The sequence below is a fragment of the Pituophis catenifer genome, unplaced genomic scaffold (assembly GCF_029215685.1).
Source record: "Pituophis catenifer annectens isolate HBS135680 unplaced genomic scaffold, rPitCat1.0.hap2 SCAF_3, whole genome shotgun sequence".
Taxonomy (NCBI): domain Eukaryota; kingdom Metazoa; phylum Chordata; class Lepidosauria; order Squamata; family Colubridae; genus Pituophis; species Pituophis catenifer.
The window spans coordinates 51,222,139-51,366,317 of NW_027256883.1; the positions used below are offsets into that span (position 1 = coordinate 51,222,139).

Genomic DNA, 144,179 nt, shown 5'->3' on the forward strand with positions numbered 1-144,179 from the left:
GTTTCAGCTGTTATCTATCTTGGTTTCAACACTTTCCCTAAAAATATCTGCCTTCTATCCGAAACATTATTATGAAGTTTATTTAGTTGATACACAAGATGTATTTGGTTAGATTGAATTACTTTCATGTGGCCATAATCATGATTCTAAGTGAACAAAAACAGAATTAATAAAACTTTGTTCTAGTGAGAAACCGTGAAAACACTTATGTGCCACCACATGTAACTGCTTTTGGCTTAACACCACTGCAGTGAGAGAACAAGGAAATATATCTTGGAGGAGGAAAAATCCATAATAAAACTCCATTTATTTTATTTCTAAACCAGGAATGGATTATGTTTAATTCAAGGATTAATTAAAAAGAGTTTTTAGAAGTATGAGGGTCATTAAATGAAAGGACTTCAGAGTGATGTTTCTAGGTTTTCTTTGTTTCTTTTAAATGATGAAATTCCTATTTTAGGATTTAAGCTATAATGTTAGTGTGTCCATTTCAAAATGGTAAGAAATGACTATGATTATTAGTTTAAACAGAATCAGACAGAGGAGCCAAGACCTCGGGAAACCTCATAGATACATCCTGACTGATTTGGATGTTTTATATATTTAGCTGTGAATTCTACATCTACTTACCTAAGAGTGAACCTCACTTATAACTAGGTACAAAATTATTCTCATTTTTCTATTTGTGTACACATTTAAGATTCAGCATTGTAAACTGGCCAACAATACTTCAGTTTTGGGGAGTACCGTTCAGTCTGAAGCCTGGGGAACAGGAGGATCTGTTTTCTTGTGGCAGAATTTGTAACTAAGAATTAGAAAAGGGCCTGATATGGCTCATGAGAGTATTTAGTACCTACAGATCAGTGGTGGGTTTCAAAATTTTTTACTACCAGTTCTGTGGGTGTGGCTTGGTGGGTGTGGCAGGGGAAGGTTACTGCAAAATCCCCATTTCCTCCCGATCAGATGGGACTTGGGAGGCAGAGAATAGATGGGGGTGGGGCCAGTCAGAATTTTTACTACCAGTTCTCCAAACTACTCAAAATTTCCACTACCGGTTCTCCAGAACTGGTCAGAACCTGCTGAAACTCACCTCTGCTACAGATACCTTAGAATGGGTGTTGGGCCCACCAGCAACTCCATAAGCCACATTTGACCACTATACTGTTCTTCAACAATACCTATACCAAACTTTTCATCTCTGTTAGGATGGCACCTTGAGCCTAGCTAGTACAGATACTGGTTTATGGATGGAAAATAGTAAAATTCACTCCCAGCCTAATAAGGAAGAAACCGAATAAATCATGGATTTCCAAAGGAAGCTTAGTGCAGGTGCATATGGGGAAGAGCAATACAATTTTTTTAGGGTAAGCTTTCATATCTGTCTCATAGGATAACAGACTTTGCTCATAAAAGAAAAATGGAGTTATGGTTCAGTGAAAGAAATATAATTTGAATCTAGCTGCAATTTAATCTTGCCATCTCCAGGTGGAAGGAGTCTTGTCTGAAATCTCAATAATCAATCAAGAGGGACAACATATCTCTTATTTATCAGTTTCTAGCTGCACTGGGACTGTAACACTCAGAATTCCCAAATGGTTGAGTTCTGGTTTAAATCCAAACATAGCTGAAGATTAGGAAAGGGTGATTAAAAGCTATCTGATAGTGGACATTTGAAATTATCAGCTCATATTTCTGTCACTTATTTTAAAGAGCAGATAGGTTATACTAATTGATATGAATTATTACTGTTCAAATATAGTTATTGTTTCTTGTTCCAGAAAATTACAAATTCAGAAAATTCCTTATTTAGAAAAGATAGACCACACAGCTAATAAGGTCACATTGTTGCAGAACAGCAATAAATACCTAAAACATTTATAGCTATATGGTTGCATATACAGTCTCTGTAAACTCTGGTTTACATTGGATGCTCCCAAATGATGAATTATAAGATAACTTCAATTTTTTTTTCAAAGTTGGATTCATTATGCCTTTCTGTTTATTCCACTTAAGTGATGCATGAAAAAAATGAATTTAAACCTAGTGTTATTTTGCTTATGGAAACGTTTATCGAAATGTAACTTCTGTAACTGTGATATTTTATACCACTGCATAAATACTTCCATTACCACATTGTGCAGGCATTCACAGACCAGCATAAATCGTTGGTTTGCATTTCATTTTTCATTCTCTAGATCCAAATAGAGTCCTCTAAACATAAATACATTACTGTAGACTTTATTTCATGTCTTGAAATAAAATCTGACATGTTTTATACCAACAAGTCATTGTATGTATACATAAGCACTAATCACTATGCAAATTTTTAGATCTGAAGAGCAGAGGATGATTAAGAGTTATTGCTTGATACACTTTATTGGAGAAGCTTCTAAATAATATGAAGTGGTCATAGAAACAAAATTGTTGTAACACTTGCTTTTGCTGGCGCTACACTGCAAATTAGGTTCAGAGTATACTATCTGTGGAGAACAAGTACTACAAATGTAACCGGCCCTTTAGAGATTTTTTTTGCAATTGCTGTTTTGCAAAAGATACACTACAGTATAGCCTAGAACACTGTAACTCCAGGATGATAGGTTGTGATTGGTGGATGTTAAAAATATCCAGATGTAATTTGGGAATAGGAGACATGAATTATTGTCCTTTTTCATCATGATCAGAGCAGACTAATTATTTTGGAGATGCTGGGCGTCTATTTAGTTGATCTATTTAAGATGGTCCATCTGGTAGATCCTCTGAGTTTTTGGGAGAAATCCTGTGGGAATTTTCTAAAGGTCGTGGTGGACTGTACTACCGATGCTTAATTATAGTCTCAAGCATAGAAGTGGCTCTCGCCTTAGTTATGATTGTCCCTGAGCAGCCTATGTCTCTTCAGTAACGAGCTCCAAGCACTTCTTCAGTTTACTGAGGAGTGTCAGGAAATGAAGTTGAGAGGACACATCTGGAGCACAGCTGGCAAGAGAGAGACAGTGTGTGTGAGAGGGAGAGGGAGAGGGAGAGAGAAGTGAACCTGACTGAACATGGATAAGGGTTGATGTTCATGCTTAACTGAGGCAGTAAGAGGCATTATTTCTCTGCTTTTATTACATTCATGGAATGTCATCTAGTGAGACAGATTGATGTTGTGAGTCCTGAAGAAATAGAGTTCTCTGGTATATCAGCCCTGCTACTTGTAGCTTAGATTCTTGTCCTTTCTGACTCATGAAAGCTTTCAGGGAGTTAACCGGAAGCTGGGTTCAAGCAGTACAAATGCTTCTTTCCTTGAATGGATATTTCTGCATGTCTTGAAAGGTAACAATGTGACCTCTTCTCAAGAAGCCATTGTTCAACTGCCAAGTCTAAATAATCTTTGATTTTTAGAGACACTGTTAAGACACTGGTAGGTCTACAATAGCAAATAGACCCAGACAATCCCATTTCTTCTGGATTGGGTTTCAGGCCAATCATGAATGTCAGTCCTTCAAGATAAACCATTTTCAAAACAAGAGACACCGCAAGGATTCCAGGAATGCCACTTCATTGATGTAGGGTTGTTTTATAGAATTAGAAATCCTGTTCAAAACTTCACTACTCCCCTTTTAAGAATAACAAGGTCAAGGTGGGATTGTTCTGAATTCCTTTCTCACACTTTTTTCTTTCCCAGAGCTGAGCAACTGTTTCATCTCACTTCCTTCTCAAGCTCAGAGGTAGATTGCTTTACATTGTGTGTTCTTTTAGGCAATCCATGCAGAGATCAGGATACAAAAAATATGATCTTCCTAGTCCTGTTTATCTATTAGTGGCATTCATTGTATTATTCTATGAGTGTTGCGATTAGGAATGACTTTTTAATATATTTGTTTAAATGGGTGAATCAGTGAGAGGTAAGAGAGAGAGTTTGAACCATAAGAAATTCCACTGAGGGTTGCCACAAGACCTGATGCTTTCCCCTCCCCATATTAACAACTATGTGATATCATTGAGTGAAATTATAAGCCAGCATGGAGTCAGGCATCATCATCATCAGGCTGATGACATTCAACTTTGCAGCTAAACTGATCAAACAGGAGATGCAGCCAGGGCAGTGTCCCAGTCACTGAAGGCTGTTGGTATCTGGATTGGGAAAAAAGGTTTATGTCCAATTTGCAGAGAGAATTGGTTCATAATCTTGGGATCTTCTTGAGTCCTCAGCTCCTGTTCAAACATTTCTTAACTGTAGGTAGGAGGCAGTTTATACAGATTCACCTTGTGTGTCAATTAATGACTTTTAGAGAAGTAGAAATCTGTCCTCATCATCTCTCGTGCCTTGGTCATCTCTTATACACAAACTACCCAGAAGTTTCAGATTGTCCAGACACATCCCAAAAGCACTTCTGGTGGCCAGTTCCTCCCAAGTGTAATTCATAGTGCTAGTTTTCACCTTCAAAGCCCTTCAAGGATCAGAACCTTAGAATCTTCAAAATTGTTCACTCTCAGTGGTTTTTGCCCAACTGTAAGATCCAAAACAGAAGCTTCCCTCTGGGTCCCTTCTCCAAGAGTATGTGATCTACAGAAACCATAGAGAAGGACTTTCTCAGTTCCTGGCTGCTCCCCTCCCCACAAATCTGGAATAGCTTTGTAATGAAGATCAGTTTGATCCCTGCCTGGGTGAATTCTGAAAAACTATAAAGATGGTTTTCTGTCATGTCTGTGATGTTTGATTTGGTTGTTAGCAAGGCCTGGGATATTTTAAAGTTGGTGTATTGTGTTTTTAATCTGATTATTGCATATATGTGCCAGCCAGTCACTTATGATTGGAATAGCATATGAGCCCAATAAATAAATTAGCAAGTTAATAAATAATTTAGATTACATAAACATTGGTTCATTCATACATGAAGGCAGATTTTTTAAATTCACAATCAAAATTCGAATGACTTTTGAGTAAATGACGTATGGAGAATGAAAATGTGAAAACTAATGAAAAAAAATATGGAGGCTATACCACATGTTAAGAAAAACCTCTATGTTTTGTCAATTATGATAACTTTTGACATATACATATAGTACTACCAGCAGCCAACCAACCAAGCTAAAAGAGAAGGATTCCTATTTGTATTAGACACCTTTACACTAGTATTTTGATGCTCAAAGAAAATTATCACATCACTACTAAAAAGTATTTGAAATATGTTTAGAGAAAACCATGTCAGAATATATTATATATATATGATATATACCAGCGTCTGTCCTCCCAAGGATTAGAAGGATGAGGTGAGAACATCTGTTCACATAAGTCTTTAAAAAGCCAATCTAACATTCTGTCCTGTAGATACCCGGAAGAGCTGCTGTTTGCTCCAGACATCATACAACCACATCAAAAGCAGGATTTTTTTTTTTTTTTTTTTTTGCAAAAAGGGAATAAAAATTTATATTGAAAAGCCACAGCTCTTACAAGCAGTGCATTATTTATTTTATTAATTTGCTCTTTTTACATTACGGGAAACATTAATCTATTTACATGTTTGTGTGTCCACATATCAGATAGATAGATAATCCTATGAAAAACTAATTCAAAGTGCCATATAATGCTCTCCAGCCTTCCCTCTAGAGTTTTTCAAACTAGCAGTTTTGCAAAAAAAGGAAAAAACAAAAACAAAAATGGATTATCCTGACTGGGAATACAGCTAGAATGCATCTATGTCACTGATTCTGATTCACATTCTAGTAAAACTATGCATTATAAATTTAAAAAACAAACTGTAAATTCATAAATATAAAATCCAAATTAAAGTGATAGTACATAACAAAACATTAAAGGGACACCCAATAAATAAATGGAAATATATTATTTACTTTTTTATATTAAAACGTTTAATCTTTTTATCTCTCATTACAAAAGAACAACAGTGCAGGCTTATGTGTGTCTACTTAGAAGTAAAGCACAGATTAAGTGAGATTACTCCCAGATTAATTACAGCCCTACCAGGCTTCTCCAATTTGGCATTATTGTGATGTATTCGCCTAATGTGCTTGGAATTACTAAAAGATTTAGAAGTAACTCCAAAGTATCTGAAAGCGCCAGGTTGGGTAAGAGTGTTAAACCATAGTGAATGGAAATAAACTCTGTTTTACTCAGTGACACTTACATCTAAGAAGACTTGCATTGTATTGCACTGTTAAAGGTATTTTACGGAAAGGTCTGCAAAAATATATATAATAAATATTTTAAAACTTTTGGTTTAAGAGGTCAGCCTCTTTTTTTAAATATCCCCTAATCCCAATTGTACTTTAAAACACTGATTGCAACTTTTTTCAGAGATACAGAAATTTGAATAAAATAAGCCCTACAAAATCAATTGAAAGAATAAGACACAATTTAGCCAATTAAAGTTTCTAATTCCCACTGATTTCAATTGAAGAAATCTGAGCATGATAAGATTCCCTGCAGAAAGAGATGATTTGGAAATGTTTTTTTTTCTCTAGTTGCTTTGTACTGTATAGATAAAAAGGTCCACAAGAGGCAATCCGAGTAAAGCAGCAGCCTGATTTATAGACCTGCAGTGCCAAACAGTAATCTGGGTGGCACTGTTGTCCATTGCAGGACTGCAGTTTCTCAAATCCTTCTGTTGCAGGCAGATGTTCAACATCTTCATATCTTCTGCATTTTTCTAGGAATTTATTTGAAGATATAATTGTTATGTCTACATCAAACCCAAATGAATAATGAGGTATCGTGTTAACAAATTCCTTTAAGTTATGATGTGCAAATACATCTCTCCGAAAATGTAAAATTAAGTTGTGATCCTCACCATTTTTCCCCAAGGGCAATCCAAATAAAACAATTGGCTACTTCGTAGTACATTGTTTGTAATCATATGGTATATGACATTGCTAGATAAATTGCCTTATCTTAACACATTTTTTTCAACAGCATTTCAGCTAGTTTTTATACCTTTTTCATGGGATTCAAATACCACAGAAATAATATCATTGTGAAAATAGATCTGTATGACATGTTTTGCACATCTGTGTACGAAGAGTCCAATTTTTTAAAAAACATCATGTCTATATTTAAAGGTGGCTGATATTATATAGACTGCAAACAATGTGCAAGCCTTCAAATATTAAAAAGAGGCTATAAAGTAAAGCAAAAAACATTCTCAACATAATACAATTCAAATGTTGCAAGTCAGACTTTCGGTTTTGAGTTAACACTGTATTTTTATCCTTGCCTTTAAAAGTCTTAAAAATATGAAATTATTAGCCCTTTACTTGTAAAACACAGCAGTGATATTTTGTGCCCTGTTAATAAGTGTATAGCTTGGATATATCAATGGCTTTGAGAGGTAGCAAATTTTCTAGTGATTTTACTTTTTTTTTTTTTTTTAGATTTCCATATCTGTTACCTCTCCCAGATTCTTTAAAAAAAAAAGAAGATAGAGCCTAAAAATGATGCTGTATCATTACAACATGTTCTGGCATGATCTGTTGATATATATTCTCAAAGAAAAAAGGCACAAAAGAAAAAGCCAGCTTTTGAATGGTAATTTCTATCACTGCGAGATTGAACTGTGTAATTTTACTATCCAACCAGTTAAGAGTTTCATATTTGAAAAGTTTTAACCTTAAACTAACTGAAAGCCAGCTTTGATAATACAGATTACAAGTCAGTCATTCAGTGTATTTCATTAGCACTAGATCAGTATTTTTCCATACTCAACATGGATGCCAACATGAATAAAGTTAAATATTCAAATAAGAAATGACCCACAATTCTTTGCCCATGTGACTTGGGAGGATACAACTAAAAAATGACATATAATCCAGATTGATAAACTGTTGAATGTTTTAGTCTCATCCATGATTTTGCCAACAGAAAGTAGACCAAATCTTGCAACTGAAACCAACACCTCCATTAGGACATGAACTGTTAATTCTCTAGTGCTTTAAACATGCACATTAGTGCGTGTTAGATGCTTTCCTTAAAATTGTGGTACTTGTGAAATCATCACGCTTTCTGCTAGTATGATAGTTTGGTCAAATGGCATTCTATAGTCCCATGCCAGGGGTTCCTTATTAGGGTTAAGCAGTGTTTCATATTTGGTTCCAAAAAGGTTTTTTGTTTTAGCAACTCGAGAGCGAGCCACATAATCCAAAGAAAAGACATGGCTACTTTAAAGAGTCACAAACAAGTTCTATGTTTGTCCTTCCAATTGCTCTGAAGCAGCTTTTTTGAAATCATTTCTAAAACACTGAATAGCTCTGTTACCTATCAAGTCTTTTCCCCAAACAATCTAGCATTATGTGTAGACTACATACTTTAAAATAGTTTTGTAAAGAAAGGTATTCTCTATTTTAAAGAAGAAACCAAAGGGGAAAGTATGAATCACTTGATATCAATGGTCATGAGTAGTATACAACATGTATTTCATTTACAGCATTTTAGAAACAAACAGCTAGTTGGAGATGTGCAAAATCTGAAAGCTCATCAAAGTCAGGAAATCAACAAATGATTTTCCCTTTTAAAATGCACTCATTGTAATAGGAAATGACAATATAGTACAATGTTAAAAATTCTTACTAATTGATTGGATGAAAATATTCCTTTAATCCAATTTTCACTCATCTTTTAAATTCATCTAAGCTTTCTTGTTATTGCCTTAAAATATTACTACCTTGGAAGATAGATTTTACAGTCTTCTCCTGATCAAAAAGATTCTAAATTGAGTTTGAGGAAATAAGTGAGGCAGTTTGTGCAGCTGCTAGTCTTTTCATGGGATGACGGACATTTCATTCCCATTACTCATTTGAACTTTTACTGCAGCACACCTATCTCCCCAACTTCTTCTGGTATGACAGATGAAAAGGATTATCTTGAAAGATCAAAATCATATGTGTCTGTTTCTAAAAAATAAAATTAAATTAAAAAATAGTCATACAAAAAGGGATTCTGAGCCCAAGCTCCATTCACTATCAATGTGGAGGGCAATAGAATCCTAAAGGTATTACCCTGCAATACTGGATTTCCAAAGTACCAAATAATGGAATATTGCTGTACACTAGATAACAGAATACCTTTGAGGAACAAGGATGAGTAAATCGGTGCATCTATTGTACAGATTTCTGTGTGTGTGTATGTGTGCACGCGCATACATGTGTGTACATGAGACAGAAAGGAAGAGAGGCATTATTTGTGGGTGTATGGGATTCTTTACAAGAGGCAAGGTGGGCAGCGTCGGTACATATGGCGAAGCACTAGGCTGAGATGGGCAAACCTTTAGAAAGCAAGGGATGTTAGCAAAACCTTCTTGGAGAATTGACAGTTACACCACAGAAGTGTTAATTCATTGGGAGAGAAGAGAGAGATAAAAGGAAGAGGAGAGAAATACAAATACATATTGGTATCTCTGAGCATGGACCTAGGGCAAATTATACAAGAGATATTTCTTGCCATTAACAGTCCTCCTGGTTGGATCCCTTCATAGCCTGGTCTGGGCTTCGGGGATGTAAATCTCAATGCTTTCGGCGCTTTCAGTGGCTGAGTTCTGACGAACCGATGCAGCTCGTTTGGCAGCCATCAGCCGTTTCCGGGCCTCCTGACGCTGCGAGCTCTCCAAAGAGCGTTCCCGAATGAGTGGCACCTGACCTTTCGATGGCTTCTTTGGCACTGGAGGAGGGGCCCTTCTCTCCTGATCAAAGCAGAAGGTTAATGACATTATACAGCTTCTCAGGGGAAAAATTTAAAGAAAGGGCGGGTGGGGGAGACAAACAAACTAGGACAAGTCAGTGGTTAGAAGATATTTGTTTACCTAAAGTTAACTCACTTTCTCTTCACTGAACTGGCATTCAAAGACTTTAAAAAAGTACATAATCTTAAGGCAAAAAAGGACGGCATTGATAACAGCGCTAGTTCTCCATAGACATGTGGTGTCTGAGGCTCAAAAAGATGAAGCTCCCACCATTAAATACTGTATGTAGCTCCTGCTGGGCAATCTAAATTCCTCTTCTGGGTATTCAGAATTAGAAAGGAGAGCATCTTTAGTACTGCTGCTTAATACAATGTCATAATTCTATAAAGTCAGATTGTAATTAAAATCACCTTACACCTAACTATTAGTAAAATTCTTGCATGTTCTTAATAAATTAACTCAGCGTAATAGAATAGTATGTGGTAGAAATGAAAGACACATATAATGAGCACTGACCCCTTTGTATACAATATACATACACAAGACTAAATGGGCTTACAACATTCAAGACTTATGGATAGATTTCACACAGTCATATGAACTAGCAGCCTGAGGTTAGTTATCATAGCAAAGGTTTAAAACAAAATGAAAAGGAACATGTGGTTGGTGGTGACTGACTATGGAGCGTTGCATACTTTGGGTGCAATGTGCTTCTTAAAAGTATAGCATCGGAGTCAACAATCTACAAACTGAATTCAATTACAAATTCAGAAGTGGGTGGGAAAACTTAAAAAAGGAATTCTGAGAATATACATTAGTAATTACCTTGGCATCCAAAGATATCATGGTTAATAAACAGGAAGAAATATGTATATATCCACATGATATATATTAATATATCATATACATATATAGAAAGAGACAGAATGAGAAGGGTGGGGAGAGAAGGGTGGGTATGTTACTTCTGGAATTTACATCTAAGATCCAAATAGGGCTACCCAGTAATCTGGATTTGAAGTGCAAAGGAGCACAGGAGTCATATAGTATGTATCTAGCCTTCCATAAATTAAATGCATCCTTTCTGGGATTGTATAGTGGCTATGAGAGCCCAGGAATGATGCAGTTTCTTTAAGAAGTTGTCAACAGATTTTATATTAGTGCCTGATGCACCCCAGTTCACCCTTTCCCTTTTAAATTTGGATCCACAGGTCTAACCCAAAATATATCTCTAGTTTACATAGACTCTATTTTTCCAAAAAATATATAGTATCCATCTTAATAATAATTTCCTAAATAGATTATTAATTTCATTATGCTCTATAAGTGTCATTATAAACTATTATTTTCTCATTGTTGATCAAAACAGTTCCTCATTGCTTGTATTAATGGAAATGATTTGTTTGAAATACTGCATTCAATCTGCGTGCAAAGAACTATGGTAGTTACCCAAGTTTAGGATGAAGGATAACAAGCACAAATATAAAAACAAATTCACAACTTTTTTCATATTTTGCTTAAATAGGATAAACAAGCAATTTAATTTAAATATTAATGTAGCCACACTTGGTAACCTTGATCCACAAAATATATATTTTCACTACAGGTTGATGAAACATCCTGATTTTTTTAGTTCTGTTTAATTTACTCCTTTTGTTGAGTTTATCATTAAAGTAGTATCAGTTTCTTATGCTGGCAAAAAAAAAAAAAAAACAAAAACCCACCTTTGGCCTATTTAGGTATCATAACATCTAATAAAAATAGTGTGTTTTAGAATCACCAAATTTTTTTTCCTAGAAATGTTATCTTGTGGGACTTAAAGAGGTAATCGTGTATTAGTATTTTGGTTTGGAACAAGCAAAGAATGCAAATGCATTATTTTTTTCAGAATGTTGTAATGTAACATTCTACAATGTAAACCACGTGACTTCATGCTTTTCCCTACTGAACATTTATAGGTAAACAATTCTTTTACTTGACTTAAACATGCAGTATTTATTTTGGTGGGGGTCAATATTCAGAACTGGTTAAGGTTTCAGAATGGGGCATAACAAATGCAAGAATGGTTCAACAAGCCCATTCTTTTCCCTGGAGTTTTTTCATATCTTTTGAAATATCTTTTGAAAAAAATGAAATATCTACAGCACTTATTCCCATATTATTATTCTTTGCCTTAAAAATAATTCATGAAATAATCATAGGCAGAATAGGCCAGAGTATAAACAACACTATGAACAGCTTGAAATGTTCTAAACAAACAGGTGCAAGGGGAACACTTCGTCCCTCTTTTTCAATTTTCTTTAATGTGTGTGAAACTGAATTTGTGCTTTTCCTTATAAAGGCATGGGCCTTAAAAATATTTGACTACATCAGCAGTTAATAGCAAATTTCTCTTTGCTATGGAAATGTAGTTTTTTTTTTTACTCATTGAAATAAACTTCCCATTATTCTACTAGATCGCCATCTTAAGTCTCCATCTTAATTTTTAAGGGTAGACGTATTATTACGGGCAACAGGGTAAGAATATAATAAAGTACTTCATTTAAATAGTGCATTTTTACATTTCATAGTGGGAGAAAATATTTCAGGAGACTTTCATTTTTTTCCTCCTAATGTCCTTCCCTTCACCTCCCTCCCTTCCCAATTTTGGGCCCTAGAAAAGAAAAAGAAAAATGTTTACATGCAAGTTTTCATATTTCCATACTGTCAATTTGTACTGATATTAATTATGGGATATATCTCAGCTTTAAAATGTTACTGATCTCTAGGGAAAGAATGACTACTTCTGATACTACTACTGAGAACAATGTGACAAAGCACACTAAAAATTACCTAACATCCAGGTAAGTCTAGGAAAGAAAATTGAGTCTTAATTTACCATCCTATTTAGTGTTGGAGTCTGGGAGACAATGGAGGACAGGGCCATGCTATGGTCCATGGGGTTGCAAAGAGTTAGACAAGACTTAACGACTGAACAACAACAACAAATTAGTGTTTTAGAGTTAGAACTTACTGAATGAAATAAAAGAGGTGAAACCACCTATGAGGTCTCCCTCAAAATAAAGTAATGACACAAGAGATTTTCCAGGTAATATTTATGATGGCTTGATTGGCAGGTACCCATACATTTATCCATGGGAATGGGGCTGGTTACCAAGTCAGTGCTGATAACAGTATTCCCCTAGTTTACTTATACATTTCATAGTGCTTTAGTAAACAAAACTCTTACACTAGGCAGCACTGTGTACTCTATATTATTTATTTTAATTGTAAGAATCAATATATGAGGCAATTTCTTCTAACAGTTGTTTATCTAATATGATTATACGTTAAGTATAATAAGACAAATGAGCACATTCCCATTTTTCACATGTACAAGTTTGCCTTAAAAATATGCCTGAACATATTACAGATAATATTCCAGGTGATTCTTAAAGTAAACATTTTCTTTTCTTTTACAATGGAATTAACCTGATATGAAATCCATTTCATGTTTTTAACATCAGTGAAGTATGTAGAGACCTATTTAATCTGTCCAGTATTTGTGCAGGGTTTTAAATGAAGCATACAAAATCGACAATGTTCTACCTTCTTGTCATGTAGATCCAGATGTTTCCAATTATTGGCTTTTAATTGATGAAGTTCATCAAATTTCATACTAATATTTTCTATGGACAACTGCAGCATATCCCAAAACCCTGCTAAATCTTGGGAGGCTGGTCTCGGGTGTGCGTTGGGATTCTGTGTGAGAGAAAAGAATAGGAAATAGAAATAGGAAAAAAAACACACAAAAAATGCAAAGTCCTTGAAAAAGTCAGGTTACTTTTTATTTCTAAGGATGTTGGCTACTTTACTACATCTGATTCATAGGGAATAATAATTCAAGTTGATTAAATTAACTAAGCCATCATGCACTGAGGCAATGGCGGAGTTTTACAAATGTAATAGTTTCAGCACAACTAGTATGGATAGCATATGCTGTAAATGGGTTAAATGTTTGGGAGAAAATTAGTTGAAACGATCTTACTTTGGAATGAATGTTTTGGCAGCAATATGTTGCAGTAATGATTAGGGGTAGTTATTACTGGACATGTTTCCCTTACTGTATATACAAGTAGTCCTTGATTTATGACCATTCAACAATGGTTTCAAGTTACAATGGCCTTGGAAAAAGCGACTTGCAGCCTGTCTTTGGAGTTAAAACCATTGCATTACCCTGAGGTCATGTGATTGCAGTTCAGGTGCTTGGCAACCAGGTTGCATTTATGATGGTTGCAGCATCTTGTGGTCATATGATCACAATCTGTAACCTTCACAATGGCTTCCAATAAGCAAAGCCAATTGGGGAAGTCAAATTTACTTAACAACTGCAGAATTCACTTGCCCTTGTGATGTGCTTAACAAACATGGTAAAAATGGTCAGTTACACAATTACTTGCTTAACAACCGCATTACTTAGTAACTGAAATTTCAGCCCAATTGTGGTCATAAATTGAGAACTACCAGTACCAGAAACAGAAGGCTAAAATAATCTGGCACTTTCCTGAGTTTTCAATAATTTCTCAAATCAATATTTTTTAAAATCCACTTTTTGATATAGTTCCAATACATCTGTGTCCTAGACAGCATACTTTTGGTTACATTTAATGTAAATTTTGTTCCATACTGTGATATATTAGAACTGGAAATAAATGTTATAAATATAAACTCCTCTATTTTTAGTGTTTTTTAAAATTTATTGGGAGAGGTGGTTGTAAGATTTTCTTCTCAGGTACCAAAATATTTTGGCCAGCCTTAAATTCTTGCATTTGAGTTATGGGAAGAGCAACAGTGGTATTATACACTATTCTGCTTCAGACACTAACATATTTTTTGCATGCAAATAATAAAAACACCAGTATTTTAATACACGTTACATACCAGATTTTCTTCACAGAGTTCTCTGAATTGGTAAAATTTTTGAGCCATGAGAAGCTGAGCACTACCAACTGCAGTTCGAATTTTACCTAAAACTTAAAAATAATCAAAGCATAAGACACCATTGTGATGTATTAATGTAAGCAAATATTGGATATCTCTCGATTGTTACAAAGCCAGATACAGATCTTAATTCAAGAGTGCGGCCTGTGGCCTATGGACTAATTTCAAATACTGTCTGCAAGCTATCCACATTAGTATCTGTGGGAAGAACATTTTTTTCCCTTTTGGGTACTATGAGAGTGAGTGAAAGCCAGAAAAGAGAATGGAATGTCAGAAGGAGAAATGGAGGAAGAGAGAGAATTAAAGAAAGTGAGTAAATGTGTACTACTACCCACTCCTGGTAGTTTGGTTTAACTGCTGCGGACAGGAAGGCACTACAGAGAATGATCAATTTGGCACAAGAAAACCATTGGTTGCCCTTCTAACACCACTGGATGACATCGCCAGGTCTCGCTGTTTCAGCAGAGTAAGGAAGATACTCAGAGATGATTCACACCCTGGTCAGGTCAGTGTCTCTTCGCACTTCTACCATCGGGCAGAAGACATCAAAGCTTAGCCAGCTGAACAAATAGGTTTTAAAATAGTTTCTATCCTTGGGCTGTCAGACTTTTAAACACAACCACAATCGCTCCATGCACAGGCGGAAACATATTACTAGTTTTTCTTTTTCTTTTTCTTCCCCCCCCTAATTACTTGCATAGGGATTATTCTTTATGCTATTTATGTTGTTTGTATTTTTTGTCGTGGATTGCCCCATTGAGGCTAAAACCAATTTTGTTGTATACATGATATACAATGACAATAAAGGCTATACTACTATAGTTCAGTGGTGGGTTCCTCCCGGTTCTGCGGAGCCGGTAGTGGTGACGATATGATGTCACCGAACCTGTTCTGCCCCCCTGCCTCCTGCCCCCCCACCCCCGTGTTATTCTTACCTTTTATTTGGCCCCACCCCCAATCTATTGCTGCCTCCTGAGTTCCAGCTGATGGCTAGAGGAAAAAAAACTGTTTAAACTCCTGCCGCGGGGCTTCAAAGGGCCGCCCTACAGCTGATCAGTGTTAAAAGAAAACAAATGAGTAGACCGGTGCCTGCAAAAATAAATGGGTAGACCAGTGCCTGCACAAATACATGAGTAGATCAGTACAGCTTTGCAAGCAGTTAAAAGCCTGGTAGACCAGTACCTCTGCTACATCCTGAATAATTGTCACATGACCATCAAGCCATGCCCACAAAATAAGCCATGCCCACAGAACCGGTAGTAGAAAAATTAGAACCCACCCCTGCTATAGTTCCATGTCCAATGGTTGCTTAAACTCAGCTCACCATTGATAACAGATTTCAATTAAAAAAATGCAGTCCTCTACAAGAAAAGATTGCCAATCCTTTCCAAATGCTACTCTTAAAAACCCACAGTTCATTTTAAAAGTGAACATACATTCCCAGTCACTGGAACTTCCTCCAACATACACCAATTATCAAATGCAGGAATGCAAAAACAATGAAAACTCTCACATCAAAAAAATAATCAGCACTGTGTTTCAACTTGGCCTATGTACTTTAAAATTAATTGTATGGATAACACAATGGTCTCAAATATGCAGGTTCTTTTTCCAGTTCTGTTGCTTGTTGAATGATGAGGGATGATAGAAACTCAATTCAACAATATCCAGAGAGTCACATGTAATCCTTCTGCTATTTGTCATTGAAACAATACAGTAATAGTCCAAAGAATGCAAAATATTTAATCAAAACTGAATCTGTGCTGAGTTCCCCACAGGCAACATATGTTTGGCTTGGCCAGATACATGGACTTCTGTAAAGTAGCAAGTTGTATAGTGCCAAGTTAAATAGATCTCGAAGCCAATGAAAAGGCAAATCTATCTAGGATACTATGAGTTGTGAACATATAGGAGGCCCAGTGGCTTGGATCCTAAATTGCTTCATGCCATTTTATTCCTGGAACCTCTCCTCCATTTGTAGCCCCCTGCACCTGATCTTAGATTTTCATAGTCATTCAGAATTGAAAATAATTATGTCCTTGATCCTAAAATATTCTCCAAATTTAAATGAGGTTTGAAAGAAATCTCAAAAGCATCTGTACTCACTTCTGAGAATCTTATACATTCGGTAGAAGTTATGTCTTAGCTGCAAATGTTACGGCATAATTTTAAAATTGCACACTTGTATTGTGGCTGTTGAGTGTGGATTCATAGATGAATGCTAGAAGTCCTTGTGAAGTCACTTAGAGTATGTGCTGAGATGTTTAAAGTGACAAAATATTGGGGGATGATTATTATCACAGAGATGATCCCCACTCTAGCAGTTCTAGGTTTTTTTCTTTATGAGGGCCATTACAGCTATTGTTGATAAATACAGATATTGTTGTTATATATCACATAAAACTGATGAGGTATGAGGCATCTGTGGCACCATGACAAATACTCTAAACAACAACCCCCCCACAAATCATAAAATACTAAGGTAGCATATTCTAACTGGGGAGTAAGTTTCACTGAAAAAAAATCAATGAACTTTATGTCTGAGCAGACAAATGTCCAGTATATACATGCTTAGTATTAGTACACAGATTATTATATATCTTTTCCTTTGCAGGTCCTGGAAGCAGAGTTTTCTCCTTAGACAGACATCAACACCAAAAGGAAACAACTGTGAAGAGGGAAATGTAAATTCACACTACACAGCACAGGGAATTCTACACATAACTGCCATTTTCCCATTATTGTTTGCAAGGGTTGCGTGTCTAATTCCCTAGGCACTGTGCTGAAAATGTACCCCTTGGTGTGTCTAGTCTTTTATTCGTACTAATGTGCAAACCACTGAAGTGAAAGAAGCCTTCAATAGGGGGGAGGAGTTAATCGGAGAGCTTTCATGTGGTTCCCATTGTTATGAGAACCCTTCCCACTGCATCGACTTCAGAACAGCTGCCTCAGCTGGAGCTGGGCCATCTAACATTTCACAAGGCATTTCAAGAATTGAAAGGAAGGGCGAGGGAAATAGAAGGGAGACAGTCTCCCAGCTGTGCATTAGAGGAGAATTTTGCACAAAGCCAAAAATTGCCTGGGTGATTATACTGATAAGAGAAGTTGCTTAAAAAATGTTTCATGATGCAATGTTGAACAATAGGTTGAATACTCCTTATTAAAATACTACTCTATAATAGCCCAATACTTTCTGGAGAAAAGAAGAGTAAGGAAAATAGAATGTGTTGAGTCTTCCCATTCCAAATATTTAGTGATCTAAGACAAATTCTCAGATGACTATGAGATGAATTTTGCATTTAGTTAGTTCAACAGAACAATACTGAGCCCTTCCGCTCAGTAGGGTTTTCAGCACAGTACAGTCTTCATGCTTTCAGACTTCAAATATATCCAGTGATTCCAGACAGTGAATCTTTGATGTTTGGCATGCAAAGTACATGCATTCACAATTCTTATACCTACTTCTTATCGCAGTCTTTTCCAAATTTGAGTTTCCAGATGTGTCAGATTTAATTTCGTTAATACCCATTCCCAAATGGCAAAAATATGTAACCAACTCCAAAACCAATGCTGATATTTTATAAATCTCTGAACTGATATTGCCATATGTTCCTTTTGGACATGGATCTAACCCAAAGCCTACTGCAGTTTTGCCTTATACCTATTTCATCTCTGATTTCTTTTACATCAGCTAAGTGAAGTATACACCTACAAAACAAAATGCTTATCATGTATAATGTTTAAGAAGAGACATTCCTAAACTTTTTTTTTTTTATCAATAATCAAAGCCCATTCTGGAGAGATGCCTCCCATTCTGAGGCTTTCTCTGGTAAACTTTGCTTGCCCATAGATAATTTCTTAATATGATGCATGTAGAAGTAAAATTAAGCATATTTAATTCAGCTAAAATGTCACCTTATTTGTTTGCTGGGAAGAAAGAATGGATAGAAAAATCTATTCCACTAAGCTGCACCTTCTTAGAAGTAAGTGTCCATGTTCTAAAAGACAATGGATGGATAAAAACGTGCAATGAGCAGAAAACTAGTTGAAGGCCCAGGAGTAGATATACCAAGCAAAAATCAAATCTAATCAGTTTATTGTCCAGTATACTAGTTTCAGCTATCTTGCTCTTATTTATTCAATAATCTACTAATAACAGATTTTTTTTAAAGGGATAGACATATCTATTTAGCTGCTGGCATCATGTGCAAACTCTTGGTTCAAAAAGTTTTTTCTAAAACTTAATCAAAGACACAGTTTCCATGGTACATGTGGGTTCCTATGCAGATTTGGCAATTTTATGTTGATCATGAGCAATGACCTATGCTCAACAATTAATACAGACAGGAGTAGCTTTAATAAGTTAGTTATTACCACTATTATGAATAAGCAATTTCAGAGGAAACTAACAAAATTTTAATGTAATAAAACATGTGAACAATTAACTAAAGAACTGTTTCCAGATGTTTTTAACTTAGCCCCTGACATTATAACCTGTTTTTATTTGCCACAGCGGGAGCAGCAGCAGCAGCAGTAACAACAAATTGCATTCATAACTGGAAACACTCTTTTCATTGTGACACTTTCTTTCTCTGAAAGATAATAACAAACATGTCCATGGAGCACACAAGACTCTGTCAAGCAGTCCTAAGCCATCTCCTCCAGACAGCTGTTGTACATAAGGAGGCATTGTCTGGAAAGGCTTGTATCATATTACTCCTAGCTTCGGGGTGGGATGGGAGAACATTCACTCTCTCAGCTGCCAAGATATTGAGAAAATTTCAGTCTTTGCAAGTTACAGTAAGCCTCAGTGTGCTGTAGTGATTAAGACATAATAGATAAGCACAGGTCAGATAAAGGAGAAAGGGGGAGGAAGAGGAAGCTGTTTGAAGCCATTCTTAGCCATGGAAACTCCCTGTTGCTGTTGTGTTCAATGCTGTTGCATTGAAAGGAAGAAGGCTCTGCATTAGGATTTTGCATTTGAAGTATGACATTTTATTCAGAATGTGCATGGACAAAAACCTTTGTAAAATCTGTTGGAAATGCAATGCATTTTTCTAGGTGTAAACTGCAGGGGGCTATTACATCACCCTCCACAGGAAACAGTTGTTTTAAGGTGTTCCTAACATGTGCTATATTTTTCCCAATAATCTAATATTGGGAATATTAGTGAAGTAAAATGAAGTAAATGCAAAAAAGTAATAACACATATGCAAGAAAGGGAATTACAAAATGTATACAGGTAGCCCTTGACTTACAACTGTTCATTTAGTGACCATTCGAAGTTACAATGTCATTGAAAAAAGTGACTTATGACTATTTTTCACACTTACGACCATTGCAGCATCCCCATGGTCACATAATCAAAATTCAGACAGTTGGAAACTGACTCATATTTATGATGGTTACAGGGTCCCCGGAATATGTGACCACCTTTTGCGAACTTCAGACAAGCAAAGTCAATGGGGAAACCAGATTCACTTAACAGCCATGGTACTAATTTAATAACTGCAGTGATTCAATTAACAACTGTGGAAAGAAAAGTTGTAAAATGGGGCAAAACTCACAAAAGTCTTGCTTAACAACATAAATTTTGGCCTAAATTGTGGTCATAAGTTGATGACTACTTGCACAATGTCAGGCAAATGCTGTGTCAGATTTGGGTTAGTGTTAGGATGCAAGAATGTGAAAGTGTCATTTGTAATGGAGTCAGCACACACTGGTTGTCACTTTGCTATCACTTCAATTTGCTATGGATGTTAGCAAAATGCACAGTGATTTTTGTGGGACTTTTGGCACTAGAAATATATTTTGAGAAATTACATGAGGTATTGGTTTTCCAATCTTTAGATTTTGATTTGAAAGATAACAGAATAAAGGCAACTTCTCTTGTTAGCTTTGGAATTACTTACTTTCGTCTGGAAGATGATTTTCTTGTTCTTCTCTCTCCATTTGTTGGCACCAACCTTCCATACGTTCTCTTTCTGCTTGAAGAAGCTTCAGAAACCAGTGTCCATCTCTGTGGCACACGGACCTTTGTACAGCTTCAATTGGATCTTCAGTTATAGAATCAATCCAAGGATCCGGTGGAGGTAAAATGGAAGGATCAAAATCAGTGTCAAAGTCATCATCTACTGCACATGCATGATAATGGTTTCCTGAGCCCTGTATGCTAACAGTGGAAGTGCTGATATCTCGGGAATATTGTCTCGACATTGGCCCAGAATATGATTGATCTTCTTGAGGGTCCATGGACATTTCAAAGTTCTCATGGAAATCCATGTCTGCTTGAACAGCTGTTGTAACACTATTTGATCGCGTAAACCTGCGGAAACTGAACAACACAAAACAGAAAGTTAAACAATGCAGACGTTCATAAGCAACTATACTTTACAGACAAACATGCAACTGTACAATAGGGTAGCTTTAAATTCTACCAAATATTTTATAACATCAGCAATTGAAATAAATATATTTTCTTTTTATAAGGGTAATAATGGCTTAGGTTTTGCATGATTATGAATTAAAATATTCATATTAACCCTTGATTTTACATGTAATTCATTTTAGGTTTGAATCATAGTGATAATTCATTAGGATGTCCTTGAAAGTTTGATTTTTGTTTAATATCTAATGGTATTCATTTTGTGTGTGGCAGTAGTAGTGGTAAAAAAGACAGAATTGAGAAAGGACAGAAATTAATATTTTCTCAGGATTCTCCCACCTTACTGCTACCCCCACATCTTGTAGACCAAAATCACTGGAATCTTTCCACAGGTGAATGACTGAGAACAATTATTAGATTTCTATGCATGACAATATTTAGAATATTGTCCCTCTTTCGTCATTCAAGGCACAGAAATTGCATAACACTGCCAGTTCTACCTCTTCTCATTTTCCTTACATTTGATTATTTCTGTATTTCTGTATCATCATAGGGCAGTATCTACTGTTACTGATTTCAGTTGAATTTTTATAAAATAACTAGAAATTTCCATACAGTATAATTGAACTGAATCAGTAATACTCAGACATAGACACAAAGAGCAAGGTTTTCCCCCAGTGACTCCTACTATCCTAGCTTTTTGTTGTCCATGTCTAGAGGGTAACTGCAATGAAGACCTTTCTCTTCCCATAGAGTCTTTTCACAGCAAATGAGAACTCTGTAAATGTCATGATCTCAATAGATGGAGAGTCTCAAAAGATTAATAGGCTCTTCATTGCAGACATTAATTCTTTACAAGCAGAAGGGAAGAGAGTGGGGTAGGTTTAGCACAGTGACTTAATAGCGCTAACAGGTCTAAGCATGTATATCTAGGAATAACGGCAATGAACTTAATGGGACTTCCTACAAAATAAGTGCATGTAGTTTTCTTCAGTTATAGTCCAGCACAAAGGAGTCATCATTTCCTTTTATGCAAATAGGGGAAAACAAAGCAGTCCAATATGAAAAGAAGCTTTTCTGCAGCTTCCTTCCCAATTTCCATAGCAGCAGCCCTGAAACGTTCACCTGAGATGAAGATTAAGCATTTTTAAACTCACTGGGATTTATAGCAAAGTAAACATATATGGGTTTATACTTTTTCAGGCCAGTTTTTAAAAGTTTCTCTATAAGTGGTGGGTAGCTTTGTGGGGAAGAGAATGGTTTGTGTAAATGTGTAGGGTGGAATAATTGATATTAAAAGTGAGGTAAAATTAATTTCAATCAAAAGTCAATAATATTATGGTTTGACTTGTCCATGGTTTTTGTTTTTTAAATCGATAGATATAAATATAGATACACAACTGTGTCATATGCACACAAATTCTTAAGACTGGCTTCATTGGGAAATGGTAACTTTAGATGATATATGCAGGTAGCTGGGCAGTAAACATAATTTGAGTGTGTACGTTTATAAACAGTATTTTCTTGATAGTGGTTCACCTTAAATTCAGTCATTTTTTAGATGAAAGTGATAATTTTCTATGTTTAAATTAAGAAAATTAAAAAGACTAGTTCTAATTAAAATACTAATGCTATTCGGAATGGCTGGTGCACAACTTTCATATGGAACAGTGAGAAAAACATGCTACATAAAACTACAACATTTACTCCTTTTGATCTCAAATTACAAATTTGCAATATGCAATTTATAACTCCATGGGGTTTGGAACTAATTTAGTTTCTTATTAAAGCCCATCTCCATGACTTTGTAGCTTCTTCTTATTGGCAACCACTGTGAGAACTGGGATACCCATTGGGGGAAGGAGGGTCAAAATGTCAAAATAAAGGTGTGACTGGATATTTACGTTTGTTGCATCTGTTAAAAGAGGTAGAGCTTCAATCATCTAGTTGCTACTGACTTTCCAATCCCTGAGGGATCATCAGACTGACCCTGAGTGTTTTGAAAGTGGCAGTGACAGTGATGGTTAAGTTGAAGTGAAGTTTACATGCAGTGGATCAAATAGTTATGCATGGAACTTGATTTGTTTATGTGACACTTCTACAGTGAGATTGCAGTGGTTGCCAGGTGGCTTCTGAGTGCAATGCAAGGTGCTGGGTGTCACCTTTAAAGTTCTACATCACAAGTGTCAAACTCGCTGCATCACGTTGCCATCACGTGATGTACTGCCATCACGTGTTTTCCCTTCGCAGAGCTGGGGAGGGCATGGCCTTCACATGACGCATCTGGCCTGCGAACTGCCAGTTTGACATCCCAGAATCTACATGATTCAAAATTTGTACAAGACTGTCAATTTTACAGAGACTGTCAATTCAGAGTGGAATCTGTCATTCTGGAAGAGAATTAGAAGAGAAGGCTTCTCCAGAATTAGATCCCTGGGCATTGTTGTCATTGGAGATCAAGGGGGACAGCCCTCCCCATTGTTACCTCCTTCTTTGGAACAGCAAATCCATAGAGATTAGGGTAGCTTTAAGCCTTCTAGGATGGCCATCAAGATTTGGTTGTTCTAGAGAGTTTTTGTGGGAATGCTGTGAATTTCATTGCCTCTTAGAAAAGAGATACCAGTTGACTATAGTATAATTGTTCTTAAATTCTGTTACTATATATTGGTGGATGAAACCATGACCGTGTTTGCAATCTTACTTCAGCTTTCCTTATTTATACAGACCTGCAAAGGTTTGGGAGGATTCTCACAAAGTTCATTTTTTATTACGGTAGTAACTTCAATAGTCACTAAATGAGGCAGTCACTAAATGATGACAATCTGTTTTGAGTTTTCTGCCATAAGGATTCATACCTTCATTGAACAGATAATATACATGGACTTCAAAAAAAATTCACACAATAGAATTTTGTGTTTTGATTTTTCATCAAACACAAAATACAAATTCTATGAACCTCTATGAAGATACAGTACTGGAGTCAGGAGTTGTATTTTAAAACAAGGAATGTATCCCTCAGTTTTGAGGTTAAACTTGTATAACAAAAGACAGGCTGTGTTGAATATGTAATAAGAAGTGACCCAATTTTGTATGCCTTTGTATTTATTTATACAACACTGTGGCTAAGCCTTGCTGAGTGGACTGTTCTTGGCACTGAAGCATGGAGCTACAATGGAGATTCATGTAATACAATTTGATAAAAGAACAGAAAAATTCTTTCACTAATATTAACACAATGTGAATCCTCAAACATATCTATGATGACCTAGATTACTGTTGCTATTTTCATGAACAAAAAAGAAACAATACGATGACATACAAATCTTTGTACAATAAAACTTCATTACTGACTTAGAGGCCTCCCAGTTGTTAATAAACCAATATGAGTTTATTAGGTACAGTAGAACCTCTGGTCACAACCATAATTTGTTCCATAACTTTGGTTGCAAACCAATTTGGTCATGACCCAAACCTAATTTTGGAAATTTGGCGCTTACAAAAAAATGGTGTGGAAGGGAAAATCGGCCGCGGAAAAAAAAAGTGAATTTTTTGGTCGGAACCCGATTTGGTCGTGCTCAGAAGCGTTCGTGACCAGAGGTTCTACTGTATGGCTATATATGGCTCCAAACATATCAATGATTAGAAGTGAATATTCCTGCACAAGCACACATCAGCAATCAGGAATAACTTTCCAAGCCACTGACAAACTTGGAAAAACCACGGCTGCTTTAATGATTTAAAGAGAGCCCTTTCAAATGCTTTGAACAATGCTACAGATCAGAGTGATAATTTTATCCAATTCTTTACTGCAGATCTCCATTCTAAATGTAGGAAAAGAGCTTGCAAAGACTAAGCTGGAATTATTGGTCCATTGTTTTATCAATGAGGCCTGTACTCATTAATCTATTGCCACCTGTAAATCCTTCTAGCTTAAATTAAATTTTCACAATTAAAAAAATATTTGTTAAGAACTTGGCATGCTCAGCCTGATCCAGCTTAGTTATATCATTTGTGAAGATCTGGACTAGATATAAAGATCTTGCTGTCAGTGGCATATTGCATTACCAGCTTTATCAATGTTCTTAAATTGTTCTTAGAGTAAAATCCCAACAATTTCCTCACTTTGTTGTGCTTTGAACATCTGTACCTTTGCATTCATTCATGCCCTGCAGGCAGGATATTATATGGTATAATAATTACAGCCTCTGATTACTATGACAGTTACTTGGCCTACGGTGCAGAAAATTATGAAACCATGGACTGACTAAATTCCTATAGAACACAAAACAGCCTATTCCAAATAGTAGCAGCAAACCTATGTTTCAGGCTCTTTGTTTAATAACCCCTAAAGAAGAAGTCAAACAAAATTCTTCTTTTGCACAACAGTGCCAAACAATTTATAGTTGTTTTTGGCTATTATGTACTTGTTTATCATGTCTTGAAATTTTAATCACAAAAAATTATATCAATTGGCTGACTTATAGCTGAAACAAATACATGTGTAACTGAGCTGAGCTGAAGTTACAGATGGTAAATAGCCACAGTACTGATGATTTCAACCTTCCTCGTTATTATCATTTAGAACAGATGGTGGTTACCGGATAAGTCCCAGAGAATGATAGCGAGATGAAGCAGGTAATGAAAAATTTTCAATTGATGAAACCACAGTTGCTGAAAATTTGCAAGTTCTCTGCTCTCTTGTTTATTTTTAAATTGTAGGCAAAACTGTAGGTAACTTTTAAAGGAAAACCTTGTGTGCAAGGACAAGATTGCATCTGCAATCTTGATGGGAATCACTGTGGATTATGTCTGTAAGGGATTATGTCAAAGTTTATCTAAAAGGCAACCCACTCTCAGCTGCTATTCATGCTTTTTATCAATCAACATCCAGGCTAATTACTCATAGGAAATATCTTTCCTACACCAGGTAGACAGTGACATTATTCTAAATTATTCAATGCTCTCATTTCATGGCACGCTGGTAGCTGTCAGTGACTGATTGGTTGATTTTTTAAGATACAATTGGACCAAATAATGCTTAGATGGAAGATCACTGGAAATCCAAGGCTAGGGTTGCCTTGGTGGCACAGCAGACTAAAGTGCTGTTAAGTAGCGCCAGCTGCCTGCAATTACTGCAAGTTCAAATCTCACCAGGCTCAAGGTTGACTCAGCCTTCCATCCTTTCGAGGTAGGTAAAATGAGGACTTGGATTGTGGGGGCAATAAGCTGACTTTGTATAAAAAAGAACACCGCTTAGGGGGGGCGGAAAAGTATGAAGGCTATTGCTTAACGCATTGTAAGCCGCCCTGAGTCTCCGGAAAAGGGCAGCATATAAATCGAACCAATAAATAAATAAATACTGAGAACTTCAAAACACATCCCAGCAGGTCAAGGGCATCCTCCTATAATTGCAGTTTCATATGTCAATCAGAAACTGAGACTTAAGTCTGACTTAAATTGTAAGCAATATGCATTCAGAAGTAAATCCTAGACTTCTGGGACTTGCTTCCATGTAAATAATGCAAAAAGCATATTTTGTCAATAAATTATTGACATAGTGGCCTAAAGATAATAATCTTTATCCCACAAACTAGCACAATTTAGGTATCATCAGGGAGCCAAAAGGTCTTAATTAAATCACAAAACAGTGAAATAACACTAGCAAAATACAAAAGTTGTTGAATTGGAGTGCCATATTATGACTTAGAAACTGGATGTCATTCTGCAATTCTAAATGCCAATAATTGGGAGATGTTACACTGAAGTTGAAAAATGTTTCCAATTAAGATAGTCCAGAGGCAAACATCTTAAGAAAAAGATGTGTGTGTGTGAGTGTGTGTGTGTGTGTGTGTGTGTGTGTGTGTGTGTGTGTGTTAAGTGTGTTAAGTGTGTGATATATATGCGCTCAAAAGCCCGATTGGGCTTATTATCAGGAGATGTCTTATTTTTGGGAAAACAGGGTATATATAATCACCCAACAGACAGTTTTTGTGGCTCAACAGTTTGAAATTTCTATTTTTTGTTCCAAATAAAGAATTATTGAGTAACAACAGCCAGTGTGAGGTACACATAGTACTGAATTATGACCACAATTGAGCCCAGGGTGAATCACTGCAGTTGTTAAGTTAGTAAAATGGGTGCTAAGTGAATCTGGCTTCCCCATTTACTTTGTCAGAAGGTTGCAAAAGGTGATCACATGTCACAGGACACTGAACTGTCAGAGATACATGCCAGTTGCCAAGCATCCAAAATCTGATCACGTGACCATGGAAATGCTGCAATGTTCATAAGTGTGAAAAATAGTCATGGTGACTTTTTTCAGTGCCACTGTAACTTCGAATGGTCACTAAACAAACTGTTGTAACTCAAGGTCTAGCTGTCATGATTACAGTGTTAGACTATGCCAGCAGATCTAGCTAACAAAGTGCTGCAAGGGCAAAATGACCTTAAGTAATCAGTGAGTTGTAAATAAATCTTTATTTTTTATCATAGGAATAATTATCCACATGCTCAAGTATCACTGCAGGAAATTCTGCCATCTCCAAATTAAGGGCTGGGTTTACACTATGTGGATGTCTACAGTGTGCTGAAAATTTATTGTGTGCTGTGCATTAATATACTTTACTTGTCTGAAAAAGGGCTCAAATTTAGGATGATGTCTCCTCACAAAAGGAAGATTACATAGAAATGTAATCTTTTTCTAGTCTATGCTGCTAAATTTTCAGATATTTTGAGATTATTATAATTTAATTCATAGATTTTTTTTTAGGTAAATCAATTAAAAACTACATGTTCAAGTTCTATTACAGCAATATTAGAAGAAATGGCTGAATCAGACAATCAGACAGAGAGTTAGCAATTGGACATATGCCTTGATAATCACCACTGTATAGACATTTGTATTCTCTAACATTGGCCTTAAAATAAGAAAGAGACCTGAAGAGAATTTCAGTTTATCTACAGGGAATACAGAAATAGAACCTGGACTTCTCAGTATTTCATGGTTTTTTTTTTTTTAACTATCATCAATGTAGCTTCAGATTATTGATAACACACTTAGGATATAAAATTAATATTTGCTTACCATTTTTCCTCCTCTACTTGAACACCTATGGATTGGAACTTACTGCACACTCTGGTTTCGCCGGAGCTAGAGGATTCATCTCCACCATCAACCTGCAGAACAACCAAATGAAAATAGAATTAAAGGCAATGTGTAACTTTATTTGAAAATGTGTTCTTTAAAAACTGTATCTTACCACTTTATCTCTGTTTTACTGTTGTTCTGTTTTAAAGCTCCTATATAAGACAGGATGAAATTATTGCAAATTTTCAGCAAGATTTCAATATATTATTTAGAACATGAATCAATTTGATTCCTGCACTAAATTATATCTTGTCTATATTTTGTCAAAGAGGTGTAACTTATGGTTCTAACTTGCACCAAAAGTGCTTTACTTAAAAGTAAAGAAACTCTATTATCATTAGAATGTACATAGGGTTCCCTGTAACTGAATGTACATTCCATGCATTTGTTTAACTAATTGATAAATGTATTTAGAATATCAATTGTGGACAATGAAGCATTTTTCTTTAAGGAGAATATACAATATACTATTATTTACCTTTCTGAAAGGGGTTTACCTCATATACAGTGATTTAGATCTTAAAAATAACAAAAAATGTCACAGGAGTAGAACATTATTTTTAGCTGTTCTTCAGATGCAGCTCTGTAGTTCCCCCGTTCTTTACAGTCACACCTGAAGACCAGAAAGTGTTCCAGAATGGCAATCATATAGTAGGTGGGTTTGATTCTAGGCTATAATTGACAGAAAATGGAAAGTGCTCTATTGTATATAAGACACTGTATCCAGGATGAGAAGAATGAGAATCAATATCATACAATGGATATTGGAGACCAGTTCAGGATCCTATTTGACCACGAAGTTTACTGGATGATTTTAAATCAACCACTACCTCTCAGCTTAACCTCCTTGTAGATTTGCTGTAGGAAATTACTACTTATGATTCTTTAAACATTTTGGAGAAAGACAGCATATACATTCAAAAATAATGGGTAGTTTGCTTATCTGCTTATTCCTTTTTTTAAGGGATAAGTAAGATCCATTTTTATAGTAAGATCCATTTTTAAAATGCCATCTATGCTCATGTATCTATTGAATATTACATTTCTTAGAATTTGTTTGTTTCCTTGGACAAACCTATAGTTGAGGAGAAACACTGCTGGTATAACATCATCTTCTCTGGAAAACTTCACTGTAATATGAAATCCAAATTCCAAATAAGAAACAGGAGTAAATGTATATATTAACAACACAAGGTATCAGAGAAAGAGTTACAATGAGTTTTTCTACTGTACTTTCCAAGAACTTGCTACCTGTCTCCCTTCCTACTTTTGTGTACATAATTAAGCATTTTGAGACTGCAAATAATATATTGCTAGTTTTCTTCCTCTCTTTCCTTTCCACATAAATAAACTATAGTCTTAAGTGGCTTGATAGTTGTTTGAACAACAATTCTAACTTTTTGTACATCCCAGCTTAATAGCATATTTACCACAATGAAAAGAAAAGAGGTTACTTGAATTGCAGCCTGCCTAGCTGTGATTGGTAATTTATTTAAAAAGCAACGTTCTGAAGATAAATAGTAAGATAACAAAGAATAGTTTGCCTTAATTCTAAGTATGGCAAATAATACTAACTGTAGCTCTAGTGTAATAAAGGAACCGTATCTCATTTATATTCTTTCTTGGACTTTAGTTAAGTTTTATTTGTTGAATTTCTTGCTCTGCCAGTGTAATAAAAATCTAATCTATTTGTATAAGGAGTGACAACTGAGATAATTTGACAGGTGTTTTTAGGGAGCCAGATTAGAATCAGAGGAGCTGGATGAAAACTTCTGTTCAGCCACTAAACTCACTTGGGCATAATCCGAAAGCTGTGGCAAGAATGAAATTGGAGGGAAAAAAAACTCTCATGTGCCATCCTTGGTTGCTTAGACAAAGAGTGGATAAAATACAACAATAGAAACAACAAGATGAACTACCACTGCTTGCTAGGCTGCCCTTTCACCTTGTTCAGAAACTTTCCTAAAGCCCCTGCAACAGTTCTGTCTGCTTTGTAGATTCTGGAACCATTTGTAGCAGCATTTTGTTGTTGTTGTTGTTGTTGAGGATTGTTCCATTTGATCTTGTGCATTGCTCTGGATCTGTATTTCAACTGGAAAGGGCACTTAGCTTCAAAATGCAAAGGATCACCCAGGTAAATACTTCAGCCCATGGTGAAGCTGGTCATCTTAGGGAGAAAGTTAGTTGCTCATCAGTTTGAATAAACTCAGAGTATAATTTATTTAAACAGGGTGAATCAGACAGATCATCCTTGGGCCCTCCCTGCTGATTTAACAGCTAAATAGAACAAAGCTGCTGCACTGAAGTGAGTAACATGTGATGCATGAATAAGCAGTGACAATTCAGCTAAACTGGCAGAAAACATGTCTCTGGTGATAGTGCAGTGTAAATCACTGCTTTACACATTCCCTTTCAATGATTTCATTCATGATTTCCTCACTCCTGCAGGGTTATGAATCAGAGGTTTAGGTTTCTATGTGCTCATTCAAATAAGAATATATTAAACAGCCAGAAGCTTCAATAAATCCTTACATATAATGAATAAAAACTGAAGGGCTTAAAGTGGTTCTAATTGGCATATGAGTTACCTAAACCAAAGTAAAACAGGGGAACTACCAAAACCAAGAGTTTAATGATTGGACTGTCCGAGTGGCTGAAAAATGACTCTCAATACCAGTTAAGACACTGAACTGTAATATAGTCCCTTATTTTGTTCATACCTGAATTCCAATGGATAGACATCTGTTTTTCTTGAAATGATCTCTTTTTCTGTCATCTGCAGTTACTGTTGCAATGGTGGTAGTGGTGGTGACAGTAGCTGTGTTGTTGCCCATATGTTGACTGGCAGGACCATGGATCTGTGCGTTAGCTGCTTCAATAGCAGCAGTGAGTGCTTTCATACTGTCCAAGCTTTCAGTAGAATTGCTAAGTCCTGACTGACTGATATCTCCCCTTGGTCCATGTCCATCCATGTAGGCATCTTGGGCAGATTCTGTGCTGCTCTGGGCTGTGATGGAGATAAAAGGTTTGGTGGTGGTTCTTGGTGGGACAGGAGGCGGTGTCTTCTTATAGGTGGTAATGCAAGAGGAAACTACAATGCAAACACATATGGACATATGTAATTAGTATTCTTTTTTCATAAACACATAATAACGATTTGTTTATACCAGAATGGAAAACTTTCTACCATAAAGTCACTAAAACTTTGTGACCAAGCTCAGAAACGCAGAAAGACGCCTCCTAAAACACTTTTTAAAAATTGCATTGTTTAAATATGGTTAATATACAGAGAATTAGACTTTGTTGGTTTAATACATATCTGTTTATAATATTTATAATTACCATTACAAATATGATAAACTACTAAGCCCATTCAAATAAGACATTATTTATTACTAACCATAATCAAGAGGCAGAAGCGCTTTATCATATAATTTTAACTGTACATCTCTGTGCTGCCCTATTTGCATAAAACATAACTGAATTATAGAATGTTCTGTTTATTCTACCATGTTTCCCCAAAAATAAGCCCTCCCCAAAAATAAACTCTCCCCCAAAATAAGCCCTCCTCTGAAAATAAGTCATCCCCAAAAATATTTAAATGCATGCACAGCCGGTCTGGTTAGGGTTAGAGAGACAGAACTCAAAATCAGGTAAGACGGCATGTGCCCCAAAATAATAACACCTTCCCGAAAATAAGGCCAAGTGCTTATTTCAGAGTTCAAAAAAATATAAGACAGGGTCTTATTTTTGGGGAAACATGGTATTCTGTTCTAATCAAGGTCATTCTGGTATTACAGTAATACTTCAAATTCAAATAATTCTGCTTCTTGAAAATTTTGATAGTGATAATTAAACAAAAAATATTTGAACAACAATGGATATAGATTTTAATGTTCTATGAATCAGTTCAAAGTAAGTGAATGTTAAAATAAGAAGATAAGTGAAATAATTTCTGCTTATATCTACAAACAAGTTTTTCATTTCAGAATTCTTTTATAGTTGTCATTAGGCATTAAAAAAAACCTACACTACCTTTTGGACAACATATTCTGATATATGCTAATATAGTATATATTAATACAGTGCAAGTATTCCTCGGCTTATGACCATTTGTTCAGTGACCCTTCAAAGTTACAATAGTGCTGAATGAATGGTACTTATCCTTGTCTTTGGAGTTTCCGCCATCACAGCTTTCCTGCAGTCACATAATCATGATCTGGGCACTCAGTGCTTGGCTTGTGATTAGGATACAGCAGAAAATCAAGGACATGATTTCCAATGTTCCCTGCTGGCTTCTCACAAGTCAGCAGGAAGTTGGAATCACGCGGGGTACTTGCTTAATGACCCACATGGTCCTTGCTTAATAATGGTAACTTGGACTGCCAGAATTGCCACCGCTGGGTGGCACACTGAAGTGACATTGTGCTTTGTACTTTATGATTGTTGCTTAATGATGGCAATTGCAGTTCTAATTGCCATTGTAAAGTGAGGAGTACAATATATCTAATATATTATATATCCGTGTAATAAATTATGTTATTGTATATATATATATATGACAATGCAAATTTAATTAGGCAGGTAATACAAATCTGAATATGTTTTAATTTTCAGACATGTATTTACTTATTTGTGACTGAAAGTACAAGCTCACAAGTTGATAAGAACTCATTTTTGTTTTCCACTGACCAATATACTCTTTAGAAACTCCTTTCATTTCCAGTTTCATATTTGCTCAAATTCAAATGCTAAAAGAAAGAATTGAACTTTTTATAATTAGTATATGGTCTCCTATCAGTCTCCCCATTATCTTTTTGCAGAACAAAGCAATAATTCACTTTCTCTTATGAAATATTATATACAGATACCCACATCCACCCACGAATATTAAAGAGATTCTTGTAAATACCTCTGAGTTTGTCAGAAATCCTTCAGTTAATACAACGTTCAATTAATGTTATGTATTAAGACAAGAGGAACAGGAAGAGAAAGCTACAAAAGGAAGGCTGTTTGAATGCAATCCTTTAGATAATGCAATCTTTTAGTTCCTGAAGTTACATATAAAGTTCAGAAGCAGACAGAAAGCAAATCATAATGTGGGTGGAGTGCAGGGGCAGAAAGGCTTTTCTACTGGAAAACCTCAGGCTTTTCTACTGGAAATGATGCACACTATTTGCCAGTCCTGTGCTGGAACTACAAAAAAAGAAGCCAAAAGCTCCAGTGGAAGCTTCTAAAGGTCAGCACTGGCCAGAGATCTTCAGGTGCCTAAGCGCTAAGAAGCAAATGGAGTCCATGCCTTGGATTTATTTCTAAACACTCCAAGATCCTAGCAACTTGAATCATGGCAACATGCTGATTCTTTAAAAGGCATTTCATTTTATGTAAACGGCAACATTTTAAAAAAGGTGTTTTTTTAAAAAAAGAGATGCAATAATTTTGTTGTTGTTGTTCTGGAGCCAAGTGAAATTGGCAGGGCAAGGCAACTGCAAGGCAATGTGTGAAATCTTCACAGAAAAGGACCCACTCCCTTTTTGGCTAGGGTAAATGATGGTCAAAACAAATGACAGCCAGATCAACTAAATGGAGAGAGGTGGCTAATAAACCAGCTGCTTTTAGAAAACCTGTACATTCTGCGGATAGAGTTACTTTCCTTCTTCCTTCTCTTGCTTGCTCAAATGCAAAACTGGGAAAAGCAAGAGTTCATGTGTCATTTTCTCTTAACCTGGTATGTGCCACTATGTTGTGCATAACATCAATCTTAATCTTCTCATAATTCTTAAAACAACTAAATGGGGATTTTTTAATTTCAGTTATGTTACCTGAAGGGCAAATTTTTAGACCAAGAGAAAATTTCTTTAGCAGTTAGTGTATTTAGATAACTTAGTCATGGGGCAGGAATTTGAAACAAGGAGTGCCAGTCATTAATTACAAAAGAAAATAAAGTTAAAAGTACAAATATACACACATACTGTACAGCTGTTATGAACTGTGAAGCACAGCCTTGCGCAATCCATGAATCACAAATCTAGGAGATATGGTGTGCACCAGATTGAGAAGTTTAATTATGTTCTGAAGATGACGGAATGCTAAATAAATAAAAATGATGAAAATGACCAAGAGGTTTATTCATAGAGGAGCCAGAGAAAAATAAAGACAATATTCCTATTATTCCATCAAAAGCTCTCAGTTTTGCCAGGTTTCAGGAAATGAAACTTTATGCCACCTTCCATGACATAATAAAAAGTTTGGCTAACAGATATATAATTGAATAATATACAAAACAGCTCTGTTAACTCAAGAGTTCTGGCTGAACAGAAGGCTGGTGTTTAAACTGACTAGAAGAGAAAGTAGCGTATGTTTAAAAAGGTGGAAGTCTATATACACAAATTTGAGAAACAGTGAAAGATTGACTGTATTTATGAGCTGGGTACTGATAGGAAATACTAAAATATTGCAAACTTTTATTTAGCAATGACCAGAGTAGAAAATAACAGAAAGCATGTGGAAGTCACATATAAGAGAAAAAGAGGCAAATTTGAAAAAAAAAAAACCCCGTTTATTTTGTATTTCAGCTGAGAGTTACTAGCATGGAAAGGCTTAGTGGCTGGCAGTTCAAAGGCTTTGAATTTTAGGGCTCAGGTGGTTGCAAATTACTTTATACTTGGCAGAAAAAGAGCAGTTTATTGGTGCCTTGATTTGTTTATTTTAGCAGCTGTGTAAATGGAGATGTTTGTCAGTTCTCAGCAAGAAAGAAGTGAAGATTGTTGAAAATAAACAATACCTAACAAGACATTTTTTTAAATTAAATCATTTTATTACATTTGACATGTACTCTCTCATTATAGAAAACCAGTCTGGTATAGCGGTTAAGGCATCAGGCTAGAAACTGGGAGACTGAAGTCTAGTCTTGCCTTAGGCATAAAGTCAACTGGGTGACCTTGTCCCAGTCACTCTCTCTCAGCTGAGAAAGAGGTAACTGCAAACCACTTCCAAATTCTTGCCAAGGCAGTCTCAGTGACTTTTTCAGGCTGTCACCAGGAGTGAACAAAACTAATTTAAAGGCAAATATTCTTTCTCACAACTGTTTGTCTTTCATTATACCTGTATGCAAATATTGTGGTGGAATGTAATATGGAGTCCCAGTAGGGAGGGGCTGTCTCCCAGAGGGCAAAGAGGCAGCAGAGCTTCAAATGTCTAATAGGCAGGAAGAGAGCAAAGACAGTTCCGCTCTAGCAGTTCATAGAGTATATCTATAGTTCTGCAAGATAATTGTTTTAGTCTGACAAGATTTCTGTTTGTAGGCAAACAATAGAATGGAAACTACTCAGAAATTACATGTTGTTCTTCATTCTTAGGTATGACAATATACACAGCAGTTCAGAATGACATGCTATGTCTTATAAACACATGATTTAGAAAAACTATTTGTTGTCTTTGTGATGCAAGAAGACCCTTGGTATTTAGATACATCAAACAGATTGGCAATAGATCAGTTTACAATCTAAAAAAGAAGAAACCAAGATATAAAGTTCAAGTTGTATCAATATTTTGTAAGAAAAAAAAAAACATTTGGAGTATGTACTTTGCAAGTACATTAATCTGCTACTTGTATTAATGATTGTAGTCAGTTTTAGTTTTCCCCCGAAATACATTAAACACAAATTCAGGATTCTTAATGCCCAGAAATAACTACAGTATCACACCTTTGTCCAGGATAGTAGATTCCTGGTTAAATCTGAATACCAACTACACAAAAATGATCCCTATTGATAATTCAATTGTGATCACCTCAGGACCCAGATAAAACCATTCTAATAAATCAGTGCTTCCAATAATCTATTGTACAATATCTTAGTTAATGCCAACTAAGTAACCCTCTCTATTGCTTCAGCAAGTAAAAGATTCAGTCAAAGGACTAGGGAACCTAGGTTACATGAAGGTTGCCAAGCCAACGTTGGCATTAACAATGAATGTGCTAAGTGAAGAGCTTTCCATTTGCTTTTTCTCTTAGGCCTATCTCTTGCCATAACAAAGGAGCTTGGCACATGTAAAGAAGTGTGAAGAACTCTCCGAAGATAGACTCACTATATGTTAGATTTCAAAAGTGCTAATACCAATGAATGCTATAGGTAAGAGACCCCTCATGTAATGAAGAAGGGAGCAGACAAGTAGCTGCAAATGTCAGAAGACAATCTCTTGACACACCAGAATAGTAGGAAATTTGATTAAATCCATTCACACCTGCTGCTTTAAGCTCTTAGGGACACATCTTTAAAACAAATATAGTCTTCTATGAAGTTTCAGTCTTTGAAAATGGAACATCAAACCACAATGTCCTGTTCAAGAAATAACCCATCTTCTTAGACCCAGTTTATAATCTTTTACTCTTTCTTTCCCTACCAAATCTGAAATGCCAACCTTAGCCGAGTTTCATAGTCTTTTTAGCCCATTCTTGCACTTTAGCCCATTCTTGCACCTGGCACTTGTGTTTGCTTGAAAAGCTCACTTCTCTGGTAGGGATATGTTATTGCAAGGCAGCAACTTCTCTTAGGAATTGGGAGATTTTTACTAAGTTCATTTTTATATTTTCTGAAACAAGTACACATGGAATTGTGAAGATTTTAGTATACCTGAAAAAGCAATCCTTACATGTTTTCTTAGGAGAATTTAGTTGCATCTGTTAAATTTTTTTGAAGTTATCAGTAATTTCCATCATTGAAAACATACCTTTATTATTATTTAAAACACATTAATAATTGAGCAAATGTAAATCTTCTTGTAATAAACACGTAATTAATTGCCAGTTGCTTAAACTGCTTTTCTGGTATTGTATTACATGGTATTGTATTGCCACATTGTTCTTTGTTTAAATGTGAAAAGGTGTAAAACTTGAAATCTGATCATTTACTCAAAACGCCTGTGAAGCAAAAGGTGTCACCCAATCTAGTCTTTGTCTCTTTCGTTTCAGAACTTTATAAGGATTTCTTTACTTTCATAAAGAAGTGGGATGTTATACATATCATAGAGTTTATATACATAGTTAAATCATAATCTTTTTTCTTCAGGGACAGAAAAAGAGTTGTGAGGGTGACTTTCATAGTGTAGAATGTTCAACTGTCAAAGGCACTATTTCCTGTACATAAGTGCATGGTGTGACCATACTTGAAATATTATGTAAGTCTAATTGTACTTCAAAAATGATGCTGGGTGGGGGTGGGGGTGGGGGTGGGGGAGAAAAGATGCAGAAAATAGAAATCCAAAGTTTTCAGTGGCTGGAGGAAAGTTAAAAGGCAAGCAAGTTATGACAGAGATATATAATATTGTCTCATATGTTACATCATGTTAAGAAAGTTGACAGGGAATTTTCTTCCTTGCTTCATTACCCTTAGGGTCATTTGATGAAACTGAATAGTGCAGGAATGTCAAGCACATATGGGGATGCATGCAGGGATGTGGTCGGATCCGGCCTGCGGGGCTATCCTGGAAAATGTAAGGGGCTGGCCTGCGTTGTTTCAGCCCGGTCTACCCATGTTGCTACGGCCCAATCTATGCAAGAGGAAACATCGGGCCAGTGTGGCTTCGGCCTGGTTTATCTAATGCGAAGACAAAACATTGGGACAGTGTGGCTTCAGCCCGGTCTACCCAGTGTGAAGAAGAAACATGTTAGCAGTTTGGGGAGTGGTGTCAAGATGGCCATGCCCACCCAATTGACCACACCCACCCAGTCAGCCACACACACGCCCCCCTGAGGTCAACCACAGCCCTAATGTGGCCCTCAATGAAATTGAGTTTGACACTCCTGGAATAGTGGGATCCTTAGGAGTCAAATCATGATTTTCACTAATTAAACCAGATTAAAGGAAAGGCATATGAGACTCTGGCATAGACCCCAGGAATGTGCTCATTACCTATCAAACTGTAGGCCATACTGCTGACCTTTATTCAATTCACAATCCTTCACTATTCTGAGATATTTTCTCCAATGATTTGAACCAAGCCAAATATGCCCCATCATATGTCTGTGCATTGGATTTTTGTTTCCTATATATACATGTTTGCATTTAATAGTATTCATTATTATTTTGATACTTTCATACATCTAATCTATTGAGATCATTTTGATTGTTCATATCTTAGACATTCACCCAATTTTGTGTCATCTGCAAATTTGATAAGCATTTATCCACCTTTTCAATGAAGTTATTAATACAAAGAAAAATCTCTTTTATGTAACCTTACCCACTTCATAAACTAAAAGATAGAGCCATAGCTACATTTTCAGAACTTATTTTTAATTCAAATCTGCAGTTGTATTTCTGTTTTCACACATATTTGCATGTACTGTAAGACCCACAGAACATTAGATTTCATTTTTGTTTAAAATAAAAAAAAAACACAGAAGTTGCTAATATGTATTTAGGGTTTAGGATATGTGCCACACTTGGCATGAAACAGCTTCAGACATAGCTTTGCAGCCTTCTCATTTGTCCCTTGAGGACATGCAGGAAACAGCTGCTTATTTTACCCTGTTTTTAGCCATCTTGAGTTCTGCTCTTTCCTGTCCTATAATATATTATGCTCCAGGAGAGTCACTGGAAAGCATATTTTGTTTAGAAGACAACACACTAGCAATCTATGTAAGGAAAACAGAAGTTAACAATTTCTTTAACTTTTGATGTGCAATACATACACACACACACACACACACACACACACACACACGTGTTGTGCTGCTGACCAGTGATGGTGTGGATTAGCATTTTAGTAACTGATCATCTTCTCTTAAAATGCAACAAAGATATATTCTTCCCATATGTCATCTCTTGTTGATAAATTGTTAAAAACTTCATCATTTCAGTCCTAATCAGCAAAAGTAAACCAAAGGTTACCAGAGATAACAACATATCTATTTTGATCTTAATCCAGTAAACTAACTTTTTATTCCTTCCTTTTACTGATCAGTCTCAGTCTTGTCTGGTAAAACGTGTTCCTCTTCCATAATATATTATAAATACAGTTCATCTATTCAGGCAGACACTCTTAAAATTAATTTCTGGATCCATTATTCAAAACTATATTTCAATATGTCCAATGTTAAAATATTTTGTTCCATTCTATAATAATAAGTCAAATTTAAGTATTCTTCTCCTTTAATTTTAATATTTAGTTCCTTCTAGTTCCCTCTAGTGTCCAACCTTCAAAATTCCACCCTCTTATTTTTTTAAAAAAAGACTGTTAATAAAAGTATTTTCCTCTGGAAAAAATACTTAAATAAGTAATTAATTATAATTAATTCCATAATCTTATTTCAAATCTCTCTGGATCCTTAGTCTTTTTGTAATTTTCCAAAATAAAAGTTCTAACAGCTCTTTTGGTGTTTATTCAAAACACAAAAAATTAAAACTTTAAACTTGCATATAATTTTTTCCCCTAAGGTTCGAAGGTAACTCACCCAATGTTTTCATATGAATGAATCCAAAGGTTCCTAATTGTTGCAAAGCAGTTAACAAGCAATTTCTAAAAGTGATTAGAAAAGGAAGTATCTTTTTGAAGGCATTAACCATAGTTTGAGCAAGATGGCTATTCCCTTGCCTCCCCCAGCAATAAACCCACAGGAGACTACCATCTTGCTGTCACAAGAGTCAATAGTGATTTAGTAACATACACGTTTTAAAAAATAAACATTGATTTCCAAAATCCAACTAGCTTCTTGAGGAAATATACTACATTTTAAAATATGGTAATAACCTTTAATATGTGACAATGCATCCATACACAACGAAAGAATTCTGCAAGAAGTTGAAAAAGTGCCATCACTGACACTGTTGCTATTGCATTAGCAGAGCACTTGGCAGAACAAAGCAGCAAGTCCTGGTGGAAGGAAGACGCTGACAGAACTGAATAGCTGATGTGGGAAGGGAAGAGAACCAGCTGGCCGCTGTCAAGAGGGAGGAGAGGGGGGAAGCGGGATGCTGACAAGCTACTGGGCAGCTGCTCTTCCAAGTACTCCACAAGCTAAGCAAAAAGCCTTTGATCTCCTGAGCAAACCTGGGATTCCAGCCAGAACTCATATCCTTTCTATAGTAGTTTAAGCCTGTTTCCCCTTAACAGTTCTGCTTGTTGATCACAGGACAGTCCTCTAGAGTAATTTTTTCAATCAATGAAGAAAATGAGATTCCACAGCCTTTATGCCCAAATATTTATTTTCTCAGATCAGAAAATATGACATGCTGCTCTGATTTCCCATCTGGAAAGGAGCTGAATTGACAAAGAAGCTCCAAATTATATGTTTTAAAAAATCTGTATTGGTGTAACTAGAGAAACAGTTGAGCTGAGTGGAGGAGATATGAGAGGAGAAAAGGAAACTGATTTTTGATCACTTGCAGCTGGGGTTATAGCTGGATTTGATAACACAGGAATCTCAAATCCGGACAAAAATGTATATTATAAAGGCATTTTTCTTTTCAGAAAATTAATCTGTAAATTTTAACAAATACATAAACAATTGGTGCCTGTAAATTGCACAGTACATTAAGAAAAATACATAGTCAATGAATTGATTACATTCAGAGTTATAATTCTTAAGCAACATTGCCAAGAAAAAGGAGGTCATTATGTACGTATGTTATTATGGTTTGCTTCGAAAACCACAAATCAATCAGGAACTTGAGCTGGACTTACTGTACTGGATAATGCAACAGGCAGCCCATACATTGCTCATTAGATTGGGACAAAAGAATAGTAAGGTGAAATTCACACTGAATTCTATTACTTCTTTGAGAATGTTTTGGGGCAATAGGCTGCAACATATTACCATCCACAAAGTTGTCAAAGGAAGCTATAGCATATATAATAAGCCAATTTTCAATAAAACTATAATTTACTAATGCAATTGATAGGCAATTATTTACAAACTATTTTGAAATATTAAAACTTGCCATAAAATCATGACAATAATACATTCTACAGAAAAAGAAATAACTGTAATATGCATATTATACACTCACTCACACACACACACACACACACACACACACACACACAAACACACACACACCAAAAACTACTCCCACGTAAGGATAAATGGATTGTAGTGCCTGGCTATAATCCTGCATGCTTACTTGAAGGTAAGCATATCCAGACAAAATAGATTTTGCTTCTAATCAATGAATCAATTAAATATAATAAATCAAATGTAAAATTGGATTGTTACATTTTGAAAATATCATTAGATAATTCTTCAATTTAATACCTTTCCTTCCCTTAAGCAGACACTGAAATAGTGGCAAGGAAAAAAAATCCTAAATTATAAGAATTTAGAAAATATTTTATCACTAAATATAAGAACAATTCACATCTGTGATATTTCTAGTGCAAGAAATTTAAAAATCAATATCAAGCCATGGTGAGGTTGAAATTTTCTATGTGAGAAATGTACAACTAAACATTCCTTATTAGAGCACTTCACAGTTCTTGTAATGTTTTTGACTTTCAAGAAAACATATATGATTAAAAGAAGAAATAATTTAGTCTAGGCAAATCCAGTTATTTTTCAATATGTAACACTTTAAACTTAGTGTTACTGGAACTGTTTTGGATTTTCAAAAGAAACAAACATTTTTAGATAAGGGAAAACTGCTTCATGCAGTTCATGCCACCATACCAGTTCAAAGAGTTGCAAATGCTATGTTCCATCATGTCTCTTAGAGGTCAGTCAAGGCATTGCTACTTCAAAATTAAATACATGCATTCCAAAGCTTCAGGCTTGTTTGTTTCTTCCTTTGGTAAAACTATCTTTAGCTTAAAACACACTTAGAAAAATCAAGTTCAGGCTTGGCATAGCATAGAACCGAATATGATTCATATACACAGTGTCATTTCCTTAAGCATGGGTATTCTTTATAAAATTATATGTTATGTGCTACTCCATTTTATGCTGCACTATTGCCATGGTACAGAAGAGAATGTATCAGCCCCTAAACAGAAATTATCCCCAGGTTGTTCTTTATATCTATGAATCAATTTGTATAGAGTTATTACAACCACAAATTTTCATGCCATTTTCTTTATCCAGGAATAGCCATCTCTGCTGTTCTCTATATTGTTTAGGCTGTAACCTGCATGTTTTCAGCATAATTCCCAACCACTAGCAATATTTGGATATCTGAGAGATATAATTCAGTCTAAATGACCTCTTTGGGAACACGTAAGTGTAGTTTCAAACATCTCTTTATATTCACAGAATTCTACAAGTAGTGGGAAAAAATTATGAAGGTAGGTTGGGTAGGGTTCACTATTCAGAATGTTGAATAGTGAACCCAGATATTCTCTCTCTCTCTCTCTCTCTCTCTCTCTCTCTCTCTCTCTCTCTCTCTCTCTCTCTCTCTCTCTCTATATATATATATATATATATATATATATATATATATATATATAAATTGAGAAAGATTTTAGAAATTTAAATCCTGTTTTTCATTATCATCATACAGTCTATTAGAGGGGAAAAGACAGAGTTCTGTCTAAAAACCCATGCCTTGGGATGGTGTTTAAGGTAGAAGAAATAGTTCAAAGCCTTCCAATGTTTCAACTCAAACAAAATTCACATGGAATCCTAAAAAGACTTATTGTTATGCTAAAATAATAGTTGCAGAGTTACAAAATGTTTATTAGAATTTAAAGTTGTCAACATTTCTCCATAAAGATGATTAAAAATCTTTAATTTGCATTTGACTCCAGAATAAATAAATTCAATAAATTCTGTGAAGTTCAAAGCTCTTCTGCTAAAGTCTTCAAAAGAACAATATCTCCCTCTAGTGTTTAACTACAATTATAAGTTTATTATTTGATAGATATTGAAAATGCTATATCTGGATGCCATTCCACTCGTTAATCTATAAACCACATCATTTTATTTAAATCCACAAGCACTCCTAACAGTAATAGAACATTGATTGACGAAGTCACTAAAAACTTACAGCACATTCAACAGCCTAGAAAATGATTAAGATTCCTAAAAAGAACTACTATATTCAATTTACAGGACTCTGGCCATCTCTCATTATATGACAGCAAATGGATTAAGCCAATGGTTTATTAAGAATTGACTGTTACTCCGTCATCCTCTATTCAATTTTATTGTCTAAAAAGGGAGCATAAAACTAAAGGAAGAAAAATATCACATTAAATACACATACCCTAAAAAATACCCTGATACTGAAAGGTTCCTCTAACTGAGGAAATGGCACAACTAGCCCACAAGATGAATCTGTGCAAAGGTCTTCCTGGCCACAGCTGCTATCTGCTCTTTGAGTTGTGCACCAGTCTTGACTAGGGAGATGCAGTCCTATCCAAGACCAAAGATGATGACATCCCCAGCTCAAGGGTTCCAAACAGCCACAGCCACTCAGTCTTTTTAGGATTGAGCCAAAATTTGTTCTGCCGTGTCCAGACAGCTTCCAGACAGGGGTCAATACTAACAGCTTCACCTGTGCGTTTCAGGCTAGAGATATAAAGTTGGGTATCATCAACATACTGATAATACCACACCCCAAACTGGTGGATGATCTCACCAATTGTTTCATGCAGATTTTGAACAGGAGCAACAAGGATGTCGAACCGTGAAGCAGCCGACACATGAGGGACTCAGATACAATTTCTTTTCCCCTGTCAGCACTGACAGGAACTGGCCACTGAGGAAGGAGATGAACCATTGGAGCACAATGCCTCCCACTCTTAACTCCTGCAGTCAGTCCAGAAGGATACTGTGGTTAATACTATTGAAAGTCACTGAGAAAACAAGAAGTACTAGAAAGGATGCACTCCATTCCAACTCTGCCAGAGGTCATCAGTGGGTATGAGCAGTGGTGGGATTCAAGTAATTTAACAACCGGTTCTCTGCCCTAATGATTTCTTCCAACAACCAGTTTGCCAAACTGCTCAGAAAGTTAACAACCGGTTCTCCCGAAGTGGTGTGAACTGGCTGAATCCCACCACTGGGTATGAGTAATAATGTCTCTTTACTGTATCCTGGTCTGAAGACAGATTGAAATGGATCCAAATAATCTTTTTCCCCCAAGATCTTCTGTAGATGTCATCCAACCACCTTTTCCACAACATTTGCCACAGATAAGAAATCGGCCAATAAATTTCCAACAGGAAATAACTAACATATTATATTATATTATATTATAATTATATTATAATTAAAAATATAATTAAAAATATTATAATTTTAATTATAATTTAAAAATATAATTATTATTATATTATATTAATTATATTATATTATGTTATGTTATGTTATGTTATGTTATGTTATGTTATGTTATGTTATGCTATGCTATGCTATGCTATGCTATGCTATGTTATGTTATGTTATGTTATGTTATGTTATGTTATGTTATGTTATGTTATATTATGTTATGTACATATATATATATATAATAATAAATAACAGGAAATAACCAGGAATAACTACCTCTCAAAGCTAGACAACCCTTTCTATCAAAGAGGTCAAAATTGCCACACGAATCCATCCCATGGTCATCACCCTGGCTGTTTAATAACCCAGGAGGGGCCAGGATCTAACAAACAGTTGGCAGGTCTAACAGACAATTTTTGTCTGCCATGTCCTTGTACAGGACAGAATCAAACTCAGTCCAGATAACATTGCAAGATTGTTCCCTGAGCAACTCTTTTAGGACTTGCTCTCAGTCAATCTAAGTAACTTTGTCTGCCAGATAACATGAATATTCCCCACCATTACCTGGAGATGATCCTCTGGTCCAAGCCCAACCAATTGGTTAGTCTAAACAAGGCCGTTTGGTGGCTATTAGATTAGAATTAGATTAGAATTCTTTATTGGCCAAGTGTGATTGGACACACAAGGAATTTGTCTTGGTGCACATGCTCTCAGTGTACATAAAAGAAAAGATACATTCATCAAGAATCATAAGATAAAAAATCAAGATAGGTCACATTTGTTTTAAAAAATTACCACACCACACCCCTAAACAAGTTGGATATAGAGGAAATTAATTGGGTGACCTGCCTAAATTGCCTAATGTTAAAGTCGAGATGGTAAAATAAGAACATAGACATGGACAACAGAAATACAAGTACTAAAGAAATGTACCTGCAGGGGGGCAAAGGGGATTTTGAAAAGTGGGATTTGATAACTTTTATTCACCAACAAAAAACCAATTTAAATAAAAAGTAACTGGAACTAAGAGTCAGCTGTATTCAAAGTCATATGGAAATTGCTAAACTGACCCATTCTTTGCATGTTTTTATTATAGAAAATATAGAGCAAGTGCTTATACCAAAATCAATACTTTTGGGAAGAGGCACCAAAAAATTAAGACAATAGACATTGATGATCCACCAAAATTTGTAAAGCATCCTTAAACTGGCCTCTGTATTAGGAAATTGCTATGTAAGAGGCAAATTAAATTTCATCCTTCAGATATTCATTTTCCAATGTTTGAATAGTATTATAATTATATAGCTGTTGGAGAGTTTACCAGAAATTACAGGGCAGCTAACTTGATTCAGGTAAATTGGGGGAAAGAAACAGTTAAAAATACTTATCAATTATATGGATATAAAAGGGCAAATCCTGCTAAAAAGAATCAATATAGTTTCTTAAATGGTGCAGCCTGATTTGCTAAGCTATTGGAATTATTTGATAAGTGCCAATAAGCAGTGAAATAAAGCAGATATAATTTATTGAGAGTTTCAATAATGCTTGTGGCAGCCGTAAAAATGATTTTCTGTACTGAACACTGATGATTTTCAGCATCAGACAAATATGCAGCTTAATACTAGGAAAATATGATCGAGGACAGACTGTAGAAGTATGCCAAAATTATAATATATATTTCCAAATTGCTAATTAGTCTTAAATGCTGCTATGATTCTGATTGATCATAAGGAATGATCCATGAAACTACGTTAACTGCATTAAAACTAGCTTTAAGTTATTTGATTAAGTGAGTTTTGCCCCATTTTATGACCTTTCTTGCCAGAGTTGTTAAATGAATCACTGCAATTGTTAAATTAATAACATGGTTGTTAAGTGAATCTGGCCTCTCCATTGACTTTGCTTGTCAGAACATTGCAAAAAGCGAAGTTTTAAACCAGAACAATAGAACTGGTAGCTGCAGACTGACAGGTGTCTCTAGTGTTTGGGAATGGCTGGCAGAAAATTATCATCAAATTATAATTTTGGAGAAATTATTAAATATATGGTATAATCATGTAAACACTACTGAATTGTTCAATTTTAATTGCATTGTATTCTTATTCCGACTTTTGGAATTTTTACATCCAGCATGCCAAAAGTCAAGAGAGTTGCAAGCCCATGGAACAGAGCATTAAGTGGTAGAATGCATTTTTACTTTTCCAGAGAAGTTTCCATAAGGATGAGAGATGCTTTTATGTGTACAAAAGTTAGAAGTAGCTAAATGGACACAATATCATAAGTTGCGTGAAATCGCTAATTGCTGTCCATTGTAAAGACATAAGAAAATCAAATGTATAAAAAAGCAAGACATGTAATCTGACTTGGATAAACAGTTTTAAAAAAGCAAAGCTAGCTATTCTAGTGACCCACAGCAGTAAAAACAAATGCAGAATCCACAATATCCAATAACTGACAAGAAGCAGTAAGAACAACTATTGCCTAATCAAATCACCACTGGGAGAACTCAAAAAGAACCACAGGGCCTAGGTGCTTATTTGAAGACATCCATCGCATTTCAGTTCTTCAATTTATATCAAAATTAGTGCTAGCATTTCTTGGTTTTGAAATATGATTCCCCCCCCCCACATGCAAACTGTATGCACAGAAAGTATATTAGGCATGTGGGATATTTATGAGTATAATTATTCATTAAGGCTTTTGTGTAGGGAAAAGGCTTTTAAGACTGATTCAAAAGAAAAGTGAAAATTTACTTGTCAAAAGAATTTTCATGGTTCAATTCTGCCAGTCTTTTGGTGCAGTCCAAGACATGATTTGTTCCTTGGGTTCATTATATAATTTCTTCAAATTAGAATTTTTTAAAAGTGTTTTTGCTGAATTTTAAGTTTAATGCCATTACATTGTACTCATGATAGATAGTTTCTGAAGTTTGCAAGACTGGCTTATTAATATCCTCATTATGCAATAAATCCTAGTGTGGGAAAATTCACTAATCAAGATACGACCTTCTAAAATTTATGTTATTTTGATTAGGAGAACACACAGAGAACTTTTCTTAGCTTCTGCATGTAGCCTGAATGCATACAAATGGAGTTTCTGATCAATATATTCTCAGGACAATTATGTATCTTAATGATGTAGATATTTAATGATGCAGGTATGAGCCGTGATAATACAGTGATTAGAATGCAGTACTGCAGGCTACTTCTGCTGACTGCTGTTTGCCTGCAGTTTGGCAGTTCGAATCTCTGTGAAGCGACACATAAATCTAAGTGCTATTGCTATTACTATTTCAGATAGGCTTAGAAAAAATAAATATTGTTATGTCATTCCTAAATTGTTAAGACTTACTGTTTCAACAAAAATCAGATTATTTATTATTTTAATTGAGTCCTTTTGCTAAACTAATTAGTAGAATTAATTAATAAGTTAATTAATAAAAAGAAATATAAAAAGAAGTATTCAAGTATTCAAGTATTAAATAATAACCACAATAACAACAAAAAAGAATCTGGAAAATTAAGGTATATGCAAAATAATATCCTATTAAAAAGCTTCCTTGCTAATGTAAAGACACAACATTAACTAATCCACAACAAATCAAAAGTTGAAAGACAAAATACATAACAACACATCACTGCTGAAAATCAGGTGGTATTTATTTTAGCCAAGCCTGGAATATTTCTAGTATCTTGATAGTCCAAATACTGGGGATATAGTTAAGAAGACCACATGTATCTTTAATACACATATTTCTTCAGAATCATAGTAATGGCAGCTCAAAATGCAATAATAATAGGAGTGTTCTGTATTTTTATAATGTTATAGTAGGAATAGAAGAAAATTTTTAAATGTAAATTATATAGATGATCCAAGGGAAGAAAATTCACATCAGTATGACTGAAACTTTTAAAAACATTTACCAAGATACCCAAGATGTATTCTCCATCAAGGTCATGAGGACATGTCAACCATACATGCTTACTGTTTAAGGATGTCTTTTTATCCTTCAAGACTATCTTCACCTGCAACTTTGTCAGAAGATGGAAACATCTGCCTAGGATGTCTATGGAGACATTTGCATTCTTGATTTAGGTGACCTTGGAGGCACAGATAAACCCCAAGTGGCCTCAATGGCTCTCAGAGAGAGCTAACGACCAATGACTTTAAAGAAATACAATCCTTGCTTTCCCTGCCCATCCTGTCAGAACCTATCCTCCCATCCCCCCCATACATCCACTCAACTGTTACTATCTATCCTTCCACGCACACACCCCACCATCCAGTCTCAACTGTCAGTAACTATCCTTACACACACACACACACACATCACTGCCCAGGCACAACTGATGAAGCTTCTTGAATGAGAAGCAAAACTCTTTCTTCCTCAAAAAACAGGCCAGTTGCCTTTTGAAGAAAAAAAACCCCAAGCATCTTTAAGATATCTGCCCAGAAGTGCTATACAATAATGATTTCTTTCAGGAAGCTATATTGGTAATGGATTTTGATTAGGCTAAACTGGTAGTAAGATGATACTTCTATTGTGCTATTGACTATAATGAACCTAACTCAACTCTCATCTCTTTTACACACATACATACACACTGCTCACTGTTTCTGCATTTTCTCCCCCTATTGCACATGTGAATGTACACTCATACCCAGGCGCTATCCTAAGCCTTGTCGGCTTCTTCTGTTCCTTTCATTTTCCTTTCTTTCCTGCCTAGAGTTTTGATGCATTGATTTGCCTCCCCATCTCCTTTTTTTGCACTCTTTTTCTTCCCCACCCTCTCAGGAGAAGATGGAAGCTTCGACATTTTGAAACAGTTGGAAGTACTTTACAAGCTGTCAAGCACTCCTTCTGGGGATACATCTCAACAAAGCAATAGCAAAGCTAGTTGCACAAATGCAAATTTTTAAAAGTATAAGTGCAAAGAAAAGTTTGATGTGATGTTGTTACCATCTACACCAGTGATGGCTAATCTTTTTGCCATCGCGTGCCAGGAGAGGGGGGGGCGGGGGAGGTTCGCGCACACAGGTGCCCATGCGCATGCATGCGCAACCCCCTCCCCCCTCCCCCCCACTCCTGGCCCATGATGGCCTGGTAGGCCCGTTTTTCTTTCTTACCTGGTTCCAGATCCTCTCTGTGTATCTGGGAAGGGCGAAAACAGCCTTTCCCACTCCCTTGGAGCCCCAACGGAGGCTGAAAGGGCCCATTTCACAACTCTCGATGGGACAGGAAGTGACATTTTTTGTTGTCCCCAGCCTCCAGAACCTCTCTAGGAGTCTCTAGGAGCCTCTCTAGGAGTCTCTAGGAGCCTCTCTAGGAGTCTCTAGGAGCCTCTCTAGGAGTCTCTGGAGGTTGGGAACAGGAAAAAACATCACTTCCTGTCCCACCGGGAGTCGGGAAATGGGCCCTTTCAGCCTCCGTAGGGCCTCCAAGGGAGTGGGAAAGGCTGTTTTCGCCCTTCCCAGATACACAGAGAGGATCTGGAGCCAGGTAAGAAAGAAAAACGGGCCTTCCCCACCCCGCCCCCAGGCCCTCCAGAGGCAGGAAACAGCCTGTTTCCCTACTTCTGGTGGGCCCAGAAGGCCCAAAAATCAGCTGGCCGGCGCGCGCATGTGCCCCAGAGCTGAGCTGGCGTGCCCACTAATATGGCTCCGCGTGCCACCTGTGGCACACGTGCCATAGGTTCGCCATCACGGATCTACACCATTACAAAAGTTGTCTTTACCTGTTCAGTGACTGTTCAAAATTATGACAACTCTAAACAAGAGGGAGTTATGACCAGTCCGCAAAATTGTAGCTGTCACAATATCCCATAATCAAGTGATTGCAATCCAGGCACTCAGGCATCCACCTCATGACTATGATGTTGCACTAAGCAGTGGTCATATGATTGCCATTTGTGACCTTCCCTGCCAGATTCTCACAAGCAAAATCAATGGGGAACAGGGAAGGTTGCAAGTTGCTTCCATATATCACTTCTGCTGATTTTTCTCTCAACAAGACCCACTTCGGAGTAGAAGATCCCAGGGATCTTGTACTCTACAGCATGCATTCACCTGGGTGCACTGGACAGTGGGGTCTAGGACAACTCACTGTGGCCAACTTGCCGCAGCCAACTCATTGAGGGACAACTCACCACAGGGCAAGAGTTACTCTAATATCTAAGAACTGGTGGAATAGAATCATTTTTACAAAGGTGCCAAAGGAAGGACAAAATGAAATGTGAATGACAAAAATTAAAATAATTTTTAAATTATTTTAAATAATTAAATTGAATGATTGAATTGTCCTGCAACGAGTTGTCCCGCAATAAGTTGGCCATAGTGAGTGGTCCCACAGTGAATTACTATATTTTTCAGAGTATAAGACGCTCCAGACTATAAGACGCACCTACCTTTTTTGGGGGGGGGAAACAAGAAAAAAAATCTGCCTCTGTCTCCCAGCAATTTGTCTCCTTGCAGCAAACAGCAGAGGCTGAAAATGGAGCATGCAAAGGTGGCAATAGGAAATGGCAATCCCTGCAGCCTGAAACAGTTGAGGATCGGGAGGCTGATCCAACTGACAATCAGCTGCTTGTGCTAATCAGGCTGTGCTGAAACTGAAATGGGCTGTATGTTGTAAGGAGGCAAATTGCTGGGAGGCAGAGGCCAAAGGGTGGGGGCTGGTGGGTGGGTGGGGTTACATTCGGTGTATAAGACACACCCAAATTTTTGTCCTTTTTTGGGGAGGGGAAGTGCATCTTATACTCTGAAAAATATGGTAGCTGTGGTGAGCTGGCCATGATAAGTTGGCTGCAGCGAGGTGGCTGTGGCAAGGTGGCCCATTCTGGCACAATGTGTGACCATCTGCCGCACTCCTCCCTGCTTTGTCTGTAGTGCACACCTGCCCACAGTATATTGTCACCCACAGCTCTCATTGGCCTGCCTGAGGTCCTACCCAGCTCAGCTGCATTCCCTAGTACCCACATGCAACCCTTGCTGGCCATCTGTGCTCCCCAGTACTCATCTGACACAGCCCCTCCCCCCAAAAAAACCTCCCGTTCCTTGCTTGGGACTTCCATCTCTTTCTGCTTAACACAAAAAACACAAAAGCTGGTGTTATCACAGCAGCTAGAACTGCTGTCTCTAAGCAATATGGTCATGTGACATTGTGCTAAATTTATGACTGTATCACTTAGCAACAGCAATCTGTCCCAATTGCTGTCATAAATCAAGAACTACATATATTATCAATTTAAAAAAACCTAATCTGCTGAGCATAAGCAGTTACAGAGTGTTCTGACTACATGCAATTATTAGCAACAACCCACAAAGGGGCAGACAGACAATACAAAGTTTTAAGGGTTATCTAATGAAAATGATACAAGTGACTGTGCAGGATATGAAGCAGAGGTAGGTTTCAGCCGGTTCTGACCAGTTCTGGAGAACCGGTAGCGGAAATTTTGAGTAGTTCAGAGAACCAGTAGTAAACATTCTGACTGGCCCCGCCCCCATCCATTCTCTGCCTCCCAAGTCCCAGCTGATTGGGAGGAAATGGGGATTTTGCAGTATCCTTCCCCTGCAATGCCCACCATGCCACGCCCACCAAGCCACGCCACGCCCACCAAGCCACACCCACAAAACAGGTAGTAAAAATGTTTGAAACCCACCACTGCATCACTTGCTAGTATTTTTGCAGTAACCTTCCCCTGGAGTGGGGTGGGAATGGAGATTTTACAGTATCCTTCCCCTGCCATGCCCACCAAGCCATGCCACGCCCACCAAGTCACACCCACAGAACCAGTAGTAAAAAATTTTGAAACCCACCACTGATATGAAGGGTCATTGAATTCAAAGGACCGAGCGATCAAGCATCCATTTAGGTTAAACAATCCTTTTAACATTCAATATTATAACTAGAGAGCAATCCAAGGATGACTCACCAGTGCTGCTTTGGATGGTCCTCACAGTAGTGGCTGTGCGAGGTGGAGATGAGGATCTCAAAGACAGACATTCATCATCTTGGGAACAGCCTTTTTCGATTGCTCTCACATAACTGTGGCTCCTCATGCGGAAACACCCAGGCATTGGCAGATCCAGGGCTTCTACTGCCTGAGACTCTAGTTCGCTGAATACAGACTCACAGACTGATTCAAACTGACCATTTACTTCCATCTCACTCACCTGCAGCCAAAAAAAGCACACTGCTTAATTGTATCCAATTATAGCCAATAGAAAGTGCAATTGGTAGTGCTATATTATAGCAGGAAGAAGAGAGATCAAAACTTTATTTTCCTATTGTAAAGTATCATAAAGTAGAGTAAAAGGTGTATAAGCCATTTCCTTTTGGGTTTGTAAGTTTTTAAAGTATATAAAGATATAAGTAAAATATTTTCATGTTCCATTACAAATAGAAATCTTTTTATTTTTCAGTTGTCTACAGCATGATGCAAACTGCCCGGATTAATTACAAAATTACCAATGAAAGACACGAATCCTTAAACATGCCAAATGTTTTAATTCAAATGCCTTAAATGTACCTGATGCCAAAAAATCTACCTGGATTTGAAGCATGTTATCCAAGGGGATGGGAATCAATAAAATAAATGCAATTAAAGTGTAAACTGATGTAGGAAATGCATGATTACATACTAGTAAACAATAGACAAGAAAGTGGCAAAATATTGATGACAAATTACTAATGGAGTTCAATATATTTAAGGCAAACATTTATGGGCGGTCCTTGACTTAAAACCATTCATTCAACAGTTACAATGCGCAGTTACAATGATACTGAACAAATGATGGCTATGACTAGTCCTTGGAGTTCTGGTTGTCTCAGACATTTCTGAGGTCCTGTGATTGCAACCAGAGTGCTTGGCAATGTGTTTCCAATTATCACTAGTTGCCAAGCGTCTAATGACTATATGATCACCATTTGCAATTTTCCATGCCAACTTCCCCTTAAAGTCAAAGATAAAAAAATCACTGGGATAAGTCTTGCCCATCCATGCACCTTCTCCTAGGTCAGTGGTTCTCAACTTTCCTAATGCTGCGACCCTTTAATACAGTTCCTCATGTTGTGGTGACCCCCAACCATAAAATTATTCCTAAAACCATTGAAAATATGTGTTTTCCGATGGTCTTAGGCAACCCCTGTGAAAAGGTCGCTCAACCCCCAAAGGGGTCGCGACCCACAGGTTGAGAACCACTGTCCTAGGTCCTTTGTGCTTGCGTTGACCATTTGTGAATCCATCTACCTACCCAATCTGTGCAATATCTCCCATTCCCATGCATTCTCCCTGAATCTACAAAGCGCCTTTTGCTCCCCAATCTGTGTGTGACCGCTTGAGAGTTGCATATCCTGCCTAACCTGTGCAATGAATCTTGCATGTTCTTTTGTACCCTCCCTGTGCCACACCTCTCACACATCTTCACTGATCTATGGATCGCCTCTCATGCATCCTTCTTGACCCACACAATCCTTCTCACAGACCCTCCACAACTCATTGTACACCTCTCATACATCATTCCCAACCCATAGGGCCACTTTCACATACTCTCTTATGTACCCTCCACATCCTATGCCTCTCATGCACCCTCACTGACCCTCCTCCACAGCCTTGCCCACCCTCTCATTTCCTTCTTAACCTAGCAGCAGCCACTTACCTGCCTAGGAGCATAGGACTTGAAACTTCCTGACAGCTTGCCTGCTGACTTTGGTTGTGGGATGCTGGCAGGAAGTTGTCTTGTTTAATGACTGTAGGATTCAGTTAATAATGGACATAAAAACTGCAGGGATTGCCATTGCTAAGCGATGAAGGTGCAGTTTACAACCACATCGCTTAGCAACAGAAATTCCAGTCCCAATTGCTGCTGTTAGTTTAGAACTATCTATATGTCAATCACTCACAAAGTCTTCCACAATGGCTTTTGACTACTCTCATGACATGTATTATGCAATATGTAGATTTTTATCATAGGTTTGGTATTCTTTGAAAGATCTTCATGCTGTAGATGTATCCAGATCTTTCATTCTCTGTAGACTGTTTTTTTCAGGGTAAAATTCCAATGCAAACAAGGCAATCAACAATGGCAACAATATTTAAGAGAAAATAAAATACTTTGACCAATGAAGGCCAGTTGTTGAGAATAATTATGGTACATCTCTTTATGGCTTTTCCCTTTGATTTTTATAGACTTCACTACAAGCACTGCTAGTAGTCTCTGTAGGGTCTCTGCACAGAAAAATGCAAATGTTGGAAAATCATTACTAACATAATGTTTCCTACTTGTCCAAAAACTTGCAGGAAAATTAGGTGCAGAATGTGTTGCTTACAAAGGTTTTCTTTGAATTCTAAATGATAACATTCTGAACATGCTGCTAGGATCCAGCAGTGAACCTCTTAAACCCTAAGTAAATTATATGCTGCAAGTTGCTACTAGTGACATAAAAGCCTATGAAGCAATTGAGTTTCAAATCTAAAATAGGACTGACAGATCAGTTATATTCAAAGACAAAATGGAAGCCAACCATGCAATAAGCTATTATGTCACAGTAGCCTGTTAACTTCACTATCCATCCTAAAAGCTCAACAGCTTTGCTTGAGGTTTGATGAGGAAATTATTTGTATGAATATAGAAGAATCCCTGGGGTTCTCTCTATGTGGATTTTTTAAAAAAAGATTCCTTAATATAAGTTTCTTTCTTTTCAAATGCTTTACGCCAGAATTTCAAGTTCCTGCCTACCACTCCAGTGGTGGGTGTACTAGTAGAACTAGAAATAAATTCATCATCATGTTGCCATTTTGTCCAGATACAGAAAGGAACTTCTTGATTTATGGCATACTGTCCAAAATGTACACTACAAAAACATTTGTGATTGAATAATGGCTGAATAATGATTGAATAATGCTAGAATGGGTGGAATACACCAATATCTAAGACCCTGTCTGATGATCACCATAGTATATGGAAGATTTCAATTTCAAATTTAAGAGAAGAAAATGATACAGAATATGAATTTGAAAAAAAGGAAAGGAAAACCAATTAAAATATTGTATGTTTGTTTCACTAACATAAAAAGGGGAACAATGCAATACACCTAAATGAAGAAAAGTCTGAGTTTTGTGGATTAAAGCTGATTAATACATGCAAGGAAATTAAGATGTAAGTTTGATTATGAAAGAAAGGGGTAGAAATTATGTTACAAAGTATGAATTAATGCCATCTACAGTAGGCTGTGTGTTGTGCATGAAAAGAGGAATCTGTAAATTGGAGTCCCTTGAATGTTTTGCTCTAGTGAATGGTGATAATGGAAAAAGCAAAGATAAACAACTAAAAATTGTGCAATAATTCTGAATGTTTAAGATCCATAGGGGAAAAATATTCTGTTAGGTGACATAATTGGATGGCTGGAAGACAAGACAAGAGGGAATGCTAAAAATAACTGAGCTATTTGGAGTCTAAGAATGAATGAGACTGATGATTGGTGTGTTTAGAAAAGTCTATTTCAAATACAAAAGCACTATCAGGCTCAGTTCATGCATGCCAAAGGAATGGATATGAATCTTAAAAGCGTGACTGATTTAATTGTTTATGATGAAAATCTGACACAATTATTAAAGAATATAATGGTGGTGCAAGATGATGAATGTAGGAAAAACTGTTTTTCGGAGGTGTCATGTGGATCTTGGGATAAATGGATTATGAAAAAAAGAAAAGAAAGTTTAAAAAAACACTAGAGTGAAAATAGAACTACAGCAGGAACAAATTAGTAGAAAGTGAATCTAAGGAAAGAGAATGTGAAAGATGCATGAAAACAAGCAAAAATAATTATGGTATGTTAAAGATGTCACACAAGGGAGTGGAGTTATACTAATGGAAAGTACGTAAAGTACTGGACAAAGCAAATCATATGGAATATATGCATGGATGATCTGAGTTATTTGACATTCCCAGTTGAAACAAGCAAAAATAGCTAAGTATAACTACATACACCTGTCAATTGTTTTAAAGGATTGAGGATTATTCCTGTAGAGTGAAATATAAAAATAACTTGACTCCAATGAAAATGGGATATTTAAGGATTGTGTATGGTAATAGAGGAATGAATTGAATCAAGAATGGTGCGATTACTGGATCTGGATTAAATACAAAAGTGAGGATCAAATTGCAAAAACAAATATATGAAGAAAATGATAAAGAGTAGAGAGGAAGGCCAAAATATTATGATTGGATGCAGTTCATGAAATCTTCCTCAAGAAAGCGGACGAATAAAGAAAAGTCAATGTGTGAGATGGCCTATGGGTTTGGTGGATGCAAAGATGGCTTGCAAGAATAAAGACATATAAAGTATATGAATGGTACTGGTGTAAAGTAGATTTAGTTTATTTCCTTTTCTTATTTTTTTCCTCATGTCATTAATATCTTATTTTTTACTCCCATTATATATTTGCATAAGACTGCTTACCTCCAAAAGGAATAATGGGATATAGATGTATATCTAGCTATACAAACATGAGTATAAATTGTATAAATATATCAGGAAAAATTGCAGATTGCATTCCTTCTTGCCACAAAAACAACATTAATGAGTGCTGGTTCAGATTGAATAATTTGGTTGGGATTAGATTTAGAATAGATTTCTAGTCAACTAAGGACTCATTTAGGGATCTGCATTACTTACAGAGACATCCACAGGGGACTTAATAAGAAGTGGGTGACAAAAAAATTGTCTTACCATTGCACCACAAGCTCTATCCACTTTATATATGCATTATGATGTTGTATACCTATGAAAAATGTGGTATTTGTAGTGTGGCAGGTGATACTGTTTGTTCATTTTCACAAAAGTTTTGAATCCTGCAGATACCTCAAATTTTGGTATATATGAGCCATCTATATTTCTCTACCCCAGCAACATCTGAAATAAATGGATCCAATATTTCATTTCTAAGGCACACTGAAAGCATCGACCTGTATGCTTAATGTTATGCCTACATTAATTGGCTTTCATGTGTAGGAATGTTTATGAAAAAATGTTAATTCAACAAATAATATGTACAATATATAAATAATTAAGGGTGTGTTATTATGTGCAAACCTATGACCTTATATTTCATGGATCAACAATGCCTACCAATCATGTGCCAAAGATTAGATGTGAATTATAAACACAATTAAAAAAAAAAAACAAGTTGGTCAAAAGCTAAACAAATGAACAGAGGATCTGAAGACACTTCCCATCAGGGATGCCTCCTGGTTTATGGCCAGGGTACAACATTTTTGGCTTGGGGACTCTATGTAGCCCACCAGGACCTTTTTGTAATATCTCCCAAAGTGGGAGAGGACCAAATGTGTACCCTTTTTTAATTGGGAAGGGGCTTAAAAGGGCCCAGTGAGCAAGTGAAACCTTGAATATATATTTAGCTCTTAGTATTCCCTTTGTCCCAGCCCATATGTGAAGTAAACCCCTTGATGTACCATGCAAAAGTGGTACATTCCTTAAGTGGGTGGAAGTTGCTTGGTGGTCACTCTGCCCTGATCACAATGTTTTTCCCAAGTACTGTATAGTAATTTATATTTTCTGATATATGAGGAAAATCAAAAATCCACATTCAGGAGGAATATTTGTGTATGGTACCAACCGCCAATTTTATAGAGTACCATTTTGAGACTCTTGATCGTGTCAATGATTATTCAATAATATTATTGAATAATGGGAATTGACATTTACATAGCTAAGGGATTTTTAATAATACACACTGGCATACATTTGTTTTACTGCATAATTGTCCATACATCTTTTTCTTATATAGATTCTATATTTATCAGAGTTGGATGGTGTTGCATAATTGTCCATACACCTTTTTCTTATATAGATTCTATATTTATCAAAGTTGGATGGTGTTTTTGTACTATCATTATTATTTTGTTAATTGTACAAGCATGTCACTCACCTGACTAATAGTGCTCATGGCCCTCATGTAGCTTTCATTTCGGGAACGAAACTTAGGAGAGGTAAGCAGAGCCGCAGGGTCCAAGCTATCCAAACTCCTATTGATTGAAACTTCACTCACTGCCCTCAAGTAACTGTGGCTTCGGATTTGAAGTTTTGGAGAATGTTCACCGGAAATCCTAAAAGAAAAACAATAACAATAAGTCACTATACCATATCTACTTTTCATCTCTAATAATTTATTTATTTATTTATTTATTGGTTCGATTTATATGCCGCCCTTTTCCGGAGACTCAGGGCGGCTTACAATGCGTTAAGCAATAGCCTTCATACTTTTGTATATACCTGCTTAGTAGGGCTTTTGCCCCCCCCCCAGCAGTGTTCTTTTTTATACAAAGTCAGCTTATTGCCCCCACAAACTGGATCCTCATTTTACCTACCTTGAAAGGATGGAAGGCTGAGTCAACCTTGAGCCTGGTGAGATTTGAACTTGCAGTAATTGCAGGCAGCTGGTGTTACTTAACAGTGCTTTAATCTGCTGCGCCACCAAGGCTCTTTAAGCCGATTAAGGACAATACTATGTCCCACAGCAAAATAACCACCAAAATATTCACACACACACAGAATCTACCCAGTGACCCATAGTCATATATAAACATAGATCTCAATCCCCAGAAAGGAGACTGTTCCTATTAATTTGTTCAAATAATATTTTGCCTTTCTTATCAACAATTGTTAAGTGTGGTGTGCTTTGTACACACAAGGACCAGGATATCTACGGGACCCCCTTCTGCCACCAACAGCCTCCCACCGACCAGTTCGCTCCCACAGAGAGGGACTCCTCAGGGTGCTGTCGGCCAAGTTGCGCCGGCTGGTGACACCCAGGAGGAGAGCCTTCTCTGTTGGAGCTCCTGCCCTTTGGAATGAATTGCCCCCGGATATTCGTAACATCTCTGATCTCCGGGTCTTTCACTGTGCCCTCAAGACCCTACTGTTCCGACAGGCGGGGCTGTCTAATTGAATGATTTTAAATTGGGTTTTAACTTTTGGTTTTAAAATTCAGCCAAAACTATTTAATGATTTTAATTAATTTTAACTGTGATATTGTATATTTATGTTTTTAATTGGCTGTACACCACCCCGAGTCCTTCGGGAGGAGGGCGGTATATAAATAAAATTATTATTATTATTGTTATTATTATTATTATTATTATTATTATTATTATTATTATTGTTGTTGTTGTTGTTGTTGTTGTTGTTGTTGTTGTGGCAGCTGCCTGTCTGTTTGAATTCTAAAGTCTCAGAGCACTTTGGCTTCTTCATTTTCTATTACTTTCTCTATTTTATGGTCCTACCAGTTTTTGCTTGCACACAAATGGTATTTCTTGCAGATCTTCCAATGCCCCATTGTTGTTACTTTATCCTGCTATTGTTTGCAGTCATTCTGTGCAATCTCCTTGCAGTAGCTAATTAGGTGATTCACTGTTTCTTTAGCTTCTTTGCGGAGGTGCCACTTGCTGTCTGTTTCTGTCTTCTCAATTCTGGCTTTGTATGCATTATCTCTTTCTTCAACTTTCCTGTTCTTAGCGATTGGCAGGTCTTGTTATTATCTGCCTTGTCTGTTTTTTGTTTTTTTTAAATGTACTGGTCATATAGTACTTTCTCTGCCTCTTTTCTGTTCTTCATTTAGTCTTTCTTGTAGGTCATTTTGGTTTCTCCTGTATTCAATAATACCTTCCTGGTATGCTAGCTTCAATGCATCTTTTTCATGATTCTTTTAGATATTCTCCCAATGCCCTTTTTCTTTTTCAACCATCTGATGTACTTGGAACATTTCAAGTTCCTACCTATTTTATAGTGGTAAAAGTCAAACTTCTTTACTACCAGTTCTGTGGGCGTGGCTTGGTGGGCATGGTGTGGCTTGGTAGGCATGGCAGGGGAAGGATACTGCAAAATCTCCATTCCCACCCCCACTTCAGGGGAAGGATACTGCAAAATCCCCATTCCCTTCCCACTCCTGGGGGAAGGATATTGCAAAATCTCCATTCCCACCTCACTCTTGGGCCAGCCAGAGGTGATATTTGCTGGTTCTCCAAACTACTCAAAATTTCCGCTACCAGTTCTCCAGAACCTGTCAGATCCTGCTGGATTTCACCCCTGCTATTTTCCGTGGTAAGCAGAGTCTGTCAATGCCACTGAAAGGATGAAGAACATGATTCATTGTCATTACTTTTCTGGTCTTCCTATCCAGGGCTTTTAGTTCTACTTGAGTCCAATCCACAATTCCAGCTGAGTATCTAATGACTGGAATTGTCCAAGTGTTAATTGCTTTGATGGCATTTTCTCCACTGACTTTGGATTACAAGATTTTCTTCACACTCTTGATGTATTCACTTCTAAACTTTTTCTTCATTTCAATGTGCTTGAAACTGTTAGCTTAAAGATACCCAGGTATTTGTAGTGATCATCTTCGTCTAGACTCTTGATGTTGTCTCCATAGAGCATCTTGATTCCTTCAGTTTTCACTATTTTCTCCCATTGGATGGTGAGCATGGCACATTTGTCCAGTCCAAACTCAGTTCAATGGGGTTGCAACTTGGATTTGAATTCTTTACTGAAGAATGCACATTATTCAGTAGGCTTTTAAAAAATGCTTTTCCCAAATGGATTTGCTAGTCACCTCTTTATTGTGGCATGATTGAAGCAGGGATTTTCTATTATAAAAATGAGGGTTAATTTGTAGAGTGCTTAAATATTTTTACCCAAAAGCACCTACAGAGATTTGTGTTGCCCTTTATATATCTAACAAATCTGCTGTTTTGACAGCCTGATGATTGCTGGTTTATATAATCCATTGTATATGAAATAATGGATAATGGGTTTGAACAAATCTGCTTTTTAATAATGGATGATGTAAACTTACATAAACTACAAAAACCTAGAAGAAAAACTAGAATGATTTCTATAGTTTTTTTTTACTGATTCTCATTCTTCTTATGTCAGCCACATATAATCATTCTAAGAACTATCATTTTAATCAAGCTGTAGTATAGATTGAAACATAAATATACAGGGAGAGAGAGAGAGAGAGATTTAAGGCAGCTTAATGTAAATATGCAATTTCAAACACTGATTTAGTTTGAAACCAGTTTTTTCCATATTCAATTCACATATTTTTCAAATGAATGTACATACTAATTGTACATTTTAAAATATGCATGCTAATCAGCAACTATCATGAATAGAAAAAACTTTCAGTTGACAACCTTTTCAAAATAATTGATAATTTAGTTCATTTATCTCTAGTGCTATATAATTTTACTTAGATGAGAAAGAAAGGAGAAATTAATGCATTTCTGTGAGCTCTCTCGGTACAAGGATTTTAAAAGTAAAGATAGGCATTCTAAATATGATAGAAGTGCTTTGCATTTTGAGGGGGATGTCAGGCTATACATTCTGTTAATATTATTGTGATGTACTCCATTTTTGGTTTTTAATCAAAAGCACAATTCAAATTTAAACTGGAGCTATCAATATGGGGAGAATAAGTTTCTCTACAAATTATGCATACCTCAGAAAAAGAAAAAATAAACTTTTAAAATACTGCATGAGAAAGGGCAAAGAATTTATAAACTGACTTTAAAAACAGAATAGTGGAAAAGCTACTGTGTTTCTGTGAAAATAAGACCCGGTCTTATTTTCGAGGAATGTCTTATTTTGTGGCTCCCGCCTACTCCCGCTCACCATCTGCTTGCCCGTGGCCGCAACGGCTTACAGGGCTTGCTTCCCAGGGCAGATACACTTTTCACCCGGATGGAGAAATGATGCAGACCCGAAGCTTGCAAATGAGACACTTTGAAATGGACCTAAGCCTGTTGGGATCGTCTGTCTTACCCCCCCCCCCATGCCTCTGCCTCCGCCTGGGTCCGCAACGTACTATTTGCCCAGAGGGAGATGAAGCTTTGTCTGCTTGCAAATAGGATGCTTTGAAATGGAGCTAATTGCTCCATTTCAAAGCATCCCATTTGCAAGCAGAGAAAGCTTCGAGTCTCACTCATTTCTCTGTCTGAGCGAAAAATGTTTGGGCAACTATGGGGTGCTTGGGAATGGAGCGATTAGCTCTGTTTCAAAGCACCCCATTTGCAAGCAGATGAAGCTTCGTCTCCCTCTGGGCAAAAAGTGCAAGGTGGAGCCAGAGGCGGGGGGGGGGGGGCAGGGAGGCAGATCATCCCAATGCGCTGCACACTCTGTCCCACTGTCTCTCGGCTTGTCTGCGGCTGTGCCTGGTAGGCACCAGCGTGGGATGTTGGGATTGCCTGTCTCCCCCCTGCCTCTGTCTCCATGCTCAAACTTATCTGCACTGCACCAAGGGGCCAGTGGGCTGTGGCTGCTGCCAGACACTTTCAGCCCCTGTGTGCTCGCCGCCTCTTGTGCTGGCCACACCTATCCCCCAGGCTTATTTTTAGGGTAGGGCTTATATTAGGCCCATCCCCAAAAAACCAGGCTAGGGCTTATTTTTGGGATGGGTTTTATTTTCAGGAAAACACAGTACATGCTACATAATTAATATGTATGTGCGTGTTCAAACAACTTCCAACATGCACTGAAGTATGTGCCTTTTCTCTATAAAAGTTTTCAAATAATCAGCTTAAATACGGTATGTAAAACTTTCTTGTACTTCACAGATCATTATTGCATCTTAAAATGATAGTAAATTTCAGGGCAAATAGCATAAATGTGTTATAAATATTTATGATACATAAAGGTACTGTACTTTAAGTAAATAAACATGGATGGCATTATGAAAAGAAAATAATATATAAGATAATATCTACTGATCTTAGAATGGTACTTATGGTAGGAAAAGTTCAGTAAAGAATGCAAAGTTTTTTTTATGTTAGGCTGATCTCAGAAATTAGGCAGGTTTTTTTTCTGTAGGGGACTTATGCACATGAAATCTATTATAGTTTATATTTAAGAAATATATGTTGGTGCAAATTTTGTCACTCATGCTAACTTTAACTTCAGGAATATTTAAATAAGTATGCTTTAAAAGATGGAAATGAGATTATGCCAGATGGCAATGTTGCTGCTTGCTGATGCATTTTTCTATGTGAGAAAGCAAGTACAGATAGTCCTCAGTTAACACCACTCGAGACTGGCAGCTCTGTCGCTAAGTGAAATGGCTGTTAAGCAGAACATCACACGAATTCTGCACTTAGCAATGGGAGTTCCAGCAATCCTGGTTGTAGTCATTATAAGCCAATCACCCAGAGTCATTAAACGAGATATCACACGTCCGGGATTTGCATCATTTTGCCAGCTTCTCCACTGACTTTGCTGTCAGAAGCTGGCTGGGAAGGCTACAAATGGCAATCACATAATCTTGGGAGGGTCTCTGACTACTTGCTGTAGCCAACTCACCACGGTCAACTCACCATGGCCAAATTGTCACAGCCAGCAGGACACGAATTACACTAATATAGAAGAAATAATCCTATAGATTCATTAAAGTAAGGATGCCAAAGGAGGGACAAAATAAAATGTGAATGACAAAAATTAAAATAAATTGAATTGTTGAATTGTCCCACAGCACATTGTTCCATAGTGAGTTGGCTATGGCAAGTTGTCCCTTGATAGTTGACAGTGGTGACTTGGCTGTGACGAATTGGCTGTGGAGAGTTGTCCCATTTCGATCTTGGGATGCTACAGCCATTGTAAATATGCAAAACCTGCCAAATACCAAATACAAGTGTGAGGACTGATCATAAGTCATTTTTTTCAGCATTGTTATAACTTTGAAATGGTTGCCATAGTTGTTAAATGACGACTATTGTAATACTGTTAGAAGCATCTTAATCAAGCAGGATACTCTGCTTAAAAAAGTTCTAATGCAAGAACTTTCTTTGATGTGCAATAAATCAAAGCCTGAGCTCGTAGGCTTTAACATGTTAGACATTCATTGAAGTTCCAAGCTATGTTTCAGTCAAAAAGAGTTAGTGACAAACAGTGAAAAAAAGCCTTCTCTCTCTCTCTAAAATGGATCTCTTCTCTTCACTGAGAAATTAACAAGCTACAAAGTTCTGGAAACAAAAGAAAGGACGCTGATTATGTTCAATTATGAAAGATATGGAAAAAAACATGGAGGAAAGAAGCTGTGGACACATCCTTGATTGAGGAAAACCAAGGATCCATTTCATGTTCTGATTTTATCATCATTCTAAAACATGGATTGAACTGATTTCTGAAGTAGCTATTTGATGTTAAATTGTTTTGCTTAAAATGATGATGTGGCAATTGCACATGTGGTGTTGAATGCCAAGAAGTAACAGCCACGGATATGTATCTGCATAAATCCTACTGTGGCTGTCCTTTATGGAAGCTAATTACAAACACATTGTCTAGAAGTACCAAAAAAAGAAAGCTGTCTTTGAAACAGGAACATCACACTTTTCTCTAACCTTTAAAAGCTGCTCTGTCTTCCCTCAGTGGAATTGTGAGGTCCCATCTGTTCATATTTTTAACTGCTCATCCCATCAACACTCAACAAATGGGTCAAATTTTGACAAATGGAGCCACTTTGAAATTATACATAGGAGAACTATACTGTTATAAGGAAATAAAAATCAACATCTAAAATTCAGTGTAGAATAATAAGTGAGGAGGATAGAATTGCATAGAATGACAAGCTTCTTTTCTCATGACTGCTTGGACAGACATAATCTTAAAAGAATGGCTGATTGGCAAGCAAAGGATTAATTATTAATAATATGCAGATGTAGTCTCATTTAATTCTAACTACCAAATCAAGTCAAATTTATTTTTTTGAATCATTGAACTGATTCAGAGACATCTGATTCAATCAGATTTAACCATGTCGCCTTTGAAACAAATATTTGAATTAAGTCTTTGCATAAACCTATCAAATACCTTCTCTTGCCTTTATGTTTTCAATCTTAAATCAATCTGAAGTAATTTTTGCTGGTGCTTTTGTAATGTAAAGCCCAGGGGAAGAGAAATCAGAATATAATCTCTTCCTCCACCATATCGTATAAAAATTAATTCTTAAATGGACTTTGAGTCAGTAGGTGTTATGATGTCTTTGAACTTCATGCAGTTTAATAATACAATAAAAGGAAGTCCATCCTGCAGTACCAGATAATGGTTTCCATTAAAAAGAAACCAAAATCAATATTCAAGATTAATGCAAATGTTAGGAGCCACAGCTGTGATTCTTTGAACTTCAAATTGGCTTATTTACCCATTTATATTTGTTGTGAAATATGATGGAAACAGAACATCCAAATTCACTGCTATGACATACATGTCATAGTTCAAAATTCTGATCATGAATTTGGATGTTGAAAAATCCTATGAGCTTGGGTATGGCTTACATGAAACCCTATTTTCCCTTGAGTAAGTCTGACAATATTGAAATCATTTAGAAACCCTTCCTTCTGTCCCATGTTAAAAATATTATTTAAATTGTACACTGAGTATCATACTATATCAATTATCACAACTTTTTTAACATAAAGAGAAAAGGCCTTTATTGCAAAAATTCTTGAGTCTGAATACTGATGAGCAGGTGTCAAGTTCAGGAAAGACACATTGGAAGTTTTGTGGGTATGTGCTGTGGTTGGCTGATCACAGAATACTTTAGTATTGTTCATCCTCTGCCTCATCTAACCAGCTTCAGATTACCTAGTTTGGGTATGGGCCTTACTGTATTTCTAAAGAAATATTTTTCACAGGAAATAGGTATGTCAGTTTGCCAGTGCGATAGTGTTTCTTATAAAAGAAGAAAAGATAAGGAAGAATTCTCTCAGACAACTTCAGTTGTCCAGCCCAATTGGGATGAAGGGAAGGAAAACTCTACATTTTCATATTCAAATGAGTGCATATAATTGGTGTGTGCATATTTGCAGCTTTCTACCCAGCTCTGGGCAATACATATAGTTGTCATGCCAAAACATTTGCCCATACTTCAGAGGTGGTATTTAGCAGGTTCTGACCAGTTCTGGAGAACCGGTAGCGGAAATTTTGAGTAGTTCGGAGAATCGGTAAATATCACCTCTGATTGGCCCTGCCCCCATCTATTCTCTGCCTTCCAAGTCTCAGCTGATTGGGAGGAAATGGGGATTTTGCAGAAACGTTCCCCTGGAGTGGGGATGGAATGGAGATTTTACAGTATCCTTTCCCTGCCACACCCACCAAGCCATGCCCACCAAGCCACACCCACAGAACTGGTAGTAAGAAATTTTGAATCCCACCACTGATGTATATCTATGGAATATGATGTGACTTTATATGTATACAATCTTTTCTGATTCTCCTAATTTTAGTAGTAACTGCAAACAGTGGAAATTTTCTCACTAGTTAATAAAAAAATCATCTGGAGCCCCATCATGCTCTCTGCATTGTTAGTTATTGTCTCTCTATGCTCTTCACCTTTTCTATTTGTCTTTGGATTGAGTCCAACAATACTCTTCTTTATTTTTATTTGTATTTTATATTAATAATTTTGAAATAAAAATATATTTTAAAAAAAGAAATGCAAACATTCCCAGTCTAACTCAGGTTTACCAGTCCTACTGTTTGTAAATAAAAGCAACAATTCATATTCAACAATTGCTGATGACTTCATTTTGGTTGTCACCCATTCCCCCCCCCCCCAAAAAAAAATTTCAGTTCTAGTTTTCCTCCTTTCTTTTTCTTCCCAAAGTCTGCTCTGATGCCATCTGCATTGGGTCTATAACAATTCGCCACAGCCAACTCGCTGCAGGACAAGAGTTACACTAATATCGAAGAAATAATAGAATGAAATCATTGAAGAAAGGATACAAAATGAGGGACAGAATGAAATTTGAATGGCCAAAATTGGAATATGTGTTTTATTTATTTTAAATAATTAAATACAATTGTTAACTTTTCCCACAGTGAGTTGTCCTGTGATTGGCCATGTCCCACGGCGAGCTGGCCGGGTGAGATGGCTGTGGCGAGTGGGCCATGGCAAGTTGACCGCAGCGACTTGGTTGTGGCAAGCTGCCCAGTGGTGGGTTTCTACCAGTTTGGGTGAACCGGTAGTGGCAGTGGCGGGAAGCTCCGCCCACCCAGCTGGACATCATCACAGACACTCTGCGCATGCGCAGAAGGTTCTGTGCATGTGCAGAAGCGCTGCATGTGATCAAAGTGAGCACGCACGCGCACATGCTCACAGTTCCGAACTGGTAGCGAAGGTAAGTGGAACTCACTACTGAAGCTGTCCCATTCAATCTGCATTCCCCATCACCCCCTTCTCCTGTAAGAAACTTCTCCTATGAGAAACCTCTCTATGAGAATCTTAAATAATACCTATCCTCACCTTATTTTTAACAAAGCTAACACACCACACTTGATTGGTTTTCAGCGTAGATATGTGATGAGCAAGCAGAAGATCATGGCTTCTCATAGGATAGCTAACACTTTCAGTGAAAAGAGAGAAGATTCAAAATGATTTAGACAGGCTTGAGTAGTGGGCTGAAATCAACAAAATTGAATGTAACAGGGAAAAATATAAAGTTCTACATTTGAGAAAAAAAATAAGAAAGATACAATAGATGGGTAAGGAATGTCATTGCATTTTTTGCACATAGATATTGAACTCCTCGAAACTATGATCTATCTTTCACCAATCTTCTTTTTCCCATTTATGTCATATAAAAATTTTTGTATGTCAACCTTAAGAGTATAAATTATTTTAAAGTTTCCTCTACAGTCTCTCAAATCTGATTTTATTTTTTGTCACTTTGATTTTTTTTTGCTCTGACACTTTTGCATAAGCATGGGTAATTAAGAAGACTTCCATCTAAACCAAGAAGTCACCTACACATGTTCACCATCACTGATTCAAATATATTTTTATATTTTCTGAAATTGAAATGCAAACTCAGTTGGTTTATGTATCTCACTCTTGGCATTAAAGAATAGGATCAGGCTCTTTTGCTTTTTAGTCTTTCCAACACAACATGTTGGACAGAAATTATGTAAAGGGGATCATGACTCTATCAGTTAACATAACTCTCTGAAAATGAAACAGAACAGGACTAAATTTGGTTGGCAGGGAGATGTTAGCTAAAGAAGAAATGAGTTAAAACTGGCTATATGCCAGGTGCTGCCGACCAAAGCAAAAGATATCAACAATAAAAATCCCAGAAATTTTCCCTCACTACATCCTCATGGACTTGGCAGTTAGGCAGCAGTGCTGAATGTTGCCAACTCCTTCTTTCTAACCATCTTTCCTCCAAAGAGAGCTATTATTAAGTAGTCAAAAAGAATTCCAGAAGCCATGTTCTGAAATTTCCAACTTTGTTATTATTTCCAAACCAAGAAATTATATCAAAGGCAAGGGACACAGTTTGTCATCAAAATAACTCTCCCTAACCTGAACAAATTTAGGATGAGGAGAGAAGATGCAAAAATAAATACTGAACTAAAAAAAATGTCTCCAGTTATCCAGTATCAAAGACTTGATATTACTTGTGCTCTGTAGATGAGTTGAATATAGAAATAGACTATGTATGGACAATTGCAATGAAGTATCATCCAGGGGAAAAATGGCAAAGGTAGTTTCATGAAAAGCAGAGCCAATGACAACAGCAGAATGTAGATCCAGTGAGGAGACCAGATGTTTGATAATTCCTGTCCAAACAAGGAGAGGATTTGAGATTACCTGCAAGTGCTGCTTCTCACAAGGAATTGCAAGACAGTGGTATCTGGAGGGTTTAGAGCTCTGGAAGGTGACAGAATAATTACCTTGCTGAAAAGGCAGTTAGCACTTTGAAAGGACACAAGGTTCTTCCTGTTCTAAGGAAGTACTAAGCAAATACTTCCTTTTCTAATAACTTTTTGAAATTGCTTAATAACTGTTTTTCTGCTGGAGATCAGTAAGTTTTACAGCACCAGGTAAGTTTTCTTAAATCTTTAGTGAAAGTAGTTTTAAATGTAAATTTAGGAACTTAAATTTCTTTTGAATAAATGGCAAAATATGATTCGAAAATTTATTTTAGAAAGTTAGAAATGGACTATGGGTCCAGATAAATTACAAATAGGATTTTGAAATTAATTATAAAGAATCCTTCCCCAAAGGAAAATGTATTTGTTTTGAATTCTTTTTAAAAAAGCATAAGAATAAAATGTGGACACTAAAGGGAATTAGAAGGAACTAAAGTGGATTCTGCCCTAGTTCTTCTGGCTGGCTGCCAGAAGAAAAAAAGCCCAGAAACTAGTGAATTGTGATTTCACTGAACTAGGGCTGCATAATATCTTGGTTTACGTAGATAGAACCTGGCTAAAGAGAAATACATAAAACCTACGAAAAAGAAAGAAAAACAAATATTGTACCTTTACAGGGAGGATACATGAGATGAGGGTGTGGCTAATTGATGAGGCCTTATAAGGCCGAAATAGATCTATCTTAGTCTCCCAATGGGCAGCAAAGGGTCTGCTGGCTGCCAGAAGAAAAATATATATATTATATATATATATAAGCCCACAAATACAGTATGCATATATGTATGTATACATTGTATAATACATTGTATGTATTCCTTGTGTATCCAATCACACTTGGCCAATAAAGAATTCTGTGTGTGTGTGTGTGTGTGTGTGTGTGTGTCTGTGTGTCTGTGTGCACACACACAGACACATCACACATATACGTGTATATATACACTTATGTATACATGATAAATAAATAGTTATTTATACCATGTATCATTGGTAGAGTAGCATTGCTACTCTTTTTTTATTTTTAATGTATTTTTATCCATTTTTCTGTTTTATTTAATTAATTAAATAAATAAATAAAGGAAACAAAACTTCACTTTTTAAAAAGCGCCTCATGAAGATACAACTGATGGCTAATATATTTGCTAATATAATTTTACTAGAATAAAATAAAACCTTTGCAATCATTTTGTATAAGGTTGATAGCAATCACAGATAATAAAGCCAAGTGTAGTCTGCTGAAGGCTAGCACTGCAGGATTACAAGTAAGCATTATCAAATATTACTCTGAGTCGGAATAATTATTTTGAATTTTTGAATTAAAATATAAAATAAAATATACGTTTAAATTAGAGTTGCCAGGTGTCCACTATTTGAGCAGACAGTCCACTTTTTTCACATTATGTTCACTATTATTTTCACAAAATAGTGGACATTTTTTTAATTCAAAAGCTTTATGATGAAATGGTACGTTATCTAAAGCTGTACAGTCTAAGAGAATAAGGATAGGAGAATCGCGTTTTGTCTTTTTTTTCATAAATTAGAATGAGACAAAGAACTCGATTCTCCGAAAAAATTAATGATGAGATTAAAATAAAAATATATTATAAAATTAGGTACAGTTCACATTTTTAAAATGTATTGTAGCTTGTGTCGACTGACCTAAAATGGCGTCGAGTGATGAAAGTGACAGCAGCGAGATTTTGAATTCTTTAAAACGAAAGAGAAGAGTGTGCAAATACACCAAAGATTGGGAAGCTACTTTTGCATGGATTACCAACAACAAAACCGACAGAACAAATACGACGGCCTACTGTAAATTGTGTCAGAAATCGTTCACAATTGAATATAATGGTATAAAAGCTGTCACACAGCATGCAAGCACAAAAAATCATTTAGATAAGGAGAAAATAGCTTCCAGCAACAAGCGAATCAATTCGTTTTTCATTGTTAAATGCTCCCCTTTCAGTGAGAAAGTGACTGTAGCTGAAAAGGCTGAAACTTACCATGGGATCAAACACCATATTTCTTTCCTGGCTCAAGATTGTGGTATTAAGTTAATGAAGCAAATTTTTGATGATTCAGAAATTGTAAAAAAGATATCTTGTGGAAGAACCAAATCATCAGCTATTGTCAATGAGGTTTTGTATCCTTTTTCTATTGAGTTGGTTCTCATTGATCTTAAAACTGGAATTCCATTTTCTCTCTCCACTGACGCATCAAACAAGAGAAATTGCAAAATATATCCCGTGTTGCACAATATTTTACTTGTGAAGAAGGACTGTGTGTGAAAATTTTAGACTTTTATGAGGATTCTTTTGAAGATTCTACATCAATAAAAAATCAGCTGTGTCGAGTTCTTAGTGATAACGAATTGGAAATAAATAATGTTTCAGCTTACTCAGCAGATAATGCATCGGTCAATTATGGACTGAACAAATCTGTTTACCAAAAATTATTGCTGGAAAATGACAATATTGTAGCTGCTCATTGCAATAATCACATTTTACACAACAGCGCAAAAAATGCATTAAAGCAGTTATCTTTTGATATCGAAAATGTAGTGCTGAAGGTTTTTGCCGAATTTTCGAATTCTGCGAAGAAACGAGAAGAGTTGAAATCATTTTTTGAGTTTTGCGAGTCAGAATTCCATGAAGTTTTGCACCATGTTCCAACACGTTGGTTAAGTTTGTTTAAAGCGGTCAAAAGACTTCTTTTAAACTGGATACTTCTAAAATCGTATTTTATTTCTCTTGGATCTGATGAGTGCCATAAGGTTATCTGGAACCTTATTTTGGATCAGGAAAATGAACTCGCAAAGGACGATGAACCAACAATTTCAGAATTGTATTTATATTTCATGCACTTCTTCATGTCAATAATGCAAGACACCCTACTGAAGCTGGAAAGCAAGAAAATTCTTGCATGTGATCTTCACATTATCATGTGTAAGCTGCGTGATTCTTTGCAAAAAAAATACGATGAGCAGTTTTTTGGAATGAAAGTTTTATTTGCCTTACGTAAAAAACATTTGCCTGAGAATGCCATGCAAAAGTTCAAGAAAGAAGCCATCAACGTGTATCAAAGAGCCATTGCGTACCTAGAAAAGTGGTATAATTTCACCAATTTAGTATATGAGACGCTAAGTTGTTTCAATCTAATTGATCGCAATAAAGAAATGACGAACATCTGGTTATTATCACCATGGCGAGAAGAACTTCCACCCAACACTCTCTTCGATGAAATTTCTGCCTTAGAAGAAGTTTATGTTCATCTGTAGGGTGATTCATCCCTTGATAAGCGGACGTACTTTTTCAAGAAAGCGCCAGCTCCGAGTTTACTGAAACTGTTCCAGTATTGTGCATCAATTCCGGTATCAAATGCAAACGTTGAACGAATTTTCAGCGTCATGGGAAATTTGTGGACTGACGAATGTAACCGACTGCTTGTACCATCAGTTCGAAGTGAACTTTGTATATTTTTTAATATTTCTCAACGTTGTACTGAAATTAAAGAATTATTCCTTAAACACAAAGAATTGATCAAAGCTGCGCAGTCAAATAAAAAATATACACGACAGCAAAGTAAAATGTAATTTAATATTTTATATATTATTATAATATATTTGATGTTTTGAATTTTAAGTAAAGTTTTGAAGTGATTATTTTAATACGTGTTAAAATGTTTGTAAGAAAATATATAAATTAATTGTTAAAAAAAAATTTTTTTTACTACTTAACCCCCCCCCCCCCCACTTGTCCGCTATTTTTTGGAAGCAGACCTGGCAATCCTAGTTTAAATCTCTAAATATGTCACAAGGAAGACTAACACAAAATTTACTTCGCATAAAAATTAGCACATCCTGAGACTTTTTGGAAAACTCCTCTTTTATAGAAACAACAGCAATTCACTTGAAAGTATCTATTATTATTGTGCATTCTTTATTGTCATCAGCAATTTTAGTATCACCATCTTAAAAAATCTTTGGGAAATAATTCCAGTATTTTTTTAAAGATTGAATTGCAACTGATAATTTTTCATCTGCTATCTCTGCAAAATTGCATGTGTTAGCATTTTGTTGGCAGAAGAAACAGCAATATCTCCATGGAAATATAACTTCAACATTTATCTGCTAAACCAAAAATCTTCACTTTTCAAATTTAAGTATTTTAGAGCTTTAGCTTTGTATCTTGTTGCTGTTTATATATAGCAGTTGTAGACCATGTATGGATTACACATTGTTTAATTTCTTGTGCCATCTGTCTAAAGGCTTGCTTATATTCAGCATCTTCTCAATAAAGAGAAAATGGTACTACCATTGCTGTTTCCATCATGGAAGAGCTTTTCCATCAAAACTACTTTTTTCATCATTCAAGTAATAGCACTACATTCTATATAGGTGATAATTCAAGGATTTAACTAGCTCTGTCTTTTTCTTCACGGGCCATGTTCTGTTAAATCCTAATGCTTTTATCTGTACACTTAAAAACCAAGAAAATCATTTTAAGCATTAATCTGCATGGGGAGATTATGAAGGGCAGTAAAAGAATCAATTTAATCAGAACAGTTTTATTTGCCTGATAATTATTTTTATTCCCCTCCTCCCTTCCCAGCAAACATTGCCATCTGAAGGAAAAAATAACAACAGCTTCTCACTTCCTAGTAGGATAATGGGAGTAAAAGAGCGGAGGTGTGATTTCATGATCACAGCAAGCTGTGTTTTATTCAGAATTTTAACTATAATGTTCAAAAAGTGTTCTGTAACCACATGGAAACCATGGCATGGGGAACAGATTGTAGGAGGGAGATTGTGAGGTGGGCTAAGGAGAAAATATATTAAAAGAAATCAGAAAGTATTTTTGCTTATGTAATGTGACCACAATGCAGCTCTGATTTTATACTCAAATAAAAAGCACCGTGGATAGTGAAATACTCTGCCTTCTTATCATTTTCCAAAAAAGTATGATTTATATGATATGTCTAGTATTGGAAAATATTGGGAATGTCTAGTATTGGAAATCTGAAATGCAGCAATATTTCATGCAGTAAAGGGAAAATGTAGTCATAAGACGAGAATACATAAATTTGTTCGTTCTTGCCTTAAACCCTACAGAAATTATGTTGCAGTGTCTTTTTAATGCAATCAGTTTTGGGTTATTACCTGAGATTGAAAAATCAGAGGCAGTTTAAGAAAATGGAAATAAATCCATACTGGTTAAAGAGTGTTCTGATTCATAAAATACAGCTCAAACTTCTATTTAACAGATCTAGTACTTCAGTAGTACAAGATTTTTACATCTTTGCTGGACATTTGAAATGATCTTATTTGCCAAGGTGATTAATTCTAGCCTTCTAAGATGATTTTGCAAACTCTGCAAGGATGGGTAGAATGTTTTGATGTGGACAAGAGACAAGACTGATACAACCACTAGGCAAGGTTAGACAGTTATATAAGGGAAATTAACTTACTTCATTATAATATTGATTTAATTTTAAATTAATTAAATTAAATGCATTTTCATTTCCTAGATCTATATACAGTATGTACTAAGAATCTGGACTTCTAAAAATTTTGCAATGCAGGTGGCTCAGTGGCTAAGACGCTGAGCTTGTCGATCAGAAAGGTCGGCAGTTCAGTGGTTCAAATCCCTAGTATAGGTCTCCTGCGTGAGCAGGGGGTTGGACTAGATGACCTCCAAGGTCCCTTCCAACTCTGTTATTGTTAAATTAAAAAACTGAAAAATATGCAATAAACTTACATTAAATAAAATTACTTGCAAAAATGAGGAATGCTTTTTGAAAAATATATATTAAAAATGGCATAATTACAAAAATGTGCTCTATTGGAAGAGTTAAAATTGCATGACTTTTCAAGTGGGTAATTTGGAATGCTTTAAAAAAAATAAAAAATAATACTGATACAGAAACAGGAATTGAATATGAATTTACGATTTTAAAGGTTAGAAACAGTGGTGGGCTTCAAATAATTTAACAATCTGTTCTCTGCCCTAATGACCGTCTGGCAGGGGTGAAATCCTACTGGTTCAGACCAGTTCAGGTGAACCGGAAGTGATTATTGGCATCGGTTCACCGAACCGGTAGCAATCATCTCCTAGTGGCCCTCGCTCGCCTCTACCGGCTCGCTTGCCCCTTCCAGCCACTCAGTGCTTCCGGCTACTCAGCCCAACACCCACTCCCGCCCTATATAAGTTCCCTTTGCCACACGGCCCAGCTACTTGCCTCATCAGTCGCCTTGCCTCTCAGCTCACCAAAGGTAAGCAATGCATGCCACCCGCTCGCCCTTTGCCTTAGGTTGGGCCCAGGGCCCAGGACCATGCGATTTCCTGAGGCCTCAGAGCCGCCACCCACTCACCACCTGCCTTGACCAGGTCAGGGGAATGCACTATTCCCTGGCTCCGGCCTTGCCCTAGAGCCACCGCCTGCCCACTGCCCGCCTTGACCAGGTCAGGGAATACATAATTCCCTGGCTCTGGCCTTGCCCCAGAGCCACTGCCCACTTGCCACCCGCTTCGACCAGGTCAGGAAATGCATCATTTCCTGGCTCCGGCCTTGCCCTAGAGCCACTGCCCGCTCACCGCCCGCCTTGACTAGGTCAAGGAATGCATCATTCCCTGGCTCCGGCCTTGCCCTAGAGCTGCCGCCCACTCGCTGCCCACCTCGACCAGGTTGGGGAATGAATCATTCCCTGGCTCCGGCCTTGCCCTGGAGCCACTGCCCACTCACCACCCACTGCCCGCTCTCCCTTCACCACGTGACTCGTCTTTACCCTCCTCCTATGGCTGGCTGCCAGGGAAGGCAAGACAGGGCTGAGCTGTCACCCCTGGGCTCCCCACCAACCCGCATCTTGTCCCCCCTTGTTGCGAGATGCCTGCAGCCGCAGCCTCTTTTTTTCAGTGCGCCTGGAGGCACTTCTTATGATGAAAGACACAGCGGCTGCAGGCTTCTTGTTGCAAAAGGTATTGGAGCCACTCCCCTTCTTAAACACGCTGCTGCCATCGTCGCCCTGTTCCATGTGCCAGCTGTCGTCATTCAGCAGCAGCAGGCAACTTTGTGCGCATGTGCTGCCGGTGCATGGAATAGGGCGGCGATGGCGGTGGTGCATTTAAGAAGGGGAGCGGCTCCGGTAACTTTCGCTACAAGAAGCCTGCAGCCGCTGCATCTTTCGGCACAAGAAGCATCTCCAGGAGCACCAAAAAAAGAAGCTGCAGCTGCAGACATCTCACAACAGGGGAAAATAGGCAGAATAGAATTGAAAAAAATTTTCCTACCGGATTCTGTGGGTGTGGCCTGATGGTGGAGGTCATGTGACTGAGTGGCTGTGGCTGTGAGTGACGACGAGTTGGCTAAGCCCACTCAGTCACAGGACACCTGCCCCCCCCAAGCCATGCCCACAGAACTGGTAGGGAAATATTTTTACTTTCACCACTGCTGGCTGGGTAGGCGTAGCTGGGTGGTCATGTGACTAAGTGGGCGTGACCAACTTGATGTCACTCATGTCAAGGGGCACTTAGCCTTGCCTGGCCTCTCGTGACTATGGGGATGCTGCAACAGTCATAAGTGTGAAAAACACTAATAAGTCAATTTTTTCGGTGCCATTGTAACTTTGAATGATCACTAAATTAACTGTTGTAAATCAAGGATTACCTGTACAAAAATACAAAAAAGCTTCTTTGCTTGCAAAAAGCTGCCCTACATTCCAATCATTAGATTAGAAATGGGGGAATATACACTGAAGATCAGTGAGTCACAGCTGACAAGGAAAGCTAAACCATTCTGTCTGAATACTTTCCTTTTCCTCAGCAATACCTGCAACCCAGGGTTACAAATCAGGCAGGGTGCAGAGCACATTGAGAAATTAAAATAGTTAAAATACAGCCAACTCTTGCTCATAAAATGAAACTCTTTAGCAGAGAGGTCATTTAAACTCTTCAGAAAGTGGGTGGGCATATTTGGGCTACTAAATGCCTAGCTAAAGAGACAAATTAACAAATTAATATCTTGAGTGAGGGCTAATCCCATTTTGTCTTTGTTCAGACCTTGCTGCAGGGAATTTTTGCCTATGAATATAGCTATCTATGTCTTTATATGCTGACATCTTCTGTGGGCTATTAAGGAAGGTGGGGGCTGCTTTCTCCCTCTAAGAAAACACGTTTCTCCATTTCTCATCCAGGGAAATATATTCTTCCTTTTTAATATTTCTCAAAATATTTAATTCTTCTAGGAGAGGGGTGGGTGCTAAGTTTCTACAATTGGTGCCATGTTACTATGCTACACTATCATGAGAGAAAACTAAAACAAATTGGAAGGAGGATCCACTTATCAGTGAGCAATCATGTAGTTTGGCCACTCTGAAGCAATGCAAGAGACTCCTGTCCCAAAGGTGCTTTTTCAAGAGGAAACTTCTGGAAACCAAGAAAGTCCAGTTGCCTCTTGAAAAAAGCACCTTTGGGACAACCATGACCTGGATGACTGAAGAATCCCCATAGAGAAGAGACTCCTGTGCTCAGTGAACTGACAAAGCACCTAGGAGAAGCAATCATTAGATCCATTTGCACCACTTAAAGATACCAGCTGGTCTCACTCACCTCACAAGATATCCTAAGGTAATCATCCAGATTTAAGGAAAAATCATATGCCCTTAGAAAGGCAGTAAAAAAAATCAAACAGAATACCAAGCTTGCATCCTGCCTCTCAGCCATTTCTTCTACGGCTATGCCAACCCTTCTATAAATAGCTGTTCAAGCCCCAGGAATAAAAGTACCACATAAAACTCTGGGGGTGGGGGGGAACAATGACTCCGGAAAAGCTCAGCAGGGGCGGCAATTAAGATAAGGATTAGACTAGAAATACAGGCACACTAGAATCTTTCCTTCCTGCCTCCCTTGCAGGATTAGCCCTGTAAAGTGGGAAAATATTTCTTCCAACAACCAGTTCTCCGAACTGCTCAGAAAATTAACATATAGTTCGGGAGAACCGATGCGAACCAGCAGGAGCCCACCACTGGTTACAAAGTATGTCTATCTACTTTCTATTCCTTGTAATCTATTAGTCTGGTCTGAGCAAAAATATTTGCTATCACCAGTATTAAAACAAAAATTGATTTAATTTTAATAAAAACCAAATTAATTAAAGTTTTTAATATATGAACAAAAAAGAAAGATGATTTTCAATTTAAACAATGTATTTCAACAGAAACATTAAAAAAAAAGGCAATTGTCATCATTATTCTGCAGAAAAAGCAAAAAAGTCAGGGATAGCCAAGTCTAGTTAATAGGAATTTCCAGCAAATGAGTATTAATCTTTTTGGGAATGCCTACCATCTTATCCAATATCTGTGCCAATTGATAGCAATGAGAGTAGAACAAAGTCTCAGATATAGATGGTGAGCTTCATGGGCATTTGTCTTTTCATGTAACAGGAAACCACAAAAACAACCTATAGCATGTAATACACATTATTTATCCAAACTGTAACTTAGACAACATCATAACATATCAACTGGTAACACAGGCACACTCCTACTCATTTCCATAATTGGTGGTCCAGAAATCTCACCATCTGATGGTTTTTTGAATTGGTATCCTATAATAATTATTGTTAAAACAGACTTACTTGAGGGTTGTGAGCTCTGTAAGTGATGGCTGGGTGGCCTTAAGATAGCTCTCTCTGCGTGCAGCAATCTTTGGAGATGGCTTTGGGCTCGTGTCCGAGTCCCCACTGTCATCGTCTCCCATGGCTTTAATGTAGCTGCCACTACGCATTCGCCGACAAGGAATTTCTTCATCTTTGCCATGAGGAGTATATCCAGACCATTCATCTTGAGGAACCTACAATGCAAACATTTAATCTTTTCAGTTTTCTCAAGAACTCTGATGCTAAATCCAAGCTTGTCAAACTCTCCCAGAAGCAGTGTAGGGTCAAGGGAAGCTGTAGCTGATTCTTTGAGTATATCAAGGTATATTATACCATAAAGTAATTTCTTTGTGCACATTCATTGCAATAGTCATTGCAAATGAACTGCTTAAACTGTTCAGCAGAATGTGCATATCTAGTAAGATTCTTATAAATGAAACCTCAAGCTCTTGTTCTGCATTACTGAAGTTTTTGTATTGCAAACCTAATCATATCCTTAATCTTCTCTGATGGACAAAGTGATAAAGAGACACAATCAAATTCTCAAAACTTTTTGTGGATAGAAAATTACCACTAACTTCTCCAGGATTCAGCTCCTTTGTGCTATTAAACAGGAATTTTATTAAAAGCTTAATGGGCGACAGAAACATGGTACTGTGACATATCTAAAATTAAAATTTCCAGGATCCAATCTGGGTCAGTCACCAGAACCAGAGGTTTAGTTTTCCGAGCTTTTGAAATCGTGCTGAAGCCTATCCTCAAGGAACTTCTCTCTTGCAGAACTTCCCTGAGAATCGGCCCCAGCATGATTCCAAAAGCTCGGAAGACCAAACCTCTGGTCCTCGTGACTGACCCAGATTGGATCCTGCAACATTATTCTGGAACATGAATATTCACCTTCATTCGTTAAGATTTCTAGCTGGTCTTGGATTTGCTGATTAAGTTTATAATTATAATACAAAAGTTTATCAGTCTGGATTTATTAATCCAGAAATTTACAGATTAATTTAAGATTTACAATTAGTGTGATTCAAATCTTCAGAAGGAATCATTGGGTTCCATCTGATGAAATTAAATATTAGAAAAATTAAATCAAAAATAAAAAATTCCTAGCAGTAATCAGTAAACATACCCCAAAATCCCACTCTTCTGGATACTGATCTACTGTGCCTGTTACAATAATACTGATTTATATCTACAAGTAGTGTTCAGGTTACAATAACAATTGGGAATGAAATTTCCATCTCTAAGCAATTCAGTCATAAAGCACTATGTCATGTAATAGCACTGCTCAGTTACGACAATTCCATCAGTCCCAGTTGCCATGGTATCCTCAGAACCACAAAGATTATTAAATGGGAAGTAGTGGAAGTTCAAAGCAAGCTGGACAGAGGCTGAGAGCTGCGGGTGAGAATTATGGGGCGGGGTGAGTGCCATGGACAGGTGCTGCAGAGTATATGTGGGTATGCAGGTGCTGCAGGCAAGCACTAGGAACACATGCAAGTGTGCATGTGCATGGTTAGGGAAAAAACAGTGGGGGGGGAGTGTCTTTCAACCTCTTGCTGGTTTCTCAATTAACTTTGATTGGAGTAAGCCAGCAGGGAAGGTTTCAGTGACCATGGGACACTGCAATTTTTGTAACAGTAAACCAATTGTCAAGTGCCCAAATTGTGATCATGTGATTGTGGGGATGCTGCAATGTCTGCAACTTTATGGACTGGTAAATAGTCCCCCTCATTCAGTGCCACTATAACTTAGAATGGTCACTGAACCATTGTGTCCAACTGCTCATATAAGGTAAATCCTTGCAGGGTAAGATACCATTTATTGAGAACATTTGTTGCCCTTCCTTTGCATTTCTGTTGATTGATAGGATTGGAGAAGCAATTTAAATGTAAAACGTATTTTCTTTGGTAGACTTTGATAGATAGTATCCATAAGGTAGGGAAAGATGAAAAATGCATCTCAATATTGTGATCTCAGTACAAATCCAAAATTGTGGAGCTTTTTGAATTTGGCATATTTATAGTAAGCTGCAGAAGCCCCTGTCAATAGATTTAATACACTTATTTCCCTATTCCCATGCATGGAGCATCAACCCAAGGCTAGCTCCCAAAATGGCATTTAGAGTATGACAGAAATATAAATATAATGAGTATGTGCAATTCATTACTTGAATGACCCTGGCAAAGAAAGTTACTCTTACTGATCCAAATGCAGAACAATTCAGGGTTTTTTGTTTTTTGTTTAAAAAGACTGGATCATAGGAAAGAGATTCCCCCTTATCTTACAAATTGCTAGCACTTTACTAGCAACCTAGCAAGAGAGTTGCTATATTAGTGTGAAGTAATTATGGACAATGCAGCATTCTAAAGATTTATGAACACATTTTATTAAAAATAGTTTAATATACAAGTTTAATATATAATTGAATAGCCTGAAGGCCCATGCAGGAAGTATTAATTCCAAAGCAGCATCAGTCTAACATTCTGAGATCTATTTTGCTGTTTTAATCTTATGGTTGAAGTCAATAATTGTTTCCTTTGCATCATATCTATATTACATTTTTCTAAAATAAAGCAGGGAGCCAGTAGTGGTTAAAACATCAGGCTAGAAACTGGGAGATCATAAGATTAAGTCCTGCCTTATGCCCAAAGCCAGCTTGGGCGACCTTGGGTCACTCACTTTCCCACAGCTCTAGGAAGGAGGCAATGGAAACTAGTTCTGAAAAATCTTTCCAAGAAAACTGTAGGGATTTATTCAAGCAGTCACTGAGAATCAGACACAGTCGGACAGAAAAAAAAGCACTCTGCATCAATCAACAGTGAACGTTTGTAAAATAAGTTCTTTGTATACTTTTTAAAAGTATATTTATAACATTTAGAGTTCAATTTATTGTATATCACTTTTCTCCATAGCTACAATCATTCACTGCAATGTGTAAAGATATTCTCCCTTAAATAGCTTTCATTCCTGATTTTCCCTCACTTGAACTTTACAGCAAAATAATATGTAGCACAAATGAAAGACTTAGTCCTTTAATTGGGTTTTTTAAAATCTATTTTTAAAGACATTCCATTCCATTTATTCAGTACTTTACCCTGAAACAAGCAGCAGAAGCCAGTGCAATCAAGTTAGATGGAGATTCTATTCTACAGCAGTGTTTTTCAACCTTGTTAATTTGATTACCTGGGGAATTCTAGGAGTCGAAGTCTACACACCTTCAAATTGTCAAAGTTCAGAAGTACTGTTCTATAGTCAGGGATAGTATTCAGCAGGTTCTGACCAGTTCTGGAGAACTGGTAGTGGAAATTTTGAGTAGTTTGGAGAAACCGGTAAATACCACCTCTGACTGGCCCCACCCCCATCTATTCTCTGCCTACTGAGTCCCAGCTGATCAGGAGGAAATGGAGATTTTGCAGTAACCTTCCCCTGGAGTTGGGAGGGAATGGAGATTTTACAGTATCCTTCCCCTGCCACGCCCACAAAGCCATCCCCACAGGACCGGTAGTAAAAAATTTGAATCCCACCACTGTCTATAGTGTCCTAGGTGCCAAATCAACAATTTACTTGCTTTCCTGGCTGGGAATTGGAGTTGGTGAAACAAGGTATAGAAGATCTTAAAGCCATTTCTACTAGTATGCCAAATGTTCTATTTTGAGGAATGTTCTGGACCCCTTTTGAGACTGGTCTATTTTTGAAACAGTCAGAATGACCTAAATACTCAGAGGTCATTTCTCTATGCAGATTTTAGTTAATCCAATATTGTCCTTTTCCCCCAACATTGTCTCTCCATACAGTTTTAGAAAAAAACAAAAAGAAGCCCCTATCCCAGAACTGACTTTTTGATGTGGGATTTAGTTTGATTGCTATAAATATAGAGATAACTACTGAAAAAACCATTAGGACAAATGGATAAATCTATTATTTAACATGCTGAATTTGTTTAAGACTGTAATTCTATTTCTGGAATGTATCATCTTCCAAATTTAATTACATCTATGGTGATCTTCTTTCCCTTTTCAGCTTCGTAAACCTTGTAAGATATGTTAATTGAGACAAAATGAAAGAGACAGGAGAAAATGACCATCCTAAGAACTCTGTGGCAGGCTAGTAATTTGAAATTGGCACCTTCTGGTTCTAGCCCAACAGTCTAAGCATTATCCCACACTGGCTCACTGAAGCATGAATGAAATTAAGCCAACATACAAAGCAAATCTATCTTTTTCTCCTTAAGAATTTGAAAGGCTGGAAGAAAAAAAAATTATGATACATTTTTATTTCAAATATCAATATTTTCACCTTATTACAATATTTTTTTAATCACTTAAGAAAAAAAATTGAAATAAATCTGTTTTTCTCAGGAGTTTAGTACAAGTACAAATTTCTTACAGTGGTGTTTATGAAATCCATACAGTGTGTGGCTGCAAGCACATAATCTAAGTCAAATAAAGTGTTTAATAAAATAATCATAAGTCCCCATTTTCTCTATCTCCCATCCAAAATAAAATTTCTCTAAATGTTTCTATCATGTATGTATACTGTTTTATTATATTCTTAGCAAGGAATTCACTATGTTTATTATTTATTGTGTTTTCTTAAATATACAACAGATAAATTATATTTTAATACTGTTAACAAAAATGAATAACATTCATTAATACATGGAGAATAATATCCTTTTTTCTATAATTCACTTTGAATTAAACTAATGAATAAAATAATGAACTGCACAGTACATCTTTCTAACTAAACTGTAGGCTTTTTGTATTGCTTGAATACAATTTGATAAATAAAACAAAATAACAATAAACCAACAATAAAAATAAAATAGCATAGTAATTCGTGCAAGAACATTCCTTAAACATCTCTACCACAGCTGAAATATATATACATGCATCATATATTCTTCTAAAATAGATTCCTTTCCTCCCTGATTTTGGAGGGTATTTTTGGGTGGGGGAATTTTATATCTTATAATTTCTGTGATCTTACCTCATATGGTGAAAAAGCAAATAGACTTGTTTTGTAGCATAACAAGTTCATTATTCATATCAGTTCTGCTATACTTTAGTGCAGCTGGGAACATTTAAGCTTCTTTTGGGCTTCGTGACGGCAAATCTGAGTTTGAAAATAAACAGGAGGTCTAGGAAGGAGGAGTGGTTGGCTATCACTCACCACAGGAGAGCAACTAGAATTTTCTATTAATATGCAAATATTTAAAGGAAGTGAAATTACACTACTGAAGAACAATGACTAATGATTGCTCAGTATAGATTTTCAAATCAATGCCTTTTAGGATTTATTATGGATTTTATATGTGTTATTCAATATTATTCAGTTGTTGGTTTTGCTCTTATTGAAATCTATACATTTAGAGTCATTTTACAAAATAAAATGTAACATCTGTGCTTACTCCTAAAGATTGCATGTTAAAGCAGATTTTTAGCTTATATTAACTATTAAAAAGATGTTAATACATGAATGAATGTCATCTCTAAAAAGGTATTTGAGATTCTGAAGATAAGATGTTGTTTGTCTAGTAATTCCTTCCCTTCCCTTCCCTTCCCTTCCCTTTCCTTCCTTCACTCATATTTTTTATTAGAAAGAAACCATACTTGTCCTGTCTACAGCATAGGCTTTACTAGATGTTAAACATATTTGTTTTTGTTTTATTTTGTGGTTTTTTCAGGGGAGAAGGGAGTGTAGTAGAATGAGTGCCACAATCTGTGGCCAGAGTTAAAACAGGGATCAGCCTAAAATTCCTATGTTGTCACAAGCAAACTAAGTCCACTTCATTGAATTTTGTTGACCCTTATCTAATTCCAACTGTTAATTGAGAAGATTCTTGTACATAGATATGATAGGGAGGTTGCATACATGCATATGCAAAATATTGTTTTACATGAAGTTCATGAAGTTCTGGAATAAAAAAATGTGATGTAACAATAAAAAAGCTTGTTATAATATCTGAATATATGTTAATTATGTAATTTTAAAATATTTGCCGTGAAATCTCTTATGACAAACCTCATGTGGACAACTAAAGCAAATAAGTTTCAAAAAGGAATTGGTTTTAAAAATGAATGATTGAACATTATAGTTAACACAAATCTTTCACCTGTTCTGAATCAATATTATATATGGGACTATGGGCAACAATTGCATTTTTAAAACGCTCCTTTCAGATACAGCTTCTATATTTGCACATACGGTATACAGTGCTTTTTCTATTATGAAACCAAAAAGTGAAAAACCAAGCTGAGTTGTGCATTTTGTTCTTAAATGTTATTTTATAATTTGGAATTATGGAATCTTAGATTTTCACAATAATTTAAAAAGGGGAGAAAGAGTAATTTACCAAACAATTATGTCTGCTCATAACAAATTAGGGGACAGAATGGAGAAAGGTCAATAAATATCACTGCTTTCATCAAAGCCACCCTCATAAAATCTACGAGAGTGAAGTGCTATGGAACACCCACACCATATTTGCAGTTTTGTTTTCAGTCATTCTATCAAAATAGAATATTTCTGGTCAGAAAAAAATAAGAAAGTAAAATACAAAATGCCAACTTTATCTGGATGATCTGTGAACTGGCATGAACTGTGCATATAACACACTGAAAATTAGTCTTGATGCAGCCAAAATTATTCAGACTGTTCCGATTTAAAGCTCTTTTAATATTATAAATATTATTATCTTGTACCCTTCCAGGACTCTCATTATTGAAAAGGGGTTACCTATTTGATATACCATTATTTTCTTAATGTTAGACTTGTTTAGGTTTAAATATCATCCTTCCTGAGCTTCTGGAAAGCTTTTAAAATGTTTTTCCCCCCAGCAAACCTGAGAATACCCTTTTAATATATAGGGATATGCAGGAATCCTGGATGCTGGTTATATTGTATGTAACATCTTACATATAGCCTTGTTTTATGTATTGCTATTGTTTTAATAAGTTTGCAAAATGTTTTAATTCCTGATTTTATTATATGCAGCTCAGAGTCCCTTCAGGTGAGATGGGCAATTACATAAATTTGACCAGCAAATAAATAAATAAAATGTGTCTATTTTCCATTTTTGTATGTTCAAATTCAACTAAGGTGCTAAGGAGAAATTTCATAACGGTGGAAACAGTTAACCAGTGGAAAAAGCTTCCCTTCAGAAGTTGTGGGTGCTCCATCACTGGAGGCTTTAAAGAAGAGACTGGCCACCCCTTTGTCTGAAATGATATAGGGTTTCCTGCTTGAGCAAGGAGTTTGACTAGAAGACCTCCAAGGTCCGTTCCAACTCTGTAATTCTATGTTTTAATATTTATTTTTCTTCTGAGATTGGATTTTAAGCACCCCCAAAATACCGCATGTTCCACTTCTTGTGCCTTGGGTCCCAACAGGCCTTTTAGCATCCCCACCGGGTCTGATTCCCTCCCGGGCCTTAGGCCTGATTCCTATTCCACCAGGCAAAACACCCTTCTCCCCACACCTTTTGAAGAGCTCCAAGGCCTTGCACCAGAATGCTGGGATGACTTCCTTCTTTACAGATACATGGCACAGCTCCGAAAGTGGCTGCCATTTTGTCCTGCCCACAAAAGGGTAACCACATTCGAGTCACTGCTGCATGGACTGGGAACAAACTGCATCATTTTTCTGCCTTACCAAGGTTTGAACAGTGCTGCAGAAGCTTTCTCCAGCGTTCAGAAGGTTCTGGAGTGCTGTGCAGATCTCGCTAAGGTAACAAAATAAACCAATTTCTCTGGGGGGCGCCATTTTGTCATGCCCACAACCAAGCAGGTCAAAATGATGGCTGCCTTTGGATAGCTGCCACATGGCCACGGGGACATATGGACTGCCTTCCTTCTAAAACACGAGGTCCGGAGAGCTTCAGATGGTGACTATGCCTATGACTATGTGATTGGCATGTGGGGAGGAGGCACAAGCGCTGCAGGGTTCTGGTAGGGTGGGATGGGATGGTGGAAGACAGGCAGGATGGTGCTTCAGCAACCCTGTGGTGGGTTATAAGGGCAAAAGACCACGGAGCTGCTGCAGCCATCATAACTTTGAAGTGGGGTCATACGTGTCAACTCTCAAAATGACTCTGGCTGAAGCCATATTTTTCTTGCTTTGTTTCTTAGTTGCCATACTTATGGGGGAAAGGGGGAATTTATGGAACATAGAATGTTTTCCTCCAATGTGCCAGACATAATAACGTAAGGTTCCTGAGAACCAAGGCCAAATCAGAGTGCCCTAGCAGCAGCAGGATGGAGTGCTGAGAAGTTCATCACCTGCTTGGTTGGCTAACGTGACCTGTGACACAAGGAGGGTGGACAGTATCTATTCTTTAATTATACCAAAAACACGGGAATTATTCAGTGTTGGTTTCACCTCTGACTGTGATGATATGATGGATCCAATAAACAGGATTTTTGATGAAGCCAAGGCTTCAGAGTCTTGAATTGATTGGAAGCATTATGTCAGGGATCTGAGTAATGCAACTGCCAAAAGCAGAACTCCAAGGCAGGTAGATTCTTCAAAGAACATGCTTATTGGATACATCATATTGGCACAGCCAATGAAAACCAACTCTAAAACTTCCCACAGTTTTAGCCTAATTAAAAGAGCAAATGGTTCCCTCCCCAGATGTTACCAGTCATATTGTCCAATTTAAGTAGCTGGCAGGTTGCTTGGTCACGCCTCTCTTCCTTCAACTGCCAACTGTTAGGATGACCTTGGTTCCTACAAGAACCAAGTTTCTACTTCTACCTCCTTTTTCCCTTTCAGAGTTCGTGGTAACTATGAGGCAGCAAAAGATGGCTTCAGCCAAGTAATGTGTCAATTCACTTTAGAATTGACACATTGCTTGGAACTATGACAATATGTAACTTTTGGGGGACGTCTGTCTTAATTTCAAATGTTCATTATATGGCCTGCCTTGCCTCGAGAATTATCTATGTGCTGCCATTGAATAAGCTTTGTCCCTAGTAACTATGTAATTTGCCATTATTAGGACATGAAACAACCTGATTCAACAAATTACTTATACTAAGAAAATAAAATAAAATAAGATTTCATCTATCTGACAGCCTAGAAGAAAACTATGATAAACTGCAAGAGGTAAAACAACAGAAACAGCTAAAATTTATCCATATCATTTGATAGGTAGCTTAGTGGTTAGAATGACTCATTATTCCATACTCAACTGCTACAGTCGGCCTCAGTGAGATTTAAAATACAACATATACAAATCATCCCAAATGATAGCAGGAAATAATGTCACATGTCATTAGTGGAAACAAGCTTTGTACTCAAGTCAGAGGGGAAGGAATCAAGCTTTATTGATTGATTGATTGATTGATTGAAATGAGAGAACATCAAGATTCAAGGCAAACCAGCCCCCACCCCTCCATAAGTAAAATGTGACATGGATTTCCCCCTCCCCTAACTCTCTGAATAAATTCACGACTCACATGACCAAGAAGAAAGAGGAAGAGGAGACAGCAACATAAAAGATGCCATTCCCACTTCAGGCTTCAGACAGATCCATTCAAGGCAATCTTTCTTTCTGCTAGTTTTTTCCCACAAGGACAAATTTGGGATGATTTTAACTTTCTGCTGATAAACAGAAAGACATATGGACAGACTGGGCTGGAAAGAAGAACAAGGTCAGGAAAATATGGTATTTTCCAATGGTGTTTTTCCAAGCCTTTTACCAGTAGTGGCTGTAAGGGTCTTCTGCATTTTCTTTTGTGAAACAAGTTATTTTGTGTGTAAGAAAGAAAATGCCTACTACTGAAGGTAGGTGGATGTGTTTTGGGTCTTTGGGTATGGGGTCTCTGTATGTAGGTGTGCGATAGAGCAAATTAAATCAGGATGGACACCTATGAGTTGCCTCTCTGCGGTGTTTCTGCTCTCCCTCTTGTTGCATATATGAGATTATATCTGAATGATACAAATAATTTGATGGCACTGCAATGGACAATTCAGAAGTTCCAGGGGAGAATTAATGCTTACATAAACAATATTGTATTTGTCCACATACTGTACGCATACATTCTTTCTCTCTTTAAAAAAGTAGGATATTCAAGAATTGCTCTCTTGAAAGCAGTTTGTCCAAGTTCATTGCGCTTATTCAAGATTTAAGAAGGGTAATGAGCACTTTTCTCAAGTTCACAGGCCTATATGAACTGCCATGAAAGTCCATTCCATTCCCTGATAAGGTGGGCATTATTGCTTATGAACTACAAGCTAAGTAATTGCCATATACTTAGCTAATAGTCTCCGGAGAGGGGTGGCATATTAATTAAATTAATTAAATTAATTAAATTAATTAAATTAATTAAATTAATTAAATTAATTAAATTAATTAAATTAATTAAATTAATTAAATTAATTATTAATATGCCTCCCCTCCTAGAAGAATGAAACATTTTGGGAAATATTAAAAAAGGCAGAATATTATATTTCCGTAAAGGAGAAATAGAGAAACATGCTCTTAAAGACAGAAAGCAGCCCCCAAGTCTTTCTTAATAGCCCACAGCAGATGCCAGCACTTAAGAGGTAAAGAGCTTATTGAAAGAGGAAGAAAAGAATCTGGATAACTCTGTTCATAAGCAAAACAAATACTGCAGGCAAAAATCCATTCAAGACAGGATATTTTGAAACTCCTTGGCGGAATGGTAGGATTAGAAAGCAGCCCCTCACCTAAGATCCAACACAGGACAAAAGCCATTAGCCACAATAGGAATTACCAAACACCCTTTCAGAACACAAGCCCCTTCATTGCACCACCCCCAGAGCAGTCCAAACTTCAAAATTACCGAAACCTGGGAGCTCAGATAAACAATAAACCAGAAGTTCACCAGATTAGCTCAGATAAACACCTAGGATTTGCATTTCCTCTTTTGCCTATAGAGCCAGTTATGACCCCTACATGACCCTATAGGAATCTGACAACATCCAATAGAATATTAAAGGACATGTTCTTGCACAGGAACAGGAAGCTCAAATACAAAGCCCAAAGAAGGTATAAAAACCCACCCACTCTCACCTTCATTTTGTCAGCTGCCCATAATCACATGTAGTTGATTGTTCTGCTTCATCAATAAAACTCACTTTCAAATCAGTCTCCATACTGGTTACAGCGTCTTCCTCCCAGCTTGGAAGTGAACCAGATGGATTTTCCTTCCAAAAGTAGTAGTCCAAAATTTCTCGTATTTTTAAAAGTTTTAATATTTAAAACTTTAAGACTCCATCCCTTCCCAGGAAGATAAAACTGCTTGCTACGAATTAAAACAAAGATCATCTGGAGATCCAGTGGGAATGAAACTAACTTCATTTCCAATGGAGTCTGGACAAAACATTCACCATAAGGAATAAAATCGATGTTTTCCGTTCTTGCTCCCCACTACTAACATAAGGGATTAAAAGTCTGACAAGGAAGTGACTGCTTGCCCTTCTTTCACCACAGAAAAAGCATGCATATACCCACTCATTATTTAGCAACCTTAGTTTGTGACCATTCACAAATACAATGGTAATACGAAAATGAGGAAAACCTCATTTTCTGACCAATGTGCACATTTATGATCAAATTTTGTGCCCCAGACAACAATGCACACTGGGGTAAGAATAACAATGGCACAACAATGGTGTAGATGCATGAGAGAACTTCATTTGAATGAGATGGAGAAACCAGTGGTCTTTGCAGTTTCTTTCTCCTCCTCCCCTCTTCTCTCTCTCTCTCATGTTCACTTAGTGACCATTTTGCCTAATGATCTGTTCATTAAAATGAAACCTGGTTGCTAAATGAGACGTAGGCGCACTTAAATCAATTTCCGTCTCTTTCTGTGATATTTTTTGGCAGCTACCATATTAATTTACATCTCTCTCATATTTAAGTGTACATTAAATCCTCTCCCACATCTGAATCTGAGTCTAATTCACATAATTTGAGTCTGAGTCATCAAATTTCCAATTATATTTTTAATTTAAAAAAATGTGTAAATCAGAATTCGCTTACATTGAGTGACCATTCGGAGTTACAATGGCATTGGAAAAAAGTGACTTATGATCATTTTTCACACTTACAACCTTGCAGCATCCCCATGGGCACTTGATCAAAATCCAGACGCTTGGCAAATGATTCATATTTATGATAGTTGCAATGTCCTGGGTCATGTTATTCCCTTTTGCTACCTTCTGACAAGCAGTCAGTGCGTATAGCCAGATTCACTTAAAATTGTGTTACTAACTTATCAACTGCAGTGATTCACTTAACAACTGTAGCAAGAAAGGTCGTAAAATGGAAAACTCACTTAACAAATGTCTCATTTAGCAACTTAAATTTTGGGCTAAATTGTGGTTGTAAGTCGAGAACTATCTGTATTCAGTAGAAACAATCAAAATGGAATATACTTACCTGGTCTGCTAAATTTGTGTGTATGTGTATGTGTGTGTGTGTGTGTGTGTGTGTGTGTGTATAGGTATATGTATTTATGTATGTATCTATGTATATAACTACATATAAAATCTTAGCTATTACATAGGTTTTAAGTAGACAATAAAAATAACAAGAATTACAGATACGAGGCTATTGAACACTAAAACATCTAAGGAACATACAGGTAGTCCTCGAATTACGACCACAATTCAGCCCAAAATTTATGTTGCTAAGTTAAACATTTGTTAAGTGAGTTTTCGTGGTTGTTAAGTGAATCTGGATTCCCCATTGACTTTGCTCGTCAGAAGGTTGCAAAAGCTGATCACATGACCCCGGGACACTGCAACCGTCATAAATAAAACCACTTGCAAAGTGTTTGAGTTTTGATCACATGACCATGGGGTCACAGTTGTAAGTGTGAAAAACAGCCATAAGTCACTTTTTTCCAGTGCCTTTGTAATGAACTATTGTAAGTGTAGGACTACCTGTATAAGCAACTTAGGGCTGTACTTTATTGGTTTTTGGGGGGGGAAATCTCCATCATCTCCTTTTATAAACTGTTTAAATTGGCACTGCATTTTCCTTCACTACTGGTAATGGGGCAGATGCAGTGGTGGGATTCAGCCAGTTTGCACCACTTCGGGAGAATCGGTTGTTCAAACTGTTTCTGAACAGTTTGAAAAACTGGTTGTTGGAAGAAATCATTAGGGCAGAGAACCGGTCGTTAAATTATTTGAATCCCATCACTGGGCAGATCCTTTTCTTTAGTTTAGAGACAATCTAGTTTAGGCCCACAGGCAAATAATACATGGAAAATAACAATTTAGTCTTCAGTTGGCAAGAATACCACAGCTGCTGCTTCACACTATCCTGTTTGTTATATGAAGCTGCCTCTCAATCATCAATGCATTCAAAATGAAAACTGAAACCACTCACTTTCTCTCAGCCCAGCTCTCTTCCCAGGGTCATTGTTGTTGAGATAAAGAGGAAGAGGAAGGAGTATTAGATATATAGTATTCACTGCCTTGAGTTATTTATAAAATGATACAGGTAGTCCTCGAACTTACAACAGTTCATTTAGTGACTGTTCAGAGTCACAACCGCAGTGAAAAAAATGACATGGCCATTTTTCATGCTTACAATCTTTGTAGCATTCCCATGATCAGGTGGTCAAAATTCAGATGTTTGGCAACTAACTCATCATGTGATTCCCTTTCTGCAACCTTTTGACAAGCAAAATCAATGGGGAAGCCAGATTCACTTAACAGCCATATTACCAACTTAACAACAGCAGTGATTCATTTAACAACTGTGGCAATAAAGGTCGTAAAATTGGGCAAAACTCACTTAACAAATGTCTTGCTTAGCAACAGAAATGTTGGGCTCCACTGTGGTTGTAAATCAAGAACTACCTGTACAGATGGGATAAAAAAATAAAAGAACCCCCACCAGTATACAAACAATCTGAATTTGATCTTCATTTCTTTACTGTTCTATGTCACTTGCATGGCTTTAAGTATTTTTATGTGCAATGACTGGATACAGTAAATGAAACTTGTTACTCAAAGAATTTTAAGCCAGAGTTGGTCTTTACAGTTGCATTTTTAAGGGAAAGAATGGAAAATGTCGAAGTACAGTACCAACAGTCTCCAACTGTCAACTAGAAAGGGAGGAATTGGGAAGTTGAAAGGAAGATCATGTCAGAATTGAAATCTGATACTCTATCTAATATTTTATTTTGTTTTGATATTGTCTTTATTATTTTTATAAATAAATCAAGGGGGCCAACATATCCAACACGCCTTCCTCTATTTTCCCAACAACAACCCTGTGAGGTATGTTGAGCTGAGAGTGAGTGACCCAGCTGGCTTTTATGCCTAACATGGAACTAGAAATCACGATCTTTTACATTCTAGTCTGGTGCCTCAACCACTAGACCAAATATATCTTCCCAAAGTGTGAGAGTTATATGGTTCATGGATAGTTATTAGAGGCTCCATGACTTAATTAAAAAAAAAAAAATCACATCTATTATTACATTACTTCTTTGTTATTCTTTAATATTTGATAACTGTATTTGATCATAATAGTTCTTGGTAACACAATTGATATTTGTTTTGTTTTATTTTGTCTTATGCATTTATAGATTGTTCTGACGGGCGTCTGGAGATTTAACTAGACTCTCAAAAGGGTATATGGCACAAAGAAATTAATTCCCATTATTTCATAAGGGACATCCGAACACTTTATAGCAATGGTGAAATCCTCCGCGGGTTGCCATCGGTTTGCTGTCTACACATGTGTGCTATACGCCAAACGCACACTGTGCGCACATGCATGCAGTGCACACCAAACACATACTGTATGCACATGCACACTGCACCAAACACACACTGCATGCATACACATTTGCAGTGGACGCCAAATCCGCACTTTGTGCAGAAAAAGGAGCTGTTCGAAGATAAGTAGAACAGCAAGGGAGGGGAACAGTGTGCCACGTGATTTTGATTTACTAGAAAGCAGGATTTCTGCTTTCTAATGAATATAAATCGCGTGTCACAGCTGATCGTCGGAAATACCGGTTCAGACGAACCGGTAGCTTTTATTACTACCAGTTCACCTGAACTGGTGCAAACCGGTAGCATTACACCCCTGCTTTATAGGCTACAATTACAAATCATGTACTATCTGTACACGATTTGTATAGACGCTTTGTCTTGCCTTGCTTCATTCAATCTGGTCATGCAGTTCCTATCTGGCCAGCAATTTTTGTGGAGGTACTGAAAGAAAACTGAATCTAAATTATTCGTACATTATATCCCCACATTTATAAGAAACAATTGTTTTACTTAAAGCAGATTGATTTGTAGATTTTTCTCTTATATGCTACACTGAAATTTATATATTCTGTTGCAATGTTAACCTTAGGCACGTACAAATTAATTCTTAAAACTGTTTTAATTGGTTTCCTGTTTAGAAACTTTCAAAATTCCCTAGTCAGTTAAACTCCACATCTCTTATAATTGAGAAATACTGTTTCTCCAACTAATAAATGCAAGCTTGGGAAGAAACAAAACTAGGAAAACTAACTCCATCTGTTGTTAAACTCTTGTAAAATTTTCAACACAAGTTACAAATTCTTGAAAAAAATTCCTTCGATGCTCTGGCTACAAAATCAATTCCATCGTTTATGGATCACTCCCCCCCCACCCCCAACAAGGTTTTTTAAAATTCCTTAGCATTTTGTCAGATGAAAGATTCTGTAGTTTTTGAAAGCCTATCACTCTTTTTGTGAAACTCATTTTTTTGGAAACTCTTCAATTATCTGCTTTGTTATTTTGACATTTTATATAGCTAGGAGACTTTTACTTTCACTTCCACTTCTTATTGTAGCCCCTTTTTATAATTAATATAATCCAACTATTTAAGATTTTTTTCTTGGATATGTTCATACATATTTATTTCCTTTCTTTTTATTTTGCATAAACATTAAAGAAAATACTGCATATTTAATTCATCCTTTGTGTTAGTGATATAGACTGATTCATATTATTGTAGGAAATAATTAATGTCTATTACACAAATATAAAGAAACCTTAATACATGTTAGTTCCTGGATAAAAGCTATAAATGTAATTAAATTAGAGCATTTAACACATATATATTCTGTCAATTTCTGAGATGATTTTGCATCTTTTGAATGTTAAATCTCCTTCACTGCATACTTCTTTTTACCTACTGCTTATTTCTTCACCTCATATGGGGAGGTAGACATATTTGATTTACCGAATCCTCCCATTAGTACAAAACACAGCTGCTATTGTTACTAATTAGGGGTTCATTTGGGACCACTCTTGCCAAAATATGTACAGCTGCATTGGCTGTTGATTACAAGGGCTATATAGAAACCTCCTCAGGAACCAAAGCACTCAGTCCATTTAGCGTAGTGTTTTTCAAACTTGGCAACTTTAAGACATGTGAACTTCAATTCCCAGAATTTCCCACCTGAATGAAGTCCATCTTGATTAGAAGATGCTTTCCAGTACTTTCCCCTTCCAAATATGAAATTAAGCAGTGGGTGATCAGACCCAGGACTCTCTTTGTTGTGGCATTATGGGTATGGAAATTCCTCAGCAAAATAAAAAAATTACGAGCATGAACTTTGATATGTTTTCATTGTCAATTGAAGATTTCCTTTCCTTCAACTTTCTTGAATTATGGAAGTTTTGCTATGAATTTGACTGTTTCCATTCTTACATCATTTGTTTTTAAACAGGTAAGTCTCTAAAACCTCATTGCTGCTCAATTGAGTAAATAAAACATAAAGTAAAATAACTTGATCATTTATATTGTCTTTTAATTAGTAAACAGCAAGTTATAAATAAGATTTCAGGAGCTATTAGTAATTTCAAGCTATTATTGCTATAAATAGTACATTTTGTTGATAAAATGTCACCCGCCTCTGCTAATTTTGAGTTGGAGTTCAGTCACTTGACTCTAGTTTTTATTATCAAAAGAGATGAGGATATTCTATTCTATTCTATTCTATTCTATTCTATTCTATTCTATTCTATTCTATTCTATTCTATTCTATTCTATTCTATTCTATTCTATTCTATCCATAATCCAGTTTAATGACTGCCGTGTTTAGCAATCATAGTTATAGTGCCATTGTAAAAGTAACTTTACAACTGGTTGTTACAGAGTCTCTGCAGGTCCAAGATCAAGATTTGAGTAACTTCACAATCAGGAGATGTTTATGACCATTGCAGAGACATGATTAACCTTTGTATGCTTCATAGGTTCCAACAAGCAGAGTCAGTGGGGAAGACACAGAAAAATTAATGTCACAGTCACATAATATCTCATTTAACATCCTGTGGTGATTGGCCTAACAACCTTAGCAGGAGTGAAGTTGTAAGTTTGTTGTGGTCACATGATGCTTTGCTTAATGACTGCATTGCTCAGTGACAGAATTGCCAGTCCCAACTGTGGTTATTAAGCAAGGACTACCTCTATTCTGTTCAAACCTGTATTTTCTATTCTCTTCCAAATAGTTATTTAAGCTGTTGAATCATACAACTAAAGATATGATTATCATACAGAAAAAGATATGATTCATGTCATTAACAGCAATCTCACATTTTGTTTCCATTTCCCATGTGATCTACTCTGAACTTGGAAGATAGTAGTACATTAGGTTAATATAATTAGATTATATTCTTGTTTCCCCAGTTTAATTAGATATGGAAACTATTTAATGACTTTCATATCAAGATTTTGGGGGGCTAGAATGTTACATTTTGGATTTAAAATAATATAATTCTCTATTTGCAGTATGTAAATCATTATTGCCATTAGCACAGCTCCAACTAACCACTTTTGTTCAATGATAGTGAATGAGCACGGTTTAGGAGAATCAAATTGCCATATTTACACAAAGGAAAATACTCAGAATTTATGATGAGCATAATCAGTAATAAAAACCCAGTGCAATTCCCACTTCATCATCTTCTCAACATTGAGCTGCCCAATTCAGCTGAAACCAACCACTGAGTCCCCCATTCCATAAATGTGAATTTGGATTTTTAAAAAACTAATTCTAGATGGAACAGAGAATGTTAAATCCTCCTAACCTAATTAAAGTACAGCAGGGCTTTTCTTATGATCAAGACTACAATGGCTTTATAGTACCATTCAAAGTCAGAGCTGAATCTAAAATTATGCTAATCTGATCTAAAGTGAATTTAAGAAACAAAAGATCACTTCTGGAAAATGATGAAACACCTATTAATAGCATTTCCACTGTGGTTAGACGTAATCCCCCTCTACTTCATTACTCAAAAATATGATTGCATTGCCCTGCCTGGATTATATGAGAGTAGAGCTGAATGGACATCATCGATATAATATCATGTCAATTACCGATTCTCTCAGAAATTTCAACCAATTAAAATATATAGATGTAAACCAGTGGTGAAATGCTATCGGTTCGCACTGGTTCAGGCAAACTGGTAGTGATAAAAACTACCAGATCAGGAGAACCAGTAGTAAAAAAAAGATATTTCCGATTATCAGCTGTGCCGTGCTAGAAATCGCTAGAAAGCAGGAAATCCTGCTTTCTAGTGAATCTAAATCGCGCAGCACAGCTGTTACCCCCTCGCTGTTCTACTTACCTTCCCAAGCCTCCTTTTCCTGTGTGAAGCGTGTGATTGGCACGAACTGCACATGTGTGTGTGCAGCATACATTTGGTGCACACTGCACATACACACACAGCACACACTTGGTGCACACCGCACATGCGTGGCCAGCGAACCAATGGCAAACCGGTTCAGATGTAAACAGAATGAAGATTGAATTATCAAGATCAATGTTCAGTTTTAAAAAATTCTTCAAACACAACTTCTAGAATGTTTAGAAGTTATTTCTATCTGATACAGACAGGTAATTATATGATTATTAGACATGCTAGTCAATAAAACTGCTGAGAGGCCTGAGTGTCAGTTGGGATCTACATTTCATGCTTTCAGAGCCACAGTAGATTAATAAGAATGAAAAATTATCTGGCTGATGATCATAGTTAATTCTAATATTCACATTCATTGATTACAGCTAGATTAGTCTCCTGTAAATTTGAGAAGCTTAAATAAAGCAGCAAATGCAGAAAACATAGAAATGCAGAAAAAATCATGCTCTTTTTGTCTTTTGATATACTTTTCTTCATTCTCTCTGAATATTTATTTGCTACTACAGCAACCGCAGTTATGGAAATGTATGTATTTTAGTGTATAGATTCTTCATATTCTAAACTGCAAAAATAATGTAAAGGAATTGGATTTACCTAAAAAATCGTTATAATCAGAATAAGATAACAATCTTTGATCAGTGTTATTAATAAAACCTGAGAATTTCCCTTACTTGAAAATTACCTATTTGGAAGTTTTCCTCTTCAGGGAAATTAATTAAAAAACTGACAGATCTCTTTGCTTAACACATTTGTTTTGTTGTATATAAACATTAGTGAACATAGCTTCTTCGAGGGATAACAGAGATGTGATTTTGCAAATATGTATGGTTTATAATTATAGAGTTGTTTGTTAAAGAGCCTTCAAAAATCTTATGCTCCTATATTACTGTTTTAACTTTTAATTTTACTTGATTAATAGAGTTAAACAATATCTAAAGTAGTCATCTTGTTCCTTGTATCTTCCTTGTATCCATCATATTTTATTAACCATCTCGAAACAATGAAATTTTTTACTTCTTTCTAAATAAATGTCAACCTAAAATCTTAGGTTGCATAGCAAAAAGTAAGAACAATTAAATACACATTCAGTATACATTTAGGATGAATTTTATATATTAAATGAGGAAGAGTAGGAAATGCCTTCCAACAGGACAAGCATATACATATGCCCTCAAATATAAGCTCTATTAAATTAAGTGGAACTCATTCCTAGGTATGCAAACTTGCATATTAATTTTATTTCAGTGAGACAATCCTATGATTTATATTATCTGACCTTGCAAAAGAGCCTATGCAAAAAGAAAAGAATATATCTGTCTGTCTGTCTGTCTGTCTGTCTGTCTGTCTGTCTGTCTCCATCCATCCATGCATAGTCACACACACACACACACACACACACACACACACACACACACACACACACTTATATACAATCATACATTATGTCATGAGCTATGTAACTGACAAGTCTCTGAAGGTAAAGCTAATCTTTTTTCTGGCCTGACACCCAACATAACATTATCATTATTTTGATATGATCAACTGAATCCTCTTAATTCCTCACTTTATGATGCTAACAGTCCTCCAAGAACATAAGAATATGCAGAGATAAACATTCATACAGGACTTGCATCAGGATGTTTTATAGTTTTGAATGCGCCTTAAGGTACAATGCTTTTTGTATTCAAAAATAATCCCTTAAAACTTGGTACTCTGGTTCATTTCTAGGTCATCTGAATTATAAAACTATAAGTCAGCAGGACAATAGAATCCAATCCTTTACCTGAACATGGAGATGCAAGTGCAAAATTATGATTGCAAGCTGCCCATCAGGCTAAAAACAGCTAGAACTAACTATGGAGCACACAACGTTTTGAAGTAAAACTAAACAGCAGATAAAAAGAACAGAGCAATGACTTACTCCCCACAATTCCCCCATCCAACAACAACAAAATATTTTATGGATCAAACCTCTTTTTTCCTCATAGTCTTCTCTCTTCTTTGTTTGACATTACTCCACTGTCCATGCACAGTTAAGTGTGCCATATCCATTTTAAACGAAAATGCATAAAAAATAATCCACAGATCTTTTACAGCTGAAACTGTGTTAATTTTCTGATCCACGTTCTTGCCACAAAAATTAACCGGCAGTATGATAGCTCCAAGAGCAGACATCTGATTCTTGACATTTAAAGATACAATACTGGTGAAAAATAGTGACGCTTTATTAACTGCAAACAGCTTGTGCGGGAGTCACTGATGTACTCGCAAAGAGTATAATCAGAACATTCAATAATTTCAGTCTTTCAACTTTGCATTTTTTCAGAGAGTGGTAGCTATTTATTTTAAAGGAATAACAGCCAGAAACACCAACCTGGTCACTTCATATAATTATTTCCTAAAGGCTGTTCAGATGTTTTGTATGTGACAAAAGCTGATTGTAGGTTGGTTCATAGTATACAAAATGCTGTGGCATTACTAAGTGTTTAAAGGGTCTCACGTTTTCATCACCAAAATAACATGAAGGCAGATCTCAAGATTACAGAAGCTAACAAATCTCTTTTCCTGGGAATATCAGTCCATTGAGATTGTAATGCAAAATGAAAGCTTTACTACCTCTAGCTCCTTGTGACCCTGCTGTGCTGTTTTGTGTGCCTAAAGTGCCTTTTGAATCCCCCACAATTATTCAAGGAGTTCTTGTTCTTTTCAGATATTAAGAAAGTGAAGCAGTTCCTCACTGTATGAATTCATTTGAAACACTGCTTCTTAGCAACCAAAATGCAGATTTATTCATAATTTGTATTTAGATTAACTCCCACTTACATCTTTTCATTTGCAATCTCATCTCAGTGTGAAAAATATACATGGGACCAAGAGCAGTTCAAGCAATCAAATAAATGACATATACTATACCTGAAGATATTGGCAGGACCGTTCCTGTTGACAAGTCTCTGCTTTCAGTACTGCCTGGTCCATGTTCATAGAAGCTTTTTGATAAACTTCACGAGCTCTGCTTACTGTCAGAGTAGAGGACCAAGAGCTTTTTTTCATTAATTGAGCATCCAAATTTACAGGCAGGTTTGCACAGGTAGAACATTTAACATCATTATTGCTTCTGGAAGGCTTTACTGCATGTTCACTTAGAGTATTATAGGCTTCCATAAAGTACTGAGAAGTAGAACGATCAGGACATCTTCCCATGGTCATTATCCCACTTGGTCCATGATAAATGCAAACATCATTATCTAGGTTGTCATCTGAGCTCCACCATCCAGACGCATTTGACCTGGATTTTCCGTCCGATCTTCTATCTTTACTTTTGCTACGTTTGCCATATCGTATACTATGCATGTCTTCTGGGCTTGCTTTGCCTCCATTCATGCTGCCCTTTGATGGGCCTTCAAGAGAATGAGATTTTGTGAAAAGCTTTTGAACAGAATGCACCAAGTGGCGGATCCTTCCGGGACTATCACTACGATGTTCTACAGCACTTCTTTTGTACTGTAAAGTATGGTAGCCATCTCTATTAAGAGGAAGCTGCCTTTCAAACTGGTCCAAAAGATTGGCAGGGATACGATTACCTTTACTGGTTGTTCCATGTGGCACCAAAGCACATTCATCCTTAAGTTCTTTGTGGGAATTATAATGTCTCCGAGGAAATGTGCTGCTAGCAATCTGATCACTGTATGGAGCCATGCATTCTCCTTGAAAAGAGTTTCTTTGAGTATAGTAAGTATGATCTGCAGGATGATGGTCCATAGGATTTAATAAATATGGCTTCCTATCTGAGTGATGTATCAGAGAGTCACATACAGGTTCACAGGCAACCCCATGATGGTGACTGCGACTGCCAGATAATCCTTTCATCATTGATGCAAAAAATGTCCCAGAGTCATCTGAATATGTACACGTATTTTACTGATAGATCACCAAGAAATCCCTAGAAAAATGGAGAACAAAAATGTGAAGTGATGTAATAATATGCATATTTGATTTTTCTTTATTGTATTAAAACATTTTAGGCATATTGAGTTAATTCCTAATGAAAATCAGTGTGATTAAGTTTATCATAGCTAACTTTCATTACAAGGAAATTAAATGCAATTAATATTCTGGATCCAAATTAAAAAATATATGGATGCTGTGAAAATTCTTTAAGAAGTCATGCTACAATTGGATATGTTAAAAGATACATACTTCCTCTGATATAGATATATATAAATTGTATACTTGGAATTTGTAGCAGCATTCATTGAAGCAATGTAATAAGTACTACAAGTAGACCTTGACTTACAATCATTCATTTAATGATCATTCAAAGTTACAACGGTAATTTAAAAAATGATGTGGAACTGCTTCTCAGACTTATGACTGTCACAGCATTCCCACAGTCATGTGATCAAAATTTGGATGCTTGGCAACTGGTATGTATTTAGGATGGTTGCAGCATCCAAGTAAAATCAACAGCGGAAGCTGTATTTGCTTAATGACTGTGCGATTCACTTAACAACCATGGCAAAAAGGTTGTAAAATTGGGTGTGACTGACTTAACAATTGCATTGCTTAGCAACTAAAATTCCAGTTCAAATTGTGGTCATAAGTTGAGGACTACCTGTATATTGGTCACATATAACTATTAAACTAAATGAAGAATACAGTAGTTCCGTTCCTAGGGAAATAATGTATAAGAGTAGTATGTAGATTATGGATTGATATAACAATACTTCAAACAAAACAATCTGTACTATTGTGTGTGGTTGAAACTATCTCCCTTCATCTAAGCCCATGCAACATGAATGCATGGAACTAATCACAAAATAAAAAAAGGAGTTATTTGGCTATGAGATGCCTCAGTTTACAGTCACACTGATGCATTTGTCAATGTCAAGATTCAGAGAACTCTAAAATCCTTAAAAAGGGAATAGTTATACTGTATATTTAAAACAGTATGTTTGGCATAGTGGTTAAGGCTCCAGGCTAGTAACCAGGAGACCAGTTCTAGTCCTACTTAGGCATCCAAGTTGACTTGGTGACTTTAGGCCAATCATTCTCTCTCAGCCTAACCCACCTCACAGGGTTGATGTGGGGAAAATAGGAGGAAGAAGGAATATTATGTACTGTATGTTGTCTGCCTTGAATTACTTATAAAGTAATAAAGTAAAAATGTTCTAATGGGGATTGTTGAGATAATATGTCAGTCAGGCAACAAATTCTACCGTTTTGAAATATTCTTAATTAAAGTTCAAGATAAATATACCATAATTTAAATATATCACATATTATTGAAATGAGAAATAAAATTTCATTTGATAACATGGCTGAAGAGATAAATTAGAAGCAGCTCAAAGGGATTTATTTCAGTCTTTAATGTTCAGTATGTGGTCCTTTTATTCTTTTCAGTCTCACACCTGCTTTTGACAAGAAGTATTGCCAAGCATTCTAAAAGTATGTACTTCATGCTAAATAGCATTTTGAGTAGTCAATCAAATGGAACACAATAGTTTATTCAAAGATGAGGATGGTTTTAAAAGCATTTAAGAGCAACTCAGCAAGACTCAAGTCTTTTCAGTTATATAATGTTTATGTTTACTGTTTCTGACAATTCGATGTAATATTTTTCAATGCTACCAACAATTTTGCAAACATGATCTACTATGCTAGGAAGAGTCTTGTAAAATAGTCATTATTGTAGCTTCTGGGTTAGGTAATATGAATACCTGTGGATTATATTCAGAATTGTTACCAAATGTAAGAAATCTTTCATTTGTAGAATGTATGTAAACTAAAAAGTATAAGAATAATTATTTTTGGTAAAAGTTCCCCTCTATGTTCCTGAGTAAGTTATATGGAGATTGAGGACTGCAAGAAGAATGGGGTGTTCCCTTTTATGTTCAGTGAATAAAACCATCCTGTTCAAGGAGCTTTGTTCAATACAACTCTGTAACTAACCTTGTGAGTGAAACCAAGAAGTTTTCTAATTTCTCTGATTAACATAGGAGGAAATAAATGTGGATATAAGCTCATCCGTATCTACATATAACAGCAATATATATATCCAGCACAGATACATGTCATGTGCTCATTTATAGCATGGAAAATGAAATGCCTAAGGTGGTTATTGAACGTTGTTGCTTGAGTGCATTCCATCTCTCATGGCTGTAAGGTACAAATCCCGCTGTCCAAATATTTCTGAAATACAACACACAATGCACACAATACACACACAAAAGCCTATTGGCTTAAAAAACATTTAGCAGAATGTAGACAAAAATATGACATAGCCCAGAAATTAAAGAAAAAAATGGAAACAAAAGTAGAACCAGGTTACACAAATGCTATCCTCTATAACGGGTGTAAAACTCATTGAGGGCCACATCAGGGTTCTGTTTGTGGGGCCGGGGTGGGTATGGCCAGGATGGGTGTGGCCAGCTCGACATCTCTCCTGTTGGAGGTGTCTCTGGTGGCTTGAGCGCTCTGCCAGTGAAAATGGGCTCCTGAGTTCCTTTTTTTGGCTGCCACGGCCTCCTGCAACCCTCTGCCAGTGAAAACGGAGCTTGGGAGCCCATTTTCACTGGCAGAAGCACCGCGGGCCAATCCTTTGCTGTTTCCAGGGTGGCCCCACGGGCCAGATCTGGCCCCCGGGCCTTCAGTTTGACACCTCTGCTCTACAACCTTTCCATATTTTTCTATCCTTGCAAACTGTCCTTGAATCCACCACATCCATCTACATTTCTTTGCTTTTTGTTTTCTGAGAATCTTGTCAATTCCATTCAACAAGGCTTTCTCAGTCTTCCTTTTCAATCCTCTTCATCTATTGTTTGGCAATTTAGTCCTTATTAACTTTATTATAATGGACACTTAATCTTGAAGAGGATTTCTGCGAATACCAGGGAACAGTCAAGAAAATAAATTAAAAATGATCAAACAAATCAACCAGAGTTCTCATTCAAGGCATAAATGACTAGACTCAAGTTATCTTATTTCAGACACAATATGCAAAAACGTAACTCTCTTGAGAAAGCTCTAATTCTGTAAAATATGGAAGGAAAAAGATCAGAAACAAGATGAATGGACTTCCTTCCTTCCTTCCTTCCTTCCTTCCTTCCTTCCTTCCTTCCTTCCTCCCTCCCTCACTCCCTCCCTCTCTTCCTCCCTCCCCTTCCCTTCCCTTCCCCACTTCCTTTCCTTTCCTTTCCTTCCTTCTTCCCTTGTCTCCCCTCCTTCCCTTTCTTCTCCTCCCCCCCTTGACTTCCAGTGTCTACATAGATACAATCTGAATAGCTGAATTGCATATTTAAAGATTTACAGCTTCTGCATGGACTTTTTTAAGTGGGCAACTAACTAGAAAGTTTCTATGCTGGACTAAAGTTTGCCACAAAAAATCCATTTCATTTTGATGGAATCTACAATACAAATACAATACAAATTGCAGATACTGAGCAAAAAACATCAAAATCAACTTTATAGTCTATTAAATCTAACGAAAGACAATTAATGATTCTTTGGCCTGATGTAGCAATAATGCAAAAACATTGTATAGTATTATAAGAAAAAGATGTGATAAATACTAAATTTGGTTTTGTTTAAACCACTTTGCCATGACCTCCAACCTCACAAAACTATTATTCATCCTGTGAGTTCAGTAAAATTCATGAAATTGAATTCAGGATCAATTCAATTGTAATCCAAATTAAAGTATTGGTATAATAAACATCATTTGTAGTTTTTCAAATCTGGATAGAATGGGAAAAGAAAAATTGGGGAATATTTAAGGTTCTAGTAATTATGATACCTCATTATTTTGATGGGCTCAAATTAAGCTGTACTATGTAGACGTTTACAGCATATAAATTAAGAGATATTTATATCAATGCCCTTACTTACAATTAAATTGTAAGTGGATGTATCTATATCATTGCCTTTTCTAATAATTAAACTCTGAGTTCCTGATTTTTGTATCATTTATTGCTTTTAAATGTTGCAACCTTCTTCATGTATGGCACCTTGCAGACAGATGCACTGTTTCTTCTGAATGGGAAATATGGCAGCTGTAGTTCAATATATATAATTTAGGAACACATTGTGGGAAAGAAAGAACTGATTCCAAGGCCACCTAAATTATTGTGAAATTACTGAGAACATGGGTTTTTTTGTCATTATGTGAAGAACAGATGAACAGCTAAATATATAATCTATTCACTTACGAAGATGAACTAAAGACGAGCCACTGCCCACACAGCCCAATGTGAATAGGAAGAATAAAACATGTAACCTGAGTAACCTATGAAAAAAAATTATGCCATACTGATTCTTTAACAGTTATTCACACAATCAGATTTGTATGAAATATCAAAAAATGAACATTAAAATCCATCTAACAGAAAGATCCAAAACTTAAGTATTAATATAATACAAGAGATTACATAATATAGATTATTTTCTCATGCTTAAAATGTATAATATTATACAGTAGAGGCAGAGGCAGATTAAGTATTTTAGTACAGTTTAAATGAGTCCAAAAATATTATAAATTGGATTTTCTACTTGGTTACAGAAATCTTACAAAGGGCACTTTTGGATCACAATCTTGCTTTGAATTTCAGGACACATAATATCAAGAAATTAAACTGATTCTTATTAGTCCTGCTTGAGGGCCAACTTGGAATACCAGTTATAATGTCCTCTATAATTGAAACATCAGGCTTAGTTCTCTAATATAAACAACTTGTTAATCACATCGGCTCTCCATGGATTTCTTTTGCTATGTCATATCCTGCTCATCTTCCTTTTTTTGTTTCAGAATACATCACCTGTTTGCCTGTACTAGATAACCTTGCCTACTTCTTGCTTTTTTGAACTTTGGCTAATGATCTTGGAATTTGATGATTTGCCATTTTGATTGCCACTACCTGTTTATTGTCCCAGGCCTTACATTTTCCCAATTTCTCAAACTGAAAACCAGTTTCACCACAGAACATCCTCTCTGGCCTGAAATGTACTACTCCATGCACATGTGGACAGTACTTCTATGAAAAGGCAGAGACTGATAAATACTTTGGATAGAAATTTCCTTGCAATGACATGGATTACAATTATGTAAAGGTTTTGCCACTGGAAAAGGAAGCTGGGAAAAAGATTCCTGAGCATTGTGAGTTCACTTTATGTAGCTCTGGATTGTGGCAACAGCCAAAATCTACAGCATACTCCTTGTAAATCTTTCTCATTCTCATTCCTTTTCTTCTCAATGTCTGCCAATTACTACAGTAAAAAAAAACCTGAAACAAATATGACTACAAGAGTAAAACTGTTTTAAGTACTTTAATGTCAATTAATTGACAATATCAACACAGAAAACTTCATATACATGGTATTACATTTCTTTACAACAAACTGATGGTTACATAAATCCATATACGTATATTAACCAAATATAAACTTTAAAGCTTGGTTCTAGAATCTACAGTGATTTTTTTAATACATAATTAAGAATGCTGCTTAGTATGACTCATATGTCATTCCTAGATGAGCACTATTCAAAGCTTGGCCTGCTTTTAGTAAAATAAATCAAGATTCACTTGTGGAATTATAGAAAATGAGAATAATTTAGAATAATGAAAGGCAAATGTGAATGAACAACAGCATAGTCATTGAAATAAATTATACACATGACATTTTTGTATTTTACTACTATTGTCTTCCAGCTCATAAAGAACAATGGACAATCTCATTATAATTTTTATAAAATTAACTTTACTTTAATTTATTAATTAAAAGGAATATATTCTTAACATTTGTGAAATAAGAACTGCTATTTAAGGAAATATTTTTTAAAACACTCATGTAAACTTACACTGAAAACAAATCAGCTGTGTTTCGTCCACAAATTCTTTGCAGTATAAATTGCACTGAATTAGTGAACAGAAGTTGGTGCAATATTTATTTTATTAATCACATTTATATAGCCACCCATTTCATAAAAAGCAACTATTAAAAATATTTAAGCATTCCTAAAATGTGAACCATTACAGCTTAAGTTGTCAGAAGAGTATTTGTAATTTTAGTCAGAACTGATTAATTTTTCACAGAATCTAGGTTACTATGGTTTTCCAATTGAATGCAAACTTGGAAACACATCTGGGGCTAGTTGGCTAGTCTGAGAAATAGGCCAAAAATATAGAATCAATCTTATGGTTGTGTTGATACAACATACTTAGCTAACAGGTTGCTTAACAAACATATATGCTATCACTATTTCCTCAACTTTTCTAAGCATGACACTCATTTTGGTGTTTTGGAAAGTGGCCCTTGTTATTTATGATAAAGAGTCATGTGACTGATTCATTAATCATTAAACAAGATTGTTAGTTCAGAGTACTATATGAATGTAGCCCAGGAACCATTTTGCAAGAATCAAGTGGGATTCAATCAGCTTTACAACAGTGTAATAGCACAGCATGGGTAAGCTATAGACCTTACCTATTTGAATAAATGAAGTACTTCCTTTCACTCTCTCCTTTCTTTCTCCAATCAAAATAAAGCAGGAAGGAAGGAAATTTACAGACTGATAATCAAATCTCACATACATTATTTTATATAACACTGCTTCCAGAACAACATCTTTATATCAATAAAAACAAATCTTGAAATAGGATATAATATTACAAGACATTTGGTATTATTTTTTTTAAACAAAACATGTATAGGCTAGAAATAAACAGGCATTCTTTCATGTCTTATTAAAGGTATGTTTAAAATTCTCCCATGCACAAACCTGGAGAGATGATTTCTTTTAAATATTATGAAGCCGGCAACCAACCAGTTTGCTTAGAGTTTTGGTATGTATGATATTCGTAATGTGAGCACTAGAGCCTAAAATTAAAATGGATGCAGCAAGATAAAGTAACCACTGTAATCAATAGTACTTTGCTTACAGTTAAACAATTTAAAATCCATTAGCATCAACCGAGATTGGAAGGATAATTAATATTCTCTGACTTTTCTCTACACAGGGCAATACAGAGTCTGAAAATTGTGTCAGATGCTACTTCTTTCTAATGTCTAATAAAATCAAAATAAAAGTAGGTCTAGGTACAGATCATTCTCAAAAATGTTCTGTTGGGGATTATCAAAATAATTATGACCTAGAAAACAATTTACAATTATATATTAGAAGCAATTAATTCATTAATTCTTCCTCAGGCACTCTTTTCATGTTCCAGATCAAATTAATTAGTTACATTTAAAACTACCCATATTGGCCAAGTAAAACACAGAAGCATCTGCACTATGTAGGCCTATCAATTTATTTTATTATTTTTCTTAATTGCATTATTAAAAAGGTTCTACAAACTCAGAACTGCTCAGTCGAATCTGACAAATAATCCTCTTATCACGTAAGTGGACTGGTTATTTTTAAAAACAATTCTTTGGATTTTGGCACCATATTGCATCCTCCTAAAAAATTTGGGGCAATTAAAATATTCCAAACTGCTTAAAGATATAATTAAATGTCACATCACCCAGCAACGTAGGTTATAATATATGACTAATTTAAAACTATCATTGACAGGGGACAGATGAAAAGTTCCAGGCTCTTTTTTTTATCAGATGCTGCAGTCAATACAGTGGGAGATGACCGATGTTTTTGTGGAAGCACTGACCTAACTTCTCTTCTCATTCAGAAGCACTCAGGAGTACAGGCGCTCCTGAGAAGAGGAACACGGCAGTCTTCTGATCTCATGAATCTTCAAAGACAACCTGAGCATGCGAAACCTCTACATCATGCTTTCTTAATCATTTCCATCTAAACAGTAAGTGAACAGTTCTAACCATCTTTTGTATTAAAATATATAAGGCTATGTAAAGTTAGCATTCAACTTAATATAAAAGAAATCTACCAAATGTATACTCTTTGGTTTTAATTTTTTTACCAGCTAAATATATGTTATCAAATTTTCTTGATAAATCTTCTAATTATATTTTTGTTTAGTCCAGTTCATGTTTTCATCAATGCCACAATCTATGTTTAATTAATTGTTAAATCAACAAGCATCTCTTAAAATATACCATTGTGGTCTAATGGGTAGGGTACTAGACAAGTACCAGGGAAAACAGAGAAACCATGTTAGATTTATCCTTAGTTAAGAAAACTAATTGCGTGATTTGGGGTCAGACATATTCTTTAGGCAATACCTATTGCACAGTTATATTGTAGGAAATATGGGTTGACGGACGCTATTATTACCTTAAGCTCCTGAACAAAAGGTAGGATATAAAACTAACAGCAATTTTTTTTCTTCCAGCATTGATTCCTCCAAATCTGAGAAGTTTTTAATTATCCTTTATACTTAAAAAGAGGAATTATTCCTATGTTTGATCTTTTTTCTGAACTATAATGTAAAATTCGGGGGGGGGGGTGAAGAAACAAAGTTGTGTTTTTTCAATAAATTTTACTTTAAAAATAATTTGATATAGAATTATATTCCAGCAGTATTTTCTTATAAACGTTTAATTATCTTAACTATGTTTGATCATAATTTGAATATTGTCTTCATATCAGGATAGTAGTATTTCAATAGAAATAATCCAAGCTTGGTAAATAATTTTATGGGTAATCCTCAATTTACAACCATTTGTTTAATTACAGTTCAAAGTTATGACCTAAAAAAAGTGACCTATGACCTGTCCTTGAACATGTTGCTCATATCACTGCGGTCACATGATCAGAATTTGGGAACTTGGCAACCAGCTTTCATTTACAATGGATGCATGGTCTTGCAGTCATGTGAGCAAAGTCAATTTGGGACTTTGGGAAGCCAAATTCACTTAACAACCATGTGATTTGCTTAATGACTATGGTAAAAATAGTTACAAAATTGGGTCTGGTCATGTGACAACTCACTTAATGACTGTATCACTTAGCCACAAAGTTCGGGTTCCAATTGTGAGCCTAAGTTGAGGACAACCTGTGGTTTCATCGTGATTTAAAAGTACAGTTTTTTTAATTATCCCAAAGGTTAATGATGGCAAACAGTAGATGATTGTGGGTGACCTGAATTTTTCATTTAATTATAAACTATTTATCAAAGGTGTTGGAAAGATGTTGGACAATGCATTCTTAATAATATTTACAAATGTTTAAAATCAAGTCTTGGAACTAAAATTACGAAGAAAAATTTAAATAGCACTCTAAAATTCTTAAGACTAAACTTTTGTGAATGTTGAAATGTTATAATGCTGATCATAATCTGAATGTTATATACAACTATTTCTTTTTAATTTCTGTATTAAATAGAATAGCAGATATGGCAGGCATTTTAATGATAGAATTTCCAAATGTCAAAAGTTGAAAGTTATTTCTAAACAATGACCATCTGAAATAAAGAAGCTGCCTTATATTAAATCTCTCTCAGTGCTATGTCACAAATTCAGCCTCAGACATTCAGTATGTAAAGAAAATGTTGTTATGTCGGAACTGTATCCCTTTAGTGTCACTGAAATACAGCTTGTCTGCAATTTGTTGACAGTTAGCCTCTACTCATTGCAGTCCCATACAACTCTTAATATTAACACAGGACCACAGAACTCTCACAGCTCCTCTAAGAGTTCAAGCTTCATTCTGTGGTAGCAATTCATATTTTCTTTACTTGAATTAACTATTCCCCAAATATGCTTAGTAGGACAACCTTCAGTCAGAAAACACAAGACCTTCAGTAATAATTTTTTGGATTATCTGCTTCCCGATCCAATACAAAATATTAATTCTACATAGATATTGCGAATTCCTATAGGATTTTTAAACTTTCCAGCCATTTGCACTGGGTGGCAATATTCATTATTATAGTGACTCATAAACAAACACAAAATAAAATATAATAAAATGCTTTAAATAAATCACTACAGAACATAGCTCTAAAAAGCACTTTTTAAAATTCATCAAAGCTTCAAAATAATTGAGACAGCAGGATGGATGAATCAATTACAATGTTTTAAATATAGATTTCCTTCAACTGTTCCAAACATATATTTATTTAAAACGCTTATGAGAATAAACCTGTTTTATACTAGAAAGTACCACAGGTGGCAAAATTCCTTGGAGAAAGAATTATATACCCATTCATCCCTTTCTGTGCTGAAATTCATTCAGCTGAATTTTAGAAAGAAGAGTATTTCTGAGCACCATCATAGATAAAACATACCACCAGGTGGCACTCAATGTTTCTGAGTACCTGTAACCTGGGAGACTTCAACCTGCCTTCCTTGGCCCCATATGCAGAGGTATTTTATGAGTTCATGGCATTAGGTAGTAATCTTGTAAAGCTAACAATTCTGGAAATTGTTTATAATAGAAAGAAAACAGATAGTAAAGGTGCCTTTTCCTTTTTTTTCCTATTCAGCTTCTTATTTTCACTAAATATTACCAAATAACTGACTTTGTCCATAGTTATAGTTGTCAATTACTCTACAATATCTGATTTTAGTACAGATTTATTTATTCTGAAAACAGAAAATACTTTTAAAAATGGAGTTTTTCATTACCTTAACCCACATGTTCTAAAGTTTTGACAAAATGTAAATTAATGACAATATAGCCTAGTTTTGTAAAATGGTGGATTATTTACAAGCTAAATCAGCCTTCTGTGAAAACCACTTTGCACAAAATTAAATGTAGGTTTTTGATAGTGAAATATCTCAAGAAAATTTTGTGTAGTTGGAATAAATTAAGAGTAAGAAGGCATTGTCAAACATTCTTGATTTTAAAAAATGCTGCTTTATTATCTTGTAGAAATGGCCACCTTTTTAAAACAATTTTTCTAAGGAAAGTAAATCTTGATTACATATAAATAAACAGAAACTGTTAACATATACCAGTTATTTCCATTATAATATATATAAACTTGTATAATCATCATTCCCTTTGCAATTCAAATAGATTTTGATTTGCTGTTTTTATAAATAAATCAATTGCTCTTAAAAATATTAGCTGACTTCATAGAGATATACTTTGCTGTTACAAAAATGTTAGTTATATTCTTTTATATCTATAAAGCTGTAGCAACAGAAAACATCTGTTGCTAAACAGAAAACAGCTTATTTAACAGTTCAGGTCATGACTTCTAAATCTTTAGCAAAGTCATCATAACTTGGTTGTTGAGCTACTATATCCATTTTATTTATAGAAGTTAAATTATGATTATTAAAAGGTATGAAATATATTATTGATCTCATAAAAGTGCTTATGTATTCTAACAAGCTTCAAATATTTTAGATGTTTTATCTTATTATATAATAACTGGAAATATACTTTTTATCATTCTTTAGAAATGTTAATGAAAATCCCATTATGAGAGCAACATATTATTCATATTTCTCATTAATTGATGATAAGAATATTTTCTCTGATATTGGATGTAATTATAGCTATTTTGACTAGTAGCCATTCACAAATTCAATTAATCACTTTTTAAGGTCATCCAAGTTGGTGATCATCACTAGATCTTGTGGAAGTGAATTCATTATGTATGGTGTAAATAATTTCTTAATCCAATTACTGTGTGTTTTGAATTGAAGTCCTTATAATGGATACTATTCTACTCATTTGCAGTTAATTTCATTTTCGGTAGAAAGTTTGTGGATGTTAAACTATATTAAAAACTTTTATCCAAAAGCTATATATTAAGTTAGTCAAACTATCACCATTTCATAAAATATTAAGTATTTTGATAGAACTTTCTACATTTTTGCTGATAAGTTAGCAAAAGTAAAACTTATTTCCTTTTGTAAAATATTTTTGTTTCAGATGTAATGACTGTTCCAGTTTTAATACCCTCCCCCTCTTTTTGTAACCTCAATCTTTAACCAATATTATGTTCTTTTAATATTTTCTGTTCCTTTTTAAAACTATATATTTCTGGAATATATTAACCGTTTGCTCTCTTTTCAGCATGGCTTTGTAAAATATAAACTTAGATTGTTGTTGGGGTTAGAGGGTTGACAGAGCAAATTAGCAGGAATGTGGGAATGTATTAAACAGTGGTGATGAAGAGGTTCATACTAAGGTATGAGGTGAATGTTGAGGGACTGAGAAGAAAGAATTCATATGGAAGAAAGCAAGCTGGAGAATAGGAGATGTAGTTGCAGGGAAAACAATCCCTCTCGAAAGATCCACTGGTTGTTTCCGTTTCCCCAGGCCTGAAATGGAGAAGAGATTGAGGAAAATATGGTTAGCATTATTATGTTGAAACAGGGTGATAGGTTGACCCAGGACTTGGTAAATTTGCTGGAAGGCTCAGTTTGTACTCCTGTAGTGGAATAGAGGAGCAAATTCTAGTAGTGATGGATTAAGGAATATATAGCAGGAAAGTTGGACAAAACATTGCAGGAAAAGAGGAAAAGGGAAAGGACAGGAAGCCATAATTTGTATTGAACGCAATCGCCAGATTGACTGCGTCAGTCGTGATTCAGACTTTTGCCTCAAGCTACTTATGGTAAATGCCGGGCTTCTCTGCAATATATTCATTCTTGACTTGGTAGTGGATTAATGAGCAGACCTAGCACGTATTACCAAAATCTGTTTGGGTGAAGCTGGTGATATCATCATCTTTATAGATTCCAAGTATAATTATTTACTCCCTATTGGCTAGGTACTCTGAATTAGTAAAAGTGGAATATAGATACATAGTTTTCTGCTGAAAAGGGACCATGAAGATACTATATTTACTGAATACTTACTGATATTAGAACAGGGATGTAAAGCTTTTTGAAATAAGAAATAATGTTTTGAGCGACCAATTATTATAGTCACTTTTCCAGCAACTTCAATTTAGTCTGCATATGCTGCTTTTCTTTACTTCATTATAAGCTGAAATATTGTATATTGTGAGCTAATATTGATCATGTGCCAAATATCATTCAGTTGAGAGGGATTTGGACAGATATCCAGAAATCTGAAAGTAAATCACAACATAAAAAAAATTACAGAGGAAAATAAAATGCGTAATGATGTATATACTGCTGAAGACTCAGCTTATAAGTTATATTTCTAAATATAATATAGTAATCGGCTTATTTTCTTAATTTCTTTCATATAAGCTTCATATAATTGTCACAAGTAATAAGAAACAATTATTCCTGATCACTCATCACTGATTATTAGTGATGTAACTATGAATAGTTCAAACAATTATGACATTTATTTATTTAGTTGTTACTTTGTTTATACAGTTTTTATAAACAATCTATAAGTAAAAGGAACAAGTCAGTTTATAATCCATAAAAGCATTTAAATAAAGCTGAACCAAATTTAGTTAACCAATCACTCTACAACTGTAGCAAAAGTAGAAAATTCCTTGTGGATCATGGGTATAACTCACAAGTCCCAATTTGTAAACCACATATAAGTAAAAGAGGTGATGCAATAATATCACCAGTAGAAGAAATATTGAAAACTTTTTAATTGCATATTTTACTCTGGAATAATGAAATAACAGCAAAGCATTTAACTTACACTTTATTCCCCTCTGTATTAATGACAACACAGAATTATGGTCTCTGCAAATTGGCCATGGAAGAATCATGGACTCTATAAACAGAATCAAAGAACCTAATTTTTTCAGTTTAAACTCAAAAGAATGCACACATTCTTTAATTTTTACATATAGACTAACAAAAACTATACCCTCAGAAAAGCACTGCAGTTCATGAACAGCCAAATTCCAAATATGCTTCATCATCCAATGACAAGGAAGGAAGGAAGGGTGGCAGAAGGTTACGTCTATATTTCTATTAAAAATGCCCAGTAATTTTTAAACAGTTACTGTATGCAAAGGTATGCGTGGCCTTAAAATGTTGCATGATATGATTTTTTTCAATAAGCATTGTAATTCATTCATGGACAGATGAGGTACTACTATGCAAATATGGTGCTTGATTATTATTTGTGGTAAATTTAATGAAATGTGATTTTATTACATATCTGTAGTTTTCAATTTCTTTTCTGCTTTGAAAAATAATAGACAAGATTAAGTTAATTACATTTCAGTGATTCACTAGCATATTGATATCTCATAAAACATTTACTTCTATATAATAATATAAGAATATATAGTTTTAGAAGAATATAGATTACTTTTTTAAAATTTGGAAGTAGAAAAAACAATAGAAACCTTAAAAATCAACTTTCAGTTTTGTGTTTACATGTGCAAAGACAAACTGAATAAATATTCTAGAAAAGTAATAATAGAGAAATTATTATTATAATTTTATAAGTGCAAAAATGAATTATGAAGTATAGGTGGTCTTCATTTAATGATGGTAATTGAGACTGTCAACTCTGTCATTAACCGATGCAGTTGTAAAGCATGACATCACATAACCACAATGATTACAACAGAGTTGTGGCAGTTCCACTTGCTGTTGTTAGATGAATCCCATACATTTCCAATGGTCACATTATATTACCATTTGCAATCTCCTGCTGGCTTCCCCATTGCCTTTGCATGTCTGGAACCAGCAGTGAAGGTTGTAAATGGCAAATGGCAATCATGTAACCATGGGACATGGATTTTGCAAGCTGGCTGCTGTCATGGTGGCTGCTGATTTGGAGTCTAAGAAGACTGATGACAAGCAGTCAGTGTCAATTCCAGAAGGCTGACAATGAACAGCCATCTCCAGCCTCACCAGATGGACTGCCATTTGATCTAAATAAAAGAGAATGTTTCTTTCTACAATACTTTTCAAAACAGCCTAACATTTAGCTAAGGTATTTAAAATAATTTCAGCTGGATTCTCTCCCATTGTCCTTTCTTTCTTCATGCCTTCTAATAATCAGGAGAAAATAGTAACGCAGGCTTGAATTATATGGGCCTAGTCAAGCACTTGACTAAAGAGGTTAACCACTTCTTTATGTCTAATTAAATATGACAGCCTCTAGTAAAATCATCTCAGTTATATGTATAGCTATTCCTACAATCCTTCCTATAAGGGGCATTATTTATGCTGGCTGCCTTACTCAAGCTGGCAGGATGTGTCTTCTATCTTCAGCTTTCTATAGAGACTATTTTCATTAGAAAAACATGTCTCTCATCTCCCATCTTATTTGATGATCTTCAGAACTCACTCAGCAATGTCTCAGGTGTCTTGGCCTATCTTTCCCTGGAACCAACAAGTCTTCATAAGCCATCATTGTCTAGAATCCATTTTGAGCATCCAACCATCATTTATTTTTCTTTTCTAAATCTCTTTCAAATCTATCAGCTTTCTCTTCCCCTTAGTCAGGGGTGTCAAACTCACGTCATTATGGTGGCATCACGTAACGTATCAGAACTTTTTCCTCCTTTGCTAAACTGGGCGTGGGCATGGCCAGCAGGTGATGCATCCGGTCCATGGGCCAGGTATTTGACAATCCTGCCCTATGCAAACACACCACCTTCCCTTTCCAGTTGAGAACGTTTCTATTTTATCTCTTTTTCTCTCATCTTATGTTGACAGATAAAAAAAAAACATTTTGTACGTCTCTAAGCTCATTTCACAGGATGGTTGACAGCCCTTAACTACTACATACTGTCACAATGTTGTTAGAATATTCTAAATTAATTATTAAGAATTAGGAAGACATGGAATAGTTAACTGGAAACTATTTTGGCATCTATGTTACATTTCAGGAGGTAAATTAGAATTCAGCAATTTCTTGTCTTTTTGAGTGCTATGTGTATTTTCCTGAAGAAATTTATGAGTTCTGCTAATTACTGGAGATACGTTATGAAGCCATCACTCTAATTCACCTGATATGGTATTTCTCCTTTCCATCCATTAGTGTTAGGTTATTTATTTATTTACCAAATCCAGAAGATCTTACGTTAAAAGGAGTATTATATCTAAAATCAGTATAATTATTTAAATAAGGAAAATTTTCAGTATTTGATATGACAAATATAAAAGAATTAGGTTGATTGCCAAACAAACATTTAATTGAAAATGACATCACTACCGAATTTCTGCATGACAATGTCTCCCAGTATATTAATGATTCAGGAGTGACTCCTGGAAGTTTGCATATGACATTAATAAGATTTAGTAAAAGAATAATATAATGGCATGATCTGAATTATCTTAATGAGAAGAATTATATTTCATATGACTTTTCTCCTGCTGAAGAAATGTAGATTGAATCGGCTTTTCAAAGGAAGAAAGTAAAACAGCATCCGGAGGCTTCAGATAAATAAAACATTTTTTTTTCCAAAAGTGAACCATACTTTAAGGGCAACTGAATCTATCAGGGAATGGACACAGACTTTTTTAATGGAAAACTTTACTGCTAATTTTAATAAATACTTTATTTTAATGCATCTACATTTGATACATGAACATATATCTACCAAGCAGAAACAGACACTGAAACAATATTAGTGCAGACTGAAAATTACTTTTATCAGAAGACACACACCAATAGAATCTTGCACATCTGATTGTGCTACTTTTTCTTCCTCTTTTACCCTCATGAGAATTGTGTGTGTGTTTGGGAGGGTGTTGGCTGGCTGCTTGATGCTTTTTACAAACTACTTTCCTGGTCTGGGCTCAAGTTTCATTTATCTAATTGTTACCATGGTAGTGTTTTGTTTTGTTTTTGTTTGGTTTGTTTTGTTTTGTTTTTTAATTAGATTTATATACCGCCCTACTCCCGAAGGACTCAGGGCGGTGAACAGGCACAAAATAAAATACATAAATACAAAAGTTAAAAACATAATTAAAACCAGATTAAATAATTTAGCCCGAGACAATTAAAAATCCCAATAATTTAAAACAGATTAAAATTTCAATTTAAAAGAATTTTAAATTCTTTTAAGGGTAGTGGATCTTCCCTTTGTCCTTTAAGGCCATCCTCCTTATTCACTATAAACTTCCACTGACAAAGGAGTTGCTTTTGCTGGACAAAACAAACTTTGTTTTATAGCCTGTCAACCTGTCCCCTCTACTTCCCAAATTGCATCAACAAAGGAAGTTTATATATTAGTGAAAATTAGGTACAAGTATCTGGCAAGTACTGGGCAACTAGTTAAGGCAAAACTGGAAAATGACTAACTAGGGCTAGAAAAGGAAGCTTGTTATCTCACAGCTAGTTAGAATAAATAGGAAGAGTTAGCTTGCCTAAGAAACCTCTCTTCTTACAATTAATTAAAAAATGTGGATCAAACAGAGAACACGTCCTATACTATGAAACAATAAAGAACAGGTGTTTCCCTTCTGTGTGACATCCCTAAGGGTAGATGAAGAAAACTAATCTCCATTTAGTCTTCTCAAGAGTAAACAGTCTAATTTCTTTCAAACTGTCTTCATAGGACTTAGTTTTGAGTTTCTAACTATCTTCACAGGTTCTTTTCTAAAATGGTTGCAGTTTGTCTGAATCCTTTCTGAAGTGTAATGCCTCAAACCAGACATAATATTGAAAAGATCTGTTCTCTGGATGGAATTGTCTGATTTTTGTATTGAGAATAGTAACTCTCTGTAGTCCTCGTATAGTTCTTGGCAAAGCAGTGGCTCTGCATAGGTGACTGGATTTAACTGCACAGAAAACTTATACTTGGGAAATTGCATACATAATTGTCAGTGAAATGTTGGTGCTTGTTACGATTTTTCTGAACATGATACAGTACACAAAAACTATTTGTTTTTATCCCCATAAAACTATCCCTTTTTCCAACATTAAACTCCTATCTTACTCTGCTCCCTCCCTGTTACTATAACTTTAGAACTACACTGCTCAAAAAAATAAAGGGAACACAAGCAGAAGACATCCGAGATTTGAATGAATGAAATAGCCTTATTAAATACTTTGTTCAGTAGTTTTGTGTTCCCTTTAGTTGTTTGAGCAGTCTATAAACTACTGTATGTAAATAACAAAGTATTTAATAAGGCTATTTCATTCATTCAGATCTCGGATGTCTTCTGCTTGTGTTCTCTTTATTTTTTTGAGCAGTATATTTCTATTCTTAAATTCTCTGTTCCATTTCTGTGTTTGTAGGCTTGTGTTTTCTTAACTATTTCTTAACCCTTTAAATATTTTCTTTCCCCCCAGGTGTTCAGCTTTTGTAGCCAATCTCAGTCCATTTGTAGGTAAAAATCCTTCGCATTCCTTTACAGATTTGTAAATGAGCTTTTCTCTTCCTCCAGCACTCATATAGTCCTCTATTTCTGGAGCTGGTTTGTAGAACTCTGCACTTGGGCTGCTGCATGGAGTGGACTTGGTTTGATTTGCAGGCTTGCTTGGGTTTGCAGTCTCTACTTAAGCTCTTTTCTTCTCCTGTTCCACAGGGGTCCTGCAGCTCCATGGATTGATATTTTCTCTTGCCATTTAAAGGCTATTCCTGTTTTGGGATGGAAATTTCTCTTTTCCATCTCTCTGCTAACTTCCAGGCTTGAGTCTTTTCTTGACACACCCATGCAGAGATGTTGGCTTTCAGTTCCCTTTTTATAAACCAAATCTTCCAATTTAGGAGAAGGTGGATCTGTTTTAATCCTCCTTTCCAGGGAACACCAAAATTGGGACTCAGAAGGGAAAAATACCTGCTGGCTCCAGGTGGTCAGTTCATTGTTCCACAGTACTCTTAACACTACTTGCTATACTATTAGCTGTATTAGAGAAGTCGTAGCATAGAATAGAAGCCTGTATAGACTGGATTGCCAGATGTCATCACAAAATTTGCACTGTTGCTGTATGTTAATTAGTGTCTTCCATGCATGACTAATGTGAGAACATTGTGAATGCTGAGAAATGATAGTGTTGCTAAGGAATCTGTGGGATCAGCCAACACAGTTGCTATGTTAACACTGTTTTCTACTATTGCTTCCACTGCGCTTTTTGCCCTGTTGCTAGAATACCTCAGGATGCAGAATCCTAAAAATGGCCACAAATGTGGGTGGTTGCCAAGTGCCCAAAATTCAGTCATGTGACTACAGAGGGGCATTGGAACTTCAGAACCGGGTTGTAAGTACCTTTGTGGGGAGATCCATTGTAACTTCGAATGTTCACAAGTTGAATACTACCTGTATCTTAGATAACTAATACAGCAAATGTGTGAGACTAACTAATTACTAATAGTTGAAAAACAATCTGCCAAAAAAACCTAACTAACACAAAGTGGAGAACCTATTATACAAATATCCAGAAGAATTCACTCTTTTAGAATAATCCCAGTGATTTCAACAAAACCAAATAGTATTTTCAAATGAGGTTAAATAAAGTTGGTCTTTGCCTTCAAACCCACAAATACAAACATTTGCACAAAACAATTGTCTATATTATTATTTCCTTTATTTTCAAACAGTAATTTATCAATGGAAAGTTATAGAGTGCATATACCTTTTTGTCTAGCTATTATTATATTCTCCTCCAAATTTCAAAAGGGTGTGCCAGTATAGTAACATTTTTGCATTGAGTGAGGCAAAGCCAACAACTTCCTTACAACTTAATTTTAAGCAGAGCATAGGAAGTTACCACTTAAAGCACATAAATATGAGACTGACAGTGCAGGATATGTATTTACTGAGGTCATAGTTTTCCCAGCTGTAATATTCATCTGTGAAATCTAGACCATCAAAGCAAACAAGGAAAGAAAAATCTATAACTCTGAATTGTGATGCTAAAGAAAATTGCTGAGAAGATATGATTGTAAGAACAACCCAATACTAGATGAAATAAAACATGATTGATCACTCTTAACTACTTAAGACTTTCTTTAAAAAATCTAAAGCTTAAATGTTTTATACAAAAAATGAACATCAAGAGTTATTGGAGAAGGCCTGATGCTTGATAAAAATCATAGGAAATTGAAAAAAGGCCAACAGAAGACAAGGTAACTAGATACTATTCCTGATGAGTTTACAAGAAATCAAAGAAACAGTTACTGACAGACAAGCCTGTTGAAGTGATGTCCGTTGGATCATGAAGAATCAGAAATGACTGGATAACAACCAATACTTTTTGTATGAAATAAAGTTATAAGAAAAGGGCTTCTTTGTACTGCTAGTTGTTCTTGGAGTAAAAATACAAAAGAAGATATACCAGTAGTTCTCGATGTTCAACCACAATTCAGCCCCAAATTTCAATGGCTAAGCAAGGCAGTTGTTAAGTGAATTTTACCCCATTTTATAACCTTTCTTGCCACAGTTGTTAAGCAAATCAGTCCGATTGTTAAGTGATCTTGTAAATCTGGTTTCCCCCATTGCTTTTGCTTGTTGGAAGCTGGCTGGGAAGGTTACAAATGGTGACCACATGACTCTGGGAAAGGACAACTGTCATTAATACATGCCAGTTGCCAAGCTCCTGAATTTTGGTCATCTGACCATGGGGATGCTGCAACGATCATATGAAATCTAGTCATGAATCACTTTCAGTGCTGTTGAAGCTTTGAACAGTTGTTGTAAGTGAACATTGAGGATGATAATGCAAGATTGTTTAGAATAGTGTTTCTCTACTTCAGCAGTTTTAGTTGTATGGATTTCAACTCCCTGAATACCCCAATTCTGTGGGCAGCAAATAAGATTGCTATCATTAGATTTATTGCTCCTCTATAAATGCATTCTGCAATCTTTTTTTCAAAGATGTCATATAATCTCCAGTAGCTGAGTTTGGGGATAACTGAAATTAACATGGTTTACACTAATTTATGTAACAATGATACCGTTAATATGACTAAGCAAAAAATTATTACCAGGTTAATTTAACTAAGCAAGTTAATTTTTTAACAGTAGACCATACAAAAATAAGCATCAGTGCAGATAATGAAATCTTTTAAGGATTTAAATAACCTCAAACAACCATAGTATAACCATCAATATCATTATGTATATCATTAATCAAACAGATTAATCCATAGAAATAATCCCACACAATATCCCAGTTTTTCTCTTTATTTTATTTAACTTAAATGTCATAGAGAACACTCTGTTTCTCAAGCTTCCGGTGATACAACTGATTTATGACTCTTAATTGCTTTATATTCTATAAGAAATTCTCATAAAGCCTTTAGTGCAACAATTTAAAATGAAAAAAGAACATAGATGGGAGGAAGGTATGTTTGCAACATCTGAAATAAGGATTGTGAGAGAGATTATTCTTTTTCTTAAGTATTGCTTTTTATTATTTGTAGCAATCGCATTATGAGCACAAATGTTTGCAAACCTATTATCTCTTGTTCTATGGATATACTTTAGATACAAGAGACCATCACTCTTATCTTTTCCTTGAAATAATGGTTAATTAGGCTAGAGAGAAAGGTTATATGACATATCTCAGACAGCTTTGGAACTTTGTAATATAATGAAGTAATTCTACTTCACCAATGCTTTCATGGTGGAAAACCTAAATATTGTAAGATGGTATTTTTGTTATTGTTTTCCAAAATACAATGAAAACTCAAAGCTTCAAAGTTGCTTCCACAGTTCCACTTATAGTAGCTAGCTACTTTGAGATATTAAGATGCAAACCAAAATCTTGGTATTTTTAAAATTTGGACCACTGGTTCAAAATGGAGCTTACTGAGCCTCTTTCTATTAAGAGTCTAGAGTTTTCTGATTTAAAATTTTCAAATTTTACAATAATGAATGTTATAATATAAATAATACAGGAAATACTTGCTTAATGACACTAATTGAGATAGGAAAATTCATCATTAACTGATATGAATTTAATTTAAAAAAACACATAACTGTGCAGCTTGGCAATGGTAGTTCCAGCAATTCTGGTTGCCATTGTTTAAGCAAGGCCTATGCAGCTTGTTAAGTGAGGACTTCATATAGAGTACAACTTGTGACTTTCTGCTAGCTTCCTCATTGGCTTTGCTTATTAGAAGTCAGCAGAGAAGGTCACAAATTGTGGTTGATGATGGTGAGATGCTTTTGACAAAATCAATGGGGAAGCTAGATTCTTTTAACAACCATGTTACTAACTTAACAACTGCAGTGATTCACTTAACAGTGGTCTCACTTAGCAGTGGTCTCACTTAGCAACAGGAATTTTAGGCTCAATTGTCAATTGATGTTGTAATTGCAAGCCAAGATCAAGCACCTGGATTTTAATTACATGACCACAGGGATACTGCAACAGCTGTAAGAATTAGGACCAATCATAATTACCACTTGTTCTGTGCCATTGTAAGTTCGAATGGTTGTGGAATGAGTAGCCATTAAATGAGGAGGAAAGGAGAGAAGTCCCTGAGGAAACAACTCTACTAGTTGTTGACATTAATTCCATATAACATAAATACATAATTTCTTCTTTCACCAAAAGAGCATGGGCAAAAGCAAACATACAGGCCTAGGCATTTGTTACAACATCATATCAGTATGATGACAAATGCATCATTACTTTATTGTAGAAAGATGCAATTATGTAACTTGTATCAAAATGCAACTCAATAATACAAGTCATGTTATTTGTATTATCTCTTAAGGTACCTGGCATCATGGGCTTCCCAACAGATACCCATGAACACGGTCATTTCTGTACTATTCAGGCCATGTATGAATCAGCCAATTCTTGTTCTATAACATGCTTAACTGGGTCAATGAGTAGAGGGAAGTTAATGTATGTTGTGGGAATACCAATAAAAAGTTATTTGATTCATCAACCATCAACCAACCCCATCCCTAGTGGGATTAAATTGAATCAAAATAGACCCAGTCATGCATAAGATTAAACTAACTCCACCCAATCATCCATGAGTCAACAGATTTAGTTTGCATGCATCCACTAAGAAAAACAGCTGGAAAAAAAGAGTAGTTGAGTTATCAGTACTAGTTATCAGTACTAATTACCCTAGTTATCAGTAGTAGAGTCCAGGCAACTACCAAACTTGTTTTTACAATAGTCATCAGCTTCAGAGGAATGAAGCCATCCCATTGTCAGGATACAAACAATGATAGCAAATGGGGGGAAAGAATCCCAACAGTACCTCTTGTGCCTAAATCATTGAAGCAGTCTCAATTTCATATGCTCATGTCTGGTTCCAAAGTAAGCAAACATCCCCATTTTAAAGAACAAAATTGTCCCCTGAGTTATTACTGGGAATCACACCAATGGCATCTAGTTTTGCCTGGAAAAATTGCATTTTTTCATAGATTTTATAGCATACTCACTTTGGCAGCCAAATACCATGCCATCTATTTTTGAAAAAAATTCAGAAATATCCATGCCTCATACCCAGACAAGTTATACTAGTTTCAGCATTTAGCCAGAATGAAGACATCAACACTTAATATCTCTCCACTGTGAGTCTACTGTCTGACTGAAGAGCTTTTCTTTCCTGTACTTCTTGTGGCTAAATGGAGTTCTCTCTTTTGCTTTTGGGTTTTGAAGCTGCCTGATTATAGGCTGTTGGTAAAACTGACATTTCTATCCTGACAAACTCTGCTCTCATCTTAATTCCCAATGCAATTCAAGATTAAATAACCAAGTTAATTTTTGTCTACATATCTACATTTGTATGTCTTGCTTCAGAAGCTGCTCAAATATGTATATCTATAAACTGCCAAAACTATTTGGGGGGTCATGTAGAACTGGTCTGAGATAGAGAAAGGTTTGATTAAAAAGAGGGAATTTGGAGGTATATAGGAGTAAGTGGGAACTGTTGGTAGATCTTGAACCTATGATATTTTAGATTGAGTCAGCAAATAAAACAGCGGAAGATGCTTTCACAAACATCATTTAGGAAGTTGGTTCATACTGAGTATTTTTAATATTTATTATTGTTTATAACATATTTTAAACTACTCCTCTTCCCACCTCACTGGAGAGACTACTTGGTTGAGAAAAATGTGAATCAAAAACAATATCCTTTGCTAATGAGGCAAACCACCATATTTATTGAACATTATTATGAACTGAATCAAGGATTTTTTTTATTATTCAAAATGATGTAATCATGAGCTATACAAAATAGATAATTTGAAGTGGATGAGGTATAATCACAACCATAACATTTCGATGTTTTCGAAATGGGAATTTCCTGCTTTGTAGCATTTAGTCTTTAAATTAAGAGCTATTCAACAACTTTCTAGAAACGCTCTTCAGGATACTGTTAACAAGCATCTGCTCTTTTCTATTTCCTTTTAAAGTTTCTAAAGTTTGAAAATTAGTTATATACCATAAATATGCTTCTATGAGTCATTTACTTAACTGAACAGCTGTCTCCTAATTAGCAAAATGGTCTTCATTTTAAATCATAAGATAAATGAACTTGCAAAAGGATGAAATGCATTTGCATCAAAACAGTAATCTATAAAGGTCAATATATGGATTTCTGTTCCAATGAGCAACTAACCTTGGCTATTGTCTGAGCCAAATAATTTCCTACTGTGCAAGATGATCCTAACAAATGCTTACAGTTTTATAGAGCTATCAACACTAATTAAAATATACAGTGATAGAATTCTTTTGTCTCTAAGGAATGTTTGTATAGTGAAATGATTTTTAAAAAGGGAAAACAAAGAAGGAATACAAATAGAAGGCAAAAATGCCTGGGGCTCTTTCTTCCTCTCTTGTAAATTATATGTGTTTCAATCCAATCAGTATTTTAAGTGGCTTACGTTATTTTAAAAAATAAGCACCATCAATATAACAAGAAAACAAACAATCCCAGCATCCAAGAAATAACAAATCATACACAAAACTATAATAACTGGGTTTTACAGGCTTTCCACAGAAGAATAGGGTAGTGGTTAGTGTTAAGGTCTCATTCTTTGCTCCACAATAAATGTATCTAAAGGAATCAGTATAATTGTCTTCTGGAAATTTGGAAAAATGGAAACAGAATCAATCACTGTTAATTTTGTTTAGCTTTCAATAAATATAAGCATGGCTCATGTACAGGAAAAGAAGATCAAGGTCATACCACCCTAATATTGAAAGATATACATTGCCTTCTGGGCTCAGTTTAAGGTGTTGATTTTGACCTCTGAAGGTTTAAATAGCTTATTGCCTGGTTATCCAAGGAATTGCTTAACTTGCTATGAGACTGACAGCTCACTATGTTTTACAGAATGTTTTTTTGAGGTCATTGTCTCTCATGGAAACATGAATAATGGCTTTTCCTTGTAGTGCTCAGTTTGTGAAAAGTGCTTTCTTCAGAAATAACTTTGGCCCTTACTCTCTAGGCTTAATGCCCAACCGAGAGCATTAAGAGCCGAGGTGGCGCAGTGGTTAGGGTACAGTACTGCAGCTACTTCAGCTGACTGCTAGTTCAGCAGGTCAGCAGATCAAATCTCACCAGCTCAAGGTTGACTCAGCCTTCCATCCTTCCGAGGTGGGTAAAATGAGGACCCAGATTGTTAGGGGGCAATATGCTATTTAGTATACTGTCTTTGGTGTAAGCCGCCCAGAGTCCTCAGAGAGTGGGCGGCATAGAAATATGACTAATAAAATAATAATAATAAAATAAATAAACCTTCATATTGATTTTAAAAATTAAAGTTATAATCTTTCAATATATTTCATTAATGATTTTAAGATAATTTCTTAATTTACATCATCATGGCTTATCTAATGTATATATTACCTTAATGTTATTCATGGCGAGTTATGTATATGTAGGGCAGTGGTGGGATTCTACTGGTTATACCTGTTCGGGTGAACTAATAGCAGCGGTGGTGGGAGGCTCTGCGCATGTGCAGAGGTGGCGTGTGCGCTCACATTTCCAAAACAGTAGCGAAGGTAAGTGAATACCACTACTGATATAGGGCAGTATTTAGCCAGATGTATAATACAATTTTCTGTATTTAGAGTAAAGCATTTCATCGATAACCTTCCATTTTAATCAAAACTTCCCTTATCAATCTATTGCCACTAAAATATACTGTGACCACTGTATCAAATGTGATTGATTTCAATACACAGGTTAAATGTATTTTGAGGCATATATGTCTTTTGAAACCAGTTGTGGTTCAAATTAGACAGTATGAGCCACAGATAATCCTGGCTGGTATGATCCAGCTAAACTTTAAACTGATTTAAGTATCGGTATATACAATACAATAAATATTAGAATACAGGATATTTATTCTGTTCTACTGAACTATTGATAAAACTAACCATACGTACAACTGACCATGGAAAACAATCAGCATTTGATTATTAATCTAAAACTACCCTTTACCAAAAACTAAATGGAGCAATTTTATAGAAAAAAATAGAATAGATAAATATGATTTCATTAAAAAACAAATACATGAAACTTCTCAAAATACGATTAACTGTTATTGTTCAATTTTGAGAACAGAGATTAGAAAATAAACTCTTTTGACTCAAATTAACTGCTTTTAACAAAAGAAGATTTCATCTCAAAATCTGTATTCTAAATGCTATCTTATATTTTAAGTAAGAAATCAAAAAAATATGTTTTCATTTCTGAAGACTATTTTATATTCTAGATCTCTTATCTGCTATGCCTTTCATTCCAGTGCAGAAAAGTTTCAATTTTTGTTTTAAAATCTGTGTCTTGAAGAGAAAGTACATTGTCTATCTCTGATGATAATACGACTTTTGATAGGTTAAGGCTTTTGAAGTACAGTATGTTACTGAACTACACATTAAAAGAGCTCCTGTGTGTATTCCTCTTTTATCTGATTTGCCCCTTATTATACAATTTAAAGCACTGTGCCTGTGTGAACTATTGCAAAATAGAATTTTTAACAAGCCAGTTGCTTCCATGCTGACTTCATTGATGTTCTTTTGTTAGGAAGAAAGTTTATGAACTATCAAAATTAATTATTTATCTTATATATTCTAAATGTTTCTCCTAGTGCCAAAAATTAGGGACTTAAATTTTGCCTACTCTATGGAATGAGATGGATAAATTTAACTCCTGCATTTGGTCATAGACGGTTGCTTATCAATGCTCACTTCCTTCCTCAAAAGCAACATGTTTATACCAACTAACTTTGCCTAATGCTAGCAAAGTATATTATTCAGTTTTTTTATTGCCTTTCTATAATCTAGGTTTACAATAGAAGAATTTAATGCTGGGATTGGGGCAAATGATTCTGCCTTATTTGCAGTCTTCTATTATTCATCTTCAATATACAAATAATCCTCGATTTATGACCCAAATGAGCCCAAAATTCCTGTTGCTAAGCAAGAAAGTTGTTAAGAGAGTTTCCTCCATTTTATTACCTTTCTTGCCATAGTTGTTAAGTGAATCATTGTAATTGTTAAGTTAATAATGGTTATTAAGTGATTCTGGCTTCCCCATTGACTTTGCTTATTAGAAGATTGCAAAAAGTGATCACATGACACTGGGGCACTGCAACTGTCTAAATATGAGTCAGTTGCCTAGAATCTGAATTTTGACCATGTGACCCTGGGGATGCTGCAGTGGTCTGAAAAACAATCATAAGTCATTTTTTTCATTGCTGTTATAACTTTAAATACTGTAAATGAACTGTTGAAAGTGGAGGACTACCTATAGTTTACTATACTACATTAAGAGCTGTGGTGGCACCATAGTTAGATTGCAGTTCTGCAGGCTAGTTCTGCAGCTGACTGCTGACTGCCAGCAGTTTGGCAGTTCGATTCTCACTGCTGAAGGTTGATTCAGCTTTCCATCCTTCTGGGGTCAGTAAAATGAGGACCCAGATTGTTGGGGGCAATATGCTGACCTGTAAACTGCTTAGAGAGGGCCGAAAAAAACACTATGAAGCGGCATATAAATCTAAATGCTATTGCAATACAAATCAAAGGTTGTGATATGTAAATCTGCTGAGTTGTGTTTAATTATATTGGTGACTAGATTAGATATATTCATCTTTGATGGGACAGTAATAACTTACCTTAATGGATTATGACAAAGTCTATTTAATCTAAGAACCATTTATCTTTTGCTAGAAATTTATGAATAAAGGTTTTCTTTCAGCCAAATCTCTTAGCAGAGAACAAATTGCTACAGATGACTACTGACTATAATAATTGTGTGATTTCAGATATTTCTTCAGTAATTGCACAAATCTTTCCTAGCAGTTATTTAAGTGGAGCCTTTGCTTGTGTTTCTTTTAAAGGAACACTTTGATCAAAAGTGTTTTTGGATAAAAATGCTTTAATAGCCAATTGCATGCTCTCTAGGAGCAATAGTACACAAATACAGAAGGAAGAAGAACAAACTGAAATAGGCCTGGATGTTGTGGTCCGCCAGCAACCTGCAGAGCTGGGAGCAGAGTCGGACAGTGAGGAGGCTGGGGAGGAACATGGGCCAGTCCTGGAGTCTGGAAAAGGCCCAGACTAGGGCTCTGCGTTGGAGGCAGAGATAGGGCCAGGGCCATCTGGGAGTTATGCGCGGACTCCGGAGCTTCCAGAGTCGGACAGCAGAGAGGCAGAGGAACAGGAGGAGCCTGTTCCTAGTGCACGCATGTGCAGTGTTGCAAGAACAGTTAAAACAAAAGGGATGACTTGGGAGTAAGGCCTGGAGATGATTGGCCCCTCCCATAAGGCTTAAAAGAGGAGCAAAGGCATGTGGGCCCTTTGCAGGAAAGCAACGTTGTTAATTCTGTTCCCAGTCGGCATCTCTGTTTGATTCTGGACTCCATGTGGCTTTGCCAAGTAGGTCTTTGGCAGTGTGTCAAAGGAGATAAAGGTTGGTGATTATCTCGAAGGACTTCTCCCAAAGGACTTTTTGCAACTAATGGGAACTCAGCTGTGAATGAAAGTAATTCACAGCTGTTGCAATAAAAGAAGTTTTTGGGACTACTCATGTGTTTTAATGACTCAGTAAGCCTAGGTCACAACACTGGACTTGTCTTATTCAGATGTCTAGCACCATTTGTGGCTGTGCCTATTTAATCAAAAATAATAGAAGGGGTCCTTATGGGTTATATCATGTTTGGGATGTCATATTCTGGCAGAATTTGGAGAAGGATTTCAGACTCTGTAGTCTACAGTTTTCATCTAGACACTTCACTTAATGCTCATTCCCAGGGGTGAAATTTACTTACCTTCGCTACCAGTTCACAAATGTGAGTGTGTGGGTGCGTGCACGCTACACTTGCACATGCCTCCTCCACACATGCACAGAGGGTCAAAAATGGGACATGATGACATCCGGGTGATTGGGAGGAGCCTCCCACCGCCGGCGCTACCAGTTCGCCCGAGCCGGATAGAACCGGCTCAATTTCACTACTGCTCATTCCCAATATGATCCTACAAACCTAAAGGTAGTAACCAGGTTTATAATTCAGTTTAAATTCAGAAAGTCTGAACCAACCTATTAAAAAATGGCATGGTAGGCCTCCCTCCCTCTCTTTCATGAAGCAGCCCATACTTCCAGCACCTAGACTATGAGTGTAGTAAGAGTATACAAATATAGCCGAATAGTTTATCTATCACAATTAGCATCTTAAATGGAAACTGTTAGACTAGATCAGGGGTGTCAAACTCGTGTCGTCATGGTGGTGTCATGTGACATATTGGGACTTTTTTCCCCTTCGCTGAACTGGGCGTGAGTGTGACCAGCGTGTAAAGCATTCAGCCCACAGGCCATGAGTTTGACAGCCCTGGACTAGATGGAAGAGGGCAGGATACTGATGGAGGAGGAGTTTATTTTACAGTAGCATGATTCACATGGATGTGAGATTAGTCCTTTATTCAAAAATACATGAATACAACCAAATTATCTGTGTTTTATATTGATGTCAAATTTATATTTTAGGTCTATATCTAGAAATAGGGTTCAGATAATGTTAGACACTTCCATTATTGAATGCTTACCGCTCTTGCTCACTAGTACATTATGAGTCTACTACAAAGAGTTCAAAGCAGTATTGTATCTCACAATACTTTTGATTAATAATTATGCAACTCCTTGGTAAAATGTTTTGATAATACTGATTTACACATAAAGGTAATCTTTGACTTATGACCACAACTGAGCCCAAAATTTCTGCTGCTAAGTGAATTTTGCTCCATTTTATGATCTTTTTAACCACAGTTGGTAAGTGAATCACTGCAGTTGTTAAGTTAATAACATATTTGTTATGTGAATCTGGCTTCCCCATTCACTTTGCTTGTTAGAAGATCATAAAAATTATCACATGACCAAGACATTGCAAATTGTCAGTTGCTAAGGATCTGAATTTTGATCATGTGACCACAATGCTGCAACAATGGTAAGTGTGAAAAATGGTCATGTCACTTTTTTCAGTGCTGTTATAACTTCTTATAGTCACTAAACAAAAGCCCATATTGGCTGGAAAATCAATAAAAAATTAGATATATGCTGAAGTTTCTGTTACATTTTCTCATTTTGGGGGGCTTTAGTATACCATTATAATAAAAAAATATTTCAGTATTAACATTAGCAAGATACTAGGTTATGGTGTCTTCTAAAAAGCCTACTTCATTTTCAGTTTGTACAGTGGAACAAATAACTATGAATATCAAGCTGATATTTGGGGATTACTGGCCCTTAGAAGGATAAGGCTGAGTTTCTACACATTTTCCCAAAAATGTGTCATAGCCTTCCTTAAATTCTTTCATTCCAAGACATGCATCTTGTATCATTAAGGCATTTGCAATCTAAGTCTTGGACCAAGGGTTGTTATGTATCCATTAACAGATTAACAGAGTTGGAAGGGACTTTATAGGTCATCTAGTCCAACCCCCCGCTCAAGCAGGAGACCCTATACCCATGATGGCGAACCTATGGCACACGTGCCAGAGGTGGCATGCAGCGCCCTCTCTGTGGGCACGCGAGCTGTTGCCCCAGTTCAGCTCTGCCATGCATGCAAGCCCATCTCCCGCCGGCCAGCTGGTTTTCAGGCCTCTGCTGTGCACGGGGGTGCGTGTGCATGCACGGGAGGAGTGCATGTGTGGGGACGGGGCGCATGCACAGGGGCTGTGCACGCATTGCATTTTGGGGGCCTGGGTGTGCACACATGCATTCGCACGCACGCTTTGGGCACTCGGTCCAGAAAAGGTTAGCCATCACTGCCCTATACCATTTCTGACAAATGGCAGTCCAATCTTTTCTTGAAAGTCTCAAGTGATGAAGCTCCCATAACTTCCAAAGGCAAGCTGTTCCATTGGTTGATTGTTCTCACTGTCAGAAAGTTCCTCCTCATTTCTAGGTTGAATCTCTCCTTGGTCAGTTTCCATCCATTATTCCTTTTCTGGCCTTCAGGTGCTTTGGAAAACAGCTTGACCCTCTCCTCTCTGTGGCAGCCCCTCAAATATTGGAACACTGCTATCATGTCTCCCCTGGTCCTTCTCTTCACTAGACTAGCCATGCCCAGTTCATGTAACCATAATTTGCCAATACCACAATTTTGAGCAATTGGAAAAGAATCAGGTTTTTTTCTTCAACTGGGTGGGTGTCAATGCAACTCTATTCTGGCAAGAAGTTTGTAATCAGAACTTGCTTTCAGTTTTTAGATCTGTAGTCAAAATTGTATTTTGTTTCTGTAGATCCTGACTATCTTGATAACTCTGCAATATTTCAGTTCAACACAGGAATTTAGAGAGAAAATTGGTTTTTCATGTTTTTGTCTAATTTTCTAATATTCTAGGTATATGAAAATTCTAAACAGATTCTAAAACAGCAAATTTTGCATAGTGAACAGCAAATGAATTTGAGCTAATTGCGACACATTAACATTTTGGTGGGGTTTCCAAATCTTTTCAACCCACTGTTTATGTCTGACCTTGAAACAATATAGAACATTCACATAGCATGTTTTAATGCTCTTCCCTTAGTGCTCCTAAAAGGAAGATGTTGCCCTTAGTAAGTGACTCTGTGAGTGTGAAAAAATGAGTCATGTTGTCTTGCATTGTTCATTCTATTGTTGTCTGCACCCTTTTTAGTGAATTAGTTAGATAGATTTAATGAATTTTATATCCACTTATATTTGGAAGATTTGAAACAGGAAATTATTCTCAATATGGCAAAATTCTGTGCTGCTGCCAAAAGAATTAGGCGAATATTGACTCAAGGGTCCATCAACTGTTAATTCACATCATAAACAAAGATTACATTTGATACTTCCAGGCTAGTTAGCCCAATTCCCTGTTATTGGTACTATGAAGAAATCACTGCACATATACACACACAAATAAAAATCCATACATCTGTTCATGAAAGATTTTATACTCTACCAATCTGGCCAAGGACTGTAATAAAGATTAATTCATTGAAATAATTTTGATGATTGAAATTTGATGATAGCCTGAATAACTTTTCATAATGAGAATTATACACCAGAGGGTTTCCTTTTCGAAGTATGAATCATAATAGTCATTTCCTCATCAGCAAAGAAGAATATACTTTTTGTGTGTGTTAAGCCTTTCATATTTTGACTTCCTAAGCAACTATTAAGAAGTAATTATTTAGGGGGATTAAATTTGTCATATAGACTGATTGACTCTACCTTACCACTAACCAAAATGAGGTACTGCCTTATTTTGTTTAATTTCAGAGAAACGGCATATTCAGTGGAACAGATCTCTTAACATGGGAATAAGAGGTAGCTCCTTGACTAACTGAAGTATGAACTTCTGAAAATATAAGAATAGATAATGAAAGGACTGGGACAAAGAAGCATAAATTCAGTGTAATGTTGAACATGGAATGTTAAGGCAAATAAAGATTTTTAAAGGGTATATTTGTTCTTGAGAGCAATCATGCTACCCATAATATGCTGCATATGTCTGGTTGAAGACAAGCAGCAGAATGTACATAGGTCATTTCTGAAGGGAATACCAAGAATATAATTTGGAAAATTTGGGTGTTAGATAGAAATGCCAGATGGACAACACACATTTAGCAATAGCAATAGCATTTTGACTTACATACTGCCCCATGGCATTGTACAGCACTCTCTGGGCAGTTTACAATATAAGAATTATTTGCATATTGTCCCCAACAGTCTGGTCCTCATTTTACCAACCTGGGAAGGATGGAAAGCTGAGTCAGCCCTGCAACAATCAAACTCCAGGATGTGGGCAGAGATTGCCTGCAATACTGAACTTTAACCATTCTTTTAGAAAGCTGTAGGAAATACAGTCTACGAAGTTTGGATTAAGTAAAAAAAAAAAAAGCAGAGTATTTGCTGCTAATAGGTCAAGATGCAAAAACCAGCTGGAAAGAACCATGAATAGAATAGTTGCAGAAGATTTAGACCTCAGTGAAATTTCCAGAATATAGCAGTCCAGCATATTTCTTAATTGTTATTATTTGTCTTGGGTCTTCTGTAAATGGATAGGTTTGCAGAACACTATTTTAATTTCCTATAATATCCTTACATAGCACTGCAGGAAATGGGACTCAACTGGCTCCTTATAGGGCTACCAACTCTATAAAATTACTCAATTTCCATTTTCTTTTTAAAATTATCAATATCCCTTAGGATGATGTTTTATTGTTCCAAATTTTCTGCAACATAAACATTAAAATATCAATGACTATTTCTACAGTTCTTTACCTCTAGTATCTATTTGCCTGTACAAAAATCTAATATATTATGCCCTTATAATCTTCAGCAACTGATCATAAAGTATACTTGACAATACAATGATTTCCTTTCATAAAATTGAACTAATAGAATGGATCAAAATGATGCTTCATATAAGACAAATAGATAATTACCTTAAGAAGCTTTCTGGTTCAGTTCAATCTGTCATTTAGAATTAAGAAAATAACTTTGAATATGGCTATTAGCCAAAAGTATTTCCATTAACCTCTCCATCATTTGCTAAGCAGAGCAACTGACTATGCAAGCTCAAATGCTTTTTACTCCATTAACTGGATGCAATAAAGTGATATTTTTGTTTGTTCATATAAAACCTGAATTACTTCACTAAAGATTCACAATATAAAACCTGATATTAAAAACCTGGAACTACCATCTGTTCCTTGGGGAAACAAAGTGAATCACAAACCTGTGAGGACTTTCATCCTTGTCAACATTCTTTATTCAATCACAAGTCTCATGATTTAAGGACAAATATTTTTGCTGCTAATGTATTATAGGAATTGCCCCTTAAGCACCTGCAGCAAGACATCCCACACTGAAGGTATCTCTCAATCAGATACTCTTCTCTAATCAGTACTTCCTTGAAGTTTTCCTGTCACTCAGGCAGACAGCTAATTAAGCAAGTTCTTCAAGAAAGATTCTCCCAAAACTAGACAGAAAAGAGGATGATGGAGTGGGAAGAGACTTATTTCAGTATGAAAGAGACAGAACTTATTTCTAAGAGTCAGGCAAGAACGAATAGGATGATTAGTGTAACTTGGAAGAAGAATGCAAAGAAAATAAATGAATGGGATAGGCACAGAGCACTCTTTTGTTATTTCAGTTCATGATAGTAATGAAGACATCAATACTGATAGTGATCTGAAGTCCAAATCTATTGAGAACACTGTCTGGAACAGAATAGCTCTCCTAAGGGTACATGTAAAAAACAAAATAGTATCTGGAGGCTGTGAATCAGTTTCTTCTGGCCAAAATATTTCCTCAAAATAACTTCCCATATGTTTTTTTTTAAATTCTCTATAGGAAAAAGATAAAGTATTGCTGTAAATTTGAATTCAACTGGAGCCCTTGTTAGATGAAGCCTGCTAAAGAATACTGAATAATTAAATAGCAACATACCTGTTTATAAAGAATAAATGCTGCTAATATAGTTGTATTGGATGCACAGTATACTATCACTTAATATTATTAGCTAATGGACATTCATGACATTTGAAGAAAAAGTTAGATTTATTAAAAGATTAAGAAAGCTTCCTTCAGAAGCAGATCAGAAAGAGGGAAAGGGATTCTTGTATCTTAAACTAATTTTACTAGCAACTGTCTAGGCAAGAAAAAACTGAACTGAATATGTGAAAACACATACACTCATCTGCCTCCAATTGATCTCACTGATCCCATTGATAAAATGATTGCTATCATCACAAGTATTCATGTTATTTCTTTTTCTAACAGTTCAAAAGCAGTTTGGAAAGGGTGATTTTAAACAGAAAAACGCGACCTTCTAAGACTACTTTTAGAACGGCAAGCATTGAAAAGAGCAACAGTAGTCACTGAATTCAATCCTCTTCCTCAGTGCAGGAAGACAAATGAAAACAGATGGTGGCCCAGCTCTCATATAGCCCATTGAGGGAAGGGAAGCACTAGGGAAGCTGTGGTATCTGGCTCAATAGTAGATCAATAGATCCCCTGTGAGAGAGATCTTGGAGTCCTAGTGGACAATCATTTAAATATAAGCTAGCAGTGTGCTGCAGCTGCCAAAAAAAGCCAACACAGTTCTAGACTGCATTAATAGAGAGATAGAATCAAGATCATGTGAAGTGTTAATACCACTTTATAATGCCTTGGTAAGACAACACTTGGAATACTGCATCCAGTTTTGGTCGCCACCATGTAAAAAAGATGTTGAGACTCTAGAAAGAGTGCAGAGAAGAGCAACAAACATGATTAGGAATCTGGAGGCTAAAACATATAAAGAATGGTTGCTGGAATTGGATATAATGAAAAGAAGGACTTGGGATGACATAATAGCAATGTTCCAATATCTCAGAGGTTGCCACAAAGAGGGAGTCAAGCTATTTTCCAAAGCACCTGAGGGCAGGACAAGAAGCAATTGATGGAAGCTAGTCAAGGACAGAAGCAACCTAGAACTAAGGAGAAATTTCCTGACAGTAGAACAATTAATCAGTGGAACAATTTTCATCCAGAAGTTGTGAATGCTCTAACACTGGAAGTTTTTAAGAAGATATTATATTGTACATTCTCAATATAGTGCATCTGACCTATCATAGAAAAAAAAGTAAGTTGCTATCCATGCACAAGAAACTTTTAAGATGTACATCATACTAACACATCCTACACCAGTAACCTAATGCATTCCCAAAAGGGTGGTTTTTCTGAATGTTTCAGTTGACCTATAAACATTTAAATATGTTTTTTTAAAAAAAGACTGTATGTGCCCTTGTATTTTAAAAGACTGTATGCCCCTAGAACCAGTGGTGGGTTGCCCCCAGTTAGGACCAGTTTGCAAGAACCGGTAGTAAAACTGGCAGGAGGCCCCACCCACCGCCCTGGATGTCATTATCGGCAATCTGCGCATGCACGGGCGCAATTCTATTGCGAACTGGTAGTAAAGGTAAGTAGAACCCACCCCTGCCTAAAACACACAAAATGTGTTCTACTATCTCCCTCCTGTGTTCTTGCTCTTCAGTGCTAAATTTATATACTGTACACCTATTATATGTCACAAAGACCTCAAGAAAAGCTTCTTAGCTAGAGATTCAGGGGAGGAAAACACTGGAGCTTACTTTACCATAGCAACGGATGGAATTTAGAAAGAAGCCAAATATAGATGGCTGAATAAAGTTTGCTTAGTAACGTCACTGGAGTTTATTTTGGTTCTTTAAGGCAGAGGTTTATACTGCAAAGGATCACAATTCTTCTCTTTACGTAATTATCTGTGAGGGATGAAAAATAAATGAAGATAGTTCCCTAATTTAAGAGTGGAAATCCAAAAGTGGATTTATCTTGAGTTAGAAATGGTATAAAACCACTCCATAGTTCATCACACATTATCAATTTTTTATTATGTGGATACAAAGAAAGTCAGATATACATTTCTACACTGCACCTTTGCAGAAACCCTGTTCTATTCATTGATAAAGATGCCTTTGGCATAATAATTAATCAAGACTGTAACTATTTTAAAATTCACATATTTTTACATTTGTCATTTCCCCTATGTACAGTATTAAATACTTTAATAAAATGATGTTTAAAGGAGTTCAGCTCTTAAATCAGTAGTAATTGGAATAAAATCACAAGGACTTTTGTAAGAAATTATACTACAGTTATGTAAAACTGAAGCATGTGTGACAAATACACGTGAGAATGCTCTTTTCATATTGTTTCAAGGAAACCAAGAGAGAAAACCAAGAAAGCATTCTGAATTCTGTTATAATAACATCTTATTTACTAAATGAGAATTCACTAAATGAGAATTAAGTATACCCTTATTTAATATATTTCACTGAATGACAATGAATTAGATCTGAAAGAAGACGACTTTAAATTCAATTATCTTCCATGAAATCTTATAAACTGAGGTTAAAAATATTTGTCACATCAGCTATATTTATTTATTTATTTATTTATTTGATTTATATGCCACCCTTCTCCGGAGATTCAGGGCGGCTTACAATGCATTATATAACTGAGTGCCCTAGTGCAGCTGCTGAAAAAAGAGCATAAAATGACTAACCAAACATAATTCTAAAATACCTAGTCAGATGTAGACCTCCAGAAATTACAAATTCTATTAAGTGAATTTGTGTGTCTGTCTTTATCTATGTATATATCTATATCTACAAATCATAAAATAAAGGGTGAACAGTTAGATTCTTACCTGTTTTGTACAATATATATTAGCCAGTGAGATTGAGAAGCTGAGAATACAATTGGGAGAATTAGAAATATATACAGTTAAGAAGCTACTACAGCTAGGGATTGAGAGAGATGGGTGGTTTAGAAATATGAAGTATAAATTAAAATTTCTTTTGTAAGCAAAACATCATCAAACAAATAAGGCAGAAAAATATATAAAATAGGGCCTAGTAGAGACAGAAATTAGAAATTCTAAAGGGGATGTTCAACAGTTGAAATATGAGAAGAAACCCTGAAGTTGTCCAATTACAGATCAATGGCTCTAAAAGTATTCAGGTCCTCTTCAGTAGAATGTTGAGTGGCCCATCATCCAGCATCTGTTAATCTGAAAGAAGAGTTGCCTAGAGTTTAAATCCTGGAGTATAAGTATGTATGTTTCTAACTGTCCACAATAAAGATTGAAATCTGAATCATGTTTGGGAGTGGCAGCTCTTCAGTGTACACTAGGTCAGGAAACAGACACTATGTGAATTATTTGAACTTTACAGGGTTTAGTGACAGAATCTTGAAAACATGACAGAAACTCTTCTCTCTTACACTAGGCAGAATCATGTCAGATTTTTTTAAAGGAAGTATTCTGCCAAAACTACCTGAGAGATGAATTATGCGTTAAGTGTCTAGAGACAGTGATTTATTGTTGAGCACAAGAGTGGCATTCTGTATAAAACTGAAATTAAATCTGAAGTGGAAAAATCCAGTCAACCATAAGAGCAGCAAAGAGTGAAGAAACCTCTGCATCAGGGGTGAAATGCTCCTGGTTCAGACCGGATCAGGCAATCGGTAGCAATGGCGGCGGGTAGTTCGGAGAACCGGTAGCAAAAATCCCTGCCTTCCCCCGCCCATGCCCACCCAATCGCCCGGTCCCCACTTGGCAGCTTGCTGCTTCTTTCGGGCTCACTCGCTTTTCCTGCCTTGCTTCAGCTGCTGCAATCCATTGCAACAGCTAGCAACTCTGCCTGCCTGCAATCAATCCAATCGGTGAGCAACTCAATCTGCCTGCCTGCCTTGTGCCTTCAATTTGGTAACTGGGGGTTTTTTGGGAGGGGGGAAGCTTTAAAAAAAAAGTTAATTGGGTTTTTTTTAGGAGTTTTATTTTTTTTGACAGCAATTTAAAGTTAAGGAAGTTTTAAATTTAACTGCTTTTATCTAAAAATATAAATAAAATAAAATAAAATAATAAAATAAAATATTTGTGCAGCTTTCTGAGATTTAGTGTGTTTCTGTAGTGTTTCACTCTAACTACACAAACACACAAAATCTCACAAAGCTGTATGTGGCATTTTGTGTGGAAAAAGTATGAAAGTTGGTTTTTGAGCTTTTTGTGGCTGTGTGAGGTTCCTGCTTGTTGCAGGGGCCATTTTGGGTCAAGTGCAGCTGCTTTTACATTGTGTGTGAGTCAGTTGTGTTGTGTTGTGTTGTGTCTGTGTAAAGTGTGAAAGTTGGTTTTTGAGCTTTTTGTGGCTGTGTGAGGTTCCTGCTTGTTGCAGGGGCCATTTTGGGTCAAGTGCAGCTGCTTTTACATTGTGTGTGACTCAGTTGTGTTGTGTTGTGTTGTGTGTGTGTAAAGTGTAAAAGTTGGTTTTTGGTACCTCTTATTGTTTTGTGTACTTTGTTTATTATTTTTATTATTTATTATTATTGGCCACCTGACTACCAAGCCATGCCCACCAATTAAGCCACGCCCACAGAACCAGTAAGGAAAATTTTTAGACTTCACCCCTGCTCTGCATCTCTTTGCCACCACCTATTGAAGGTCCAGATTTTTGCAAACTATTAACATATATTGTCCTTCTTACAGCTTTTATTGCCCCATTTCTAATCCAAGAAGTACCTTGCTTTCTAAAAGAGATTATTTAATTTCATTTAGAAAGCAAAAATGCTATAAGCAGTATTTTTCAAAATGAATGCAGTTTTTAGCTGTTGACTAAATGGACATTTAACCTGATATATGCAAAATATATGCAGATTCAAGTCAAAACATTGTATTCCTTGGTCTTACTTAAGTATGAACCAACATGCATGTTAATCTAATAATTAAATTCTTCTTTAAACAACCCCCCACCCACCCCCAAATATTAGAACTTGGATTGAAAGAAGAATTTGTTTGACTTGAAATGTAAATATATGCATTTCTCCAAGGATTATTCTTAATTATTTTAATTAATACATGGCTTGTTTTATAGTTTATTGGCAAACTGAAGTATTTTAAATGCCTACAATTTGTGTTAATTAATCCTCAGTATATAATCATCTTCCAACTTTCAACTATGTTCTTAAAACCAGTTGAACAGTTGAACAAATTGATGTTCAACTCTAACAAGCTTATACTATTTCACAATATATAATTTATATATTATGTTTATACTATTTCATAATATGACCATGTTATATAGAATTATATAGATTACGTGTGTGCACTCCTTGGAAAATCTGCCATGTGAGAGATTTAAATTTAAGGACTTTATCTTAATAGGATGCTTTCATGCTGATAACTTTTAGCATTACCAATCCAAAGATATTCTGCAGGTTTTCCATTTTTTCCCAATTATGGATTTTATTTTTTAAAAAAGACAAAATGGTAAAATAAAATGGGATAAATACAAATAGAAGCAATACAATCTATATTGTTTGTAAATCTATTTGATCAAGGTAGGATAATTGCATAATAATAGACTAATACAGAAGTGCTTCTAATAGCACTCCATATGCACAGAATATTTTAAATGGGTAATAAGCCAAATATAAAATTAGACTTATTTTCCAAGGAGTCTTCTATGGAGACTATCTGCAATAACTGCAGATCAAATTCAGCAAAAATGAACATTTTACTCATACATTGAGATATTCTAAGAACCATCTGTGCTGATGATGAAATAGCAATTAATGTAAGAAAATTAAAATAAAGCTAAAAATAAGGATTTGTTGTTAAGGCTGAGATATCACTACTTATTCAAAATTGATCTTTTTCTCTCTTGCAACACTTTTGATAGATAGATACATAGCTTTTGCTTAGGAATAATTAAAACTGTTTATGCAAGATAAATATCATTGTTAATTATTTTAGTTAACAGATGGAACTTTGCTGACAGTGAGAGGCTGAAGGAATTGAAATTACTAACTATAAAACTACAAGATTTGCCTGCCAAAATCTGGCTGACCCCAAGTTGTTTTCAAAAGGACAGTTTTTTTAGTATGCTCTGGAAAATTGAAAGTGAAATATAAAAGTAAGAATTAAAATAAATAAAGCAAGTATTTTAATCTAAAAAAATCAACATATTTTCAGAAATACGCAATCATAATAATTTTTTTCAACAATGATATGTATTGGGCATATTGAAATTATATTCAAAGAGCCACGTTATATATAGATGATATTTATTAAAATTGCAAAACAGTTTAAGTTAAGGGAAAATTAAAAGGTGTTGTTGCTTGTAAAAGAAAAAAAAGTAGTGATTTGGCAAAGGAGCCTTTCTCAATGATTTAATTACTCATCCTTTTTCTGTAAGAGAAGCATGGCACCCACAAGAATTATACCCTAATCTTGTACATTAAAAAATTGAGTTACTTATTTGCTTTCCAAAAGTTTGACAACCCTGTCAATTAATGTAAACATATAACCAGACTGGAATAATTATTTGTACAATTAATAGCTAGATTCATAAGGTTAACTTTCATTTCTGGAGAATCTGAAGTCACTTCCATTTTCTTTTCTTGGCACAATATTACAGAAATGGTAGTTACCAGGGATGATTCTATTTTTTTTATTTTATTTATATGCCGCCCTTCTCCGGAGACTCAGGGCAGCTTACAATGCGTTAAGCAATAGCCTTCATACTTTTGTATATTTATACAAAGCTTATTGCCCCCACAAACTGGGTCCTCATTTAACCTACCTTAGAAAGGATGGAAGGCTGAGTCAACCTTGAGCCTGGTAAGATTCGAACCTGCAGAAATTGCAGGCAGCTGTGTTAATAACAGGGTGCATTAAACCACTGTACTACCAAGACTCCTAATCAAATCCTATTTGATTTCCAATCTTAAAGTCAGACCAACCAAATGTAAAGAAAGTATGCATGATTTTGAGTTCTCTACAATTTAATTATTTAATAATAAAATAATGGATTTTACCACAAAGTAATACATTGGAATCTGGAGTAGTAAATAACCCAAGGTTTCTGCAGGAATAATACAAATGTCTTTATGGCTTGTAGATTATTTAGATTTTTCTCCAGAAAAAAAACAAAAACAAAAGAAGGTCTGTGTCTCTGTTATTCTAAGTCGAATCCAAGTATAATTAATTTAGGTAATCACTAGCCAATAGCCAATAAAAGGAAACAAAACTGCTAGTTTTATAAGGATTTAATTAGGGCTTCTGTATTCATTTGGAGACTATTGTAGAGCACCTGTTTATTTCTAGAGATTTAATATATTATTATGACAATGTTTATTTACTCCTCATATCAATAATAGTATTTCATAACAGTGATTAAAAAGCTAACCAAATATAAAGCAAATAAGATTGGATCCTGCTATAAAGCTAATAGTTTAACCATAGAACAGTTATACAATTATAACCTTCTATCCATTCCATAAAGAAAAAATTTACAGGGAGGAGGTGATGAGGCAGGTTCTCAGGTTCTCATAGACAGCTGCTTTGTAAATGAGAGACATATGAGATAAATATTAAACACCAGGTAATGAACATTAACCAGAAAAAGCAGAGGGAATATGGCCAGGATTTAAATCAAGGGGCAGATGTATTGATAGAATGTAATGCAGAGTTGAGGAGAATTTAATTGTCATGCCTAACAGGAAACTCTGACACACCAATTCAGTCAATGAAAGCCTAAACAAATAAATAATTTCAGCTGAAATTGCCAGATAGAGAAGGTACATTTAAAAGGATAGCCTACTTCAATGTAGCTAGCTCTTAGCAACCTGCAGATTGCAGTACAACTGTAACAGAGGAGGTATTCAGCAGGTTCTGACCAGTTCTGGAGAACCAGTAGCGGAAATTTTGAATAGTTCGGAGAATCGGTAAATACCATCTCTGACTGGCCCTGCCCACATCTATTCTCTGCCTCCCGAGTCCCAACTGATTGGGAGGAAATAGAAATTTTGCAGTAACCTTCTCCTGGAGTGGGGTGGGAATGAAGATTTTACAGTATCCTTCCCCTGGAGTGGGGTGGGAATGGAGATTTTACAGTATCCTTCCCCTGCCACACTCACCAAGCCACTCCCACAGAACCAGTAGTAAAATTTTTTTTTTTTTTTTTTATTGAAAAAGTTTTAAAAAA

General features: G+C 36.0%; 1 protein-coding gene across 1 annotated transcript; it reads right to left on the reverse strand.

The window, feature by feature from the left end:
* Nucleotides 1-9,461: 9,461 nt before the first annotated feature.
* DLGAP1 (DLG associated protein 1) lies at nucleotides 9,462-101,310 on the reverse strand. The gene is made up of 10 exons (XM_070942365.1): nucleotides 100,354-101,310; nucleotides 78,733-78,947; nucleotides 58,334-58,511; nucleotides 52,316-52,556; nucleotides 30,901-31,271; nucleotides 28,118-28,209; nucleotides 20,561-20,982; nucleotides 14,589-14,680; nucleotides 13,257-13,409; nucleotides 9,462-9,671 (listed from the first exon to the last, which is right to left on the reverse strand). Exons 1-10 carry the CDS (start codon nucleotides 101,308-101,310, stop codon nucleotides 9,462-9,464), a joined length of 2,931 nt encoding a protein of 976 aa, XP_070798466.1.
* Between the last annotated feature and the right edge of the window lie 42,869 nt (nucleotides 101,311-144,179).

Coding starts and splice junctions, on each gene's coding strand:
- DLGAP1 (XM_070942365.1), bottom strand. CDS start 101,310: ATGATGAAAGGATTATCTGGCAGTCGCAGTCACCATCATGGGGTTGCC. Junction 58,512..78,732: donor ACAGAGCTCACAACCCTCAA/GTAAGTCTGTTT, acceptor TTTTTCTTTTAG/GATTTCCGGTGAACATTCTC. Junction 14,681..20,560: donor AAATCATCTTCCAGACGAAA/GTAAGTAATTCC, acceptor ATTATTTTTAAG/TTTTAGGTAAAATTCGAACT.